We start from the raw sequence: 144179 nt of genomic DNA on the forward strand, positions 1-144179 counted from the left end.
GAATAACAACATTATGTTCTTTTCCATTAGGCCTCATTCAGACATCTCCGTTTTTCCATGTACGCAAAATAATGGTACACGTCATCAGTGTTTGGTCAGTTTTCACAATTGGTGGTGTTTTCCACATGGCTTCTCCTATCCATTGCAATGTTAATTACGGACCTATAGGCTTGTATTGGTAGTTTTCATTTGTGCTGCCGGGAAAAAAACCTGATGTCTCCGAGATGTTTTTCACGGACACGGTCCTCAAAAACCCACTGACATGTGAACAGCCCCATAGAGTATAATGGGTTCCAGCCATGAAAAACCCAACACGTTTGTGCAACACACATGTCTGAATGAGATCTTACCGGGACTCCAGGGTAAGAGAAGGATGATCAGAGATGAGTTACTATCAAATACTGGCGATGGACAGCTGTATCTTCATGAGGGGGGAAAAAGTGTCTTATCCTGGACAACCCCTTTAACGCTTTTGTGTATGTGGGGAATTCATACGTTCCTATTCAATTGTAAAAAGTGTAAAACAGATTCTCTGGTCTCTGCTGCATGTTTTTTTTCTATTTTAAATTTATTTTTTATTTTGATCAACGAAACTGTGAATTTTCATTTTATCAACATATAAAAGATGGAGAACATCCTCGTGGCACTCTCAAGTATCAACAGGAGAAAACTTTCTTTTGGTATGGAGAACGACACAAAGGGCAAACAAGACATTCCCCCAAAGAAAACTCTTCAAATGCCTGAAGACAAGCATTGTGAAACACATGGGAGCAGGACAGAAGGACGGTGGGACGGTTAGACGGGCTTCGGTGTTCTTCGTTATTTGGAGACAGCGGCATAATGCATATGGGACAGTCCAATATTTCCTGCCGAACAGCCTAGATGAAAACATTCACAGGGTATAACAAATACTCTTAAAATCTCACGTTTAGCTATACAATATTGGCGGGGTGGGAGGGGCTTTTTTTTTTTTTCTTAGTTTGGGTCCTAAATGTCAGCATACCTTTAAAGGGACCTGTCACCATGAAAACACCATGTTACAGAGCAGGGGGAGCTGAGCAGATTGATATATGCAGTTTTGTGAGCATAAATTCAGTATACGGTAAGCTGTCATTTAATCCTCTGCTCTTTCTGGGATTTTCAGTCCAGTGGGCGGTCTGATCAGTGACTGACAGCTATTTCTGTATACTTGCATACATAGAAAGCTGTCAGTCATTGATGGCTCCGCCCACTGGACTGAAAATCCCAGAAAGAGCAGAGGATTAAGTGATTAAATCACAGCTTCTACTGAATCTATTCTCACAAAACTATATATCAATCTGCTCAGCTCCTCCTGCTCTGTAACATGGTACCTGCAGAATGGACTGTTTTTTCTTGGTGACAGGTTCCTTTTAAAATAAGACCTCTGTTTATCAAAAGACTGTACTGTTCAAATAAGGTAACATTTAAAGGTATTGTATGAGAAAATTTTCCCCTTAAAAAGTGCCACTCTTTCCAAGGACAATTTCTGGTAATGCAGCCCACTCCCTATAACTTGAATGGGGCTGAGCTGCAATACCAGACACAGCCAATGAACAAGGGTGGCGTATGTCTGGAGAAAAAAAAAGCATAGCCTCTTTTCTAACCTCATTCAACCCCTTTAATGAGTGAGTGCACATCCAAGTGTCCTTATTACTTGTACACTCCATCTTACATTGTTCAAGAAAAAGAGTTCTCCAGCCCTGTTCCTGATAAAATAGTCATCTTTATTCCAACAAGTTTAAAAAGGTAGAAATGCTCAAGTACAGCCAAAATTGTATATTTTTTCTATGCGTTTCAGACTGCAGCTCGGTCCTTATTCATGGATAACATGAGAATTCATTATCCATGAATAAGAAATGAGCTGCAGTCTGAAACGCATAGAAAAAATATACAATTTTGGCTGTACTTGAGCATTTCTACCTTTTTAAACTTGTTGGAATAAAGATGACTATTTTATCAGGAACAGGGCAGGGGAACGCTTTCCATTGATCTTCACTGTGCCATATCGGGCAGGAGTGGCTTACTCTGTGCCGAAGAGTGCAGTAACCTCTAAGGGTGAGTCCGTTATTCAACATCATCTTTATATGTTACATTGTACATGACTTATGTCATATCTGTAAAGCAAAGCAGAATACAACGATAATAGATGTGTATGTATACAGTGGTGGCCAAAAGTATTGGCACCCCTGCAATTCTGTCAGATAATACTCCGTTTTTTCCTGAAAATGATTGCAATCACAAATTTGGTATTATTATCTTCATTTAATTTGTCTTCAATGAAAAAACACAAAAAGAATTGTCCTAAAGCCAAATTGGATACAATTCCACACCAAACTTGAAAAAGGGGATGGACAAAAGTATTGGCACTGTTTGAAAAATCATGTGATGCTTCTCTAATTCGTGTAATTAACAGCACCTGTAACTTACCTGTGGCACCTAACAGGTGTTGGCAATAACTAAATCACACTTGCAGCCAGTTAACATGGATTAAAGTTGACTCAACCTCTGTCCTGTGTCCTTGTGTGTACCACATTGAGCATGGAGAAAAGAAAGAAGACCAAAGAACTGTCTGAGGACTTGAGAAACCAAATTGTGAGGAAGCATGAGCAATCTCAAGGCTACAAGTCCATCTCCAAAGACCTGAATTTTCCTGTGTCTTCCGTGCGCAGTGTCATCAAGAAGTTTAAAGCCCATGGCACTGTGGCTAACCTCCCTAGATGTGGACGGAAAAGAAAAATTGACGAGAGATTTCAATGCAAGATTGTGCGGATGGTGGATAAAGAACCTCGACTAACATCCAAACAAGTTCAAGCTGCCCTGCAGTCCGAGGGTACAACAGTGTCAACCTGTACTATCCGTCGCCGTCTGAATGAAAAGGGACTGTATGGTAGGATACCCAGGAAGACCCCACTTATTACCCCGAGACATAAAAAAGCCAGGCTGGAGTTGCCAAAACTTACCTGAGAGAGCCTAAAACGTTTTGGAAGAATGTTCTCTGGTCAGATGAGAAAAAAGTAGAGCTTTTTGGGAAAAAGCATCAACATAGAGTGTACAGGAAAAAAAAAGAGGCATTCACAGAAAAGAACACGGTCCCTACAGTCAAACATGGCGGAGGTTCCCTGATGTTTTGGGGTTGCTTTGCTGCCTCTGGCACTGGACTGCTTGACCGTGTGCATGGCATTATGAAGTCTGAAGACTACCAACAAATTTTGCAGCATAATGTAGGGCCCAGTGTGAGAAAGCTGGGTCTCCCTCAGAAGTCATCAGTCTTCCAGCAGGACAATGACCCAAAACACACTTCCAAAAGCACTATAAAATGGTTTGAGAGAAAGCACTGGAGACTTCTAAGGTGGCCAGCAATGAGTCCAGACCTGACTCCCATAGAACACCTGTGGAGAGATCTCAAAATGGCAGTTTGGAGAAGGCACCCTTCAAATATCAGGGACCTGGAGCAGTTTGCCAAAGAAGAATGGTCTACAATTCCAGCAGAGCATTGTAAGAAACTCATTGATGGTTACCGGAAGCCGTTGTTCGCAGTTATTTTGGCTAAAGGTTGTGCAACCAAGTATTAGGCTGAGGGTGCCAATACTTTTGTCTGGCCCATTTTTGGAGTTTTGTGTGAAATGATCAATGATTTGATTTTTGCTTCATTCTCTTTTGTGTTTTTTCCTTGCAAGCAAATTAAATGAAGATAATAAGACCAAAGAATTTGTGATTGCAATCATTTTCAGGAAGAAACTGAGTATTATCTGACAGAATGGCAGGGGTGCCAATACTTTTGGCCACCACTGTATATATGTGTATGTCTGTATATACACTGCTCAAAAAAATAAAGGGAACACTTAAACAACACAATGTAACTCCAAGTCAATAACACTTCTGTGAAATCTACCTGTCCAGTTATGAAGCAACACTGATTGTGAATCAATTTCTCCCGCTGTTGTGCAAATGGAACAGACAACTGGTAGAAATTATAGGCAATTAGCAAGATACCCCCTATAAAGGAGCGGTTCTGCAGGTGGTGACCACAGACCATTTCTCTGTTCTCATCCTTTTTGGCAGTTTTGGTCACTTTTTCATTTTGCCATTGCTCTCACCCCTAGAGGTACAGTAGCATGAGGCGGTGTCTACAGTACAACCCACAGAAGTTGCTCAGGTAGTGCAGTTCATCCAGAATGGCACATCAGTGCGAACTGTGGCAAGAAGGGTAGCTGTGTGTGTCAGCACAGTGTCCAGAGCATGGAGCAGATACCAGGAGATGTGGAGGAACAGGAGGAGCACTGCCAGAGCCCTGCAAAATGACCTCCAGCAGGCCACAAATGTGCATGTGTCTGCACAAACTGTTAGAAACCGACTCCATGAGGGCCCGACGTCCACAGATGGGGGTTGTGCTCACAGCCCAACACCGTGCAGGACGCTTGGCATTTGCCACAGAACACCAGGATTGGCAAAGTCGCCACTGGAGCCCTGTGCTCTTCACAGATGAAAGCCGGTTCACACTGATCACATGTGACAGACGTGACAGATTCTGGAGACGCCGTGGAGAGCGATCTGCTGCCTGCAACATCCTTCAGCATGACCAGTTTGGCAGTGGGTCAGTAATGGTGTGGGGTGGCATTTCTTTGGAGGGCCGCACAGCCCTCCATATGCTCGCCAGAGGTAGCCTGACTGCCATTAGGTACCGGGATGAGATCCTCAGACCCCTTGTGAGACCATATGCTGGTGCGGTTGGTCCTGGGTTCCTCCTAATGCAGGACAATGCCAGACCTCATGTGGCTGGAGTGTGTCAGCAGTTCCTGCAAGATGAAGGCATTGAAGTTATGGACTGGCCCGCCCATTCCCCAGACCTGAATCTGATTGAGCACATCTGGGACATCATGTCTCGCTCCGTCCACCAACGTCACATTGCACCACAGACTGTCCAGGAGTTGGCGAATGCTTGAGTCCAGGTCTGGGAGGAGATCCAACAGGAGACCATCCGCAACCTCATCAGGAGCATGCACAGGCATTGTAGGGAGGTCATACAGGCACGTGGAGGCCACACACAATACTGAGCCTCATTTTGACTTGTTTTAAGGACATTACATCAAAGTTGGATCAGCCTGTAGTGTGTTTTTCCACTTTAATTTTGGGGGTGGCTCCGAATCCAGGCCTCCATTGGTTAATAAATTTGATTTCCATTGATTCTTTTTGTGTGATTTTGTTGTCATCACATTCAACTTTGTACAGAACAAAGTATTCAATGAGAATATTTCATTCATTCAGCTCTAGGATGTGGTATTTGAGTGTTCCCTTTATTTTTTTGAGCAGTATATATAATATGTAAAAATATAAAGAAGTCTCACCTGTAATTGTATTTTTTCCCAATATGCTTCATCAATTTCTGGTTTACACTTTTGTTCCAACTGTTGAAAAACATTGTGACTGAAGGCCATAGCCTGGTCGATCTCACTGAATAGTCCCTCGATATCTGGGTTGCAGCATCTTACTAGTCGATCTGAAATTTCTGAGAACTAAGATGTAAAAATAAATAGTTAGAAAACTAAAAAAATATTTTACTAAATTAATAAAATAATCAAGATACTTAAGAACTCCTAATTATCAATTTTGTCCTGTGTTTGGTCTACAGTTCTTTTGCAGACAGTGGTCCCGATTAAACAGAAACTTGGTGTAAAAGTTCTGGAAATGTCGTCTTTACACCAGTCCTGGACAGTTCCGCTAGCGTTTTGAAAAGTGAGTTGAGCTTGTCTAAGACGACCTATCAAATTCAGAATTAATGCACTAGTGGCATAAATTCTGCCAGAAATGGTCGCCAGCACCTATATGGAGTAAAATGTTTGGCAGAGGTGTACGGCATTTGTAAGATGTGCCAAATTTATTAAGAGATGCACGCCTCTTAACGAATTTGGCGCATCTTACGCTAGTGCGCTCTTCATTAAGACTGGCATACAAAGTGGCAGTCTTAACGAATCTTGGCCATTTTGTATGTGATAAGCAGTAAGGGATAGTAAGAAGACGGACTTTTCATAAGGTTTTGGAATGTGACTTCAGTGATTTTTCTTGTCCGCACAAAAACGTCCATGTTCCATCAGAGTTTGGTCAGTTTATCAGTCTTTACAATCAGAGTTTGGTCAGAATTTTATCAGTTTTGCTCGGATGAAGAAATGAACTGATAGAGGTTTCTCAAGCTTCTCATATCAAACAGCCTGTGAAAAAACGGATAGCACTCAGATGGCATCCGGATTGACGTCCGATTTATTTTTTTTCATGGACCCATAGCCTTGTATTGGTGAGTTTAATCTGAGACCTGAATTAAAAATCAATCAAGTCTCTGTGATTTTGTGCAGACTACTTGGCCTGCAAACATACATTGACATGTGAGCAGCTCCATAGACTGTAAAGGTACGAGTCCTATCATTCAAAAACATGGATAGAACTCGTACAAGAAAAGTACGACGTCTGAATGAGCCCTTAAAGCACCACTCCGGCGTGTTTTTTTTATTTGATTTCAGCACTGGGGGGATATCACTAATCCATGTTCCCTGCCCTTAGTAAAATACTTACCAGCTGTCGTCTTCTGCTCTTCCCAGGGCTGCTCTGGTCCTGTTCCACCATCTTGTGACCACAGCTCCTGACCGGAAGTCACAGCTAGTGGTCACAAGCTCTCAGTGTAAGTCTATGAGATCCTCGTTCTGGCTCACATAGACTTACATTGAGAAGTGACTTCCAGATCGCCCAGCAAACACTGGAGAGATGCAGCAGGTCACAGCCTGCAGAAGACAACTAGAGCGGCAGAGAGAACAGAAGAAGACTGTGGCAGGTAAGTATATTACTAGGGGCAGGGAACTTGCCTTAGTGACACCACTACTGAGGTGAAAAAAAAAAGTTGGAGGGGTGCATTAAGCGATAATAGCATTTGTGGCACCAAGACACTAATGTTGGACAACAAGATCTGGCTTGTAATCAGCGTCATCATTCATCCCAAAGGTGATCGATGGTGTTGAGGTCAGGGCCTTACCCAACCCTCATTATTTTCCAATCCAAACTCTTGACACCATGCAGGAAGGTTGGGATTGGCAGGCTGTTGCAGGAAAGAAGGCTGGGCTTTGGATCACAACTGTGACCACGCGTGGCACTGTATAGGGGCATCACTAAGTCTGGCACTCTAGGAGCAAAGCTCTGTATGATGGCAGGCTCTCCGCGAGTCCATGTGCCCACACGGCACAAGCTGCGGCTTTATTTTTCCATTACGGAAGAAGCTGTTGATCACTTTCAAAGGTAGCGTCTGAACTTGTGCAAAAGCGATAGTGACGCACGGAAAGTATTGAGATGCGGACCACCATACATCATGTCTTGCGACCAACACACAGGTCTTACTGCTCTTCAGACTCCTTCTACTACAAAGGGGTGACGATATAATCCGAGCAGACAACACATAAATCATTCCCACATCCTTTGAAAGCAATGTCAATTATTACTTTTTCTGAATATACATTTTTCATCACGCAGAAAACATTTCCTTATAGGAAATTAATTAACCTGACATTCCGGTCGGAACTTCACCAAATATTTCAGCTTAAAAAGAGGCGAAGCTTCAGCAAAGTCAAGATAGGAATGATAGAAACTTTCCATTAGCTGCAATGAGCAGTCAGAGCGCTCAGAAGTGTTTGCTTAGCAGAGAATTGCCGCGCTCATTACGGCAAGCAGCCTAGAGCTCTGCTATTGTCTTCCTATGAAGAAAGAAGACAGATCTGGACAGCTTTTATAAATTGACGTAGTAATGTAAACCAATTAGGCAGTCACGTATGCCTTTCATATCCAGCCTCTAATTTATCTCTGCTAAAAGTCCCTTTGTGACTGAAGCTAAACATGTCCACAACCCTACACTTGTAGTGTATGTCACCCAGAAGAATGGGGATGAAGGTGTGTCTGCTCACTGACTGACCACAACACACAGGTACGGGGGCAACACGGGGCTCTTTCTATAGGGCTAGAAATATAACTGGGGATGAAACATTACATGTAAAATTCAGTTTTATGTCATTATCAATCATACAGATTTCAATGCAGAATAGAGCCGGTCAATTAATGGGTCATATACAGAGTCTCTCCTAATGGTCCCTGCAAATACAGTTATATGAAAAAGTTTGGGCACCCCTATTAATCTTAAGCTTAATGTTTTATAAAAATTGGTGTTTTTGCAACAGCTATTTCAGTTTGATATATGTAATAACTGTTGGACACAGTAATGTTTCTGCCTTGAAATGAGGTTTATTGTACTAACAGAAAATGTGCAATCTGCATTCAAACAAAATTTGACAGGTGCATAAGTATGGGCACCCTTATCATTTTCTTGTTTTAAATGCTCCTACCTACTTTTTACTGACTTACTAAAGCACTTTTTTTGGTTGTGTAACCTCATTGAGCTTTGAACTTCATAGCCAGGTGTATGCAATCATGAGAAAAGCTACTTAAAGTGGCCACTTGCAAGTTGTTCTCCTGTTTGAATCTCCTCTGAAGAGTGGCATCATGGGCTCCTCAAAACAACGGTCAAATTATTTGAAAACAAAGATTATTCAACATAGTTGTTCAGGGGAAGGATGCAAAAAACTGTCTCAGAGATTTAACCTGTCAGTTTCCACTGTGCGGAACATAGTAAGGAAATGGAAGAAGACAGGGACAGTTCTTGTTAAGGCCAGAAGTGGCTGGCCAAGAAAAACATCAGAAAGGCTGAGAAGAAGAATGGTGAGATCAGTCAAGGACAATCCTCAGACCACCTCCAGAGAGCTGCAGGATCATCTTGCTGCAGATGGTGTCACTGTGCATCGGTCAACTATACAACGCACTTTGCACAAGGAGAAGCTGTATGGGAGAGTGATGCAAAAGAAGCCGTTTCTGCAAGCACGCCACAAACAGTCGGCTGAGGTATGCAAAAGCACATTTGGAGAAGCCAATTTCTTTTTGGAAGAAGGTCCCGTGGACTGATGAAACCAAGATTGAGTTGTTTGGTCATACAAAAAGGCGTTATGCATGGCGGCAAAAAAACACAGCATTCCAAGAAAAACACTTGCTACCCACAGTAAAATTTGGTGGAGGTTCCATCATGCTTTGGGGCTGTGTGGCCAATGCCGGCACCGGGAATCTTGTTAAGGTTGAGGGATGCATGGATTCCACTCAGTATCAGCAGATTTTTGACAATAATGTTCAAGAATCAGTGATAAAGTTGAAATTATGCAGGGGATGGATCTTTCAGCAAGACAATGATCCAAAACACTGCTCCAAGGCATTCATGCAGAGGAACAATTACAATGTTCTGGAATGGCCATCCCAGTCCCCAGACCTGAATATCATTGAACATCTGTGGGATCATTTGAAGAGGGCTGTCCATGCTCGGCGACCATCAAACTTAACTGAACTGGAATTGTTTTGTAAAGAGGAATGGTCAAAAATATCTTCATCCAGGATCCAGGAACTCCTTAAAAGCTACAGGAAGCGACTAGAGGCTGTTATTTTTGCAAAAGGAGGATCTACTAAATATTAATGTCACTTTTCTGGTGAGGTGCCCATACTTATGCACCTGTCAAATTTAGTTTGAATGCAGATTGCACATTTTCTGTTAGTACAATAAACCTCATTTCAAGGCAGAAACATTACTGTGTCCAACAGTTATTACATATATCAAACTGAAATAGCTGTTGCAAAAACACCAATTTTAATAAAACATTAAGCTTAAGATTAATAGGGGTGCCCAAACTTTTTCATATAACTGTAAGTTAATCGGCTTTCGTAGGACCGCTCCCTCACGACTGGCAGCCCCATGTATACAATCCTACAAAGAATGCGTAAAAAGCTCATTCGGCAGGTGTGAGGATTTTTAAAGGGCATCTATCAGTAGGATCAACCCACATAAGCTGTCTAAATGGGAACATAGGTCACAGGAAGCTGAATAAAATTATATCAAGTTATCTGTGACCTGATTTTTTATTCCAGAGAAATCCACATTTTTCTTAATATGTAAATGAGCTGTTAACATCTATGGGCCAGACATAGATCTCCCCGCGCTTCTGCATCCAAAGATTATTATAAATGAAAAGGGGAGTTACCAGTGTGAGACATGTAGATAAGGAGCAAACTGTCAGTCATTACATGTCTCACACTGGTAACTCCCCATTTCATTTATAATGAGCTCTAGAGGAAGATTCTCAGGAAGATCTATGTCCGGCCCATAGACCTTAACAGTTCTTTAAGGCTCTTTTCACACATCCAACATTCACAGTCTGCAATATTCAGATCGAAACATGGGTCTCATGACCCGAACTCAGTCAGTTGAGTTCTGGTCAGGAGATCTGTGGCTGATCCAGATATTGCAGACCGTGAATGTTGGACTTGTGAAACCGGCGTTATCAGTGTCCCAAATAACGACTCCATTAATCTAAATGTGTGGCCCGATGCATGAGGGTCAGTGTTAAACCACTTTCTTATATACTATTCTTTTAATTTGTTGCCATGTCCCAAGCTGTGCTTACTGCCAGCAAATAGAAACACTCATTGTTTTCATACAGTGTAACATACTGTGCATCAATGTGGGTAGGTGTAATTCTACAATATAATAATTAAAAATCGAGGACCTGTCATTTTCCTGACATTTCTGTTCTAATACTTGGAGCCCTTATGAAATAACCTCTTTTCTTAGAATTTTGCATTGTGCTGTTCCTCTGTTATTTCTCCTGGAAATGTATGAAGTGCTTGACGACTGTGTGTGACCATCTTCTTTATCAATACAATGTGTCTTTATGGAGTCTGACACTGTTCGCACTGATCAGACAGTGCTCCATTTTGTCGTGACACACCCTATTGACAAGCAGAATGGTGAATGATGCAAGGATTCATTGGCTTTACTTCTCAGCTTGAAAACGTGTTAAAGGCCACATTCACACGTTCAGTATTTGGTCAGTATTTTACCTCAGTATTTGTAAGCCAAAACCAGGAGTGGGTGATAAATACAGAAGCGGTGACGTGTTTCTATTATACTTTTCCTCTGATTGTTCCTCTCCTGGTTTTGGCTGACAAATACTGATGTAAAATACTGACCGAATACTGAACGTGGCCTAATACTGATAAACTTCAGGAGCTGAACTCCGCCTGGGGCTAGGGTCATGTGAGTGTATAAATCAGTGTCTTATCAGATAGCACTTGGATCAATGTTATTCAATGAGACACTACTGATGACTAATTTTTTTCACTGAATCTGTTAGCGAAAAAAATTACAGCTTGCTGCAATTTCACTCTGAAATCAGAAGACACTCATCCATTCAAGTCTATGGGTGCGTGGAAAACATCGGACTGCACTTGGATGACATCTGAGTGCAGTCCGACTTGCACGGATTCACAGAATGGAGAAGATGGAGAAATTTTGTTCTCCATCTGCTCCTCACAATGTGCTTTGATTCGGTCATCCGAGAGTCGGGTCACACTATGCTGACACTCTGATCAGAGTGTGATCAGAGCGTCACTAGCATGATCAACCCGATTCTCTCAGATGAGAGAATCTACAGTTGTGTGGCCCTGGGGCCTGATCCCCATTACGAGGACCTGCTGGATGGCGGTCCAGACCTTTCACAATGAAGCCAATTTATGAAGACTGATGTACTGCTGAGATACTGACAGTCTACACAACCCCCATCCCAATGCAAAGACACTTATGTCTGGAAATCGTACGGATACATGACCTAGTCTTAGATATAGTGGGCTTCTTGTATGAAACGTGTCACTGGTGAAAAAAAATAAGAGGCAACTTTTTGTTTTGAAATGTTAAAGGGGTTTTTCCAAAGAAAAGGGATTAGCTTGTTGGCTGGTACTGACCAGTGTACTCATGGATGATCACCGGGCAGCTTCTGGGCCTTTAAGCTGTATCCCGCCAGTTTCCTACATCAAGTCCTCTGACAGATGTGAAAATGGCTGTGAACCAGCATAGAGATTGACAGGGGCGACCATCTATATGTAAGTGGCCAGTGCTAGCCAAAAATAATTTTCAGTAGAAAACCCCTTTAACTGTGACCTTAATAGGTATTCAAAATAGGATTTACAACAGTGCTACCATAGACATGAACAAGCAGTGGACACATAAAACCTGTCTTGATGGCCTTTTTGCCCTTATCCCATACAACAGGCTAAGGCTTCGTGCCCACTATGCGTTTTCAAGTGTTTTTGCTGTGGAATTACGCTTAAAAAACACTTGGTAATACGTGCCCCATGGCCCCCAATGATAATCCGCATGTGCTGTGCACATGCTACAGAAATTTCCGCTGCGGATTATCATTGTGGAAAAATACGCAGCATGTCCATTAATTTTGCGGACACGCAGCGTAATTGCCGCCATTGACTTGCATTGAATTGCTTAATATTCGCATGACTACATGTGCACATGCGGATATTAAGCGATTCAATGTGCGGATGGTACCCGGGTCTGGAGAAGAGGAGACTCTCATCCAGACCCGGGTACCATAGTACCTGTTAAAAAAAATGTAAAATAAAAAATATACATTATACTCACCTTCTGATGTCCCCCGGTCTCCTGTATGATGCGTCCTGACTCCTCGACAGCTCGCGATGGTGTAAAAGGACCTTCCATGACGTCATTTAGTGATGTGACAGGTGACACGCTGACGTCACATGACTAAATGACGTCATGGAAGGTCCTTTTACACCACCATGAGACACCAGGGAGCCAGGACGCATTGTACAGGAAACCAGGGGCCATCAGAAGGAGAGTATAATGTTTTTGTTTTTTTTTCACCATTCTTATTCTTTTTTTTTAACTAACTTGATCACACTACTATAAATCCATGCCAGTTGCGTGGATTTATATAGTGTGACCAAGTTGTCAAGCACTTTTCCAAGTGATGCTAAAATCGGTTGGAAAAGCGCTTGATAACCCGCATGCGGAAATGCATGCAAAAAAGCTTCACATCCGCATGTCCCTGGCAGGAAAAACGCATGTACAATCCGCATGTACAATCCGCAAGCGTTTTTCCTGCCAGGCAGATGCAGAAAAAATCTGCAGCATTTCTGCATCGTGGGCACTTAGCCTAAAGCTACATTTGGCACACATGCCAGTCTAATGTAGTCAGGAACTGTCCTGACTCGTATGCCCTGTAACTTGCCATCCACTCTATTTTACTGGATGTTTCTTCTTAATTAACATTTCACCAGCACTATAGGTGCAGGAACTTTCTAATTCCCAGTATGCAGTGTATGCTACTGCCAACCCTGAACTGAATGCCTGCCTCTTTAGTATGCCTGTATGCAGTTTGACAAACAGGAGAGCAAAGACCCACCCGCAACTCTGTCTCGGTGTCTCTGCTGCTGAAACAGATAACACTTAACAGACAACTAACAGCAAGTTAGACATAAGTGTCTAGTGATTAGCACTTAAGAGTGATTTTTTTTTCTCATTTTTCTAATTTTTGTTGGGGGGGTAGAGTGGGAGGGAATTTTAAAGTGATTTGCAGATTGTCTGTTTGTCACAACAACAATCAAATGGGGTCAAGTTGTCTTAAAGCACATGGACCATTTGCTTTTTTGAGATGTGTTGGTCATTTTTTGAATTATACACTAAATATTCATTAGGAGTTTACAGTAATATACTTGTAATTAAAGGCTTGGGGCTCAAATCTGGAGTCACTCTGTGACTGCAGACTTGTGAATCCTCATAGCGCACAATGCGCGATGTCAGGATTCAGGCGGATGTGTGACCGAAAGAATGCGATTTGCATACATGTGGTCACGTGCCAACTAGACGTGCGTGCCTTCCCTCAAACTAGTGAATTGAGTGAGGTTGGACACTTCTAGTTGGAATGTGGCCGGAAGTATGAAAACTAGTTGTCACATGACCACCCGCTCCAGACGCTGGCACTGGAGAATTCTGAAAGAGCGCACTGTGCGAGCTGTGAGGATTCACAAGTCTGCAGTCACAAAGCCTGGACAACCCCTTTAATGTGTAACATAGCTCTATATACTGTAATAAGAAAATGAACTTAAAAGTAATTTTTACATTTGACCCATCCATCTGAAGTGATTAAAGTGCATATTCACTCCAAAAGGCACAAGAAAGGTTAAATGCTCCCGTGCCAGTGCTTAAATCTCCACCATTAAAAAGCACAAAATACACAAAAATGCAACAAAGAAGTAATCACCTGTAACTGGTTTTTATTCTCCACGCAGCCAACAAGGCAACAAAGACGTGTTAACAGATCTACAATGTCAAAATTAGCTAATGTAGAGCGAGCAGAATACAACTGTCTGGAAAAAGTATATACAAAGATAAAAAAAAAGACTCGGGAGAACGCCCCGGTGAACTTTCTGCACTCCAGAGGAGTCTTTTTTTTTTTTTTTTTTCACGTAATCCATCTTAATGTCAGCAAATTGCTTACTAATGTGTTGACTTATTGCAATCTTGGGGGGGAAAAAAAAAAAAGTAAAATGAAAAGGACTGGAATTTACTGCACACGGGGTTAATATCGCCCTGCTCGGAGCTGGTGCTAGAGGACGGCAGAAATGTTTGCCCTGTCCTGGTCAAGCCAATAAGTAAGCGGCCCAATGTTTGGCGAGAGTAAAATTAAAACATTTGGGGGAAATCTCATAGCGGGAGAGACAAATCCGGCAGCCTTCCACCTTATTTCACAGCCAAACTCGCTCCTTATAAAGAGCAGGGCTGGCATTAAATCCTGCTCCAGATAATGTAATGCATATGAAAAAGATTTACGAGCCCCCGTAAAATGAGCTGCTTCAATTAAATGGCTTATGCAAGCACGGTTTATAGGTAAGGATCAAAGCGGCGAGCAACTGCACCGGCTACATTCTGGGGAGCAGTTTGCTTTCTGTACACACAGAATGTGGATATTGACATAAATGAGATAGTTGCTGTGACCTTTTAGGGACTCTTAGATCTTAGTAAAACTACTGTGGCTCTGTCAGACGTGTAATAAACACATCATTCTCAGTTCATGTCCTGGACACAATCACGGGAACCCAGAAACTAGTAGGACTATGATTCACCTCCCGTATTCCCGACTCAAGAACAAGAAGCTTATCTGATTGTTACGGGGTTTGGCAAATTGGAAATAAAGTTTAAGAACAAAATATTTTTATATAGTAATATAGGCTGGAAAGTAAGCTCTGTGAATATCCAGTCTACTGTTGTCTTCATTGCTCGTATATTAGCACAGCTCCAAAACCTTACTTATTTCCTCTACAAGTCCTTATCTGTCACCTTCTTCTCTGCCCTCCCAGAAACTGTAGATACTGTCCACTCTCTCCTGCCCTGAGATCTGTTTACAACCCACTCCCTGTTACTATTTTTAATACTGAGAAAAAACTCCAAAACCTTACTAATTCCCTCTACAAGTGCTTTCCTCCTTCTCTGCTACATTCTCCTCTGCCCTCCCTGAGACTGTAGATACTTTACCCTCTCTCCTATCTTGAAATCTCTTTACAACACACTCCTTGTTGCTATTTTTAACACTGAGAGAAAAGAGGGGGAGCGCAGAGATTTGATTGATTTATATGTTTTTTTTTGCAGGCATCTCACCTACATAAAAGATTTACAGACACACTGTAGAAGCAAAATACTATCAAATTTTTAATGAAGACAAATTAGAAAGCTGCTTATCTTTGCATTTAGGAAGCAAATGAACAATGGTGTACATAGCTTTCAACTAAGAATCATATCCTCTCCTCCCGCTATATATTTGAAATTCCATTTTTAGAAATGATCTGGAAATTTCCCATCAGGGATCTGTGACATAAATTAGGATCTATGACAGGGGTCTATCTGGATTATCAACATACTTGTCAGCAGAAAACACAAAAGTGCTATAATAATGTCTAATTAGCATCATAATTCAATATACTACACACAACGCATGGGCACAAGAGAATACCCAGTGTAATGTCAGCGGTTTCATTCCTTCCCTCTTAGAACATAATCTCCCTATTAGCCTGACAGACATTTTATGAGGAAATGGGGAGACGGAAGATTTGCCGCTGATTTACTGCAAAGTAATGAAATAAACTCTTATAACCCACTGCTCCATAGTTACTGATGTGACACTATGGTGTAATACTTTCCTACATACCTTCTCCTCAAAGAACTTTTTCCGCAACTTGGGGTCTTTGGGAGGACTTGTTTGTCGTAAGTGTTTGTACCATTTCCGCACTATGTATCCCCTCCAACAAGCTTGGATCCTGAGAAATTCAATGAAGGAAAAAAACAATGAAGACCCTGATCCTCTATAGCCGACATGTTGCGATAGGATGCAACATTACTATAGATTTTTACTCCTATCATTTTACGTGCATCTTAAGTCTCCTCCCCTCGGCATGCCAGGCTTGACATGTCACTCTCTGCAAGGAGAAATGTTTCCCCTTGGATACTGGTCAGACACCTCTTGCCCAGTCAAACTAGATCTCACACTCTGCACTGATGAGGGGCAGTACCCCAAAACACAGAGTCTGCAAACTGAGATTCTGGTTCTGGCTTTTATCCTAAGTCATGTGACAAGGCTTGTTAAAGGGTGGATATTGACTTTTAGGATCGCTACTTCCTATAGGTGGCACTACAGTTCTAGTCCTCTTCCTCTCTGAAGAGACAATTTCCATATGTGCATCTTTGTAACCTGAGATTCTGAAATAAGGATTATCCCAAAAAAACTCTAACTCTGCTCCTTTAGGAGAGGTATATACAAACACATTGCAGTAATAATAGCATTATAGGCAAATAAGATGCTGTTAGTTTGGGTCATGAGACCTGTGGTTGAGGCTGGCCTTGCAGCCGTAATACTGATGAGAAAATATTGTCACAATCCGGTGGTATGAACCTTGCCTAAGGCCATATTCACACATTGGTATGTCAGGGTCTGTGTTTTTCTGACCATTCGCCTGTCTTCCGGTCCAAACTCAACAACCCTTTGGCCAGTCTTTGCATCATAGTCCGTACTCGGACTGTGACGGATGTGTGAATTCGACTTAACACAAATTTAATTACATTCCTTTAAAGGGGATATCCGGGACTTTAAACGAAAATGTGCCTAAGCACTCAAAGGGCAGATAGTTGCTACCTACCTGTCTGTTGTGCCCGGCGCCGTTCTCCGCCGGCACAGAGCGGTCACAGACTTCCACTGACGTCACGTCAACAGATTGGCGGTTTCTTTTCCTGGTGACAGGGTGGGACTACTGGTATCATGCTGAGTGACAGCAGGCTCCTTGCTGCGTAATTAGGGGAAGCCTGCTGTCACTCAGCATGACACCATTGGTCCCGCCCTGTCACCAGGAAGACAAACTGCTTCTCTGCTGACAGGGAGCAGCTGAATCTCCTGCAGGAGCGGTCAATGACCACAGGCAGGTAGTTGCCTATGTTAGTAACTACCTGCCTGTTAGTGCTTAGGCACATTATTTTTTATATAGAATCATAGAATCATAGAATGGTAGAGTTGGAAGGGACCTCCTGGGTCATCTGGTCCAACCCCCTGCTCAAAGCAGGATTCACTAGATCATCTCAGACAGATGTCTGTCCAGCCTCTGTTTGAAGACGTCCACTGAAGGGGAACTCACCACCTCTCGTGGCAGCCTGTTCCACTCATTAATCACCCTAACTGTCAAAAAGTTTTTTCTAATATCTAATCTGTGTCTCCTCCCATTTAGTTTCATCCCATTGCTTCTAGTCTTTCCTTGTGCAAATGAGAATAAAGATGATCCTTCTACAATGTGACAGCCCTTGACATATTTGTAGACAGCTATTAAGTCTCCTCTCAGTCTTCTTTTTTGTAAGCTAAACATTCCCAAATCCTGCAACCGTTCCTCATAGGACATGGTTTGCAGACCAGTCACCATTCTGGTCGCTCTTCTCTGAACTTGCTCCAGTTTGTCTATGTCTTTTTTAAAATGTGGTGCCCAAAACTGTACACAGTATTCCAGATGAGGTCTGACCAAAGAGGAGTAAAGACCGATAATGACTTCACGTGATCTAGACTGTATGCTTCTGTTAATACATCCCAGAATTGTATTTGCCTTTTTTGCTGCTGCATCACACTGTTGACTCATGTTCAGTCTATGATCTATTAGTATACCTAAGTCTTTTTCACATGTACTGTTGCTTAGCTCTATTCCTCCCATTCTGTATATGCTTTTTTCATTTTTATTGCCCAGATGTAGTACTTTGCATTTTTCCCTGTTAAAAACCATTCTGTTGGTTGCTGCCCACTGCTCCAGTTTATTTAGGTCTTTTTGAATCCTCTCTCTCTCTTCTCTAGTATTAGCTATCCCTCCTAGCTTTAATGTCCCGGATATCCCCTTTAATTTGGCATCAATAAATGCAGAAAGTTTCATCATCAGAGCTTTGTTTCCATATAACATTCTTGAATATTTCTTCTACACAGAAATTTAGGAAAAAAGACTTCTCTGATTATATAGTAAAGTGATACCTTTCTGAAAATATCTAATAATCAGCAATGCAGCTAGCCTCATTAATGCTGGATTATAGGAATGTTACTATGTTATCCTTGCACAAAAGTGGGATAGCTATAATATGTCACACATCATCAGATGAGAACTTATAAAACCGTTCTGTAGGTACTGAGATCCAACCAAATCAAAGGAGAAAAACAAAATCTAATTAATGTGAAGGAAAAATGGAGCCATCACAAAAACTTTCTCCCGCAGTGAAATTCATGGCAATTTTAAGGAATTAAAATAAATATAAAAGAGGCTCCAATTAGGACCATCCCAGTCCATATAGCCTATTACTACAAATGCAGATCATAGAGGAGGCTCCTCTACTTAGGACCTCACAGTGGAGAGAATTGGAAAGAGAAGTGATCTGAATGGGCCCCATGTAATACCGCCTTTCTCCTGTAGAGGCCTCTGCAGGAAAAAAATGTGGCCACCAGCAGACTTCCTTGGCTGGATCTCAGGAAATCAGTTGATCAGCAGCTTCTCAATTTAAGTAGTAGTCGTCCAAACAGGAAAACTATTTTTTAGAAAGGTAAATTTATTAACACATCCTACTACTACAGCATGACGCATATATTAAATAAAATGGATCCCTTTGATATACAGAGTGTGGGCCAATTGTTTTTCTTATGAAATTCTCAATAAGTTTGATGTGTCACATGACCCCCTTCCCATTGAAAAAAATAAAGTTGGATCCAAAATGGCCAACTTCAAAATGGCCGCCATGGTCACCACCCATCTGGAAAAGTTTCCCCCCTCCCATATACTAATGTGTCACAAACAGGAAGTTGATATCACCAACCATTCCCATTTAATGTAGGTGTATCCATATAAATGGCCCACCCTGTATATTCAAAAATGTGCTAATTAAGGTCAATCTGTACCCCCAATGAAATGAAGGGATCCAGTGAGTGATCTGATGATTACATTTATACAAGTGAAAAGAATATGCAGCATTACCGGGTGGCACATTTTGCTCTGAAGAGCCGAGCCGCATCATGTATTACTCTGGTCTGATACTGGTTCCTTCTACACATTGGGCAGGTTTTCCTTCCAGTGAGTTTCTCATATGCTTCCAAACAGAGCTGGAGAGAAATATTAAATGCATTAATTATTTTTTTTTTCACATTTATTATTACTACAATGTATTCCTAGAGTTACTTTATCAGCCGCCATCTAAGGAGGCCTCAAATTTAAATTGAAGGCCTCGTTGGATAGATGTCAGCCAAACCTGCCAGTTTTGGAGGCATCAGCCTATCATTTAAAGTATGGGAACCTCCCGACTCTGCCCGACAGATGATACTGGGGGACATAAGGATCGGGCGGTTGGAATTTAATCACCTGATCCTTTATTTTGGTGGGGAGGTACGTCACTGCCACAAGATACTGGCAGCAGATCTATCAGACACATGAACATTCGGCCGAGCTGAGCGTTCCTGTGAATGGGGGAGGCGGGTGAGATAGTGGTCAGCCGGACAATAGTTTGGCCACCAGCTATATAATGTGTATGGCCGGCTTTACTCTCATTAGCGATAGATACTAGTACTACGCAAAGATCTCATAGTCCATGAACGTAGTTGGTTCATCTCAGAGTTACAAATAATAGGCATAAGCTGATGGACTACAAAAATAATTGTCACCTGTGGCGGACATCACATGAAGTCTAAAGAGCCCTTTCCTCTTAATTACATTTATTAGGCCTTTCTCTAGACTTATTATAGCTTCACCTAAATACCTATCAAGAGCATTATAATTGGATTTCACAATATGGAAACAACTTATTACACCAGCTCCCTCTCCAAGTCACTTGTTGTCCCTCACCTGTCCTTGCTCCAGCGGCGGTCTCTGAATCCCCCCTCTACCCGGCAGTCTCTGATCTCATGCATGCCGGGTTATCATGGTAACTTGATATCATCTCCTTACGCCCCTTAAATCTGTCACCGGGTTTTTGCCACCTAATCTGATAGCAACATAATGTTGAAACAGAGACCCTGATTCCAGTGATGTGTAACTTACTGGGAGGCTAAGTGTCGTTTTGATGAAATCACTTTTATTAGCAGGCGATTATCACTACAGGACTGCTATTTAGTCATCCATATTCATGATCTCTGTATAACTCCACCCCCACAACTAATTAGCAGCTTTCTGCCTCTGCACAGTGTGGACAGCTGCCAATCAGTGGTGGGGGCGGGGTTATACAGAGCTCAGCTTCATCTGCAGAAGATAAAACAGTGATGGGCAGCATGGTGGCTCAGTGGTTAGCATTGTAGCATTGCAACAGTGGGGTCCTGGGTTCAAATCCCACCAAGGACAACATCTGCAAGGAGTTTGCATGGGTTTCGTCCGGCTCATCCGGTTTCCTCCCACATCCCAAAGACATACTGATAGGGAATTTAGATTGTGAGCCCCAATGGGGACAGCGATGACGATGTCTATAAGGCACTGTGGAAATTTATGGAGTTACATAAGTGAGTAAAATTAATATATAAATAAATGTTAATTAAACTGTAACAAGCAGCCCAGTAAGTGACTCATCGTTGGAATCAGGGTCTCTGCTGCAAGCTTCTCTCAGATGGGGCAGCAAAACCCTGGTGACAGATTCCCTATAAGTATTCAGGTAGCAGTGTACGCAGCTACCACGCACATTCTATGAGGTAACCACTTCACTAATCCAGACCTGCTATTGCTGGGCTGTATTGCAACTACACATAGTATGCATCCTAACACTTCTCTGCTGTTTTAAGGTGCTGTTCGCACTCTCGTTTCTGCTGCTTCAAGCTATCTGCTTCCCTCAACCCTGGTGTTCCAAGGAGCTGTCCATACACTTGGTTCAGCTACATCAATGTGCCTGACTTCCAACGCAGATATACTGCTCCCAGGTGCTGGAGGCTATGCTACATCAAGGTGCCAAACTACATACATTGCCCTGTCACTCGAAGGTGCCATCAGCACACTCGGCTCAGCTATTCCAAGATATCAGTCCATCTCTCCTGTTCTGTTGAACCACGTGCCAACTAGCATACACAGTTCTGCTGATCCATGTTTGGGCCAGCATACATAGCTCCGCTGATCCACGTGTCATACGATATACAGTTCTACTAATCCTCGCTGTTCCACGTACTGACTGGCTTATCCAACTCTGCTGCATCAACGCCTCCACTCGTTGCTGCTCATTCTGACCTACGACTTAGCAAATCTACCTCACCAGATAAGCCATAACTCTTGTGCTCCTATTTGTGGTTAAAAAGCAGGTTTAAAAAATGACTTGCAGTCTTGCTTAAAAAGAAGGCGCCAAATTCATTAAGAGGCGCACTCCACGTAATGAATTTGGCGCTTATGTTAAGTGACCTGCACATGTGTGCACTGTGCCAGAAATGCTAATCCACAAAGCGTCGGCATTTTTGATAAATCTGGTGGTGCCCATTTTGGTGGACCTGAGTGAAATCGGCTAAAAATGACCTAAAGTTGCAAAAAGTTTGTGCAACTCACTATTGCACAAACATTTGCAATTTTTCAAAGCTTTTACGCCAATTTTCTGTTGTAAAAGCTTTGATGAATCGCCCCCTAAGAGTGATCATTTCTCTCTCTATTTTTATGATTGAATACGGTATATATCTGAGGATAATAGCCCCATGTGTGGGGACAGCCGTCTTCACGTGATGTATTATTTCGCATTTCATAAAATATTTATGAAACCTATTGTATAAGCCTTGGTTGTCTCTATTGTCCATTAAGCTGTACAGTCAGAAATATCATGAATGTCATATCATGTAAAATATTCCACTTACCCTGTGAAATACGTGAGAACATGAGAGCAGAACCTGTAAAACAAGCAGCGCAGACACAAATCAATGTAAAATGACATGGAAAACAAATGGTACAACACGCAAACTTCCAGACAGTACAGTCGTACGGCACCACGGGCATACACGGGCATGCCCACAGTGTGTTTTAGGCCCTTTACACATTTCTTTCCTTCTGGTGGAGATAGAAGTCAGTAGTATTCCCCATTGAGAGCCACAGTGTCATGAAGACAACCCCTTTTCAAAAAGAAGCCAGCTCATGATCAATTTCTCAGCGGTTACTGTTGTTACAACCAGCCCCATAATCCCCCTGAATGGTCTTCCATGTAATGCATTGGTGCGCTGAGCCCGCCAGAAAAGGAGATGTTCTGACAGAGTGGATCACCTTTCTGGCACGTAGCTGGGGAACCCCTTCTATGACATTCTGGCATGTAGCTGGGGACCCTCTTCTATGACATTCTGACACATAGCTGGGGACCTTCTTCTATGACATTCTGGCACGTAGCTGGGGACCCCCTTCTATGACATTCTGGCACGTAGCTGGGGACCCTCTTCTATGACATTCTGGCATGTAGCTGGGGACCCTCTTCTATGACATTCTGGCATGTAGCTGGGGACCCTCTTCTATGACATTCTGGCACGTAGCTGGGGACCCTCTTCTATGACATTTTGGCATGTAGCTGGGGACCCTCTTCTATGACATTCTGGCACGTAGCTGGGGACCCTCTTCTATGACATTCTGGCATGTAGCTGGGGACCCTCTTCTATGACATTCTGGCATGTAGCTGGGGACCCTCTTCTATGACATTCTGGCACGTAGCTGGGGAACCCCTTCTATGACATTCTGGCACGTAGCTGGGGAACCCCTTCTATGACATTCTGGCACGTAGCTGGGGAACCCCTTCTATGACATTCTGGCACGTAGCTGGGGACCCCCTTCTATGACATTCTGACACGTAGCTGGGGACCCGCTTCTATGACATTCTGGCATGTAGCTGGGGACCCTCTTTTATGACATTCTGGCACGTAGCTGGGGACCCGCTTCTATGACATTCTGGCATGTAGCTGGGGACCCTCTTCTATGACATTCTGGCACGTAGCTGGGGACCCCCTTCTATGACATTCTGGCACGTAGCTGGGGACCCCCTTCTATGTCATTCTAGCACATAGCTGGGGACCCCCCCTCTATGATATTCTGGCACATAGCTGGGGACTCCCTTCTATGACATTCTGGCACATGCAGTGCCTTGTGAAAGTATTTGGCCCCCTTGAACTTTTCTACCTTTTGCCACATTTCTGGCTTCAAACATAAAGATATAAAATTCTAATTTTTGGGGGAAGAATCAACAAGTGAGACACAATCGTGAAGTGGAATGAAATTTATTGGATATTTTAAACTTTTTAAAAAAATTAAAAACTGAAAAGTGGGGCGTGCAATATTATTCGGCCCCTTTACTTTCAGTGCAGCAAACTCACTCCAGAAGTTCAGTGAGGATCTCTGAATGATCCAATGTTGTCCTAAATGACTGGTAATGATAAATAGAATCCACCTGTGTGTTAGCAAGTCTCCGTATAAATGCACCTGCTCTGTGATAGTCTCAGGGTTCTGTTTCAAGTGCAGAGAGCATCATGAAGACCAAGGAACACACCAGGCAGGTCCGAGATACTGTTGTGGCGAAGTTTAAAGCCGGATTTGGATACAAAAAGATTTCACAAGTTTTAAACATCTCAAGGAGAACTGTGCAAGCGATCATTTTGAAATGGAAGGAGTATCAGACCACTGCAAATCTACCAAAACCCGGCCGTCCCTCTAAATTTTCATCTCGAACAAGGAGAAGACTGATCAGAGATGCAGCCAATAGGCCCATGATCAATCTGGATGAACTGCAGAGATCTACAGCTGAGGTGGGAGAGTCTGTCCATAGGACAACAATCAGTCGTACACTGCACAAATCTGGCCTTTATGGAAGAGTGGCAAGAAGAAAGCCATTTCTCAAAGATATCCATAAAAAGTCTCGTTTGAAGTTTGCAACAAGCCACCTGAGAGACACACCAAACATGTGAAATAAGGTGCTCTGGTCAGATGAAACCAAAATCGAACTTTTTGGCCACAATGCAAAACGATATGTTTGGCGTAAAAGCACCACAGCTCATCACCCTCAAAACACCATCCCCACTGTCAAACATGGTGGTGGCAGCATCATGGTTTGGGCCTGCTTTTCTTCAGCAGGGACAAGGAAGATGGTTAAAATTGATGGGAAGATGGACGGAGCCAAATACAGGACCATTCTGGAAGAAAACCTGTTGGAGTCTGCAAAAGATCTGAGACTGGGACGGAGATTTATCTTTCAACAAGACAATGATCCCAAACATAAAGCAAAATCTACAATGGAATGGTTCAAAACTAAACGTATCCAGGTGTTAGAATTGCCAAGTCAAAGTCCAGACCTGAATCCAATCGAGAATCTGTGGAAAGAGCTGAAACTGCTGTTCACAAACGCCGTCCATCTAACCTCACTGAGCTCGAGCTGTTTTGCAAGGAAGAATGGGCAAGAATTTCACCTCTCGATGTGTAAAACTGATAGAGACATACCTCAAGCGACTTTCAGCTGTAATCGCAGCAAAAGGAAGCGCTACAAAGTATTAACTCAAGGGGGCCGCATAATATTGCACGCCCTACTTTTCAGTTTTTAATTTTTTTAAAAAGTTTAAAATATCCAATAAATTTTGTTCCACTTCACGATTCTGTCCCACTTGTTGTTGATTCTTCCCCAAAAAATTAGAATTTTATATCTTTATGTTTGAAGCCAGAAATGTGACAAAAGGTAGAAAAGTTCAAGGGGGCCAAATACTTTCACAAGGCACTGTAGCTGGGGACCCCCTTCTATGACATTCTGGCACACAGCTGGGGAGGATAGGACGTAGTGTCACTACTAGTGTTGAGCGATACCTTCCGATATCAGGAAATATCGTATCGGATTGGATCGGGCCGATACCCAAAAAGTATCGGATATCGCCGATTCCGATACCGGAAACCAATGCAAGTCAATGGGACACAAATATCGGAATGAAAATAAACCCTTTCTTTCCTTGTAGGTTAATTCTACATGAAGGAAAACAACTAAGAATAATGTAGAATGACATGAAAAGCCGGCAATTCATCAGCGGCATACACCGGTACCCGACAATTTACAACAGAAAGAATAGAGCTTCACACATAGATTAGATAGATAGAAACATGTCAGTCACATATATATGAAGTACAGTGACAGTGTTGCTTACTGTACTTGTCATTTAGTGTAAAGGATTTATTTAAAAAAATAATAGTGTTTTCATGCACCGTCTCTTTAAGAAAGCCGGCCGGCAATTCAGCAGCGGTACCCGACAATTTATAACAGACAGAATAGAGCTTCACACATAGATTAGATAGATAGAAACATGTCAGCCACATATATAAGAAGTACAGTGACAGTGTTGCTTACTGTACTTGTCATTTAGTGTAAAGGATTTATTTAAAAAAATAATAGTGTTTTCATGCACCGTCTCTTTAAGAAAGCCGGCCGGCAATTCAGCATCTGTACCCGACAATTTAGAATAGAAAGAATAGAGAATCACACATAGATTAGATAGATAGAAACATGTCAGTCACATATATATGAAGTACAGTGACAGTGTTGATTACTGTACTTGTCATTTAGTGTTAAAATAAAGGATTTATTTAAAAAAAAATTGGCGTGGGGTTCCCCTTAATTTTAGGCTCTAGCGGAGGTTAAGCAGACAGCTGGGGCAAATGTTTGAAGCCTGGGAAGAGGGTAATACCCACGGAGCTTCCCAGGCTACTAATATCAGCCCCCAGCTGAATACCTAGCCTTTACTAGCTATTAAAATGGGGGAACCCCCCCCAAAAAAATAACGTGGGGTCCCCCCTAATTTAATAGCTAGCACAGGCTAGGCAGACAGCTGGGGGCTGATATTAATAGCCCAGGAAGGGTGCCATGAATATTGGCCCCCTCCCAGGCTAGAAACACCAGCCGTCAGCCGCCCCAGAAATGGCGCATCCATAGGATGCGCCAATTCTGGCACTTAGCCTCGCTCTTCCACGCTGCCCTGGTGCGGTGGCAGGGGGTAATAGGGTTGGGGTTGATGTCAGCTTATAATGCCAGCTGACATCAAGCCCAGGTTAGTAATGGAGAGGCGTCTATAAGACACCCCCATTACTAACCCCATAGTCAAAGTTAAAAGAAAACACAAACACCCAGAATAAAGTCCTTTAATTGAAATAAAGACACAATTCTTTATTGTTCTAAATTAAACCATACTTACCATCACGCCCATTCCAGCTGAAGCCAACGATCTCCTGCAATAAAAGTAAAATAATAAAAGCAACCTCATCCTTACCTTTCCATGGTTCCCACGACAGCTTCAGCTCTGCTACATCGAGATGACAGGCTGGACCGCAGCAGAACGCTGCCATCCAGCCTGTCATCCCGCAGACACTGAGAAGCGCAGGCATGCTTGCGCTCCTCAGTGTCTCTCTGTGACGTCATCCAGATGAGCCGAGTTCATGTCCAATGAACTCAGCTCACCTCATGCACGTCACTGACAGCGTGGGAAAATTCTCCTGCACTCAGCGCTTCAGCGTGAGAATTCTCCCACGCTGTCAGTGACATACATGAGGTGAGGTCATGTCCAATGAACTCAGCTCACCTCATGCACGTCACTGACAGCGTGGGAAAATTCTCACGCTGAAGTGCTGAGTGCAGGAGAATTTTCCCACGCTGTCAGTGACGTGCATGAGGTGAGCTGAGTTCATTGGACATGACCTCGGCTCATCTGGATGCCGTCACAGCCAGACACTGAGGAGTGGAAGTATGCCTGCGCTTCTCAGTGTCTGCGGGATGACAGGATGGATGGCAGCGTTCTGCTGCGGTCCAGCCTGTCATCTCGATGTAGCAGAGCTGAAGCTGTCGTGGGAGCCATGGAAAGGTAAGGATGATGTTGCTTTATTATTTTACTTTTATTGCAGGAGATCGTTGGCTTCAGCTGGAATGGGCGTGATGGTAAGTATGGTTTAATTTAGAACAATAAAGAATTGTGTGTTTATTTCAATTAAAGGACTTTTTTCTGGGTGTTGTGTTTTTTTAAATACGTTACTAGAAATTCATGGTGGTCATGTCTAATATTGGCGTGACCCCATGAATTTCGGGCTTAGGGCCAGCTGATAATGCCAAGCTGGCCTTAACCCCTTTATTACCCAGTGAGCCACCGCACCAGGGCCCTGGATGAGTTGGGTACAGCGCCAGAAGATGGCGCTTCTATGAACGCGCCATTTTCTGGGGCGGCTGCGGACTGCAATTTGCAGCGGGGGTGGCCCAGAAAGCTTGGGTCTCCCTGCGCTGCGGATTCCAGCCCCCAGCTGCCTAGTTGTATCTGGCTGGGCACAAAAATAGGGCGAAGCCCCACGCATTTTTTTTTTAAATTATTTCATGAAATTCATGGAATAATTAAGAAAAAAAGGGCTTCCCTATATTGTTGTGTCCAACCAGGTACAAATAGGCAGCTGGTGGTTGGGGGCAGCCCATTCCTGCCTGCTGTACCTGGCTGGACACAAATATAGTGCGAAGCCCCACGTCAATTTTTTTTTAATTATTTCATGAAATAATTTTTTTAAAAAAGGGCTTCCCTATATTGTTGTGTCCGGCCAGGTACAAATAGGCAGCGGGTGGTTGGGGGCAGCCTGTTCCTGCCTGCTGTACCTGGCTGGACACAAATATAGGGCAAAGCCCCACGTCAATTTTTTTTAAAATAAATCCTTTATTTTAACACTAAATGACATTTGAGGAGTTAATAAAGATGCAGTCCCTAAATTATTATTTATTTTTTAATTAATTTTTCCCAAAACTTTTGACGTGGGCTTCGCCATATTTTTGTATGCCAGCCAGGTAGAGCATCCAGCTTCTATGAACGCGCCATTTTCCGGGGTGGCTGCGGACTGCAATTTTCAGCGGGGAGGGGTGGGGCAGAAAGCTTGGGCCTCCCTGCGCTGCAGATTCCATCCCCCAGCTGCCTAGTTGTACCTGGCTGGACACAAAAATAGGGAGAAGCTCCACGTATTTTTTTTTTTTAATTATTTCATGAAATTCATGAAATAATTAAGAAAAAAAGGGCTTCCCTATATTGTTGTGTCCAACCGGGTACAAATAGGCAGCTGGTGGTTGGGGGCAGCCCGTTCCTGCCTGCTGTACCTGGCTGGACACAAATATAGTGCGAAGCCCCACGTCAATTTTTTTTTAAATCATTTCAGGAAATTCATGAAATAATTAAAAAAAATTGATGTGGGGCTTCGCCCTATATTTGTGTCCAGCCAGGTACAGCAGGCAGGAACGGGCTGCCCCCAACCACCAGCTGCCTATTTGTACCTAGCCGGACACAACAATATAGGGAAGGCCTTTTTTTCTTAATTATTCCATGAATTTCATGAATTTAAAAAAAAAATACGTGGAGCTTCGCCCTATTTTTGTGTCCAGCCAGGTACAACTAGGCAGCTGGGGGCTGGAATCTGCAGCGCAGGGAGGCCCAAGCTTTCTGGGCCCCACCCGCTGCAAATTGCAGTCCGCAGCCGCCCCGGAAAATGGCGCGTTCATAGAAGCGCCATCTTCTGGCGCTGTACCCAACTCATCCAGGGCCCTGGTGCGGTGGCTCACTGGGTAATAAAGGGGTTAAGGCCAGCTTGGCATTATCAGCTGGCCCTAAGCCCGAAATTCATGGGGTCACGCCAATATTAGACATGACCACCATGAATTTCTAGTAAAGTATTTAAAAAAAACACAACACCCAGAAAAAAGTCCTTTAATTGAAATAAACACACAATTCTTTATTGTTCTAAATTAAACCATACTTACCATCACGCCCATTCCAGCTGAAGCCAACGATCTCCTGCAATAAAAGAAAAATAATAAAGCAACCTCATCCTTACCTTTCCATGGCTCCCACGACGGCTCCAGCTCTGCTACATCGAGATGACAGGCTGGACCGCAGCAGAACGCTGCCATCCAGCCTGTCATCCCGCAGACACTGAGAAGCGCAGGCATGCTTGCGCTACTCAGTGTCTGGCTGTGACGGCATCCAGATGAGCCGACAATGAACTCGGCTCACCTCATGTACGTCACTGACAGCGTGGGAGAATTCTCCTGCACTCAGCACTTCAGCGTGAGAATTTTCCCACGCTGTCAGTGACGTGCATGAGGTGAGGTCATGTCCAATGAACTCGGCGCACCTCATGCACGTCACTGACAGCGTGGGAAAATTCTCACGCTGAAGCGCTGAGTGCAGGAGAATTTTCCCACGCTGTCAGTGACGTGCATGAGGTGAGCTGAGTTCATTGGACATGACCTCGGCTCATCTGGATGCCGTCACAGCGAGACACTGAGGAGCGCAAGCATGCCTGCGCTTCTCAGTGTCTGCGGGATGACAGGATGGATGGCAGCGTTCTGCTGCGGTCCAGCCTGTCATCTCGATGTAGCAGAGCTGAAGCTGTCGTGGGAACCATGGAAAGGTAAGGATGAGGTTGCTTTATTATTTTACTTTTATTGCAGGAGATCGTTGGCTTCAGCTGGAATGGGCGTGACTGTAAGTATGGTTTAATTTAGAACAATAAAGAATTGTGTCTTTATTTCAATTAAAGGACTTTTTTCTGGGTGTTTGTGTTTTTTTTAAATACTTTACTAGAAATTCATGGTGGTCATGTCTAATATTGGCGTGACCCCATGAATTTCGGGCTTAGGGCCAGCTGATAATGCCAAGCTGGCCTTAACCCCTTTATTACCCAGTGAGCCACCGCACCAGGGCCCTGGATGAGTTGGGTACAGCGCCAGAAGATGGCGCTTCTATGAACACGCCATTTTCCGGGGCGGCTGCGGACTGCAATTTGCAGCGGGGGTGGCCCAGAAAGCTTGGGTCTCCCTGCGCTGCGGATTCCAGCCCCCAGCTGCCTTGTTGTACCTGGCTGGACACAAAAATAGGGCGAAGCCCCACGTATTTTTTTTTTTAAATTATTTCATGAAATTCATGGAATAATTAAGAAAAAAAGGGCTTCCCTATATTGTTGTGTCCGGCTAGGTACAAATAGGCAGCTGGTGGTTGGGGGCAGCCCGTTCCTGCCTGCTGTGCCTGACTGGACACAAATATAGGGCGAAGCCCCACATAATTTTTTTTTAATTATTTCATGAATTTCCTGAAATAATTAAAAAAAAATTGACGTGGGGCTTTGCACTATATTTGGGTCCAGCCAGGTACAGCAGGCAGGAACGGGCTGCCCCCAACCACCAGCTGCCTATTTGTACCTGGTTGGACACAACAATATAGGGAAGCCCTTTTTTTTCTTAATTATTCCATGAATTTCATGAAATAATTAAAAAAAAAAAAACGTGGAGCTTCTCCCTATTTTTGTGTCCAGCCAGGTACAACTAGGCAGCTGGGGGATGGAATCTGCAGCGCAGGGAGGCCCAAGCTTTCTGCCCCCCGCTGAAAATTGCAGTCCGCAGCCGCCCCGGAAAATGGCGCGTTCATAGAAGCTGGATGCTGTACCTGGCTGGCATACAAAAATATGGCGAAGCCCACGTCAAAAGTTTTGGGAAAAATTAATTAAAAAATAAATAATAATTTAGGGACTGCATCTTTATTAACTCCTCAAATGTCATTTAGTGTTAAAATAATGGATTTATTTTAAAAAAAAATGGCGTGGGATCCCCCATAATTTTAGTCTCTAGCGGAGGTTAAGCAGACGGCTGGGGCAGATGTTTGAAGCCTGGGAAGGGGGTAAAACCCACGGAGCTTCCCAGGCTACTAATATCAGCCCCCAGCTGAATACCTAGCCTTTACTAGCTATTAAAATGGGGGACCCCCCCAAAAAAATGACGTGGGGTCCCCCCTATTTTAATAGCTAGCAAAGGCTAGGCAGACAGTTGGGGGCTGATATTAATAGCCCAGGAAGGGTGCCATGAATATTGGCCCCCTCCCAGGCTAGAAACACCAGTCGTCAGCCGCCCCAGAAATGGCGCATCCATAGGATGCGCCAACTCTGGCACTTAGCCTCGCTCTTCCACGCTGCCCTGGTGCGGTGGCAGGGGGTAATAGTGGTGGGGTTCATGTCAGCGCCAGCTGCCATGAAGCCCAGGTTAGTAATGATGGGCGTCTATAAGACACCCCCATTACTAACCTACAAAGTGTTAAAAAGAAAAAACACACTACACCCAGAAAAAAATAATTTATTTGAAATAAAACACACAATTTTATTTAATTCTTAGTTTACTAAAAATAATAGTTACCTGTCCACGTTCCTGCGCTGATCTCCCATGCACAGCTGTCACATCTGGAGATGGTGACAGCTGTGCATGGCTGCTGTAAGCTCACGCTGCCGGGAACACGTCCGCTCCCGGCAGCGGGAGCCACTGACTGAGGTCACCGGAGTGCATTCAGGCAGCGCAGCTCCGGAGACCTCCTTTACGGCACTGCTGTACCGTGGGAATTTCTCACGATACAGCAGGGCCGTAAAGGAGCTAACCGGAGCAGCGCTGCCTGAACTCCGGTGAACCCTTACGGCCCCGTCATTCTAGCGGCGGCAGCGGTTCAGAGCGGTCACATTCTATGTGGCTGCTCTGAACTGGAGATCTTCGTGGGACACTCGTGGACTGCTACGGAGGGGTAAGGATAAGGTTGTGGTTTATTATTTTATATTTTATTACAGGAGATCGATGGCTTCAGGGAATTAGGTGTCTTGGTGAGTATAGGTGTAGTTTTTTATTTTTTACTTTATTTTAGGTGGCGATCGGCGGGGACAGGTAATGTATGAACTAATTTCTTTTAGGTAACCACTGGCCACCAATGACATGTATTTAACATTTATTGGGGACACAGTAGGGCAATTTAAATAGCAGGATCAGTCTGATGGGAACTACTGCTTCCATCGAGCTGATCCTGCTGGCAGGAGTGGACGGGGGACAGACATAGGCCGATGGGAGTAGTAGTGTCACATCGGCCTATGTCTGCCTGCACGCACACACCCGCACACACACCGCACACACCCGCACACATCGCACAGACACCGCGCACACACCCCGCACACACACTAATCATGACGGTCTGATCGTCTGGGAGGTGAGACTGACCTGTGCGGCCGTGGGAAAGTTCATGTGAGTTCATGCAGTCAAGCATGAACTCACATGAACCCTCTGAGGGCACCGCGGCTAATTCAAATGAACAGCTGATCGGCATCAGCTGATACCTCAGCTGTTCATTTGAAATAACCGGCGGGAAAGCGCAGCACAGAACGGGAAAGCCGGCGGTGAAGTCTTTTCATTGCCGGCTTCCCCGCCCTGGTCCTTCACTCCCCGCTCCTTGGAGCTGCGCTCCCCGCCCGGTCCTAACTTACGATCGGGATGGGAGGTGGCGAGGGGAGCGGAGGATCGGGGTGGGAGGCTGCGGGGAAGCAGTATGGGGCTGTGTGATTGTTTAAAAGCCGGCGGCTTTATACCGCCCGCCGGCTTTTAAACAATCAGGAGAATTCTCCCCCGCTGGGATGGCATTCTGATGACAGGCTGGATCGCGCTGCCATCCAACTTGTCATCCTTCACAGACACTGCAGAGCGCAGGCATTATGGGAACTTCCGATTCCGGTATCCGATATTGTAAAAGTATCGGAATTAAGTATCGGAATTCCGATACCGCGAATATCGGCCGATACCCGATATTACAGTATCGGAATGCTCAACACTAGTCACTACTGTACCTGGGGAGGATAGGACATAGTGTCACTAGTGTACCTGGGGAGGATAGGACGTAATGTCACTACTGTACCTGGGGGAGGATAGGACGTAATGTCACTACTGTACCTGGGGGAGGATAGGACGTAGTGTCACTACTGTACCCCTGGGGGAGGATAGGACATAGTGTCACTAGTGTACCTGGGGAGGATAGGACATAGTGTCACTAGTGTACCTGGGGAGGATAGGACATAGTGTCACTAGTGTACCTGGGGAGGATAGGACATAGTGTCACTAGTGTACCTGGGGAGGATAGGACGTAGTGTCACTACTGTACCTGGGGAGGATAGGACATAGTGTCACTACTGTACCTGGGGAGGATAGGACATAGTGTCACTAGTGTACCTGGGGAGGATAGGACGTAGTGTCACTACTGTACCTGGGGAGGATAGGACATAGTGTCACTACTGTACCCAGGCTCGGTCTGGCCTGGCGGGGCGCCGGGAAATTTCCCGGTGGGCCCCGGGCCCCATGCAGAGGGAACTGAAGAATTTGAAAAAAAAAAAGTGGTCGTGAGCCCTTTAAGGGCGCGCGCACGCACTTTCACCGACGCGATGCCCAGGACAGTAGCGGGAGGGGCCTGGGAGCAGGGGCTGCACTGCAGCGTCACACTCAGCAGACAGGGAAGCACGTCTGCTAAAAGTGACGTCACAGCGCGCCCTGCACTGCAGTCTCCCACATTAGGAGCGTGTCTGTACACTGTATGGGCTGGAGACAAGCCAAGGTACTGTAATATTTGTGTGTTTGTATGGATTTTTATGTATATGCTGCCTGCATGTGTGTGTGTATAGTGTGTGTGTATATATGCCTGTGTGTGTGTATATGCGTATGTGTACAGTGTGTGTGTATATGCCTGTGTGTGTGTGTGTATATGCCTGTGTGTGTGTGTACAGTGTGTGTGTATATGCCTGTGTGTGTACAGTGTGTGTGTATATGCCTGTGTGTGTGTACAGTGTGTGTGTATATGCCTGTGTGTGTACAGTGTGTGTATATGCCTGTGTGTGTGTGTACAGTGTGTATATACCTGTGTGTGTACAGTGTGTGTATATGTGTGTGTGTGTGTATATGCCTGTGTGTACAGTGTGTGTATATGCCTGTGTGTGTAGTGTGTGTATATGCCTGTGTGTGTACAGTGTGTGTATATGCCTGTGTGTGTACAGTGTGTGTATATGCCTGTGTGTGTGTACAGTGTGTTTATATGCCTGTGTGTGTTTATATTCCTGTGTGTGTGTGTTTATATGCCTGTATGTGTGTGTGTGTATATGCCTGTGTGTGTGTACAGTGTGTGTGTATATGCCTGTGTGTGTGTACAGTGTGTGTATATGCCTGTGTGTGTGTGTACAGTGTGTGTATATGCCTGTGTGTGTACAGTGTGTATATACCTGTGTGTGTGTGTACAGTGTGTGTATATGCCTGTGTGTACAGTGTGTGTATATGCCTGTGTGTGTACAGTGTGTGTATATGCCTGTGTGTGTACAGTGTGTGTATGCCTGTGTGTGTACAGTGTGTGTATATGCCTGTGTACAGTGTGTGTATATGCCTGTGTGTGTACAGTGTGTGTATATGCCTGTGTGTGTGTGTGTATATACCTGTGTGTGTGTGTATATATATACCTGTGTGTGTGTGTGTATATATACCTGTGTGTGTGTGTGTGTTTATATGCCTGTGTGTGTTTATATGCCTGTGTGTGTATATATGCCTGTATGTGTGTGTGTGTATATGCCGGTGTGTGTATATGCCTGTGTGTGTCCATTGTGTATGCCTGTGTGTTTATGTGTCTTCACACATACGTGTGTGTGTGCTTCCCTGCGTGTCTGCATTTTTGTGTGTGATTGTCTGAGTGTGTCTGTGCATTTCTGTGTGTGCTTGCCTGTGTGTGTACGTGTCCCCATTTCTGTGAGTATGTGTATCTGCGTGTGTATATTAGGGCTCTTTCACATGTCCTGATATTTACGGGACTGGAGATATCCGTGTCCACCTGTGTGTCATCCTTAGTGACACATACTGGCGCTTGGGAATCAGTATACAGTTAGCGCTGTTCCCAAGAGCCGGGTGCTGAGCGCTGCCCTCATCATAGATCCCTGCAGGCGCTGTGATCAGCAGCAGCGGGGTCAATGATGAGAGTAGTAGTCTACTCCCACCGTGTCCGTGTCCAACTGTAAAAATAAGAATAAAATAAAAAAATCCTTATACTCACCTCTCCTAAGTGTCCCCCGCTGTAATCCGTGCGAGCGCTCACGCCGAGGAGAATGACTTCTGCAGCGAGCTTGCTCCAGAGCTGCGCTTAGTGAATGACAGGGCACCGCTTGTTGAGCGCAGCTCCGGAGCCCACTCGCTGCAGGAGACATTCTCCTCGGCGTGAGCGCTCGCACGGATTACAGTGGGTGACACTTAGTAGAGGTTAGTATAAGGTTTTTTTTTATTTTATTCTTTTTACAGTTGGACACAGCTTGTATAGACTATTACTCTCATCATTGACCCTGCTGGTACTGATCGCAGCGCCTGCAGGGATCTATGATGAGGGCAGCACTCAGCGCTCTTCCCAAGCACCGGGTGCTAACTGTCATCAGTGTGCGGGACTTTTTGCGGTCTGGACAGCAGGTAAAAAACAGACATGCCAGCGTGTTTTGCACACGGACACCACATGGTCTGTAGAAAGTGGAAACACACTGACATGTGCACATACGCATTCATGTGAATGGGTCTATGTGTGTCAGTGTCTCTGGTACGTGTGGAAACGGTCACCGCATGTACTGACGTGTGAAAGAGCCCTTAGTATGTGTCTGTGTGCGCTTTTGTGTGTGTAAGCGTGCTTCTGCATGTCTGTGTGCTCTTCCGAAGATTTATTATATTTGGAGAGAGATGGGAGAGAAATTTTAGGAGACAGAATGGGGAGATGTGTGAAGAAACAGTATGGTGAACTAGGGGAGGGGTGGGAATGGGTGCGGGAACAGAATGGGGAAGGGATGTATAAGACAGTATGGAGAGCGGGGGAATAGTGTGAGGAGACAGTATGGGGGGAGAAAAGTGTGAGGTGACACAGCACAGAGACTAGGTAGTGTGGGGGAAGGTATAGAGATGCGGCAGTATGGGGGAAACAGTGTGAGGGCACAGAAAGGAGGGAACAGTATGCTGAGGATGGGGAGTGTGATGAAGGGGCACAGTATAGAGACTGGGCAGTATAGGGGGGACACAGTGTGAGAGGACAATGTGAAGAGGGGGCCCAGTATGGTAAGGAGAGGACAGTGTGGAGAGCAGGTACCATAAGAGGGGTAGAGTGTATGTCATGTTTTGTGCAGGGAGCATTGTAAGAGTTAGGTTTATTCAGGGGCTCAGTGTAGATATTTTTATTCAGGAGCATTATAATGACACTGCTATCTTTAAGGGCATCGTGTGGGGATGATCTGCAGAAGACCGGAGAAGATGGAAGTCTGCAGAGACGATCTGTCTATGAGAAAAGTCATCATGGAGACTGGACAAGAGGGAGACGAAAAGAGAGAGAACGACTCTAATCAGAGAAGCCGTCTCAGGTAAGATACCTGGATGTAAATGTTCATTTGTGATCCTGCCTGCGTCTCATCAGTACTGTGGTTCCTGTATGGTCCGCAGTCTGATGATGACTGATAACAACTCCCAGTATCTCTATTGTTAGTTACATACTGGGAGTTGTAGGTTTATGTGATACAAAGATATATGGGTCTGACCTGACATTACAAATGATGGTGGTTCAGATGATGTATTCATGTACTCATGTGTTTGTGCGCGTCTGCGTGTTTGTGCGCGTCTGCGTGTTTGTGCGCGTCTACGTATCTGGAATAATATGTATTTTGTAAGATGCGTGTATGTAAGAGTCCATTGTGGTGTGTAATAACATTCATATGCTTGAGGCACCTTTACTAAATCTATTAGGACTCACTCACATGTGTTAGGGAATTCCATTTGTCTTTCCACATTTAGGAACAGACAAGTGAAATTTGCTAACCTTGTCATAACCATAGGGTTGTACTTGTATGGAGCGGGTTCAGGAGCTAAGCCTGCTCCATACCGGGCAGATGTCGGCTGTGTTACATAGCTGGCGTCTGCCTGTAACAGCAGTGATCAGAGCTCGCCTTGATTGCTGCTGTTTTGAGTATTTAAGTGCCCTTGTCAATCACTGACAGCAGCATTTAGCTAGCACGATGGCCGGTGCATGCAGTCACCTGCTCCCTTCTGCCCCCTGTGACGCAGTTGCAGGTTGCTGATGGGTTGCCAGTAGTGCTGAGTGAGCGTGGTCGGATAAGGTGTTATCCCAGCATGCTCGGGTGTTATCCAGGTATCTTGTAGTGCTCTGCTAATATGCTCGAGTCCCTGCGGTAACATGTTTTGCGGCGGTAGACAGAAGCAACATATGCAGGGATTACCTAACAAACAGGCAATTCCTGCATGTGTTGCGTCTGTCTACCGCCGCAAAACATGCTACCCTGGGGACTCGAGCATATTAGCAGAGCACTACAAGATACCTGGATAACACCTGAGCATGCTGGGATCACACCTTATCTGACCATTCTCGCTCAGCACTAGTTACCAGGTGCTGCTGCCATGTTAGTCGTTCAATGAAGCTCAGCCTGAGGTTGGGCTCCATGGAAGTGTCACAATCCAGGTGCCGGACGTTATTGCAGCACCCTCACTTTGTAGTTCGCAGTGACTGTAATGTCTCCCTCCTTGCACCGATCCTATGACAGGAAGCGAGTGGCGGCAGGGAGAATAAAATGTAATTTTCTCTGTGTAGCCAACGCTTTTCCAATAAGCCGTCTAACCAGGCTTTAAACCCTATTTACCTGCAGATTACCCCTATATCTGCAGATAAATAGCGTTTTTCAAGGTGACAAGTTACCATTAAAGGGACTCTGGCAGTACGGAATGACTGTTCGAACAAAGTCCTGCCGCTCAGTGCTCCACAGCGCGGCCAATCATGTAACTATAGTGCATTATAGACAAGCATAACAAGTAATAAAACCGTTTATGGTGGGCTGTAGTGTGGGCCCCTAGAGTCAGTTCCCCTGGTGGGCCCTAGGCACCCCAGTCCGACCCTGACTGTACCTGGGGGAGGATAGGACATAGTGTCACTACTGTACCTGGGGAGGATAGGACATAGTGTCACTACTGTACCTGGGGGAGGATAAGACATAGTGTCACTAGTGTACCTGGGGAGGATAGGACATAGTGTCACTACTGTACCTGAGGAGGATAGGACATAGTGTCACTACTGTACCTGGGGAGGATAGGACATAGTGTCACTAGTGTACCTGGGGAGGATAGGACATAGTGTCACTACTGTACCTGGGGGAGGATAGGACATAGTGTCACTGCTGTACCCCTGGGGGAGGATAGGACATAGTGTCACTACTGTACCTGGGGGAGGATAGGACATAGTGTCACTACTGTACCTGGGGAGGATAGGACATAGTGTCACTACTGTACCTGGGGGAGGATAGGACATAGTGTCACTACTGTACCTGGGGGAGGATAGGACATAGTGTCACTACTGTACCTGGGGGAGGATAGGACATAGTGTCACTGCTGTACCCCTGGGGGAGGATAGGACATAGTGTCACTACTGTACCTGGGGGAGGATAGGACATAGTGTCACTGCTGTACCCCTGGGGGAGGATAGGACATAGTGTCACTACTGTACCTGGGGAGGATAGGACATAGTGTCACTACTGTACCTGGGGGAGGATAGGACATAGTGTCACTACTGTACCTGGGGAGGATAGGACATAGTGTCACTACTGTACCCCTGGGGGAGGATAGGACATAGTGTCACTACTGTACCCCTGGGGGAGGATAGGACATAGTGTCACTACTGTACCCCTGGGGGAGGATAGGACATAGTGTCACTACTGTACCTGGGGGAGGATAGGACATAGTGTCACTGCTGTACCCCTGGGGGAGGATAGGACATAGTGTCACTACTGTACCTGGGGGAGGATAGGACATAGTGTCACTGCTGTACCCCTGGGGGAGGATAGGACATAGTGTCACTACTGTACCTGGGGAGGATAGGACATAGTGTCACTACTGTACCTGGGGAGGATAGGACATAGTGTCACTACTGTACCTGGGGAGGATAGGACATAGTGTCACTAGTGTACCTGGGGAGGATAGGACATAGTGTCACTACTGTACCTGGGGGAGGATAGGACATAGTGTCACTGCTGTACCCCTGGGGGAGGATAGGACATAGTGTCACTACTGTACCTGGGGGAGGATAGGACATAGTGTCACTACTGTACCTGGGGAGGATAGGACATAGTGTCACTACTGTACCTGGGGGAGGATAGGACATAGTGTCACTACTGTACCTGGGGGAGGATAGGACATAGTGTCACTACTGTACCTGGGGGAGGATAGGACATAGTGTCACTGCTGTACCCCTGGGGGAGGATAGGACATAGTGTCACTACTGTACCTGGGGGAGGATAGGACATAGTGTCACTGCTGTACCCCTGGGGGAGGATAGGACATAGTGTCACTACTGTACCTGGGGAGGATAGGACATAGTGTCACTACTGTACCTGGGGGAGGATAGGACATAGTGTCACTACTGTACCTGGGGAGGATAGGACATAGTGTCACTACTGTACCCCTGGGGGAGGATAGGACATAGTGTCACTACTGTACCCCTGGGGGAGGATAGGACATAGTGTCACTACTGTACCCCTGGGGGAGGATAGGACATAGTGTCACTACTGTACCTGGGGGAGGATAGGACATAGTGTCACTGCTGTACCCCTGGGGGAGGATAGGACATAGTGTCACTACTGTACCTGGGGGAGGATAGGACATAGTGTCACTGCTGTACCCCTGGGGGAGGATAGGACATAGTGTCACTACTGTACCTGGGGAGGATAGGACATAGTGTCACTACTGTACCTGGGGGAGGATAGGACATAGTGTCACTGCTGTACCCCTGGGGGAGGATAGGACATAGTGTCACTACTGTACCTGGGGAGGATAGGACATAGTGTCACTACTGTACCTGGGGGAGGATAGGACATAGTGTCACTACTGTACCTGGGGAGGATAGGACATAGTGTCACTACTGTACCTGGGGGAGCATAGGACATAGTGTCACTGCTGTACCCCTGGGGGAGGATAGGACATAGTGTCACTACTGTACCTGGGGGTGGAGTTTGAACTCCTCCTTACATATAACACATGGCTGTACAGAGTCGCCTTGCTCCACAGACCGCTGTTTCACCGTAAACCACTGCTCGCTGGTTAATGGCATCGCAGGAGCCTCAACAATTCCAAGTTTCTGAGCTGCAACCAAAGATACAAAGTTCTCATAATCAGCGGTATAAAGAGGCTACTTTTTGGGGGTCATTAGTATCATTACTAAAGTATATGCTGTTGTTTATACCATCTGCATAACATAAGACCAGTAATAAGTGTGAGGAGCGATTGGCTGTTGCTCTGCCTTACATTACTCCTAATATGCTCAGACATGGTGGATCCCTGCCATGACGCCTAATTGATGATTGGATTGCCTTCTGTATTTTATTTGTCTTGGCTAACCTTGTGTGTCGAGCCGTCGCTGTACTAATTACTTTTATGCCTTTACCACTGACACCTGTAGTGACTGACTAGTAATGACAGCTACATGGTGTAGAGGATACGTCCAGAGGGCAATTCTCCTGAGTCTTCTTTTGTCCTGTCAATCATTACAATGGGGGAAGACATCATACCTGTAATCAATCAGTCACATAGAGAGCGTTATGAATTGAGTCATTCAGGGAAAGAAACTATTTCTCCTTGAGCTCAGAACAAATCTGAGGACTAACTTAAGCCACTGTATGACATTAATCAATGTCAAAGGCTGTGCTGAATGGTATACATGAAAGAGATGCAGCACTGAAGATACATGAAGACCGGCAGGCTCTATCGTACTCCGTGACAAGCGACTCCCATGTTAAAGGATTAGAAGGATCTAACGGAGGACATCCATAATATCAGAGACATCCTGCATCCATATCGCACTGGTTTTATCATCACGCAGCTTTGTTTCCATGTCAATTAGTGGAAAAAACCCTTAGCATCTAAATTTACTCTCTTATATAGGAACACATCCTTATCAATGTTATCATTATGTAAAAGCGACAAAGCAGGAACAGTACTAAGCATTTACTAAAAATCTAATGCACGCAAACAAGCTGAATATACAGCATGAGAAGGAAGCAAAAACAGCACATAGAGTAAGGCTCAGCTCACATGTCCAGTAATCATCTGCTTGAAACAGATCCATTTATCATAGACTTCAGTGTTAAAAAGAACAGATTCAATTGCCATCAGTTTTATTACCCAGACAAAAATGTTGTGTCTGCATAACTTTTTTATCCTGTTAAGATAATAAGATAACTAATTGCTGCTGGACCCATTTCAGTTGGATGATTACTGGACATGGGAACTTAGTCTAAAGGTGCTAACATAGATTAGATAAAAGTAATATTCCCATCTTGTAATGGATATGCTATCACATAATGATTAGTGGGGATCTGATCTCTGGAACCCCCCTGATCATGAGAATAAAGGGTAGCACTACTGATTTAGTGCTGTGTCCCCTTTACTGTTCCCTCCCTGGACAGTTGCTGGAGCAGGGTGGCTGAGAGGGCCACTGTGCAGGGAATACCAGGATCAACACAAGTTCCAGGGGTCGGACCACCACTAATCAGTAGGAGAGGACATATCTTAGCCATAACTTTATAAGCTGGCAACATCCATTCAAGTAAGCGCCAGTTTCATGTATCTGACAATCATGATCTGAGTACAGACAGTGATGTCCAGCCTGGCCACATGTCTTCCAACCCAAACTTAACAGCCTCATATATACCCACAGGCCTGTTTTATTTATTTATTTTACTCACTTACATAGCCGCCATTATTTCCACAGCGCTTTACAGACATCATCACTGTCCCCACTGGGGCTCACAATCTAGATTCCCTATCAGTAAGTCTTTGGAGTGTGGGAGGAAACTGGAGAACCCAGAGGAAACCCATGCAAACACGGAGAGAACATACAAACTCCTTGCAGACGTTGCCCTTGGTGGGCTTTGAACCCGGGACCCCAGCGCTGCAAGGCTGCAGTGCTAACCGCTGAGCCACTGTGCAGCCCACTTAAAGAACTGCAGCTGGTTCGGAAACTGCTGTCTACAGTAAACCATGATTGTCGGAAGCGTGAAACCAGTCTTATTCCAAAGGTGAATATCCTGTAGATAGGCCATAAACCTTTAACCCCCTTCCCGATGTAGGTTGTAATAGTACGTCCTACCTGGTGCGTCCCCATGTTTGAATGGGGCTCAGGAGCAAAGTTTGCATCAAACTTAGGAGATTCCAACGGTGTTATACAGCCGGTGTCTGTCTGTAACAACAGTGACTGGAGCTAGCTCCAATTGCTGCTGTTTAACCTTATAAATGCCACTGTCAATCTCTGACAGCAGGATTTAAATGGACTGATGAACAGGCTCCTATTGGTCCCCCTGCAACACAATCCCATGGCTGCCATCACAGTCCTCCTGGCTCTTGGTTTTATAAAAGATCGTCATATTCTCTATATAATGTTCTCTATATGCTCTATATAATGCAATTCTGAAGTACTGCAGTACATAGAACAAGTGATCAAACAGGTGATCACAGGTTAAAGTCCCCTAAAAAAAAAAAAAAAAAAAAAACTTTTTTGAAAAAATCTAAAAATGATATAAAAGTTTGAATCACACCCCATTTTCCCTTTAGACATAAATAAAAAAATAAACGTGTGATATTGCTGCATCCATGATAGTTTGATCTATCGAAATATAAAACTTCTAAAAATAAAATGACAGATTTTATGTCTTTTCATTCGCTTCATCTCACAAAAAAAGCAAGAAAAAACATTGTATGGACCCAACAAAAAAAATTGTAAAAAAAATTTTCATTTAATTTTATGGTAAAATGAATGGTGGCATCTTAAACTATGATTTGCCCCGCTGAGAAAAAAGTAATCGCAGTGAGAGAAGAGGAAGAAAACAATCAAAGCGCAAAAACAAAAACTGAAGCAAGAAAGGTTTAAGATAATAATTCCGCCATGATGAGGGGCAAATCCTAATGTGTATGGGCACCAACCGACAGCCCGATTGTAATGGAAACAAAAGATCCGGCTTTTTGGGTTTTTATTCTTTGGCTTTCTGCAGTATATGCCGAATTTCAGGATGGTTTTGATGATTTGATTTAACCTTTTTCAAAAAAAAAAACAAAACCCAAGCACAAAATGCATAATATTGCTTTTAGAATTTCAAAAACTAAAAATAGAGTGCACCAAAAAAATCTTTCTTAATTGTCAATGGGTAAAAAGTTTATAGAGAGTTAGCAGTCCAATGTAATCATCCACTGATTTTGCCATGAGCTCTCTCTCTCTTCCGAACTCCGAACAGTAAAATGGACTTCCGGGAGAAGTCCGTGTTTGGAGTTCAGCATCGGACACTAGAACTTTAGAGTTCGTGTTCGCTCATCTCTACTCAGGTCCAAAATGGACCTGCGAGAACGGAAGAGCAGCTGGCACTAATCATACCAGGATATCCCTCAGGGAAGAATGTGCAACTTTTCCCATATACATATGACCTTTATGTGACTTTTGGATCCTTTATACAAAATGTATATTATATATAAAAAAAAAAAAATTAAAAAGACCCTTTAAAATGTTTCTACCTTCAAGTATCTGCTGAGCTTATGTAGTTTACAATAGATGGAAACATCTGCAGCTTCTGTTATGCTCCGCACACATTTGCCCCGGCAGGTTTGGCTTTAATGCTTGATTTCCTTTTGTCGTTTTGTCAAAAGTAATTAAGTTGTCAGCGTTATTCAGAAAGTTACAAGAAAAATCTGAAACACTGGAACTTTACTAACAAAAGTATTTCTATGAGGAAGAAGTGAAACGTTTACGTTCAGGTTGATTAGATCTCTCTAAGTAATTTGGTGACATTAACACATTATTAAGGAACAGTTTTCCTTGTTCTCTATGGGGATTTACCAGAGCTAATAGCAATAATAATACAGATATAATTGGCAGTCGTAGAAACTTGTCTATTGCGGTGACAGATGAGCCGAGTATGAAATGCATGTCACACATGTACTTGATATTAACTAGTAGGTGACAGATCTATCTACAATATCTATAGTATCTATCTCATATGTCTATCTATGAGAAATAGAAGTCGCAACTCCAAACACAGCAAAAAAAAATGTATTGCATGCAAAGGTACACAACGTTTCGGCTGACAGATAGAATCCATTCGTCCATGAATCCATCCATGAATCCATTCGTCCATGAATCCATCCATGAATCCATTCGTCCATGAATCCATCCATGAATCCATTCGTCCATGAATGCATCCGTCCATCCATCAATCCATCCATCCATGAATCCATCCGTCCATGAATCCATCCGTCCATCCATGAATCCATCCATCCATGAATCCATCCATTCATGAATCCATCCATCTATTTGGATTGTTAGCTGCTCACTGGCTTCGGCTTTTGCAGAGAGAAAAGGAATGGCACTCAAATTGGGAGCAGGGTCAGCTATAATGGGGGGCACAGATATAAAGGAGCACTGTGAGGCCAACACTGTTATAACGTGAACTGTGTACCTTGCGCAGTTATTGGGGAGCCCTAAGCATGACACAGCATCAAATTTTTACCCAGGGTTCTCTTTAAAGAGGTATTTCCACATGAGACTAAAAGAGGTCTAAAAGATGGGGATTCCATCTCCGAGTCCCCAATACATTAGAGGAAGAGGGTCCACGATCTCCTGTTTGATACTCCAGAGAGTAGAAGTTTAGGTGACCTAAAATAAAGTACATGCCCATCACACTGTAGTTTATGAAACCCGGGAATCTGTCAGTAGGATAAACCCTCGTAGGCCATCTATATGCAGGTCATAGGAAGCTGAATAAAATGATATCTTGATATCTGTGATTCAATGTCTTATTCTAGAGATAGACGTGTTTTTCTTAATATGTGAATTAAGTGTTAAGATCTATGGGCCAAACATAGATCTCCTGTAGAATCTGCTTCCAGAGATTATTTTAAATAAAAGGGGGCATTACCAGTGTGAGACATGTAGATCAGGAGAGCAGACTGTCAGTCATCACGTCTCATGCTGGTAAAGCCTAATTTCATTTAAAATAAGCTCTGGAAGCAGATTTTCAGGGAGATCTATGTCCGGCCCATAGATCTTAACAGCTCATTTAAATATTAAGAAAAATCCAGATTTCTCAGGAATAAGACGTCAGATCACAGATATCAAGGTAAACTACAAGGAAGAAAGCCACATGTATGCACGGCCATCACTTCTCCTCTTTGGAGTGCTGATGGCGGCAGCACAGGAACCCCATTCTCCTGAATTTGCGTTTCAGATAATTATGGGAATTTTTTGTAATATGCAATAAGTGTCTGGGATAGAGAAAAAAAACTTTTTGGCTTTTATGGTGTACTTTGGGAGAGATACAATTTTGCAATGACCTAGAGCAGGGATGTCAAACTCAAATACAGAGAGGGCCAAAATAAAAAAACTTGGATAAAGTCGTGGGCCAACCTTGATATGTATTAACAACCCTCCACACAATATAATGGGCCCCACATAGTCCTCCATATAGTATAATGGGCCCCACATAGTCCTCCATACAGAATAATGGGCCCCGCATAGTCCTTCGTACAGTATAATGGGCCCCACATAGTCCTTCCTGCAATATAATGGGCCCCACATAGTCCTCCATATAGTATAATGGGGGATGGTGCCAGTGTCGCGGGCCAAATATAATCACCCTGTGGGCTAGATTTGGCCCGCGGGCCAGAGTTTGACATTTGTGACCTAGAGTAATATTTTCTACATATAGTAAAGTTTACAGTGACTTGCCCAATGTTAGTTTTGGACCACATGGATCAAGAACGTATTCCTCTTCTGTAGGATAGATAGCAGCTTTTTCTTTATGTTTCTTCCTTATCCCAGTATCAACAACAGGTTTCGCGATTTTTCTGTCCACACCTCGGCCTCCAGAGTTCTTTGCACTCCCAATTCCTTTATAAGGATCAGCTAATGAGAGATGTTGAAGTTGGAGATTTTGTAAGATATGATCCTGTAAAGCTACGGCGGTCAAAATGACTGGTTGTGAACTTCTGGCTTGATTCTAAAACATAAAAGTTGAGTTAATGATGAATATACATATATTGCTTTTTTTCCCAAGATCTTTTAAGATTTATAGCAGATTGTACTATTCCATATAGCAGAAAAAAGCTATACCTTCCTTCAAAAATCTAGGATGGAGGCCCAAAGTACACAGATCTGGTCCATGCTGAGTGACTGGAGGTCTATGGACACTTTGGTGACTTAGGCATTGTAAATTTTTCCTTTGACTGCCCTAATCTAGGCTACGGCGGGGTCACATGCCATGTTACTACTGTTAGGCAGCATGCCCACTATGCATTTTTTAAGCGTTTCCGCAGCGTAATTTCCGCTGTGGAAACACTTAAAAAACGCTTGGTTATAGGTCTGCAATGGTCCCCAATGATAATCCGCATGTGCTGTGCACATGCTGCGGAAATTTCCGCTGCGTATTATCATTGCGGAAAAATCCGCAGCACGTCCATTAATTTTGCGGAATCGCGGTGTTTTAGTCGCCATTGACTTGCATTGGAACGCATAACATCCGCATGACTACACGTGCACATGCGGATATTATGCGATTCAATGCGCGGATGGTACCCGGGTCTGGAGAAGAGGAGACTCTCCTCCAGACCCGGGTACCATAGTACCTGTAGTTAAAAAAGAATTAAAATAAAAAATAAACATATACTTACCTTCTAGAGGCCCCCTGTCTGCTCCCGGCGGTGCTGCTGGCTCTTCGGCTGCTCGTGGTGGTAAAAGGACCTTCCATGACGTCATTAGGCATGTCGGCGGTCGTGTGACCTGTCACATGACTAAATGACATCATGGAAGGTCCTTTTACAACACCGCGAGCCGCCGAAGACACCGGACGCACCGGAGAAGGAGACCGGGGGCCATCGAAAGGTGAGTATAATGTTTTTTTTTATTTTTCACCATTTTTAATCTTTTTTTACTATTGATGCTGCATTTGCAGCATCATAGCTTGGTCACACTATATAAATCCATGCAGGTTGCATTGATTTATATAGTGTAACCAAGTTGTCAAGCACTTTTCCAAGTGATGCTAAAATTGCTTGGAAAAGTGCTTGACAACCCGCATGCAAAATTGCATGTAAATATGCTTCTACCTTGCAGAAAAAACGCATGTAAAATCCACATGCGTTTTTTCTGCCAGGGAGATGCAGAAACGCTCAGGAAAAATCCGAAACATTTCTGCATCGTGGGCCCTTAGCCTTATAGTTAAATTTTTTGGACATTTCCACACTATGAAATTCAGACACTGATACAATCACACACCTGAAGATCTTAAAGCCTCCAAAGTAGGTTTTAGGTTAAGTGCACATGTAGCGTTTTCGCTGCATTTTTTTCCACGCCGAAATGCATCAAAAACGCTTGGTAATCAGTAAGCCAGGTAATGCAATGGCAATCCTGATGTGCTGTGCACATGATGCAGAAATTTCCGCTCAGGATTGCCACTGCGTTTAAAAACGCAGCATGTCCTTTCTATGCAGCGTTTCTGCAGCATTTCCCACCCATTGACTTTAATTGAACTGCAGCAAATCCGCAGATATAATATATATACCTGCGGATTTGCTGCGCTTCAATCAAAGTCAATAGGCGGTGAAACGCTGCAAAAACGCACATAGAAGTGGTACCCCGGTTGGCAGAGGAGGACTACTACTCCCATCATCCGACTGCTGTCCCGCGAATAACAGCGAGAGCGGCGCGGCTGAGGGGAGTAGTATTGTCCTCAGCCGAGCCGGGGCTGTGCACTGTGCATAAAAAAAAAAAGTTCTCCGCCGATGTGATCCTCCCGGCGGTACACTGACGGGAGCGCGTTCGCTCCCGGCAGTGTACATCGCTGCGCTGCAAGGACCTGAGGTCACAAGAGCTCTCACCTGAAGATCAGCTGAGAGCTCAAGTGACCTCACTTTACAGCACCCTTGCTGCGTGGGAACATTCTCAAGAATGTTCCCACGTACCACTGATGCTGAGGTCACTGGGGCTGATCAGCTGATGAACCAAAGTGACCTCACTCCTGCAGCAAAGCCATGTACACTGACAGGAGTGATTACATCCTGTCAGTGTACATTGCTGTCTTCTACAGCAGTGACATCAGTGATTGCTGATGTCACTGCTGTAGAAGTGACTTGGATTGCAGAGGGACAATCTGAAATACTATGAGGGAGGACAGTTGAGGGATATGGTTGTTTTTTATTTATTTATTTTTTTTTATGAAGGGCTTCGGGGACTGAGCGTGCAATAAAAAAAATATTAAAACCGTGTGTATTTTTATTTCATTAAAATACTTTATTCTGGCCGTGTCTTTTATTGAAAAATCGGCAAAAACTTTACTACACAGTTAGTAATGGGGGTGTATTAAAGACGCCCTCCATTACTAACCTGGGCTTCACGTCAGCCGCCAATACAAGGCTGACATGAACCTCAAGCTCATTACTACTTCACTCGCCACCGCTACACGGCAGTGGGAAAAGCGGAGACTAAGCGCCAGATTTGGCGCATCTTATGGATGCGCCATTTCTGAGACTACTGAGGGGTGATATTATTAGCCGCGAAGGGGACCAGAATCCATGGCCCCTCTCTATTAATATCAGCCCGAAGCTGTCTGTTTAGCCTTTTCTGGTTAGATTTTATAGGAGGACCCTACATAAAATTTTTTCTGGGGTTCCCTTGTAATCTAGCCAGTAAAGGCTAAACAAACAGCTGTGAGCTGTTATCAATAGCTAGGGAACATTGTTGACTAATGGCCCCTTCCCCGGCTACTAATATCCGCTCCCAGCGGTCGGATTTCCCTCTGCTGGTTATAAAAATGACGCGGGAGCCCACGCCATTTTTTTTTTTTTACATTTTAGGCTCGTTGCCCACGATTCAGACTTAGCAGCGCTTTGGACGCATATTTTTGCTGCGTCCAAAACGTTGCATTTTATTGAACGCAGGTAAATCCACATGTGTTCACTGAACCATGCGGATTTATCGCTTTCTATACATTCTAGTGGTCAAATTTATGTTGCGGAGACTAGCAACTCCGCAAGAGAATTTGACATACTGTGGTCCTTTGACATACTGTGGTCCTGAAAGACGCACTGCATGTCAGTGTCCGCGGGTGATCCGCAGCCTCAGATGCAGCATAGTGGACATGGGATTTCTAGAGATCCCATCCACTATGCTGTAACATCTGGATGCTGCGGGTTTGACGCTGTATAAACACACAGCCTCAAACCAGCAGCGACTCCCGATCGTGGCCATGTACCCAAACTCAAACGCAGCTTGTCAATTTCTGTAGTGGAGACGTCAGTCTCCGCTGCAGATTTTGACCGATTGAAGTGTCATTATATGCGGTGGATTCACATGTTCCAACAACAAAAGTGGGGCATTGGAACACCGCGTTTTGGACGCAGCAAAAATAAGCTGCGTCCAAAGCGCTGCTTTTGCTGATAGGGGTGATGTAGCAGCTAACAAACAGCTGTGAGCTGTTAATAATAGCCAGGAACCATGTTTGCCTCATGGCACCTTCCCAGGCTAAAAATAGCAGGTCTCAGCTGCCCCAGAAATGACATGACATGAATGGGAACGCTAATGAGTGGGTGCATGGAATTAGCTGACACCTAGCTCTTTTGTTTGGTAATAACAAGGTGTCAATCAGACCCTTTCATTACCAAACCTAATTAAACTAAAGTAAAGAGTTAAATAAACACACAGAGCAAACACTTTATTTGAAATACAATAGACACATTCTTAAATTAGCCAATATACTCACCCCAGTTCTGATGGTAATCCAAGGGTTGTAGCAATGTCCCACATTTCTTTTTCAAATCACTTTATTTAGCTTCCAACAGCATGCATTTCAGTACAAAAACGCTTAAAAATGCATCAAAAAACGCATTAAAAACTGCATCAAAAAATGGAGAAAACGTACATTTTTTCCACAGCATTTTTCCTGCCAAAGAGATGCAGAAAAGCTGCAGAAATTTCTGCTTCAAATCCTGAACGTGCGCACATAACCTTAAAAGTTCACTAGAAGTTGGATACTAAAAGATCACCTTAGGATATAATTACGAGCAGCAGATTTTTTTTGCAGAAATTTCTGCTATTGTTTCTTTAACCCGAAACAGACAGATCCATTTGTTCGCTGCCAAAACAGCCATATTCAGAAAAATAGAAATGATTTCTAGCTGTAGACAGGCAATCTCTGCATGTGTCACAGCTGTCTAACAGCCGTGACACTTGCATGCACGGCGACAGTGAATGAAACGTCGAGCACGCCAAAATACTCAGCGAGCACCCGAGCGTGCTTGCAGGAAAGGGTTAATAATACATACTTGATCAACACTAGTGGTGATTAATCAAACAGTTTTTGCCAGAATTCTGGAGTAAAACTGTTTGAACTGTTGAGCTCGGGCAGACGGGGCATGGCCAAGTTTAAAATATTAAATTGATTAACCCAATCGGTAAATGCTGCAATGAGAAAAGAGATCAAAACCGGCAGAAATGTATATTTTTGGTCACTACTACTCCTTAAAAATGCAATAAAAACAGATCAAAACGTAGTAGACTGCTCAAAAAAATAAATGGAACACTCAAATAACACATCCTAGATCTGAATGAATGAAATATTCTCATTGAATACTTTGTTCTGTACAAAGATGAATGTGCTGACAACAAATTCATACCAAAAACCATCAATGGAAATCAAATTTATTAACCAATGGAGGCCTGGATTTGGAGTCACCCCCAAAATTAAAGTGGAAAAACACACTACAGGCTGATCCAACTTTGATGTAATGTCCTTAAAACAAGTCAAAATGAGGCTCAATATTGTGTGTGGCCTCCACGTGCCTGTATGACCTCCCTACAACGCCTGGGCATGCTCCTGATGAGGTTGCGGATGGTCTCCTGTGGGATCTCCTTCCAGACCTGGACTGAAGCATCCGCCAACTCCTGGACAGTCTGTGGTGCAACGTGACGTTGGTGGATGGAGCGAGACATGATGTCCCAGATGTGCTCAATCGGATTCAGGTCTGGGGAACGGGCAGGCCAGTCCATAGCTTCAATGCCTTCATCTTGCAGGAACTGCTGACACACTCCAGCCACATGAGGTCTGGCATTGTCCTGCATTAGGAGGAACCCAGAGCCAACCGCACCAGCATATGGTCTCACAAGGGGTCTGAGGATCTCATCTCGGTACCTAATGGCAGTCAGGCTACTTCTGGCGAGCACATGGAGGGCTGTGCGGCCCTCCAAAGAAATGCCATCCCACACCATTACTGAACCACTGCCAAACCGGTCATGCTGAAGGATGTTGCAGGCAGCAGATCGCTCTCCATGGCGTCTCCAGACTCTGTCACGTCTGTCACATGTGCTCAGTGTGAACCTGCTTTCATCTGTGAAGAGCACAGGGCGACAGTGACGACTTTTGCCAATCCTGGTGTTCTGTGGCAAATGCCAAGCCTCCTGCACGGTGTTGAGCTGTGAGCACAACCCTCATCTGTGGACGTCGGGCCCTCTTACCACCCTCATGGAGTCAGTTTCTAACCATTTGTGCAGACACATGCACATTTGTGGCCAGCTGAAGGTCATTTTGCAGGGCTCTGGCAGTGCTCCTCCTGTTCCTCCTTGCACAAAGGTGGAGGTAGTGGTCCTGCTGCTCGGTTGTTGCCCTCCTACGGCCCCCTCCACGTCTCCTGGTGTACTGGCCTGTCTCCTGGTAGCGCCTCCAGCCTCTGGACACTACGCTGACAGACACAGCAAACCTTCTTGCCACACCTCGCATTGGTGTGCCATCCTGGATGAGCTGCACTACCTGAGCAACTTCTGTGGGTTGTAGAGTCCGTCTCATGCTACCACGAGTGTGAAAGCACAACCAACATTCAAAAGTGACCAAAACATCAGCCAGAAAGCACTGAGATGTGGTCTGTGGTCCCCACCTGCAGAACCACTCATTTATTGAGTGTCTTGACAATTGCCAATAATTTCCATCTATTGTCTATTCCATTTGCACAACAGCATGTGAAATTGATTGTCAATCAGTGTTGCTTCCTAAGTGAACAGTTTGATTTCACAGAAGTTTGATTTGCTTGCAGTTATATTCTGTTGTTTAAGTGTTCCCTTTATTTTTTGAGCAGTGTATATAGCCAAAAATAGTAACATTAAAACCGTTAGCTAGTCATGTAAAAAACAAGCCTTCACCAAGCTCAATCAATTGAAAAACAAACATTTTACGAGTTTCGGAATATGGCCACACAAACCCAATTTTTTTTTTCCTCTACTTAAAAGCGCACCTGTCAGCAGGATTGTGCTTAGTAAACAACATACTCTGTCAGGTGGGCGCTGTTACATTAAGTAAAATGATACCTTTGATGATGAAATCCATCCAGTGGTTCTTTTCTAATCTTTATTTTCAGTTCTGCCATAATAAGATGCTCGTGCTCTGAGGCGGGACTTTAGGGAGGGGCTGTAACTGGTGTGCTCATTATGTATTCCTATCTCTGGCCTCTGACAGGTCACTGTGCTTTCAGTGACCTGCCTACTATTTTAAATACTAACTGTTAGTGTTGAGCGAGTATGTTCTGTCGGAGTATGCTCGGGCCGAGCTCCGAGTATTTATAGCTGCTCGGTGATATGGTTGAATCGCTCCCGTGTGCATAATTTGCAACTGTTTGACAGCTTTATTACATGTGAGGAATGTGTAAGAAATAGACATTCCTCACATGTATTAATAGCATACTCGGCGAAAGGGTTAACAGAACATACTCGCTCAACACTACTAACTGTGTAATTTCTGTGGCAAAGTGAAAATTTACATCCCCCAAAATGGTTGTCGATGCTACTGCGCACGCGCCATTTTGCTAGAGGAAAAAGAAACTTGCCTGTAGCAATATGGCCCCCGCCGCCAGTGCTTGCGCAGTAGCATTTCTCAATTCCTGAGAGATGCTACTGTGCATGTGCGGTGCTATATTGCTGCACCCAAATTCTTTTTTAAAAAGCAAAATGGCGCCCACACGTGCGCAGTAGCGGCCATTTTGGGGGATGTAAATTTTCACTGAAAATAAAGATCATAAAAGAACCACTGGAAGGATTTCATCAACAAAGGTATCATTTTACTCTTTAAAGCACACCTGTCAGCAGGATTGTGCTCAGTAAACCACATACACTGTCAGGTGGGCGACAGTACACTGATTAATATGATACCTTTGTTGATGAAATCCATCCTGTGGTTCATATTCATCTGTATGCTCTTATGACAGCTCCCTGTGCCTTCACTGACCTGCCTCCTATTTTACCTACTACTAGATGCATTATGTAAAATAGGAGGCAGGTCAGTGAACGATCAGTGACCTGTCATAAGAACATACAGATGAATATGTAAGCAGAGCACCAGATAGAGTGCCCCTCACAGGTCGCCCCGAAGCACGAGTATATCATTATCTCTAAACTGAAAGTAAAGATTACACAAGAACCACAAGGTATCAACCAAGGTATCATTTTAATCAGTGTAATGTCGCCCACCTGACAGTGTATGTACTTTACTGAGCAAAATCCTACTGACAGGTGCGCTTTAAATAAAACAAAATCTGTACAGGTTTAGTATCACCATAATCGTATTGACATGGAGAATCATATTTCAGAGTAATTTTTACCATAGAATGTATGACATACAAACAAAACACAAAAAACTATGGTAGAATTGCATTTTTTTTCCACAATTTCACCACACCATCATTCAAAATTACTAAACGAAAATTGGCTGCGGAGGCAAGGGGTTAAAGAGGCGCATGCCTCACAATAAAATTGATGCATCTTTCTCCACCGCTTCCTTCTTAAACAATGGCATAAAAAAACACCAGTCTTAATGAATTGGGGCCATAGTGTTTTTGGACTTTGCAAAGGTTCATTATTGTCTTTGTGGTTTTTTTGCCTGGAGTAGAAATGGTTTTGCTAGCGACTTTCATGTATGCACCTTATTCATTGATTTGTGCCTTTTTTTTAAATTGCTTCACCACGTTTTATCTGCGTGTTTTGTCTTTTTTTTTTGCCCTCAACAAAATGGCCATGGTTTTCCTTAAAGGGGTATTCCCATCTCCAAGATCATATCCCAATATGTAGTAGGTGTAATAATAATATTAGCAAATACCTCCAATTAGAAAAGTAGTATAGTTTTTCTGATTCGCTATGTCTCTTTCCTCATGTGCAGGGCATTGCAGGACCTTAGGTATCCAAGGTTACGACCATTAGCAACTAGATAACTGTCACTATATCAGTGGTCGTTACCATGGATACCTAAGGTCCTGCAATGCCTGCACATGAGGAAAGAGACATAGCGAATCAGAAAAACTATACTACATTTCTAATTGGAGGTATTTGCTAATATTATTATTACACCTACTACATATTGGGATATGATCTTGGAGATGGGAATACCCCTTTAAGGAAAACCATGGCCATTTTGTTGAGGGCAAAAAAAAAAGACAAAACACGCAGATAAAACGTGGTGAAGCAATTTAAAAAAAAGGCACAAATCAATGAATAAGGTGCATACATGAAAGTCGCTAGCAGACATTGCAAATCAGAAAAACGATACTACGTTTCTAATTGGAGATATTTGCCAATATTATTATTACTACTACACCTACTACATATTGGGATAGGGTCTTGGAGATGGGAACACCCATTTAACCGGATGTTTTAGACCAAATCATCATTTACAACTATTCAAGACTTCATAATTTTTTTTGCGCAATTATTCTTCAGTACTGGAGGAATCAAATCAGTCTAATTTTATTTTTGTGCAATTGAAGACTAATGTCTGACATTTTAACGTAACGTACAACTTTCTGATTTAAAAAGGCGCAAAAAAGGGTAAAAACACAAGGATAAAAAGCATCTTTACTTTGCAAAAAATAAACCCGTGCGCCATTTTTGAAGAAGTTGCATCATTTTGAAGAATTTAGAGCAAAAAACAACAACGAGTACCAGAAAAAAAAAGTCACTTGAAAAAACCCGCAAATAATGAATTAGGACCCGAATGAATAGATTAAGGTCTATGGTTTAGATTCATCACTAGTATTTCTTTTAAGTGACTATTCTTTTGCTGTGTTGTGGTACTTGTGTTGCAGCAAATTCTTCAAAACAGCGAGGGAAGGGATGAATTTTGCCCAAAATCAAACATGCTCTTCTTTTTCCCTTTTACATTTTTTTGCTCCTTAGAAGGTCAAAAAGTCTCATGACGATATGTCGCACATTAGTCTACGGCAGCACCAAAATAAAATTTGTACGGCTGGAGAAGAGTGGGTTAAAGTCTGGGTTAAAGTCTGTGCTACCGGCGATTCAATGATGAGCAGGAAACAGATATGCAGGAATGCGGTTTAATCGTCAACTTGTTTCGAAGTGACACCCTTCTTCATTAGGACAAACCACAGTGACATGGAACCCTCAAATCATTTACATTCGACTTTTTGATCGCATTCTATTCCACTTTTTGTTCGGCGGTAAGATGAAAAAGCATTGTTTTTTGCCACGTTTTTTTCTTTTTTTTACGGTGTTCACTGAAAGGGTTAACTAGTGTGACAGTTTCATACCAAATATTTGTACTTTTTTGTTTTCATATAAATATATATATATATTTATTTTTTTAAACTTTTCTACTAATTCCCTCTATGGAACTTTACCTTTCATTACTCTGATCGCTGGTGTAATGCATTGCATTATACATGTCAGTGCTGTACTCACAGAAGCCTCTTAGACCATGCTCTGGGCGGGCGCTTTGTGGCTTGAGGCGCACTGCGCATGATCCGAAGTTCAGAAGATGGCTTCTGGTCATGCACAGTCGGGAAGCGTACACCCAGCGGCAGAGGTGCGGGGTTGGCGATGACGACAGCTATTATCACGCCCACAGGCGTGTGATAACATGGGAAGAGGGCTGACTAGTCAGGGGCAACTAACGCCCCATCAACTAGTCAAAACCCTCATTAGCATAGGAAACAGGGACATTATAAATGATTTAAGTAAACCTAATTTTTACAAAAAAACATTATACGGGGCTGGTAAGGCAGGGAGTTTACTCATACATAAGTGAATGCTGCTGGGTTGGAGGGCATGGGGGACCTGATAGGTTCCCTTTAATTACTGTATTGGGGCCAGAAAGAGGAACATACATTATTAGTTTATGGTGGTAAGTGGGGTATATTATTACCGCTGTCATATCATTTACTTTTTAGGAGACGGTTTTGCATGGGGGAGGGGGGGACACAAAATGGGGGAGTCGTATTACTGTGCTGGGCGGCACTATGTCACTTTTTTCTTCATCTGGCATAGTGTAGAAGTCAGGAAAAAGTGGGGAATGTGGTCTAGAAGAGATCAGCTATAAATGACTGTTATTTTCTGCAGAGACAAGTCCCGGCAGGAGGAAGTGATGGCGGTCTGTGCCAGATGAAGAAAAAAAGTGAAGATGAAGGACTTCAGCTAGAGACATTACTGGTGAGTCACTGTATCACATGTACACGCGCACTATACACTATGTACTGTGCTCCTGTGTATAATCTCACTGGTGATCTCTGATCACTGTCTTACCTGTACACTGACACTATGTACAGAGCTCCTGTGTATAATGTCACCAGCGATCACTGTATTACCTGTACATTGACACTATATACAGAGCTCCTGTGCATAATGTCACTGGTGATCACTGTATTACCTGTACACTGACACTATATACAGAGCTCCTGTGCATAATGTCACTGGTGATCACTGTATTACCTGTACACTGACACTATATACAGAGCTCCTGTGCATAATGTCACTGGTGATCACTGTATTACCTGTACACTGACACTATATACAGAGCTCCTGTGCATAATGTCACTGGTGATCACTGTATTACCTGTACACTGGCACTATATACAGAGTTCCCGTGTATAAATGTCACTGGTGACCACTGTATTACCTGTACACTGACAATATATACAGAGCTCCCGTGTATAAATGTCACTGGTGACCACTGTATTACCTGTACACTGACACTATGAACAGAACTCCTTTGTATAAATGTCACTGGTGATCACTGTATTACCTATACACGATATACAGAACTCCTGTGTATAATGTCACCGGTGCTCACTGTATTACCTGTACGCTATACACTATATACAGAGCTCCTGTGTATAATGTCACCGGTGCTCACTGTATTACCTATACACTATATACATAGCTCCTTTGTATAATGTCACCGGTGATCACTGTATTACCTGTACACTGACACTATACTGTACACTATACACTCCTGTGTATAATGTCACTGGTGGTAATAACAGTGTTGCTAGTATTGTGTTTTTTATTCATGATCAGTATTGTAGTATTCATTCACTATTTGGTGGTAATATGTGGTCTGGTCATGGAGTGGCGGTATTTTTCCCTGCATGTGGTACTATTCAGTCACTATGTGGTGGTAATATGTGGTCAGGTCACAGTGTGGCGGTATTTGTTTTTTGTATGTGGTATTATCTGGTCACTATGTGGTGGAATATGTAGTCCAATTATGGTGTGGCGGTGTTGCTCCCTTGTATGTGGTATTATTATAACTTCTTTTAACTAAAGAAGCCCTTTAATGCAAACTACCATAATTATACATCCCAATTATGATGTACGCACAGTAGATATGCAAGAGCCAACTGTGTTTTACAGTCGATGTAAAAAGGGATAACGGCTAACAGATATTTGCATATAGCTGTAGGGTGGGGCCCCTAGGGTCAATTTCCCCTGTGGGCCCAAGACACCCCAGTCCGACCCTGGACGTATTGACAGACATAGTTAAAGTTTGGGACTGGCCCATAGTGGGTTGGGAAAGCCCCAGTAAAAAGGGACTGCTTCCTGATAGGCAGTCAGATAGGGAAGTACAATAACCAAGGTCAAATTCAAGTTGCATGGGCTGTGAAAGCAAGAATCTATCGCTCGGGGGGCCGTGGGAAGCCTTAGTGGAATCCCTTGCAGACATTACTGCAACGTCTGAAGCTCAAGGCTCGATACGGGTACTACGAAGAGTGCCTTACCCTCTGGAGTACAGAAGACGATGTAGGTGGAATCGCGTGAAAAGAAGGTAATGGATCCCGGGTGGACTGTGGAACTGGACAGGAAACCCCAGCGGCTGGCAGAACCAGTAGACGTAGGGATAGTCCAAGAGGAACGGATAGTAATGCTGAAAATGTACTGTATTAAGGAAATAAGAAGTATTGTGCCTGATACTGCGTGTTGGAATCGGATGAACTTGAACTGTCCAATAAAATTCTGTGTGTTGAAAAGAACTTGGTGTCCCCTGGGTTATGTGTGGCGGCTCCGGAAGATGAAGGACTTGAGACAACGGAGGCCTGCGTCCTACGAGTGAGTGTGATACACCCCACACCTAACAACACATTGGGACTGTGACACGATGTTTCCGTAAAGTACCAGAGTGTTACGGAGTGGCAGCTCGTCCACAGCTACCATCCTCCGGTACTTTACACACACAGTGTAGAGAGAAGCTAAATCTCAACTGTTTCATTTGTTTCCATTTCATATGTTGTTCTCCTAAAAAAACTGATACAATGTCCAACAAAATAAAAAAGTTAGAAGCGGATCACCCCTTTAAGAGAGGATGAGCTGAGAGGCGGCAGAGATCGGGAGCGTTGAACCAGACTATAGACAAGGAGGCAAACAGAACTATCCTGATTATTATCTCTAAAGGAGCAAGGGCCGGGAAAAGTAAGAAACTCTTCAACTCTTGTAAAAAACCAGTAGACATAAAGCGGCACAAAGTGTCATCATTGTAAATGAATATTGACATGAGTGGGAGTGATTTTATTGTGAAATGTACCTTTGAAGCTTTTGTTACATTAGAACCTGAAACAGATGCTCTGCTCGGCCTTGAACTTATATGATGAGCCATGCCGTGTCCAAATGAGAAAGAGAGAGAGGACCTGCAAAAGAAAACATGGCACAATGCAAACTTACTTTGTACTACAGTCAATGATTAACAATATGTTTCCCAAGCTATAAACCTGAGTGATAAGTATAGCGCGAGAATACATGCTACGAGATAACAGGAGGCTGACACAAAAATCGTAGGTTCTCCATAAATCAAAATGGATCCCACTCTCTACTGACAGTTCTGCCAATATAAATCACAGACTTCTAGCTGCACACAACCACCACTAGAGGGAGCTAGTTACATATGGATTTATACAGGTAATGCTGACCTTAAAAGGGGTTGTCCACTACTAGGACTACCCCTTCTCAATTTGAATGTTTGCCCCCGTTAAAATAAAAACACCTATAGTCACCCATCGTGCCGGCGCTGTTCCAGCACTCGCATTCCGGGGACTCACGCGAGGTCGTTTCATCACATGAGCCCTGCGCCCAATCAGCGCTGGAGTCACTGTCCCCAGGTTTGGACATATAAGTAATCAAGAGGAAGTAAGTGGCCAGCAGTAGGTGAGGTTCTGACTCCCAGGACAGTTGCACTGATTGGAAAGGTGATAATAACGGTATTAGGCTATGTTCACACATCATGTTTTTTTTCCAGCATTTTTTATTTAAATTTTCAATTACCTTTTGCAGTTCCAGCAAAGTCTATCAGAAACCAGGATTCTCTGGTCACACATCATGGTTTTTTTTTGTTCAGTATTTTGTGCCTTGCATGGTTTTTTGGAAAGTAGAACATGTCACTTCTTTCAGCGTTTTTTTCACCAATAGGAAGTAATGGGTGGTGAAAAAACGCATCAAAAACACACCAAAATTTGTTTCAGCATTTTTGATGCCAAAATAGAATGTTTTTTTTTGTTTTTTTACAGAACTTTATGTACACGCATAAAAAGAGACAGAAGGACAGTGAAAAAAATGCTGAAAAAAATGCACCAAGAATCCTGAACAAAATGCCCTTGAAGACCGGGTTTTGCTGCAGAAAATTGACGCAAAAAAAAAACCATGATGTGTGAACATAGCCTTAGAGATGAGCAAATCGAATGGCAGGACTCTGGTCTGGCAGCCATGTCTACAGTCCGCGAATGCCGGAACAGAACTCAGTGATGTCCACTCCTATCCTGGAGTCTCTTCTAATTAGTAGGCCAGACGCCATGCCATGCGTGCATTATGCCTTAAAGATGACATTGGGCATACAAATCTGAGGGATTCCAGCAGATAGGAGCCATCCCATCCGCCAGCCATGGACTATTGACATGTCTGACGGGCCAGGCTCCTGCGAACTGATTCGCTCTTCTCTGATAAGTATAATTAGAAAGTGCTTGGAAAAAAAAAGTTACTTTCTAACTTAGAGAGGAGAGGGGGATATTGATCTGACCACGCCTTGAAATCCAAATGCTGAAATCCGTATGTGGGGGGCCGGTCCCGCTGGCGAAGTTCAGCCAAGTAGTTTAGATTGTGAGAAAGAAGATAGTCGGCACATCCATCCAACAATAGGTAAAATATATCAAACATTTATTTGGGAAATCTTTAAAAGCATGGATTCCAAGGATAATAAAAATCTGACGCGTTTCTGGCGTCCAAGCGCCCTTAGTCATAGGATACAACAAAACATCTAAATGAACTATTTAAATTGTTGTACCCCAATCACAATGGAGGCAAAACATTATACAAAATGGAGCACAGGTACTTGTTATTAATCACACCGGCGTTCCAAGAGACAAGCGACTGAAATACATTGTATAGAGAAATTCTTCAGAAACATATTTTACATGTGGGAAATATAACAAAATTCAAAAAATCAACACTTTCCCCATGTCATTGACATAGACAACGCAATGAAAATTTGTAAAAATACGAGTGATTGTATACTCAATACATGTATGCCCATATTAATAGATCAGATAGGACAAATGTGGTGACAGATTCCCTTAAAAGGCAATTTGACAACGTGTTCAAATCCCCCAAAAAGCTGCTTATAGGGGAATGTAGGTCTGTGAAACATAATGCAATTTATACCATTACTTATGCAATTTATTCCTTGTGCACATGAGGCTGAAGTGCTCTGGATGTGCCAAAGCACCTAACGAGTCTCTGCCTCATTTTGTCTATTTCTTGCCCAAAGCAAACAGCTATAATGTAGTCAATGAGCTGTCAAGTCAAGCCAACAAAGGTGGTCAGCCGTGAGGTGGGCAGGATTATGAATACAGCCGTGAGGTGGCAGGATTAGGAATACAGCCGTGAGGTCGGCAGGATTATGAATAGAGCCGTGAGTTCGCAGGATTAGGAATACAGCCGTGAGGTCTGCAGGATTATGAATACAGCCGTGAGGTCGGCAGGATTATGAATAGAGCCGTGAGGTCGCAGGATTATGAATACAGCTGTGAGGTCTGCAGGATTATGAATACAGCTGTGAGGTCAGCAGGATTATGAATACAGCTGTGAGGTCGCAGGATTAGGAATACAACCGTGAGGTCTGCAGGATTATGAATACAGCTGTGAGGTCAGCAGGATTATGAATACAGCTGTGAGGTCTGCAGGATTATGAATACAGCTGTGAGGTCTGCAGGATTATGAATACAGCCGTGAGGTCGCAGGATTAGGAATACAGCCGTGAGGTCGCAGGATTATGAATACAGCCGTGAGGTGGCAGGATTATGAATACAGCCGTGAGGTGGCAGGATTATGAATACAGCTGTGAGGTCGCAGGATTATGAATACAGCTGTGAGGTCAGCAGGATTATGAATACAGCCGTGAGGTTGCAGGAGTAGGAATACAGCCGTGAGGTGGCAGGATTATGAATACAGTCGTGAGGTCGCAGGATTAGGAATACAGCCGTGAGGTCGGCAGGATTATGAATACAGCCGTGAGGTCGGCAGGATTATGAATACAGCCGTGAGGTCGGCAGGATTATGAATAGAGCCGTGAGGTCGCAGGATTATGAATACAGCCGTGAGGTCTGCAGGATTATGAATACAGCTGTGAGGTCTGCAGGATTATGAATACAGCTGTGAGGTCAGCAGGATTATGAATACAGCTGTGAGGTCAGCAGGATTATGAATACAGCTGTGAGGTCTGCAGGATTATGAATACAGCCGTGAGGTCGCAGGATTAGGAATACAGCCGTGAGGTCGGCAGGATTATGAATACAGCGGTGAGGTCTGCAGGATTAGGAATACAGCCGTGAGGTCGCAGGATTATGAATACAGTCGTGAGGTCGCAGGATTAGGAATACAGCCGTGAGGTCTGCAGGATTATGAATACAGCTGTGAGGTCTGCAGGATTAGGAATACAGCCGTGAGGTCGCAGGATTAGGAATACAGTCGTGAGGTCGCAGGATTAGGAATACAGCCGTGAGGTCGCAGGATTATGAATACAGCGGTGAGGTCGGCAGGATTATGAATAGAGCCGTGAGGTCGCAGGATTATGAATACAGCCGTGAGGTCTGCAGGATTATGAATACAGCTGTGAGGTCAGCAGGATTATGAATACAGCCGTGAGGTCGCAGGATTATGAATACACCTGTGAGGTCGCAGCATTATGAATACAGCCGTGAGGTCGCAGCATTATGAATACAGCCGTGAGGTCGCAGGATTATGAATACAGCCGTGAGGTCGCAGGATTATGAATACAGCCGTGAGGTCTGCAGGATTATGAATACAGCCGTGAGGTCTGCAGGATTATGAATACAGCTGTGAGGTCAGCAGGATTATGAATACAGCTGTGAGGTCAGCAGGATTATGAATACAGCTGTGAGGTCTGCAGGATTATGAATACAGCTGTGAGGTCTGCAGGATTATGAATACAGCTGTGAGGTCAGCAGTATTATGAATACAGCTGTGAGGTCAGCAGGATTATGAATACAGCTGTGAGGTCAGCAGGATTAGGAATACAGCTGTGAGGTCTGCAGGATTAGGAATACAGCCGTGAGGTCGCAGGATTATGAATACAGTCGTGAGGTCGCAGGATTATGAATACAGCGGTGAGGTCGCAGGATTATGAATACAGCGGTGAGGTCGGCAGGATTATGAATACAGCTGTGAGGTCACAGGATTATGAATACAGTCGTGAGGTCGCAGGATTATGAATACAGCCGTGAGGTCGCAGGATTATGAATACAGCTGTGAGGTCGCAGGATTATGAATACAGCTGTGAGGTCGCAGGATTATGAATACAGCTGTGAGGTCAGCAGGATTATGAACAGTGTGTGGACGTACCCTAGAAGGCTGTGGCTACATGGACATTGTGTGTCAGCAGCAGGCGCCTTCTAGCTGTGTGCTGCGCCTCCTGAGCCCGGCATGTACCGCAGAGACCCGCTGCACCGACACCGCCGCTGGTGACAAGTACAGGGAAGAGGAACCCACCTGTGTGCCGGAGGCCGCCGCGCGTGTGGGTTACCAGGCAACCGAGGTCCGCAGGAAGAGGCGGCCCCGATCCTTGACGTGTCCCGGCAGCCCGGGCTCTCAGTGTCCTGTGCACACGATGCCGCAGGGCACACCGCGTCTCAGCCTGCGCCGCTCCATTGTATGGACATTCATACATGTCGGATAAAATGGCGCTGAGACGCCATAAATATGGAGTAGAGACTTTAAACCATATTTATAAATATTGTAAAAAAAAATCAATTAAAAATCCCCTTTCTTTCTTTTAGTAATAATTTGGGGTAGTTATTTTTGTGGGAGGGAGGGGGTTAAAATTGAAACTGATCCTTGGCACCAGTATTTAGACGTTAGAGCAGATTACAGCTCGGTTTTCTGTAGCAACCAATCACAGCGCAGCATTCTTTCATCAAGAGCTCTATGAAGAAATGAAAGCCTCGCTTTGATTGGTTGCGATGAGCATGTTGGCGTAAAGCTTCACAGTTTGGATTATATGGGCCGGACTGGCAGAACGTTTCTGCCATAATTTACACGTTATGTTGTGACAAAAATGCCCTATTTCTTACTCTGACACGGCAAGTGAAAAATGCGAGAAAATGAAATTTGGCCGGTTTGCTCTCCATCTGAACCAGATTTTAAATGATTTGGTCAGCAGAATAGATGATTGCTTGCTGATAAGTGGGTGTCCCACTGTTGGGATCCGCACTGATTAGCAGATCGGGGAGCTTTAATTCCTTAAGGCTATGATCACACTAGGCGTTATTTCAAAAAATTTTTTTTCCGCAGCAAATCCTGATCTCTTGGCAGGAAAAAAGCTGCGTCAAAAATGCAGGTTTTGGTGCATTTTTTTGGTGCGTTTTTGCTGCTTCTTTCAGGATCTCAAAGTTCAGCTTTGCTTCCACCACAGAAGCATGAACACAGGTCACCAATGCAAGACATATGTGACGCCATTTTAACCAGAATTACAAATGTAACAATTAAAAATTTGCAGAAAAAAAAAAAACGCTGAAAAAACACCTAGTGTGAACATGGCCCGAGGGGGAACTTTTAGCTCTGAAAGATCCAGAAAAAGCAAGATTCCAGCAAAAGGATCCTTTAAAAACAATTTAATTGCAACATATTGCAATAAAAGTGTTTTTAAAGGATTGGTTAGCTGAAATCTCGATTTCTTCTGGATCTTGCAGTACCGCAAGTCTCCGTGCAATTGGTATCCTTGTCCTGCAGGTGAGCTTCCCTTTGTATTCAAACTTTTAGCTCCATTCAGGGGCGGACACTGACAGCTTGGGGTCCCTGTGCAACAAATGTATTTGGGGCCCCCCTTATTTTATGGCAGCCAAGCTATAGTAATGAGAGAAAATGTTTTAAGGCATTTTTATTACTTACTGCAAAGTCAAAAGTTTACATACACTAAGATTACTATGCCTTTAAACAATTCTGGACTGCCTATGTGATGATGCCATGTGTTTGGAAGCTTCTGAGAGGTTTTTTTGGCAACATCTGAGTTAATTAGAGACACACCTGTTCATGTGTTTTAATGCACACCTGAAACACACTCCTTTGTGTAGCATCATGGGAAAGTCTAAAGAAATCAGCCAAGATATCAGGAAGAGAATTGTGGACTTGCACAAGTCTGGCTCATCCTTGGGTACAATTCCAAGATACCTGAAGGTGCCTCGTTCATCTGTACAAACAATTATACTCAAGTACAAACAAGATGGGAATGTCCAGCCATCATACCGCTCAGGAAGGAGACGGTTCTGTGTCCCAGAGAAGAACATGCTTTGGCCCATCATGTGCATATCATCCCAAGGACAAAAGCAAAAGACCTTGTGAAGATGATGGCGGAAGCTGGTAAGATTATGTCAATATCCACAGTACTGTATCAACATGGGCTGAAAGGCCACTCTGCCAGGAAGAAGCCATTACTCCAAAAGAAACATAAAAAAGCCATATTAATGTTTGCAAATGCACACAGGAACAAAGACCTTAATTTTTGGAGACATGTCCTGTAGTCTGATGAAAATAAAATTGAACTTTTTGGGCATAATGACCATCGTTACATTTGGAGGAAAAAGGGAGAAGCTTGGAAGCCTAAGAACACCATCCCAACTGTGAAACACGGGAGTGGCAGCATCATGTTGTGGCGTTGTTTTGCTGCAGGAGGGACTGGTGCACTTCACAAAATAGATGGCATCATGAGAAAAGAAGATTATGTGGCAATACTGAAGTAACATCTCAAGACATCAGCCAGGAAGTTAAAACTTGGGTGGAAATGGGTCTTCCAAATGGACAATGACCCGAAGCATACTGCCAAAATGGTAACAAAATGGCTTAAGGATAACAAAGTCAATGTTTTGGAGAGACCATCACAAAGCCCTGATCTCAATCCTATTGAAAATTTATGGGCAAAGCTGAAAAGGCAGGTGCGAGCAAGGCGACCTACAAACCTGGATCAGTTACACCAGTTTTGTCAGGAGGAATGGGCCCAAATTCCGACCAACTATTGTGAGAAGCTTGTGGAAGGATATCCCAAACGTTTGACCCAAGTCATTCAGTTTAACGGCAATGGTACCAAATACTAATGAAATGTATGTCAACTTTTGACTTTGCAGTAAGTAATAAAAATGCCTTAAAATATTCTTTCTCATTATGCTGGCATTTGGCAAATATTAAAAATTATGGTAATCCTAATTGACCTAAAACGGGAAAGGTTTATTCTGATTTCATGTCAGATATTGAGAAAAACATGTATATGTGTCTTTTTATGTAGTGTATGTAAACTTTTGGTTTCAACTGTATGTCCCCCAGCCTGGTATAATGTGCCCCACCCTCGTATATATGACCCTCATCCTGGTATAATGTGCCCCATCCACATATATATTTGCCCCATCTTGCTATAATGTGCCCCTTCCTGCTGTAATGTGCACTGTCCTCTTATATATGTCCCCAATCCTGGTATAATGTGTCCTATCCAGGTATATATGTGCCCCATCCTAGTATAATGTTCCCCATCTAGGTATATACTGTAGGTCCCCCATCCTGGTATAATGTGTCGTTTCCAGGTAGATATGTCGCCCATTCTGGTATAATGTGCCCGATCCTCATATATATGTCCCCCATCCTGGTATAATGTGTCCTATCCAGGTATATATGTCCTCCAGCCTATGTGCCCTGTTTTGTAATGCATTAAAAACAAATGATACTACATACTCACCTACACCCACGCTCACACGCACCTCGGCGTCCTCTTCTACAGTTGGCTCTGGTGCTGGCAGTTGACTTCGGTATCCCCGCGATGGCGCATGACGTCACTGCCAAGCACACCCAGTCATGGCACGCTGACATCAGCTACTGGCCTCTGATTGGCCAACAACATGTATTGCAGCACATACAGCTCAAATAGTTGCTGGTGGGCCCCCCTCCACCTCCGGCCCCCGGTGCACCTGCATCGGTTGCATCGGCGATATATCCGCTCCTGGATCCGTTACAAGATGGCGTGGCAATACAACTATATAAAGTGGGGGCTGACTTTAAACGGCATAATGAGAAAAAGTTGAAACACAACGTTGCCAAAACATTGTAATAAGAGGAGATTAAAACATCGTATTTACTCCAAAATGGTATCAGTAAAAATGACTGTTCACATCGCAAAAAATAAGCCCTCACCCAGCCCCATATTCCGAAAATGTAAAATGTTACAGGTCTTGGAAAATGGCAACTAAAGCAAATAATTTTTTTTTACAAATTTCTGAATTTTTTTTCACTATTTAAAGGGAACCTGTCATCAGAAAAAAATCTATTAGCCTGCAGTTTTTTTTCTGATGACAGGTTCCCTATCAATAAAAAAACCCCATTATACATGTTTGGTATCTGTGTAATCATACTGACCTGGTGAATCATATTGTCAAGGCAGTTTTACCGTATAGTGAACATGATAAATAAAAAAACAAAAAAATAATTGTGGAATTGTGCTTTTTTGCAATTTTAACTCACTTGGATTTTTTTCAGGCTTCCAGTGCATCACTTGATAAAATTAATGGTGTCTTCCAAAAGTACAACTTGTCCCGCAAAAAAATAAGCTATCATACGGCCAAATGGACGAAAAAATAAAAAATTCATGGCTCTTGGAAGATGGGGAGGAAAGAACTAAAACAGAAAATAGTCCCATCAGGAAGGGGTTAATGGTTAATCTAAACTATTTTCTAATGTACTTTAATTAAAAATGTCCTATCCTTCCCTAACTACACTATCTAACTGGTTTTTTTTTCTGTTTTTTTTTTACAATTTTCTCTTCAATTACGCTTTGAGACTCCCAATGCATGCTGGGATGCTCAAACGAAGCACCATCGGGGGGGCAGAGGTCACTGCCGCAGCCTCTGCCTCCACCCTGAAATGAAGCCTCATCAGTGATGTTCGTTTTAGGGACTGGTCTAATCCTTGCGTGATGTGCAATGTGTACAATGACAGTGCGCTCTCTCGTCGGCTCAGATTAGTAGTAACGAGCCGGCACCAGAGCCCACTGTTAGTGTGTGTTGTAAGCATGGGTGACATATCACTGGTGCAGCCACACAGGGGCCCAAGAGGTAAGGGGGCCACTACCACCTCCAAAGCAGGTGAAGTTGTCCATAATGATGAGCTATTGGACTGCAAGGGGCCCATATACTTTTCTAGCACAGGGAAGTGTGAACTCTGCAGCCCATCAGTGGCCACTGATAGGATAGAGTGCTCACGTGAGAGAACAATGTCACAGGAGCAGTAGCAGACACAGTGCTGGCTTAGCTTGAAAGGTGCTATTCCGGGTGGTGAGTATTCGGTGCTTTTATTTGGCATGAGGTACAGCGAGTGGTGAACAACCCTCTTAAATTTATTTTAAAAAAATGAATATTTCACGTACTGACCGGTTATATTCCGTTTTCCTGCTTCTGAAACGGAAGAGATAACCTTAATGTAAGAATGGTAATGTAAGTAATGGTAGTGCTTCAGGCTTTACATGTAATCATTTTTCAAGTAAGGCCACATTCACACATTCAGTGTTTGGTCAGTATTTTACATCAGTATTTGTATGCCAAAATCAGGAGCCGAACAATCAGAGGAAAAGTAAAATAGAAACACGTCACCACTTCTGTATTTTATTTATTTTACTCACTTATATAGTGCCATTAATTCCACATCACTTCACACACATTATTGGCACTGTCCCCATTGGGGCTAACAATCTAGATTCCCTATCAGTATGTCTTTGGAGTGTGGGAGGATTCCAGAACACCCAGAGGAAACCCCCACCAACATGGGGAGAACATACAAACAAACTCCTTGCAGATGTTGTCCTTGGTGGGATTTGAACCCAGGACCCCAGCGCTGCAAAGTAACAGTGCTAACCACTGAGCCTCCATGCTGCCACTGTTTTCACCCACTCCTGGTTTTGGCTTACAAATACTGAGGTAACATACTGACCAAATAATGAACTTGTGAACTTGGCCTTATAGTTATTTTTTCCCCATGATTTAAATATTTTAAAACATTGGCCTAATCATGGTTGCATGTAACATTTGCACCTAATAATTAGCAACATTAGTGGTTTTGCAGGTTCGGACGACTTTTATCTTATGTATATGGGGGGTGTTATTAGATAGGCAATTATATAAAGTGCCAGAGGGCGGTAGCTGTGGGTGAGCTGCTGCTCCATGACGCCCTGGCCCTTTACAGAAAAATAATGTCTCATTCCCATTTTGCTGCCGTGTATGAGGTTCGTTACACTCACTGTCTCCAGGCCTCCATCCTCAGGGGCTGCCATACATAACTAAGGAGACACCCAGTTCGTTTCAACACACAGAAGTTTACTGGACAATTAAAGTTCATCAGATTGTAACATGCAGTATCGGGCACAATATTTCTCATTTCTTGTTTCCTTAATACAGTAAATTTTTGGCATTTCTGTCGGTTCTTCTTGGTTTATCCCTACGATCACTGATCCTGTCAGCCCCAGGGACACCCAGTCCAGTTCCGCAGTACATCCGAGATCCTTTACCTTTCACACATGCAATTCCACATCCATCTTCCTCTGTACGCTAGGGGATGAGATGCTCTTTGTAGCACCTGTATCAAGCCTTGAGCTCCGGATATCCGCAGGGGATTTTATAGGCCTCATGCTGCTCAAAACATTAGGTTTTCGCTTTTGCCATCAGCCCACTGCTTGAACTTGACTCTGTCACCTCAGTTAACGAATTCCCTATCTTCCCAACTAACAGGAAGCAGTCACTTTTCACTGGGACTAGCCCCTCCCACTGTGAGCTAGTCCCGAACTTTAACTATATCTGTCCATACAGTCTGTTGCTGGGCAGATCTCTCTTACACTTACAATGCTTATCACACTCTGTCTTACCCTGTATGGTGTAACTTGAAGCTCATGGGCCCCAATGCAAAATCTCCAACAGAAGCCCCCAACTATCGTAGGTCTTTAAAAGTATTCATCTTTTCATATGAGCGTTAAAGGGATCTTTTTGGCCCCTTAGGCTTCAGGGCTCAGGTGTAGTTGCAACCCCTGAGTAGTACATAATATAATGATTCTATATACATAGGCTGAGTTCACGCGACCGTATTTTTGGTCTGAGTGGTGTTGTGTGCTGTCCATTTTTTTCATGGACAGCACTCGGACCGAAAATACGGTCTAGTGAACTTAGCCTTATGTATATAGAATAATTATATTATGTACTACTCAGGGGCATAACTATAATAGGTGCAGTGATTGCTGTTGCACCCGGACTGTGGAGCCTAAAGGGCTCAAAAGGTCCAATGTTATTCAATGGGCAGTACAGATGAGCAATTTTTTTGTCACTGACTGAATCCGCATGTGCAAAAAATGTCAGCATGCACTAGTTTCTTCCGTAAATCCCCATTCAAATCTATGGGTGTGCAAAAAATAAATAAAATGGGATGCCATCCGGAGCATGATTTTTACAGATACATTGCAATTTTGTAACATAGGAAACTATAAATATTCTTTTAAATTATTAATATCTGCTGTTGTAAGAAACGGACTGCACACTGATGACAGATGAGAAAAAAACTGTCCAAGTTTTCTGGATGAAACTCTGAATATTTTTCATGTGAACTTAGCCTTACAGGAAATATGTAATCCATAAATCCATTCTCTAATGTATACATGTTTTAGTTGACAATCCTTTTCTTCTAGATAAGGGATTACCCAATAAAGTTCATTGTTTTGCTCAATTTAAAGCTTAGGTGCTATATCCTTACTGAGCCCGAAAATGTATTCATGCCCTGAGAATGCAGAAAAGCTCCAGATCTTTTTTTTTTTTGCTGCAGACAACACAATTAGCGTTAAAAACATTGGATTCTTTCCGTGGGCCGATGAAAGTAATTTCTGTTTGCTGTGTGAAACAAAGCATGCTATTTGTCACATTGCGGTTTGTCTATCTTTTTAGAAGCCTTCAAGCTTTGATCTGAGTCAAGATAGACTCGGTAGCACAGATGGTAGAGGTAACATGCCAGTGATGTACATTGTCACTCAGAGAACTCTAAGTCAACAAATACGAAGAATTACAAGGAGAGAGCCACGTTGCTTTGAGGAGACTTGTACATTCTTGTGAGAGAACGTAGGACTTCTGCCTTTTTTTTTTTTTCGGTTTAGACAAAGGTGTGGAACAATTTATTAGTAGCATATTCAGGGCTTTGTAAGCAATCAAAAGGCTGCCTCTTCAAGTCCAGATTCTGGCCTTTGCTTGGTATTTTTAGGTAAACAATTCCATGTAATAGACGGCGTTCAGCGCCATATAATAGTGCATTATTCCAACTGTCATCGGAACAGATTCTAAACGTGCTCGCAATACACACAGGGTTCATGGCTGTTTTTTAATAATAATGCTTTATAAATAGCTTTTATCTACTCGCCGGGCCCAGAACAGATACATCAGTCATTCTGGTTTTGTATTCTCCTTCTAAAACGTTGCTAAATGCATTGTTGATTAATTAATAGCCGACCTCTTTGTACACAATAGGAGTTATCTAGGGAGATCTCAATGGTGCTTAACATGACATACACTTTTAAAGGAGCAGTAGATCACGAGTCTGGCAGGGGAGGTCGCTATTGGAAAACTTTTATTTTTAAAAAGGCTCAGCCATAAACAACACACAGTATATCATCTATCTACAGCACACATATCAAACTCTGATCCGTGGGCCTAATCTGGCCCGCAGTGTGATTATATTTGGCCAATGACACCAGAACCACCACCACTATGTGGGGCCATTATTCTGTATGGAGGACTTTCTGGGGTCCATTATACTGTATGGAGCACTATGTGGGGCCATTATTCTGTATGGAGGACTATGTGGGGTCATTATTCTGTATGGAGGACTATGTGGGGTCATTATTCTGGATGGAGGACTATGTGGGGCCATTATACTGTATGGAGGACTATGTGGGGGCATTATACTGTATGGAGGACTTTCTGGGGTCCATTATACTGTATGGAGGACTATGTGGGGTCATTATTCTGGATGGAGGACTATGTGGGGTCATTATTCTGGATGGAGGACTATGTGGGGCCATTATTCTGTATGGAGGACTTTCTGGGGTCCATTATTCTATATGGAGGACTATGTGGGGCCATTATTCTGTATGGAGGACTATGTGGGGTCATTATTCTGGATGGAGGACTATGTGGGGCCATTATACTGTATGGAGGACTATGTGGGGGCATTATACTGTATGGAGGACTTTCTGGGGTCCATTATACTGTATGGAGGACTATGTGGGGTCATTATTCTGGATGGAGGACTATGTGGGGCCATTATTCTGTATGGAGGACTTTCTGGGGTCCATTATTCTATATGGAGGACTATGTGGGGCCATTATTCTGTATGGATGACTATGTGGGGTCATTATTCTGGATGGAGGACTATGTGGGGCCATTATACTGTATGGTGGACTATGTGGGGTCCATTATACTGTATGGTGCACTATGTGGGGCCAGTATTCTGGATGGAGGGCTATGTGGGGCCATTATACTGTATGGAGGACTATGTGGGCCCATTATACTGTATGGAGGACTATGTGGGGCCATTATACTGTATTGAAGACTATGTGGGGCCATTATACTGTATGGAGGATTATATGGGATCATTATACTGTATGGTGGACTATGTGGGGTCCATTATACTGTATGGTGCACTATGTGGGGCCAGTATTCTGGATGGAGGGCTATGTGGGGCCATTATACTGTATGGTGGACTATGTGGGGCCATTATTCTGGATGGAGGACTATGTGGGGCCATTATTCTGGATGGAAAGCTATGTGGGGCCCATTATTCTGTATGGAGAACTATGTGGGGCCATTATTTGGTATGGAGGACTAAGGGGGCCCATTATTCTGTATGGTGGACTATGTGGGGCCCATTATACTGTATGGAGGACTATGTGGGCCCATTATACTGTATGGAGGACTATGGGCGGCCCATTATTCTGTATGGAGAACTATGTGGGGCCCATTATTCTGCATGGAGGACTATGTGTGGCCCATTATTCTGTTTAGAGGACTATGTGGGGCCCATTATTCTGTATGCATGATATGTGGGGCTAGTATACTGTGTGGAGGACTATATGGGGCAATTATTCTGTATGGAGGACTATAGGTGGCCCATTATTCTGTATGGAGGACTATGTGGGGCCCATTATTCTGTATGGAGGACTATTAGGGGCCCATTATACTGTATGGAGGACTATTGGGGGCCCATTATACTGTATGGAGAACTATTAGGGGCCCATTATACTGTATGGAGGACTATTGGGGGCCCATTATACTGTATGGAGAACTATTGGGGGCCCATTATACTGTATGGAGCCCTTTATTCTGTATGGAGGACTATGTGGAGCTCATTATTCTGTATGGAGGATTATGTGGGGCCCATTATTCTGTATAGAGGACTATGTGGGGCCATTATTCTGTGTGGTGAACTATGGGGGGGGCATTATTCTGTATGGAGGACTATGGGGGGGCCATTACTCTCTATGGAGGACTATGTGGGGCCATTATTCTGTGTGGAGAACTATGGGGGGGGGCATTATTCTGTATGGAGGACTATGGGAGGGCCATTATTCTGTATGGAGGGCTATGTGGGGCCACTATTCTGTATGGAGGACTATGGGGGGCCCATTATACTATATGGAGGACTATGTGGGGCCATGATTCTGTATGGAGGACTATGTGAAGCCCATTATTCTGTATGGAGGACTATGTGGAGCCCATTATTCTATATGCAGTACTATGTGGGGCCCATTATTCTATATGGAGGACTATGGGGGGCCCATTATTCTGTATGGAGGACTATATGGGGCCCATTATACTGAATGGAGGACTTTCTGGGGGCTATTATACTTTGTGGAGGGCTGTGTTTGGATCATAGTTGGGGCATCATACTGTATTGCGGTAATTTTTGATTATGTGTTTTTGTTTTTTTTTAAGATCTATTAGTTAAAATGTACTTTGTTCGTGGGACAAACCCTGTAAGTTTGTTTCAATATGAAAAGTTTCATCATTATATTTGATGATAAGGAAAAACTTCCTCAATTGTAGACTTTTTTTTAATAGATATCAAGGTAGACCCATGACTTTGTCCAAGTTTTTCACTTTGGCCCTCTGTGTATTTGAGTTTGACATCCCTGATCTACAATATAGGGGCAAAATGTATGAACAAGGAAAAAAGGTATAACCAGCTCACCCTTGAGGATATATCCAGGCGATGAGGAAGCGTGTAATCACACTACTGCTAAGCGTCCAGTAAAAGTGCAAGAAGAGAAACAATCCATCACCCAATCTAAATATTATTTAAAAATATATCCTTTAATTTAGATTATATAAATTGCATGAGACCCTAACACACTTTGCAAATGAGTGTATTTGGGGGGTATTGGGAGAACATCAAATGCGTTTTGAATGCACACTGTGTTCTTAAACTTCTAAGACCAAAATTTAGTGTTCTTTCGAAACGCGTTTGTGTTCTATGATGTTCTCCCCTTACCCCCATAAACACTCATGTGCAAATTGTGTTTAGTTTCTCATGCAGTTTTATTAATTTACATTAAAGGATATATTTTTAATGATATTTGGATTGGAAGTCAGATCATTTCTCCTCTTGCACAAAATGAATGAACACTAGGGATTCAATCACTGAGACCCCCAAGGATCACTAGCATGCAGGTCCAAAAGTTCCCTCTGTGAATGAAGCTTTAGCATATGCGACCACATTAATAGTTCATTAAGGTTCCATTTACACGGGCCGACCTGGGGCACTAAACGAGCCGCCAATCAGCTATTTGTTTGCTGATCAGCTGTAGTTTTACACAGAAAGTCCACGGTTAATGATGTGCACCAAACTATCTGTAAGAGCTCGTCCAGTGCGCTTAGACTGCCATTGTTTGCACAGGACAATGTGCTGCCACGAACAATGATCTTTTGTCCATCATAAAAAAAGATGAAGGAACATTTTGCTTTTTCATTTGGTGATCAGCAGCCTGTTTAGACTATAAGATTATCATGTAACAAACATTACTAGGATCGATTGCAATAATCTGGAAGTGTAAATGAACCTTAAAGGAAATCTGTCAGCAGGTTTTTGTTATGGAATCTGGGAGCAGCATGATGTAGGGGCAGAGAGCCTGATTCCAGCGATGTGTCACTTACTAGGCTGCTTAGTGCAGTTTTGATAGAATCCCTCTTTTCTCTACTGTAGATACAGCAGTGGTCAGAATGCTGAGCTGTGTATAACCCCATCTACACCCGTGACTGGCAGCTTCCTCTATACACTGCACATTGTCAGCAGGCTGTCAATCAGTGGTGGGGGCGGGGTTACATAGATTAGCTGGACTGCCTGGCACATATCACCTAGTCCAGCAGTGAAAATCTCCTGCTGATAAAGCACTGATGGTATTGAAACGACTGCAAGCTGCTGATCAAGTGACACATCCCGGGAATCAAGCTCACTTTCCTTATATGCTGCTCTCGGATTAAACCCCAAAACCTATCGCTCTAGCTCTCTATCGCTCGACACACAGCATTTATTGGAAAAACACCACTGCAGATTGTAATGCTGTTGATTCAGCTGAAGCCAGAGATGTATCCAGGAAGAAGTAGAAGTGCTTCCATTATATGTTCCATTCCTTCTGAATCTACTATGGTCTGACTCTTTAGCAGAAATTAGTGCATCAAAAACTGCAGTGCAGTTCCTCCACCCAAAAAAAATTGCTGTGTGTGAAACCACCCAAGGGCCAATCTCACACTACCAACTGATGAGTTTGGGTCAGGAGTCTGCCAGTCCAGGCTATTGAGGTTGCACCATCGCTGAGGTCCTGGGTTCAAATCCCACCAAGGATAACATGTGCAAGGTGTTTGTATGTTCTCTCCATATTTGTGTGAGTTTCTTCCAGGTTCTGCAGTTTCCTCCCACAATCCAAAGACTTACTGATAGGGAATGTAGATTGTGAGCCCCAATGGGGACAGTTATGATGATGTATGTATAGTGTTATGGAAAATGTTGGTGCTATATAAAGCATAAATAATGATTGTTGGGCATGTAAAACCTACCTTATTGAGACCCCATAATACTATAGTACTGGTTAAATCACCCCTGCAGCTTTTAATGCACTTTTTAGCTTAGGCCAGGTAAAACTCAGTGAGAGATTCAGTAGTGTAAAATTCAAAAGATGTTTTCACCTTTTAAAAATTGTGGGCACCAAAGTAACGTATTCACTCCTGGTGGCAATGCTTTTTTTTTTTTCATTTTTATTCATTTATTTATTTTAACTCAATGTCCACTAAGAGAAGTGACACTTTCTGCAAAGCAATGATTCTGCTTTCTTCATAAAAAAAAAAAATCATCCTTCCCATGTCAAATCCCTTTTGATTCCAGACATTTCAGTTGCTCATTCTTATTTTTCTTTAGATATTTTTTTCAAGATTTTTTGAGACAAAATTCAGAATTAAGTTCTAGAAATTGAGATTTTGAGATTAACTACCAGGCAGCATGTTGGCTCAGTGGTTGGCACTGCAGCCTTGCAGCGCTGAGGTCCTGGGTTCAAATCCCACCAAGGACAACATCTGCAAGGAGTTTGTATGCTCTCCCTGTGGTTGTGTTGGGTTCTCTGGTTTCCTCCCACATTCCAAAAACTTACTGATAGGGAATTTAGATTGTGAGTCCCAATGGGGACAGTGCCCATAGTGTCTGTAAAGCACTGTGGAATTAATGGTGCTATATAAGTGAGTAAAATAAACTACTGTAAATGCTTCTATTTTATATTTTATTTTCCATTCCATCAAAATACCACCAGAGGGAGCTCTAAGAGCCTGTTGCTTATTCATTTTTTTTAGGTCACTTTACCATTAATTATCTAAATGAGACGACAAAAATAAAATACAATATAATACTGTACTAAGTTTATAGGTTTACCCTTGAAGTTTATTTCAAGTGTGCTGCCCCAGATCATGCACTTGACCCTATTACAACTTTATAGTGGTATCAGTATCAGACTGTCATGCAGCAGCAATGTTATTCTGTGGAGTTTTCTGTACATCCTTGTACTCGTGTATGTTTATATTAGATATATTTTATGATCTCAATGTGCTATTTGCCTATGGACTATGATTTTCCTTCAATAGATGCTGAAAATTGCATCTGATGGAAAAGAATGACATATTTTGAAGAAGAAATTACATCAAGCCTCAGCTTTCTCCATGTTCTACAGGCTGGCAATGGTGCCATAGACAAACAGATATGCAGATTAGCTCTCCTCAAGAAGGAACAGAGGCACCTACATTGCACTGATGAAGGATGAGAACCTTAGGTGTCTTTTCCTTCTGTAGGGTCATATTATAAAGCACCATTAATTCCACAGCACTTTACAGACATTATCATCACTGTCCCCATTGGAGCTCACAATCTACATTCCCTATCAGTATGTCTTTGGAGTTTGGGAGTAAACCAGAGACCTTGGAGGAATTCCACACAAATACATACAAACTCTTTGCAGATGTTGTCCTTGGTGGGATTTGAACCCAGTAACAACAGCTGCAAAGCAACAGTGCTAACCACTGAGCCACCATGCTACTTAGATGCAAGTCCCTGGAGACCGCAAGTGACCATTCTGACCACAATTTCTCTTTTATAAGGACCTTGCATTTGGCGTTTTCTTACCATAGATATTTTTGATTTCACCAGAGAATAAAGCACAATAAATGCCTGTTAGTTGATCACATCCTGGTGTTTTGAGAAACCCCCATAGAACAACATGGATTTGGAGAACAGGTCTTGTACATGAGAACGCAGCTGCAAAGAAGAGAAGTGGAGGAGAATCGGTTGTGCATGAAAGTCTATAGGACGACCTGGAAATAATGGTGCCACTCCCCCTTTAACATGTACCATCTGTTTAATTAATACAGATAAATTGCTTCCATCCAGCAGAAGATAAGATTGAGACTACTGAGTATGTGATGCTGCATTCCTACAACATAAAGCCTTTGCATCTGCACATATTTTATTTTTTCCTTACAATGATGTAAATATACATCACTTGAAAGGAGCACAGTTATTTTAATATTTCTGACTTTTCTGGTAATGTGCTATTTTGAATTAAAATTAAAGGAACGTCTAGGCAAAAGTTTTGCTCTGTAATTCTTTGTGTTGCCTGTGGGGGCAGTGCATGACACAAGGATTCTCTTTTTAGCGTTCTTCGGATTGCTGAATACTGCACCATCCCATAAGACCTTGCACTAGACATAACACAGTTTATAAGTCTTGCCTGAAGTTTTCTTTTAAAGTGAATCTGTAAGTAAGATCAACCGTCCTAAGCAGTCAATATGGGCATGTAGGTCATAGGAAGCTGACATCATCACGCTGCTGCACATCGGGGCCGGGGCTGATGAGCGCTCCTTTACTCTGCCTCAGTCCCAGCGCCGAATTGTTTAACAGTATTCGCGTCTGAAAGGCACAAATACAGTTGAATATAAGGAGATGAGAACTGGAGTCTCCTGGTTCTCCGCGGGCAGCACAACATCCTTTGGCGGCCCGTGAGCCGTATGTTGTGCAGACCTATTCTACAGAAAACATTTTTATATTTAAAAACTTTTTCAGTAAGATAAATCACAAATAGTCTTTGAAACTGTAACTGGGACTGAAGTCTCGAAACAGATAAAAGCATTAGAACCTGAGCGTAAATAGAGCCCAAAAGGAGGGAACAAACAAAAAGTCTCTTAAAAATAGGAATTTTTATTGAGTAATAACTATGAATAAATATTACATAAATAATAAATATAGCTCCTAAAATGTAACTCCTAGAATAAGTCACGCAATATGGATCTACACAAGGCATAACAAAATAAACTATAGTGAAAATGATGACACTATTGGCTACTATTTGTATATAGTCTCCCAGAATGTTAATTAGGCCAATGTGGTAATAGTGACGAGAAATAGAAATTAGGTAGTAATAGGAATGCAATATTACCAGTATTATAACTGGTGTGCCATTTGTTCCTCTGCCCCAAAGCACATTTCGCCATGCTTCATCAGAAGTTTGTAATAGTTTCAGCCAATGTAAAGAGAAGACCAGCAGGAAGAAGCAGACCTAGATATGTTGGAATGAAATGGGCAAGTGTATTTTATTTAATCAATATTGCTGCATATTAGCTGATTTTTAATTAACTTGGACAACCTCTTTAAGTAATTTTTACTATATTCTACAGTGCATATTTTTCTATTTAAACACTTTATCAGTAAACAGCCCATAGTTTCGAGATGTGCGTATTCTTATCTCCAATACAGAAGTCAAGTTCTAGTTGCTGCAAAGGTTTCTGTGTTTCCTTTTGACACATAGTCATAGCCTCAGGCTACAGAAGAAGAAGAAAGATTTACTGCAGGAACTACTGAAGTATCACAATACCACCATTCTGCATTTCATCTGTACTTTTACAGTTTGCAAACCTTAGATGTTATAGATAAATCTGTAGCGAGAGTCCATTTCCACAAGAGAGTGCTTGATGTACAGTACGTAGGTATGAATAGCGATCCACGGAGCAGACATTCCCGGTGATGTCAATGACCTTCTGCTGAGGATTTCAAAGACAACCTCATCTGCTTGTATTGTGGATCAGGTAACTTTGACAGGGGGTTAAGTGATACTCCAAATGTTTCTTAATTGAGATGCATTCCACTCATTTAATTCCGGCATCAAAGGTAGCGTCTTTGTAAATCTAAGTGGTTTGGTCTTTGGTTTCAAAATATCATCACGCATTTTCATCGAGTTTTCAGGGATGAGAGCCTTCGGCCTGCGGTGTTGTCATAACAGTAAAAAAGGTGTACAGATATTGTAATGCTAAGGTGGCAGGGCCCTGCAAATAGTGCGTGAAGGCCTTTGATTTGCTGACAAATGTCCATCTCAAGGCGGTAATTCTTTTTCTTAGATGGATCAGGTTTTTCATCAACGTTCATGACACCGGTTGTCAAACTGAAGTCGCTCTAATTTTCAGTACAGCAAATCTTTCTTCACTGACCTTTGCATCGCACCTAGAAGTGCGGTGAGGAAGCCTTCTATGGTGAGCTAATGTGATAATGCACTCCACTTCACCAGGTCATTGAAGGTGACTGGCCTATTTCATATATTATTTAAACTCAGCAAGGAAGCTAAATGACTATTGCAGAGAAACGTAATAGTATCTACACGTGCAATCAAAATTATTCAACCCCTATTGCAAATTAGGTTTATTTGCAAACTTTACAAACTTTCTTCTGTTTGTAAAATACCAATGAAACAAGAAGAATTTAGAAAGCTCAATAAAACAAAGCCAGACTCCTGTAAGCTATTGTAAACCCGTTAAATGCCATTGTCCACCTCTGCCCGCGGCATTTAAAGCATGAGGTCCTGGGGATGTGCTGTTTCGGATTCCCTTCGGTCTTTCTGCGATGTGATTCCTGGGTTCTAATAGATTGTGACGGCAGCCAGGGGCCTCATGTCAGTACTTCCGTAAAGTCCAACCAACCGCCTGGCATTATAGGAGACTGTGATTTTATCTATAATGTAGTTGGATTTCAGTATGTAGAACAAGCAATTTGACGATTGCAGGTTCAAGCAAAAGACAAAAAAAACGCAAAAATAAAAAAAGTAAAAAGTCTTAAAAAAAGGAAAAAAAAAAAAATCAAATTTTAATCATACTCTTTCTATTTCCCCTATTAAAAAAATAAAAACAAACAAAGCAGGACACTGCAACACTAAGTATGCGAACATGAAATGTATGAAATTTGAATTGCATTACTGCTCTAGAAAATAGAAATAAGTGAGAAATCTTAGCGCATAAATTAGCCAATTCATGTGTACCTGGTAGCCACGATAAGGCGTTTCTCAATTCACCCTACCAATGTGAATACCTCTCTAAGGGACATCTGTCTGCTTATGTGTGGGAAAGTAAGATCCTACTGCAATTAAAACCACCTACGGCATAGATGCAACGTACTCAGTCAAAGCTTATACATAGAAACAGAAAAAACTGACAGCACTTCCAATACAAGAAATAGGTGTGAACAGGTGCTTTAGTATTTTATGGAGGTAGCGGCTCCTAGTAAGCCATTGGTAGGGTCCTGGTATTTTGAGAAACGCCTTATCGCGGCTACCAGGTACACATGAATTGGCCAATTTATGCGCTAAGATTTCTCGTTTATTTCCATTTTCTAGAGCAGTAATGCTATTCAAATTTCATATATTTCATGTTCGCATACTTAGCGTTACAGAGTGCTGCTTTGTTTGTTAGTATTTTATGGAGGTAGCTGCTCCTACTAAGCACCTGTTCACACCTATTTCTTGTATTGGAAGTGCCGTCATTTTTTTCTGTTTCTAATAAAAAATTAAGGTTATTAAAAAAAATAATAAAAATCATATTCATTTTTCCCACGTCCGTAAAATACTTATCTCTCAAATTGTCATATTTCAGTTGCCACGTTTCCCACAAAAAATGCCATTAAGTGTAAAACATTGCATGTATCCCAAAATGATATCAATAAGAATGTCAGCTTGTAATACAAAAAATAAGCCCTCATACACCTACATTGACGGAAAAAATAAAAAAGTTACGGATCTCATAAAATGGTGACAAAAAACAATTATTTTATTTTTACAAATTCCTAAAGCATTTATTCAGCATTAAAATTAAAAAAATATACAATTGTGATATCTCTGCAATTGTACGGACTTGAAGGATCATATTGCCAGGTCATTTGTATCACAGAATGAACATTGTAAAAACAAAACCTAAAAATCAATATTAAAATTGTGCTTCACCTGACTTGGAATTTTTTCTTTATTTTACGTTATATTGTAAAATTAATGGTGTCATTCAAAACGACATTTTGTTCCACAAAAAACAAGCCCTCTTATAACAGAAGAATAAAAGAGTTATGATTATGGGATGAAGGGGAGGGAAAAAAACAAAATTGGCCATGGTGTGAAGGGGATAATGGCTACTGCTGTCTAAGAATTATTCAACCCCTTTGTGACAAGCGACTGTAGTACTTAGTAGGGTGCCTTTGGCTGTTATGACCTGCTGTTAACATGATGCATGGCCATACACCAGCTTCTGGCAGTGTTCCTGTTATAAGCTCGTTCCTCGTCGGCAATGGCCTCCAATTCACTAATATTCTTGGGTTTCTGTGCTGCAATCTCCTTCTTCAAATCCCACCAAAGATGTTCTATTGGGTACAAGTCAGGTGACTGTAACTTAATATAAAGAAGACACCAGCTCCCCTGGACTCAGGCATCTTTGAAGCACAGAACATGAGGAACCACTCGCTTAAATTGTCCAATAGAGAGAGAAAAAGTTCCAGCTTCAAGCATAGTCCAAACAAGGGTATTTTATTCTTTAAAAGCAGATTCCATAATCAATCCAGATATGTAGAGAGCAACGCGTTTCGAACACCTAGACCTGCGATCTTTGTCAAAGCTACCATCATACTGACACCACAGTGTTATATACAGAATATGCACCAATAGAATCACAAAAAAACAGTCGTGATTTAATCACAATACACAGGTGTGTCACCATACACAGATAGAGATATAAATATAAAACAATGAATTAAGATCAAAGAAATAACACATGAGCACAATGCCGGTAGTATCTCATCAATAATGGAATAATAATTCACGCCACATATTCAGTCCGTCTGGATGACATGTATTCAGATAATACATCCACAAAGCCTTTCGGTCCAATAGGCGTTTCCTCTTGTCTCCACCCCTTGGATTAACTGATAGTTTCTCTATGGCATATACCTGGAGCGAGGATATATCTCTGTTATGGGACGAAATAAAGTGTCTGGAAGCATAAGAGACATTACGGGTAGTATCATTTATAATATCTCCTATATGCTCCGCAATACATTTCTTTAATTTACGAGTGGTAGACCCCACATACATTTTGTTACATATGCAACACTTTATTACATATACCACATGATTGCTATTGCAGTTGATATAATTTTGTATATCATACTGCTGCGATCCATCTGAATTAGAGAAGTTTTTAGTAACAAGAGAAAACTTGCACATACCACAGCGGTTAAAGCCGCCATGTATGGCGTTTATTTACAGGGATTCTAAAATTTGGAGATAGAACATTTCCAAGTGTTTGTGAGGCTGCGTGCCCACTATGCGTTTTTCAAGCGTTTTTGCCGGCAATTTCTGCAGCGAAAATGCTTAAAAAACGCTTGGTAATACGTGCCCCATGTTCCCCAATGATAATCCGCATGTGCTATGCACATGCTGCGGAAATTTCCACTGCAGATTATCATTGCGGAAAAATACGCAGCATGTCCATTAATTTTGCGGCCATTGACTTGCATTGGAACGCGTGACATCCGCATCACTGCATCTGCACATGCAGATATCACACGGTTCAATGTGCGGAATGTACCCAGGTCTGGAGAAGAAGAGACTCTCATCCAGACCTGGATACCATAGAACCTGTAAAAAAAAAGAATTTAAAATAAAAAATAAAGATTATGCTTACCTTCCGATGTCCCCCGGCCTCCTTAGTGATGCGTCCGGTCTCTTGTACGGCTCGCGGTGGTGTGAGCACCTGCCATGACGTCATTTAGTCATGTGACAGGTCACACGACCGCTGACGTCGGCGGTCGCGTGACCTGTCACATGACTCAATGACGTCACCGCAGGTCCTTAAACACCACCGCGACCCATACAAGAGACCGGATGGAGCGGAGATAATACCGGGGGCCATCGGAAGGTAAGTATAATCTTTATTTTTTATTTTATCATTCTTCTTATTTTTTTTTAACTATTTCTTGGTCACACTATATAAATTCATGCTGGTTGCATGGATTTATATAGTGAGACCAAGTTGTCAAGCACTTTTCCAAGTGATGCTAAAATCACTTGGAAAAGCGCTTGATAACCCGCATGCAGAAATGCATGTGAAGAACACTTGACAAACGCTTCTATCTGGCGGGAAAAACGCATGTAAAATCCGCATGCGTTTTTCCTGCCAGGGAGAAGCGGAAAAAATATGCAGCAATTCTGCATCGTGGACACATAGCCTGATAGTAACAGGCTGAGTCAGGAATTTGGGGATTGTAGGAGAAAACTAGAAAACAGAGGGTATCCATCCTGGACACTTGATAGAGCAGAGAATATTACACGAGTGAAGAACAGAGTGGATTTGATACAAAATACTAGTAGGAGGTATGGTCAGGGCCGGCTCCAGGTTTTTCTGCGCCCCGGCCGAAAGAGTCTCAGTGGGCCCCTTTAACACATACCACGATTCATGATGCAGAGATACAGCGGAGAAATATATATATATATATATATATATATATATATATATAGTACAATGCAAAGATTTCACTTCTTACATTACATGAGTGATATCTATTGTAAATTCCACAATAGCTCAGAAACCGGTGAATCGCTCCACACAGAATACTGGCCCCCATATAAGGCTCCATACGGAATACTGGCCCCCATATAAGGCTCCATACGGAATACTGGCCCCCATATAACGCTCCATACAGGATACTGGTCCCCTTATAAAGCTCCATACAGGATACTGGCCCCCATATAACGTTCCATACAGGATACTGGTCCCCTTATAAAACTCCATACAGGATACTGGCCCCCATATAACGCTCCATACAGGGTACCGGTCCCCTTATAACGCTCCATACAGGATACCGGTCCCCTTATAACGCTCCATACAGGATACCGGTCCCCTTATAACTCTCCATACAGGATACTGGCCCCCATATAATGCTGCATGCAGGCTGTTACCCCCCACATAATGCCCCATACAGGCTGTCCCCCCCTTATAATGCTCCATGCAGGCTGTTACCCCCCACATAATGCCCCATACAGGCTCCCCCCTTTTAATGCTCCATGCAGGCTGTTACCCCCCACATAATGCCCCATACAGGCTGCCCCCCCTTATAATGCTCCATGCAGGCTGTTCCCCCCCACATAATGCACTATGCAGGCTGCCCCCCCCTTTATAATGCCCCATGCAGGCTGTTCCCCACCTTATAATGCCCCATGCAGGATGTCCCCCCCCTCTTTATAATGCCCCATGCAGGATGCCCCCCCCCTCTTTATAATGCCCCATGCAGGATGCCCCCCCCCTTATAATGCTCCATGCAGGCTTTTCCCCCCCACATAATGCCCCATACAGCCCCCCCCCCCTTTTAATGCTCCATGCAGGCTGTTACCCCCCCACATAATGCCCCATACAGGCTGCCCCCCCTTATAATGCTCCATGCAGGCTGTTCCCCACCTTATAATGCCCCATGCAGGATGTCCCCCCCCTCTTTATAATGCCCCATGCAGGATGCCCCCCCTTCTCTTTATACTGCCCCATGCCTCCATACATTAAAAAAAAAAAATCAAATACTCACCTCCCTTCTCCTTGCCTGCTACCTGCTGCCCGCTGCTCGGGTCCGAACGCCAGCGTTGTCGGTGTCTTCCCGCTCAGCGCTCCCTGTGACGGCCAGGGGAGGGCGCGGTGAAAAGACGTCACCGCGCCCTCTGACCTGAGACGTCACAGGGAGCTCAGAGCAGGAAGACAGCGGATCTGCGGAGGCACGGGGAGAGGTAAGTATCCAGCTGCCGGGGCCCTGAGCAAGCGGCGGAGAAGGGCAGGCGCTGACACCGCTCTCCTCCGCTCATAGCCCAGCGCGGTGCGCGACCGCCAGTGGGCCCCTCTGCCTGCTCAGGGCCCCGGCATTTGCCCGGGTGCGCCGGGTGCTGACGCCGGCCCTGGGTATGGTAATACGAAAAGAAACAATAAGCCAACCATCTCCTTAAAATATAGTCCGCAATTTTATCAGAGTAAACGAATCATTTTGAAATACTTACCTATTTTGCAGGAGGACACCATCATGTCCAAACGTCTGGACTCTGGCTTCTTAGTGGCTCCCAAAAGGGCGCAAACACTTGGAAATGTTCTATCTCCTAATTTTAGAAACCCTGTAAATAAACGCCATACATGGCGGCTTTAACCGCTGTGGCATGTGCAAGTTTTCTCTTGTTACTAAAAACTTCTCTAATTCAGATGGATCGCAGCAGTATGATATACAAAATTATATCAACTGCAATAGCGATCATGTGGTATACACACATGGTCAAAATTGTTGGTACCCCTTGTTTAATGAAAGAAAAACCAACAAGAAATGATGGTACAGAAATGATGGTACTCTTAATTTAATATTTTGTTGAACAACCTTTTGAGGCAATCACTGCAATCAAACGATTCCTGTAACTGTCAATGAGACTTCTGCACCACTCGACAGGTGTTTTGGCCCACTCCTCATGAGCAAACTGCTCCAGTTGTCTCGTGTTTGAAGGTTGCCTTTTCCAGACGGCATGTTTCAGCTCTTTCCAAAGATACTCAATATGATTTAGGACAGGGCTCATAGAAGGCCACTTCAGAATAGTCCAATGTTTTCCTCTTAGCCATTTTTGTGTGTTTTTAGCTGTGTGCTTTGGGTCATTTTCCTGTTGCAAGACCCATGACCTGCGACTGAGACCAAGCTTTCTGACACTGGGCAGCACATTTCTCTCTAGAATCCCTTGATAGTAATGAGATGTCATTGTACCCTGCACAGATTCAAGACACCCTGTGCCAGATGCAGCAAAGCAGCCCCAGAACATAACAGAGCCTCCTCCATGTTTCACATTAGGGACAGTGTTCTTTTCTTGATATGCTTCATTTTTCCATCTGTGAACATAGAGCTGATGTGCCTTGCCAAAAACTTTCATGTTTGTCTCATCGGACTATAGGTCATTCTCCCAGAAGCTTTGTGGCTTGTCAACATGTAGTTTGGCATATTCCAGTCTGGCTTTTTTAATATTTTTTTTCAACAATGGTGTTCTCCTTGGTTGTCTCCCATGAAGTCAACTTTGGATCAAACAACGACGGATGGTGCGATCTGACACTGATGTTCCTTCAGCTTGAAGTTCACCTTTAATCTCTTTAGAAGTTATCCTGGGCTCTTTTGTTACCATTCCTATTATCCGTCTCTTTGATTTGTCATCAATTTTCCTCCTGCGGCCACGTCCAGGGAGGTTGGCTACAGTCCCATGGATCTTAAATTTCTGAATAATATGTGCAACTGTAGTCACAGGAACATCAAGCTGCTTGGAGATGGTCTTATGACCTTTACCTTTAACATGCTTGTCTATAATTTTCTTTCTAATCTCCTGAGACAACTCTTTCCTTTGCTTCCTCTGGTCATGTTGAGTGTGGTACACATCATGTCACCAAACAGCACAGTGAGTATCCGTAGCCCTATATACAGGCCCACTGACTGATTACAAGATTGTAGACACCTGTGATGCTAATTAGTGGACACAACTTGATTAAACATGTCCCTTTTGTCACATTATTTTCAGGGGTACGATCATTCCTGTCCAGACCTATTTCATGAGTTTAATTTTTTTTTAAATTCTGTGGAAGCAGGGTTGAAAAGCAATGACTGACTTTCATTTTCATAGATTTTTAGTTTATTATTACTTTTGTCAGATTCAAGTTATTTCTGTGACCATTGTGGGTTTTTCTTTCATTAAATGAGGGGTACCAACAATTTTGACCACGTGTGTTTGTAATAAAGTGTTGCGGAGCGTATAGGAGATATTATAAATGATACTACCCGTAATGTTTCTTATGCTTCCAGACACTTTATTTCATCCCATAACAGAGATATATCCTCCCTCCGGGTATATGCCATAGAGAAACTATCAGTTAATCCAAGGGGTGGAGACAAGTGGAAACGCCTATTGGACCGTGAGGCTTTCTGGATGTATTATCGAATACATGTCATCCAGACGGACTGAATATGCGGAGTGAATTATTATTCCATTATTGATAAGATACTACCGGCATTGTGCTCATGTGTTATTGTTTGATCTTAATTCATTGTGATTAAATCACATGATTGATTTTTTGTGATTCTATTGGTGCATATTCTGTATATAACACTGTGTTGTCAGTATGATGGTAGCTTTGACAAGGAATGCAGGTCTAGGCGTTCGAAACGCGTTGCTCTCTACATTTCTGAATTGATTATGGAATCTGTTTTTAAAGAATAAAATACCCTTGTTTTGACTATGCTTGAAGCTGGAACTTTTTCTCTGACTGTGACTTACCCTCCATAATCTTCCAGGACTTCTTAGAGCAAGCGTTGATAGACTTTGAGGTTTGCTTGGGATTATTGTCCTGTTGGTAGGTTCAATAAAGTGAAAGCTTCAGCTTCCTCATAGAAGGCATGATGTTTTCTGCTGCCACACTTTCCTGATACTTGATTGAATTAATTTTGCCATCCACACGGTCCAGATTTTTAGTGACAAAGAAAGCAAAGCAGTTCCTGAACATCACCAAGCCACCACCATGCTTCACTGTAAACAGGGTGTTCTTTTCAGCTCATGCTTCATTTTTCCTCCTCCAGACATATCAGCAAGCCAGTTTTGTTCACTGCTCAACAGAACTGAATCCTAAATCTTCTGCGGCTTATTTATATGGTTTTGAACATTTTGGAGACATTTTTTCTTGTGCTATTGAGTCAATAGAAGTTTATGTCTTCAATGAGTTTGGGCATTGAGACCTTCAGCGTTTAGTATGCAGCTAAAGCTGGATACACACATACTATATGTGTTTTGCGGTCAATGTACAGACCGTGATGCATGGACTGGCCATCGATCTCCTGACACAACCTCAACAGTCTTATGTATTCCTATGAGGCTGTCAAGTTTGGGCTAGGAGACTCAAGGTCAGTCTATGCATCACTGTCTGAATCCATAACTGTTCAGACAACTAAGTAACTAAGGTTATGGTTTGGTGGTATTTGTCCCTTGTATGTGGTAGTATTCGGTCACTGTATGGTGGTAACAAGTGATTTGGTCCTGGTGTGGTGGTATTTGTCCCTTGTATGTGGTATTATTTGGTCACTATGTGGTGGTAATATGTGGTCTTGTCATAGTATGGCTGTATTTGTCCCTTGTATGTAGTATTTTTCAGTGGTAATATGTGGTCTGGCCATGGTGTGGTGGTATTTTTCTGTTGTATGTGGTATTATTTGGTCACTATGTGAAGGTAATATGTGGTCTGGTCATGGTGTGATGGTATTTGTCCTTTGAATGTGGTATAATTTGATTACTATGTGGTGGTGATATGTGGTGTGGCGATGGTGTGGCGGTATTTGTCAATAGTATGTGGTATTATTAGGTCACTATGTGGTGGTAATATGTGGTTTGTATTGTGAAAATTTTTGACAGATCATCTTTAAAAGGGCTCTGTACTCTGAAAGATTACAAGTTTCAGATATAAAAGCATGCTACTTACAGATACACAACAAGGGCCACTTAAAGGGGTTGTCCTATAAACAACATATGTTACCTAGAACACATCCGACCACCACTGTATTCACTGTCTATGGTCATGGCCAAAAGTTTTGACGCTGACACAAATCTTGGTTTTCACACTGTTTGCTGCTTTAGTGTTCTTACATCTTTTACTCAGATGTCTCTATGGTTACTGATGTACAATTATCAGCATTTCATAAGTTTTTGAAATGTTCTTGACAAATACATTGTTTATGCTAAGACTCAATGTTTCCAGTGTTGACCTTTATTTTTCAAGACTTGGCCCTGGCATGCTGGAAAATATTAGCTTCTGGGTCAAATTGTGACTGATGAAAACCCATTCTTGCCTAGTCGGATCTTGAAATTTAGCACAATTCCTGCGTTTTTGTTTATCCACCCGCTTTTTGAGGGTTCAAGTTCTCAATGGGATTGAGATCTGGGGAGTTACCTGGCCATAGACCCAAAATGTCAATGTTTTGTTAACCGAGCCGCTTAATTATTACTTTTGCCTTGTGATATGTTGCTTTATGCTGGAAAAAAGCATTGTTCACACCAAAATGTTTAGATCTCATTCTTTATTTATGATAGTGGTCTTAGGCAAATTTGTGAGAGAAGCCCCTCCATGGATGAAAATCAACCCTACACATGAATCGTCTCAGGATGCTTTATTGTTGGCATTGCACAGGACTCATGGTTGTGCTCACCTTTTCTTCTCTGGGCAATGATTCTTTCAGATGTTCCAAACAGTCTGAAGGAGGCTTCATCAGCGAAAACAACTTTATACCAGTCTTCTGTAATAGAATCCCTGTACTTTCTGCAGAATGTCAGTCTGGTCTGTTCTTGATGATTTTTGGAGAAAAGTGGCTTTTTTGCTGCCCTACTTGACACCAGGCTAGCCTCCAAAAGTCTTTAACTCACTGTGTGTGCAGATAAACTGACACTGCCTGCTGCCATTCCTAAGCAAGCTCTGCATTGGTGTTCAACTGATCCTGTAGCTGAATTATTTTTAGGATACCGTCCTGGCACTTTTTGGACTTTCTTGGCTGTCCTGAAGCCTTCTTCACAGCAATTGAACCTCTCTCTTTAAAGTTTGCGATGATCAGATAAATGGTTGATCTAGGGGTAATATTATAAGTAGCAATGTCCTTGCCTGTAAAGCCCATTTGATGCAAAGCAATGATGACTGTACGTGTTTCCTTGGAGGAACAGACTTTGTGAAAAAAGAAATTTGTGACTGTCTCAAAACTTTTGGACACGACTGTATAATAAGGATGGTCACATTTGCTCACTATCTTCCCATTCATGCAGGCCCCTGTTCTTGGTATCGATCAGGTTCTCAGCAGTCGTACATTTTTCATCTATTCGGTGAACTCATCAAGTCCCATTCTGTGGTTTTTGTACACCAAAACTAAGTTCTGCCTCTCAAGATCTCCTTTTAGTCCCCACTAATTACAAGTTCATACACTACCAGTATACCGTGCAACTGACTGAATCAAGTTGCTCCGGTGTAATACACAGGTCTGTAGACAGCTAGTTCAAATAAAAAAATCTTTACATTTTTAAAGCCATTTAAAGCTCATGCAACTCTTCAAATGTTCTCATTGTTTTGACTAAGCACATAAAGATTAGCAGGATTTTCACCTTCGCGGACTGTTCATAACCTGCTTTAGATTCAACCTCATTGCTGCCTTTAGATAATTTTTCAGCAATTTAGAGAAAAAATGTCATTTAGCAAACCAATATTGCGTTATCAGCGACTATTTTATGGTGCCATTAGTCTGAAATTGCTATTACTTTAATGTATTTTTTATTATGACAATAAAGGTTGAGGAGATTTTTATGGCATTGTGTGTGATTTGATTCTGTAAATTTTCCAGGCATATGATGGACAACTATGTAAATTTGTGAATTTACAACTGCAGGTTTGTGAATTACAACTAAGGCTTTTCTAAAGGTTTAGAAATGTATGATTACACTTTGTACACATGTCCAAATAATTGTTACCCATTTACAGTTAAAATTATAATATTAAATAATTGAATAATATTATATCACAGAAGCCCCGATTCATCAACACCGATGTTGTCCACGCCGTTCTTCATGAAGAAATGTGCAAGAGTCAGACGCTTCTGATTTATGAAGACGCTCCCGTGTGCGCCTCGCCACAAATCCTACTCCAGTCCCAGCGTCTTCTACATGTCAACATTTGCAAAAATTGCTGCCACAACAAAACTGTGGCAGAGAAAATAACTTTGCAAGTAAAAATAATATCTTCACCAAACTTTGGCCAACTGCGTTTTAGGTCCAAACTTCTTTAAAAAGAGGCACTTCAGTTGTTTAGAACTTCAGCTGCTCAGCTCTAATTGATCAGTGCCAGACCCCAATAATCTGACGTTAATGACCTATTTTAAAGCTACGTTCACATGTTGCGACCACAGTGCAGTCATTTGCTGCAGCTGCGACAAAAATGCATATTTTTGTTACAATTTTCCAAATATGTTGCAGCAAGAAAAAAAAAATAGATATGGCTAGATATAGAGCTAAAAAGCCTGTACCAAGATTTACTCCTTTTCCTTGGAGCGCTGGCTCCATTTTTCTACTACCCTAAGGATAGGTCATCAATATCATAAACCTAGAAAACACTTTTAACCCCTTCATACAGCGTCCAATTTCCATTTTTGCATTTTCATCTTTCCCCCACCTTCTTCCCAGAGCCATAACTTTTTAATTTTTCTGTCCACATAGACATATGAGGGATTGTTTTTTTGCGGGACGAGTTATACTTTTGATTGACACCATTCATTATACTACATAATGTACTGGAAAATGGAAAAAAAGTGGGGAGAAATTGTGATAAAACCTACAATTCTGACATTTGTTTTGGGAATTGTTTTTACGGTGTACTTTGTGTGGTAAAAATGACCTGGAAATATGATTCTCCTCATCAGTCCAATTACGATGATACCAAACATGTCCAGTTTTTTTATTATTTTAATGGTGAAAAAAATGAGAAGTTTAAAAAAAAAATTGGGCTATGTTGCCATTTTTTGAGGCCCATAATGTTTTAATTTTTCGGTTGATGGAGCTGTACGATAGTGTATTTTTTTGTGGGGCAAAAACGTTTTTTTTTATACCATTTTGGGATAGATATGACATTCTGATTGCTGGTTACAGCATTTTTTGTGGTACTGCAGCGACCAAAAAAAATTAAATTTTGGTTTTCTTGAATTTTTTTTCGATTGCTGTGTTTACCAGTCGGGTTAATTATTTTTATATTTTGATAGATCAGACTTTTCTGAATGTGGCAATTCCACAAATGTGTATATATTGTTATTTTTTAGTATCATTATTTTTAATGGGGGAAAAAGGAAATGATTTGAACTTTTATGTTTTTTATATATTTTTTTTAAACTTTTTTTTTACTTATCTCTGTACTTGAAGTTGCGATCGTCTGATCGCTTGTGCTATACACAACAGTGCCATTGTTGTGAATAGCAAAAATCACGCACTCCTTTGAAGCCCGGCCACAGGCTGGATTTCAATGGAGCTCAGTAATGACAAGCACAGAGGTCTTCAATAGGCCACCCAGAGCTGACACCGGCATTTAACAGATTAACAATCACGGGCGGCACTTGCGGCACCCGCGATTGTTAGAGGCAGGTACTTTCTGTAACAAACAACCATTACCTGCCGAGAATGGGGCGAACCCGCTACATATACTTGCTTCCGACTTGCACTGTACATGTAAGGCGGACGTCGTGAAGGGGTTAAAGGGGTTGTTCACTACTAGGACAACCCCTTCTTGAACTAAATGTTTGACCTCAATAAAATAAAAAAACCTATACTCACCTCCAGTACAGCGACACATGGTGCCCGGCATCCAATCAGCGCTGGCGTCACTGTCCCCGCCTTCGGACAAATCGAACATGAAGAGGAAGTTCGGGCTGCAGCTGATCTCTGACTTCCTCTTTATGTTTAATTCGACAGGAGGCGGGGACAGTGACTCCTTCACTGATTGGGCCCCGGGAACCACGTGTCATTCCACCACATAACAGCCCCGGGACCGCGAGTGCTGACACCGCTGGAACGTAGCCGGCACTGGAGGTGGGTATAGGTTTTTTTATTTTATTGGGGCCAAACATTTAGCTCAAGAAGGGTTTGTCCTTGTAGTGGAAAACCCCTTTAAGAGTCATCCCATGGCCAAGCTCTGCCGGTTTAGCCTTTATCAAAATGGAAGCAATAAGCAGGAAATTAAACCTTGTGTAAATTTCCCCCCAAAAGGTCTAGAAGAAGACTCTAGGATGTATCTATCATGGGTTGAATCACAAAAGGCCTCTTTAATCATATGTTGTCTGTTTATAATTAAAAGTGCAAAGTTTTTGATTAATTTAAAAATGGATTTACACATATTCTGTATAGATGATGGGTAGGTAAGGTCTCAAAATACATATCCTAAGGTGCCTCAATCTGAAAAATTTGGAATTACACTAATGTCTGTGACTACGGTGATTCTCTTATATACAAGTCTCCTCAAAAATGCAAAAAAACACCTCTGGATATGGAAAAGCTGCTACTGTTTATTAAAAAATAGGGGATAAATGATTAGTGTTCCAATTTTGCAGTATAACATTTTTAAGATCAAGTAAAATAGGCTTATCTACCTTCCAGACTTCCTATGAGACTTTTGCCCTAAGTGCGGTGAGTAGCAGATTTAAAGAACCAGGTGCTTTGTTTAAAATACCGAAATGTTTCAGTAATCCACCTCTATTGCAATCGCAACTTCAAACACTGACTCATGTTGAATCAGCAGTTAGCTTTTAACAAAGTGTAAGACAGGAAATTTACATAGCTGTTTTTACAACGACCTGCAACACAAACATTCATATCGAATTGCAGCTTTGGGCCTTAAAAGGTTCTGTGTGGATCCTAATACAATCAATTAAACAATAAGAGGGACATTAGTGTAAAACGACAAAAGCTGTTTGTAAACATGTCCTCTCCAAATGACGTGCTAACAGGGGACAATGAAAGTGCTTTGTTTCCATTGTTTGGATTCCCCCTTAGTTCAATGAATAAACATATTAACCAGTAGTTACTTTTTAAACCCACCGCCGCCGTCCAGGAGTTTCCACTGAAATTAGTTTTGCAGTGAAATGTAACAAAATTCTTCTCTTTATTTACTTAAACCAAATAACTTTTCCCATCTGTGTGTAAGGTGGCAGCGGAGAACTAATTTGTTTATTAGCACATTAGCATCAGCAAAGAATTCTGTTTTGCAGGAATGTCTTTATTTTGTTGCATCTTGTCACTGGAGAAGAATACATCCCTTCTCTGTAAGTGGTGACGCACCATCATGGCAGCCCCCTTTTCACAATGACTTGAACAATTAATCTTCCTGTCAACGCGGATAAACAGTCTAAGCAAACCTGATCTTTTATTTCATAATGCTACTTTCTGTAGATCGAAATTCCTGCACGGGACGATGTTTTTACTGAAGTTATACAACTCATACAATAAGCTACTTTTTTTTTTATCTTCAGAAGCTTCAGTCATTATTGTGTTAGAGTAATATATGTATTTGATGTGGCTTTTTGTGTATAGGCAGTGGGTGAAGCATGGAGAGGTCAGTGAGAACTGCATTATATATTCTATAGGTGTGTCTAGTCAAGCTTTATGAGAAAAACGGAGACAAGCGCAGATAGGGTAATAATGTTTTTTAACCACTTCGCGCCAGAGCCTGTTTTTGCCTTCGTGACCGGGCCAATTTTTTCAATTCTGACCACTGTCACTTTATGAAGTAATTACTCTGGAACGCTTCAACGTATTCCCCTGATTCTGAGACTGTTTTTTCATGACATATTGTACTTCATGATAGTGGTAAAATTTCTTCCATATAACTTGCGTTTATTTGTGAAAAAATCGGAAATTTGGCGAAAATTTAGAAAATTTTGCAATTTTCAAACTTTGAATTTTCATGCCCTTAAATCAGAGAGATATGTCACACAAAATAGTTAATAAATAACATTTACCACATGTCTACTTTACATCAGCACAATTTTGGAACCAAAATTTTTTTTGTTAGGGAGCTATAAGGGTTAAAAGTTGACCAGCGATTTCTCATTTTTCCAACAAAATTTACAAAAACATTTTTTTAGGGACCACATCATATTTGAAGTCACTTTGAGGGGTCTTTATGACAGAAAATACCCAAAAGTGACACCATTCTAAAAACTGCACCCCTCAAGGTGCTCAAAACCACATTCAAGAACTTTATTAACCCTTCAGGTGCTTCACAGGAATTTTTGGAATGTGGAAAAAAAAATTAACATTTAACTTTTTTCACAAAAATGTTACTTTAGACCCAATTTTTTTTATTTTCACAGGGGTAACAGGAAAAAATGGACCCCAAATTTTTTTGTGCAATTTCTCTTGAGCGTGCTGATACCCCATATGTGGTGGAAAAACACTGTTTGGGCGCACTGCAGGGTTCGGAAGGGAAGGAGCGCCATTAGACTTTTTGAATGTAAAATTTGTCTGAATAATTAGCAGACGCCATGTTGCGTTTGGAGAGCTCCTGATGTGCCTAAACAGTGGAAACCCCCCACAAGTGACACCATTTTGGAAACTAGACCCCTTAGGGAACTTATCTAGATGTGTGGTGAGCACCTTGAACCCCAAGGTGCTTCACAGAAGTTTATAATATTGAGCTGTAAAAATAAAATTTTCACATTTTTCCCACAAAACCGTTTTTCATCCCTTAATTTTGCATTATCATAAGGGTAATAGGATAAATTGCACCATGAAATTTGTTGTGCAATTTCTCCTGAACACGCTGATACCCCATATGTGGAGGCAAATTACTGTTTGGGCGCATGGCAGGGTTTGAAAGGGAAGGAGCGCCATTTGACTTTTTGAATGTAAAATTTGTTTGAATAATTAGCAGACGCCATGTCGCATTTGGGGAGCCCCTAATGTGACTAAACAGTGGAAACCCCCCACAAGTGCCACCATTTTGGAAACTAGACCCCTTAGGGAACTTATCTAGATGTGTGGTGAGCACCTCGCACCCCCAGCTGCTTCACAGAAGTTTATAATATTGAGCCGTGAAAATAAAATTTTCACATTTTTCCCACAAAAAATCTTTTTCATTCTCTAATTTTGTATTATCATAAGGGTAACAGGATAAATTGCACCATGAAGTTTGTTGTGCAATTTCTCCTGAACACGCCGATACCCCATATGTGAGGGAAAACCACTGTTTGGGCGCACGGCAGGGTTTGAAAGGGAAGGAGTGCCATTTGACTTTTTGAATGTAAAATTTGTTTGAATAATTAGCGGACGCCATGTCACATTTGTGGAGCCCCTAATGTGTCTAAACAGCGGAAACCCCCCCACAAGTGCCACCATTTTGGAAACTAGACCCCTTAGGGAACTTATCTAGATGTGTGGTGAGCACCTTGCACCCCCAGCTGCTTCACAGAAGTTTATAATATTGAGCCGTGAAAATAAAATTTTCACATTTTTCCCATAAAAAATGTTTTTCATCCCCTAATTTTGCATTATCATAAGGATAACCGGAGAAATTGCACCATGAAATTTGTTGTACAATTTCTCCTGAGTACGCCGATACCCCATATGTGGGGGAAAACCACTGCTTTGGTGTACGGCAGGGTTCGGAAGAGAAAGGAGCGCTATGTTGGCTGGGATAGGCAGCAGACACCATGTCACATTTGAAGAGTCGCTGACATGCCAAAACAGCAGAAACCTCCACAAATGACCCCATTTTGTAAACTACACCTCTCAAGGAATTCATCTAGGGAAGTAGTGAGTATTTTTTAATTTTTAAATTTATACCATTGGGCAGTGAAAAAATCATAATTATATTTTTACCACAAAAAAATGTTTTACCCTCAGATTTTACATTTTCACACAGGGCAATGGGTAAAAATGGTGCCGAAATGTGTCACACAATTTCTTCTAAAAGTGTCAATACCCCATATGTGGCTGTATCGTACCGCTTAGCCATACGGTGAGATCTGGGGGGGACGGAGTGCTATTTGACAATTGGAGAACAAATTATTGTAGAATAGGCATTTGGATTTGGGAGCACAAAATTTTCTGAATTTCTTTTGGGGGGCAAGGGTCATTTTGCTTTTCCAGAGCCTTTCTGCTACCAGTAACTTGGAAGTCCCTTATATTTTTAACAGATGACGGACCTGAGTGGGGACTAGCTTTTTTTGAGGACTGAGTTGAAGCTTTTATTGGGAACATTTTACGTAACATTTATCCGGCGCTCTAGGCTGAGCACTTACATCGGGGTTTCCATCTAAATTTCCAAGTGATGTAATTCAGATGAAACCCCTGCAGGATCCATTCACTGTAATGAGGCAGCAGAGTTACTCTGGACACCGTCTGGCCTCTGTGTAGCGGTGTCCTTTTTTTCAGAAGTGCACAAAACTGTGGCCAACCGCACTTTTATGCACGCCTAAAACAAATGACACCGTGGGATCCCAGGCTAGACGGCGTCCACAGTGGCCTATATCTGTCTCATTACAGGGAATCTTCCGTCATGGGTTCCGGCTGAATCATGTATTTCAGAGATTTACACGGAAACTCTGGTGTAAGTGCTCAGCGCAGAGCACAGGATAAATGTGGGCAGAGCCTTACTGGGATCTTTGGGGACATAATAAACAAATCAGTAGCAGGTGAAGAATTGGTTTTATTTATTTTTTACGCCGTTCCTAGTGTGATATAACTGATTAGATTACTTTATTCTTCGGGTCGGTGCGATTACAGAGATACCAGATTTATATCGGGTTTTTATGACTGACAGCTGTCACACACTAAAAGACGCTTTTTTTGCAAAATCTAGTTTTTGCATCACCATATTTTGAGAGCTATAATTTTTCCATATTTCGGCCGACAGAGTCATGTGACGGCTTGTTTTTTGCGGGACGAGTTGACATTTTTATTGGTACCATTTTTGGGGACGTGACATTTTTTGATCGCTTTCTATTCCGTTTTTTGGGAGGTAAAATTAACAAAAACAAACAATTCAGGAATTGTTTTTTGAGTTTTTTTTTTATGCCGTTCTGCGTGTGGTAAAAGTGATCAGGCAGCGTTATTCTTCGGGTCAGTACGTTTACAGCGATACTACACTTACTGTATTTTTTTTATGTTTTGGCGCTTTTACACAATAAAACTATTTTATAGAAAAAAATATATTCTTTGCATTGCTTTATTCTGAGCGCTATAACTTTTTTATTTTTCGGCTGATGGAGCTGTATGGCGGCTTTTTTTTTGCGTAACAAGATGACGTTTTCAGTGGTACCATTTTTATTTCTATTTTGTTTTTTGATCGCATTTTTTTCCACTTTTTGTTTGGCAATATGATGAAAAAGCATATTTTTTTGCTCCGTTTTTTATTTATTTTTATTACGGTGTGCACAGAAGGAGTTAATTAGTGTGACAGTTTTATAGCTCGGGTTGTTTCAGACGCGGCGATACCAAATATGTGTACTTTTTTTGGTTTTGTAAAAATATACGGATTTATTGGTTTAATATTTTATTTATTTATTTTTATTTATTTTGTGATTTTTTTTATTAATAGTTTAAAAACTTTTTTTTTACTTTTTTTCACATTTTTTCTTAGTCCCTGTATGGGACATTAATTTTTATTTTTCTGATCTCTGATCTCATGTAATGTAATAGACATATATTACATTACATGAGATCTTCCCTGACTGTTTCAGTCAGAGTCTCCTGTCTGGCTACAGCTGCAGCTGAGCCAGACAGGACACCATATATGGCAGAGCTGGAGGCGGTCATGTGACCTCCAGCTGCCATAGCAACCCCAGGTCCTGGAAGGACTCGGAGGTCTTCGGAGAGGTAAGTTGACGACCCCCTCTCCTCCTGCTGTCTCCTATATGCCGCGATCACTATAGATCACAGCATATAGAAGACAGCTAAGGGTTAACATCACTGGGACCTGATCTAATCAGGTCCCGATGATGTTCCCTGTCAGAGCTAACGCTCTGCACCGGAATCGCAGCGCTTGCAGGACCCTGGGGGTCCTGAGCGCTGCGAGACCACCCACCGTTTTTAAACGTCGGCACTGCACAGAGCCCGGCAAGCGCCGACGTTTATCTACAGTGGGCGGTCGGGAACCGGTTAAAAGTGAAATCGGAGGTTGCTCACCTGATTCGGTTGTGTATGTCACAATTCCAATAAATGCCCATAGATCAGTTTTCCCCAACCTTTTTGACCTTGAGAGCCACATTCAGCTCTGAGAGAGGGTCTTGAGCCACATCCTGCTCCCGTCCCCCTTACAGTAGTAGCAACCAAAGCCCCCATTATGGGTATAATGATAACCAAAGCTTTTCCACAGAAATCACCCCAAAGCAGTATATCAAGATGCAGAGGTTCCCACAATACCTCCATTCAGTATTCTCCCATCAAGCACTCCCAACACACTGTCGCATCCAGATTCAAACACCTCCTCTGACAGGTAGTATCATCCTGTAAGGGCCAATATATATGCAAACACTGGAAACATGAGATCTAAACTACATTGTTGCTAAATAAAATGTACATACAAAAAAATGAAGGTTTTTAGCTCATAAATTGGCCAATTCATATATGCCCATTAACCATGGCAAGTTGACCTCCTCCTGGTGGGTCCCTATCCTCATGCCACTCTTGGGCTATAAGCCTACAATTTCAGTGCTGGTTCCTACCTGGCCATTTAAAATTGTAGGCTTATAGCCTGAGAGAAGCATGCTTTCCCATTTTAAATTGTTGGTTTATAGCTCAAGAGTGGCATGGGAATAGGGACACATCAGAAGGAGGTCACCCTGCCGTGGTTGATGGGCATACATGAATTGGCCAATTTATGCGCTAAGAACCTTCATTTTTTGTACGTACATTTTATTTAGCAACAGTGTAGTTTAAATCTCATGTTTCCAGTGTTTGTATATTTCTTGGCCCATACAGGGTGCTGCTGCGTTCTCTTTTTATATGTTATGCAGTCATTGCAACATGCATCTGTTCACACAATATGGAGGTGCTGGTCAGGTTTTTTGTTTTTTTGCAGGTAATATCATCCTGACTCCAGTGTACTATACTTAAATTATCTCTAAACCCCTAAGACCAGTATATGTGTATCCAGATCTGCTTTCCTGTGCTGGACTACTCACAAAATTCGTCATTTTGAGATGTGCTCCTCATACTTGTTTGCTAGACCTGGAGCTAATGCACCAAGCTGTCAGAGAGCCGCGAGCCACAATTCAAGGGACCACGAGCCATATGTGGCTTCTGAACTAGAAGTTGGGGACCCCTGCCATAGATTATTATCTGCTGCGGTCATGTCTGCAGATAAAAAGGATCTTCTTCTGCATGTAGATAGAGGAGACATAGGAAATAGATGATCTGGTAAACTGTGCTGCTGTGAAAAAGGAGTAGTTCTACGTGTGGTAACACTTCAAGTAGCTTTTATTAACGCGTTTCAGGCTCATACCGAACCCTTTCGCAAAACTGAACATTACATAGTTCAGTTTTGAGAAAGAGCTTGATATGAACCTGAAACGCGTTAATAAAAGCTACTTGAAGTGTTACCACACGTGGAGCTACTCCTGTTTCACACCAGCACAGTTTACCAGAATGTCTATCACCTACTTCTCCTTAGTCTAGTTTTATAGTACGTTAGTGTCTGAAAAAGTAATACAGAGAAAAGCAAAACATGTTGTGAATCAGATATGTCAGAAGATGCTCTCAGCAGGGGTCTTGGATTAGCGACCACCATGGATCATGTCTTCTATCTAGTGATGTGGCAATACCTCTGGCGTTTGTTGACTTCCGAAGCACAGCTGAGAGCAATTGGCTTTTATGGAAGTCTGTATTCTGCAATTGTAAAGAAGAGTGGGCTTTAGTCACGTGCTGATGGCCTTTAAGATGCCCTATCTGCTGTCGTATGCCATCAGGATGAGCAGCTGAAGGGTTTTGACTTAACCCACCACCAAGGTTAGCCACCTGTCTACACGGGGCATGTGCGCCTGTCTCGGGAGCTAACTACTGGAGACAGAGGTGAAGGAAGAAACTTCTAAGAGAGACTAAAATTATGTTCTTGTGATTTTCTCATACAGAGACTGTGTCCCTACCTTACTATGGTGACATCCCAACATACTGTTTCTTGGCAGCTTTACATAATTGCAAATGAGACTGAATCAGGATACAAACCATTGGTTCTTTTTGACTTAAAAGACTTAAAGAAGTTGTCCACTACTTGGACAACTCCTTCTCATATCCCACGCTTGACCCTGATAAAATAAAAAAGCTTATACTCACCTCCTGTGCCGGCGCCGTACCAGCGATGTCGGCACTCGTGGTCCCAAGGCTCCCGTGTGGTTGTTATAACACATGACCCCAGCGCCCAATCAGCTCTGGCATCACTGTCTCCGCCTATGTACGAATTGAGCACAAATAAGTCCTAGAAGCTAGTATAGGCACTCAGAAGTACCACTGTTTTTTTTTAACCACCATGGATACCCTATTCTAAGCTACACAAAAACACATAAAAAAGATCTTAAAGGGAATCTCTCACCAAGTTTTTAACCCGTAATCTGAAAGAAATATAATGCAGGAGCAGAGAACCTGATCCAGTGATGTGTCACTTACTGGGCTGTTTGCTGTTATTTTGATAAAATCCCTGTTTTATCTCCTGCAGATCTAGCAGTGCTTTGAATGCTGAGCTGTGTATAACCCAGCCCACACCCCTGATTGGCAGCTTTCTGTGTACACTGTGCATAGACAGAAAGCTGCCGGTGACTACCTCTTGAAGCTCATCAAGAGAATGCCAAGAGTGTGCAAAGCAGTCATCAAAGCAAAAGGTGGCTACTTTGAAGAACCTAGAATATAAGACATATTTTCAGTTGTTTCACACTTTTTTGTTAAGTATATAATTCCACATGTGTTAATTCATAGTTTTGATGCCTTCAGTGTGAATGTACAATTTTCATAGTCATGAAAATACAGAAAAATCTTTAAATGAGAAGGTGTGTCCAAACTTTTGGTCTTCTGTACTGTATATATATATATATATGTATATTATTTATGTAATATTTCAGATAGATCAGAGGGGAGGCTCCTGCTGTTTCTGTGTGTACATTATTTTTCCTTCCCCTTAATAATCCCTCAATATATTGAATAGCATCAGCTTTATCTTTATCTCCATATGTAATTTTATTATTAGACAAATCCAAACTAGTAGACTGTTTGTATATTGCATTACATAACCATACATACAGATTTTTTTTGTTTCTAAGCTTTTGATCCTCACACATTACAATCTAATAAAATTACCATATTAATCTAAATGTCTGGCATTTTATTGCTCTCTCACAGCTATAATCATAGTGATATCACCATGTAGTAATCATCTTCACTAGCGAATATAAGTACAAACATGTCAACCATGACACAGTAAAACCAAGAATAAATGTTATACTGATTTGTCATTTTACAACGTACGTGTGACTTTACACACCCAACTTTCATTGTTCATCTTTCTTTCAAACATCTTTCTATTTCCCCAGAAATTTACATAATTTTAATCAACAAGGAATATTCTCAATGTATTTCTATGGACAACCGCTTAAAAACCCCGCAAAACTCACTTGGTCTCTTTGGTAAATGTGACATTAGTAACAACGTTGAGAAGTGGATATTCTTTTCTTCTCTTGAGGCAATGCACTAGAAATGTTGGTTGGGTGTACTCACTTCTAGCACTTATCACAAATGTGTGTGCCTCATGTAAACCTCTACTGTGTCTACTATGGTACAGCATGGCAAATATGGCAGTAATGTAATTTAACATGATTAAAAATCCCATGTTTCTTTATAGCACCTGCAGAGTTCTGCTACTACTTTATATGTGTTTGCTTAAATGGTGGGTCTCACATTCTCAGGATAGATGATGAATCAATAATCACCTGGTTTGGTGAAAGGAGTTTTATAGTTTATTTAAAAAAACAAATACATGGAACTTTACTCACCTCCTCAGGTCCAGCACTGACTATCTTCTGCTGCTTTTGGTGTCTATTATTGTTTGCATTGCTGACATCATGTTGACTGCGCTGCAGCCAAACAGTGAGCTCAGTGGGTTTGGCCCAGCAGACGACAAAAACTTCTCAGTGCTGCTGAGCTCACTGATTGACTGCAGCGCTGTCAACTTTAAGTCAGCACTGCAGACAATAACAGACAACGGGAACAGTGGCAGAGACGTAGCGCAGGACCTGTGGATGGTGGGTAATGCACAGTTTTTTGGTTTTTAAACAAAATACACCTGGGGACGGGAGTTTTCTGAAACTGAAAGGCCCCTTTAATGGAGCAGTGGTCGCACATGCGCACTAACGTTTTGGTGCAGTGGTCGCACATACTCATTAATGTTTTAGTCATGCAGGTGACTTTGGGAACTCTATTGTCATGATCAATCGGGATTCCAGTAGTTGATCCCCCAGCATTCATACATTTATCACTTATCCTGCGAATAAGTGATACAGTGGTATGTAAAAGTTTGGGCACCCCTGGACAAAATGACTGTTATTGTGAACAGTTAAGCAAGTTGAAGATGACTTGATCTTGAAAAGGCCTAAAGTTAACGGTGACATATTTCCTTTGTATTTTAGGCAAACAAATATATATTTTCATCTTTTAAATGTTAAAAATTACAAACAGGAAAATGAGCCTATGCAAAAGTTTGGGCTACCTGCATGATTAGTACCTAGTACCGCTCCCTTTTGCAAGTATCACAAATTGTAAATGCTTTTTGTAACCAGACAAGAGTCTTTCAATTCTTTTTTGAGAGATTTTCAACCATTCTTCCTTGGAAAATTCTTCCAGTTCTGTGAGATTCCTGGGTCGTCTTGCATGCACTGCTATTTTGAGGTCTAACCACAGATTTTCAATGCTGTTCCGATCAGGGGACTAGGAGGGCCAATGTGAAACCTTCAGCTTGCTCCTTTTGAGGTAGTCTATTGTGGATTTTGATGTGTGTTTAGGATCATTATTAGGGTTGAGCGAGTATGTTCTGTCCGAGTATGCTCGGGCCGATCTCCGAGTATTTACAGCTGCTCGGTGATATGTTTGAATCACTCCCGTGTGCATGATTTGCAACTGTTTGACAGCTTTATTACATGTGAGGAATGTGTAAGAAATAGACATTCCTCACATGTAATAAAGCTGTCAAACAGTTGCAAATCATGCACACGGGAGTGATTCAACCATATCACCGAGCAGCTGTAAATACTCGGAGCTCGGCCTGAGCATACTCGGCGAAAGGGTTAATAGAACATACTCGCTCAACACTAATCATTATCCATTTGTATAAGCCATCCACTTTTCAACTTCAGCTTTTTTACAGATGGTGTTATGTTTGCATCAATAATTTGTTGAAATTTCATTGAATCCATACTTCCCTTGAAATGTTCCCCATTCCATTGGCTGCAACACAACCCCAAAGCATGATTGATCCACCCCCATGATTAATGGTTGGCGAGATGTTCTGAAATCCTGTGCCGTTCTTCCTCCAGACATACCTTTGATTATTGTGGCCAAAGAGTTCTATTTTAACCTCATCTGTCCGTAGGACTTGTTTCCAAAATGCATCAGGCTTGTTTATATGTGCTTTTGCATATTCCTAACTCTGAATTTTATGGTGAGGACACAGAAGAGGTTTTCTGCTGATGACTCTTCCATGAAGGCCATATTTGTACAGGTGTCTCTGAACAGTAGAACAATGTACCACAACTCCAGAGTCTGCTAAATCTTTCTGAAAGTTTTTTGCAGTCAAGCAGAGGTTCTGATTTGCCTCTCTAGCAATCCTACGAGCAGCTTTCACTGAAATTTTGCTTGGTCTTCCAGACCTTATCTTGACTTCCACTGTTCCTGTTAACTGCCATTTCTTAATTACATTTCAAACTGAGGAAAGGGCAACTTGAAAACGCTTTGCTATCTTCTTATAGTCTTCTCCTGCTTTGTGGGCCTCCACCATTTTAATTTTCAGAGTGCTAGGCAGCTGCTTAGAAGAACCCACAACTGCTGTTTTATGGCACAAGGTTAGAAGAGGCTGGGTTTTTATAAAGCAGGGAAATTTACATCACCTGACCTTTCCTAACAATGATAGTGAACAAGCCATAACCCTAACAGGCTAATTAACGTCTGAAACCTTGGTCAAAGTTATCGGACCACACAAATCTCCAAGGGTGCCCAAACTTTTGCATAGACTCATTTTCCTTTTTGTAATTTTTAAAATGTAAAAGATGAAAATATATACTTTTTTTGCCTAAAATACAAAGGAAATGTGTCATCTTTAACTTTAGCCCTTTTAGAAATCATTTAATCTTCAACTTGCTTAACTATTCACAATAACAGTAATTTTGACCAGGGGTGCCCAAACTTTTACATGCCATTGTATAAGTTGGGAAACCACTAAATGGCTGTATTACCTGTGCACAATATGACTGCATTATTTGGAAACTCTATGAACTTTTACTAGCAGAACACAAGCTATACATTGTTTCAGTAGTGAAGTGGCATCTCATGGATTTATTTTCCCTGTAGCTTCCCAATTCTACTTGAAGAAGTCATTTTGCTAATAAACATGTATTAGGTAATGACATATCACACATTTATTTATTATTATGCTTTTTTTATATAGCGCCATCATATTCCGCAGTGCTTTACATACATAATCATCACTGTCCCCATTGGGGCTCATAATGTAAACTTCTTATCAATATGTCTTAGGAGTGTGGGAGGAAAACGGAGAACCCAGAGGAAACCCAGCAAACACGGGGAGAACATACAAACTCCTTGCAGATGTTGTCCTTGGTCGGACCAGAACCCAGGAACCCAGCGCTGCAAAGCATCACTGCCAACCACTGACATGGTAGTACTGTTCTGCAGCATTATTTACTGCAAATAAGGGTATAGTGAATAATTTTGTGTTTTATTTTTCTTTACAAATTAATTAAAAAAAACCTGCAAACTAATTTTGGGAAATATTTTGTGGCAAAAAGAGTAAGGAGATTTGGGGGCAAAATTGATACAATCACGCATAATACTTAGGAAAGCACAATATATAAATGTAGACATAATTGTCAAACAATGTGGAATATTATTTCCAGAGAATATTATCTAACTTAAACGTATGGGTAGTAGGGTGGCCTTTGATTTGTGCACATTTGTTATTAGGATATGTCTGATTTTGGAATGCACCCTTTCGCATCCTGGAGCTTTGTAGACAAATACAAGGATTTAATAGATCCTGGACATCACATCAGAAAAGTACACAAATGATGAGACACTTTGATCCGTGTCTTGAACGATTGACATGCCAAAAAATAAATGGGTTTAATTTACAATGATTGTAAATAGTGATGCCCCATAGGTCAGGTCCTATAGTATATGGACTATTAATTAGCCATTAAGTCAGTGACAGTGACAATGAAGCTATCTATCAAACTGATGAATTGACTTCTGCTTCTTTCCAATTATGGAACTATTACTTCAGATATTTAATGCAACCTAAATGTCTCAGGGAATAACATCATGTCTCCTGGTGTAAGAAGTGACCGGCAACATCACATGTAGAATGATTCTCTCTGTTGTGATGTCCACTTTCTGATCGTGTCCCAAAGAGGATAAAATAAAGTAAATTAACTGTGCAAAATCAGACATCAATATTAATCGCACCTTTTTCACTAAGTGAAGAATTACTTCATCCTTTAGTTCTAACCATGGATTGTCTATAAATCCTTAAAGTGGTTAAATATGATAATTTGATGAACAAATCACAGATTATGTTAGTGCTTATTGGTACTTGCATAATTATTTAAGTTGAAAAAAGATTCAGGTCCATCAAGTTCTACCTTTCTCCACCATTAAACATTCTCTAGCCGTAGATTATGTATAACCAACAATGCCATTTGTTGTGAGAAAAGCATCAAGCCTTTTTTAAATGCTGGTAGTGTCTCTTCCTCTTTTGGTAGGGCATTCCACAGTCTGACTGCTCTAACTGTAAAGAACTCTTTCCAATTTAGCTGTCGGAATCTCCTTTTCTTCACACTTAAAGGGGTTTTCCCACAAACAAAAGTTAATTTTAATCAATAGATCTTGGAATAATAACAACTTCTACAATTGGATGTGTTTAAATAAAATGTTCCTGTGCTGAGATAATCTTATAAATGTGCCCCTGCTGTGTACTGTGTAATGGCTGTGTCTTACCGTACAGGAACATGGTCTGATCATACCACATCTCCTGGGCAGGGGGAGGAGAAAAAATTATGCAGATATTACAGCACGGGATCGCAAATTATTTTTTCCTTGAAGTAAAACATTGTTTAAAAACAGGCAGTGAAATGTTTTATCTCACATAATCAACTGTGATCCCCTGTTGTAATGTCTGTATACTCTTTAGCTTCCCCCCCCTGCCCAGGAGATGTGGTATGATCAGACCATGTTCCTACATGGTCAGACACAGCCATTACACAGTCCACAGCAGGGGAACATTTATAAGATTATCTCAGCACAGGAACATTTTATTTAAACACATCCAATTGTGGAAATTATTATTATTCCAAGATTGTTCTATTGATTAAAATCAATTTTTATTTGTGGGAAAACCTCTTTATTAATATTGTCAAAATTTTTGGAAGGAGTAAAGTTAATTTAAATGATTAAAGAATGTGTCTGTTGTATTTCAATTAAAGTGTTTTACTCTCAGTGTGTGTGTTTATTTAACTCTTTACTTACAGGTTTAGTAATGAGGGTGTCTGGTTGACACCTGTTTATCACTAAACAAAGGGCTTGGTGTCAGCAACACCTAATCCCATAAACACTAATCCCATTAGCCCTAATTCCCATTCATGTAGTTTCTGGGGCCGCTGAGAGCTGCTATTTTTAGCCTAGGAAGGGGCCATTAGGCCAACATGTTCCCTGTCTATTAATAACAGCTCACAGCTGTTTGTTTAGCTGCTACGTTCCCACGATCAGCAACTAACAACGCTTTGGATGTAGTGTTTTGTCAGTACATGCGGATCCACCACATGTAATTACATTTCAATCAGTCAAAATCTGCAGTAGAGACTAGCGTCTCTGCAACAGAAATTGACATTCTGTGGGTGAGTTTGGGTATGTGCCCATAATCTGGAAATGCTGCGGGTTTGACGCTGTGCATTTATGCAGCATCAAACCCACAGCGGCCAGATGTTACAGCATAGTGGATGGTATTTCTAGAAATCCCATGTCCACTATGCATGCATCTGAGGCTGTGGATCACCTGCGGACACTGACATGCGGCATATCTTTCAGGACCGCAGCATGTCAAATTCACTTGTGGAGTCGCTAGTCTCTGTAACAGAAATTTGACCACTAGAATGTATTAAATGTGGTGGATCAATAGAACGCAGAGTTTTAGGCTGTGTCCAAAGTGCTGCTAAGTCCGGATCACATAACCTAAAATTAAAAAAATGACATGCGCCCCGCATCATTTTCATAACCATAGCCAGCAGAGGGAAAGCCAACCAGTGGGGACTGATATTACTAGCCAGGGAAGGGGATATTATCCAAAAATGTTCCCTGACTATTAATAACAGCCCACAGCTGTTTACTTAGCCTTTACTGGCTAGATTTAAGGGGGACCCCAGAAAAAAATTAACCAGCAAAGGCTAGGCAGACAGCTGCGGGCTGTTATTAATAGCCAGAGAAGGGGCCATGGATCCTGGCACCCTCCAAGGCTAATAATATCAGCTCTCAGAGGCCCCAGAACTGGCATATGAATAAGATGTGCCAAATCTGACGCTTAGCCTCCACTCTTCCCACTTGCCCTGGTGCGGTGGCAAGTGGGGTAATAGGGTTGTGGTTCATGTCAGCCTTGTATTGGCAGCTGACATGAAGTCCAGGTTAGTAATGTAATGCGTTTATTAGATGCCCCCATTACTAACCCAGTAGTCAAGTTTTTTAAATAAAGACATGGCCAGAATACAATCTTTTATTTTAAATAAAATTCCACACGGTTTTAATCATTTATTTAAGGATAAAAAACACTGTATACTCACCTAATGCCTAATCCCTGAAGCCACCATCTCCTGTAAGAAACCAAAAATAGAAAAACAACCATAACCCTCACCTGTCCGCCGTGATGACATAATCCAGTGTCCAACAATGATCTGGGTCACTTCTACAGCAGTCACACCAGCAATCACTGGTGTGACTGTTGTAGAGGACAGCACTGTAAACACTCCTGTCAGTGTATAGCGCTGAGTTGCTGGGACTGAAGTCACTTGAGTTCATCAGCTGTTTTTAATTTTAATATCGACTTACTTTAACTTTTTTTTTTTTTACACTGCGCCTAGTCGCCAGCTGAGGAGACTACTTCTCCCCTCAGCCGCGCCTGCTCTCGCTATTATCAGCGGGAGCGGCCGTACGATGATGGCAGGAGTAGTCTCCCGTGGCAATTATTTGTGCATCTTTGCCGCATTTTTGACTCATTGACTTGAATTGAGTCAGTCAAATACACAGCAAACATCCGCAGCAAATACGCAGATATTGTTATACCTGCGTTTTTTGCTGCAGATTTGACTGACTCAATTAAAGTGAATGGGTGAAAAACACTGCATAAACCACAAATAATTGACATGTTGCAGATTTAAGCGCAATGACAATCCTGACAGGAAAATTCCTCATCATGTGCACAGCACTTCAGGATTGTCATTGCGTTAGCTGGCACACAAATTACCTAGATTTTTGGCCCATTTCCGCGTGGAAAAAACGCCACCAAAACGCACCAAAAACGCACCGTGTGCACATAGCCTTACACAATGGAGGACCACATGTATAAAATGGATATTCAATGTAATATCTATTATTCAATATACAAAGTATGTTTTTCCAATGACTATAAGTTATATACACTGCTCAAAAAAATAAAGGGAACACTTAAACAACAAAATATAACTCCAAGTAAATCAAACTTCTGTGAAATCAAACTGTCCACTTAGGAAGCAACACTGATTGACAATCAATTTCACATGCTGTTGTGCAAATGGAATAGACAATAGATGGAAATTATTGGCAATTGTAGCATCGGCGTCTCTGCCCCCTGCCAGGCAGAGATGCCGTCCTCCTTACTGCAACACTCCTGGTCCGGCGTCTTCCGGCCTCCCTGCTGCTGCTGCTGCTTGTGCACGCAGCTTCCCGGGCACGGTGCTTAGGGCGCGCGCGCACTCCCTCTTAAAGGGGCCACGTGCGCTGTCCTAAAAAGTTCCCGGCCAATGGCCGGAGGACTTTCCCTGTTTAAAGCACCTCCTCCAATATGAAGGTGCCCGCGCAAGGTTGTTGCTCTGTGATTCTTACTGTTGCCTCAGCCCTCAGGTCCCTCTGCAAGTCAGTCTTGTCCGCCAGTCTGTTCTTCAGTCCCGCCCGCCAGTCTGACTACTATCCAGCCCGACAGTCTGTCTACAGTCCAGTCCGCCAGTCTGTCTATGGGCTCTGCCTGCCTGCTTACCTGGAAGCACCTGCCGTGCCCGCCAGCCTGCTTACCTGGAAGCACATGCCTGTTACCTGCCGTGCCCGCCAGCCTGCTTACCTGGAAGCACCTGTCTGTTACCTGCCGTGCCCGCCAGCCTGCTTACCTGGAAGCACCTGCCAGTTAACCGTTGTTCTCGCCAGCCTGCCTACCCGGGGCACCCATCTGGCTATCAGCCGAATCAGCCTGCTTGTCTACCCGGACCACCCGTCAGCCTGCCTGCCGTGTTCATCCGCTGTACCGTTGTCTGTAATAGGATGAAGTTGGTGCCGGGAATAAAACCTCGGTCCTCCGTGGTGAAGAAATTTGACGAGAGATTGTATATATTAAACAATCCTGTAGTTTATTAAAAAGCTATGATTACTACGCGTTTCGTGGACGTCCCGTCCACTTCCTCAGGCACATAGCTGATGAAGACCGATTCATCAAACGGTCTTATATACATAAATCCACACGCTGTTTTCCACGTATGGAATTATGTATATAAGACCGTCTGATGAATCGGTCTTCATCAGCTATGTACCTGAGGAAGTGCACGGGACGACCACAAAACGCGTAGTAATCATAGCTTTTTAATAACTACAAGATTGTTTAATATATACAATCTCTCGTCAAATTTCTTCACCACGGAGGAGCGCGGTTTTATTCCCGGCACCAACTTCATCCTATTACAGACAACCTTACAAGATCCCTAGGGATTCTGTGCTGGCTGCAGCCCTTCACTACTAATTCTTACATGAGTTGTGCATTACACAACTCATAAAGGTGAGCACATTTTCTTTAACCTACTTGGTTATTGTTGGATAACAGCGCTATTGCGCCCCTATCTCTCCACTTATTTTCATCCGCTGTACCGGTCAGTTCCTGCCATCTGACCCGTGGGAGTCACTTGCTCTCATACAAGGTCGGTCCCAGAGTGGCACCTGGTCCCCCTGCTCGGTCCCTCCCTGGTTCACGGAGTCGATTGAGCCGCCGTGCGACCTTGGTCAGGCCGAGTAGGTACTTAGTCACGCCCCTCTGGTCCCTCCTTGCACCGCAGCACAGAGGTTCCACCACCCGGATCCGTAACAGCAATTATCAAGACACACTCAATAAAGGAGTGGTTCTGCATTGGTACTGACCACATCTCAGTACCAATGCTTTCTGGCTGATATTTTGGTCACTTTTGAATGTTGGTTGTGCTTTCACACTCGTGGTAGCATGAGACGGACTCTACAACCCACAGAAGTTGCTCAGGCAGTGCAGCTCGTCTAGGATGGCACATCAATACGAGCTGTGGCAAGAAGGTTTGCTGTGTCCAGAGGCTTGAGGCGCTACCAGGAGACAGGCCAGTACACCAGGAGACGTGGAGGGGGCCGTAGGAGGGCAACAACCAAGCAGCAGGACCGCCTCCTCCGCCTTTGTGCAAGGAGAAACAGGAGAAGCACTGCCAGAGCCCTGCAAAATGACTTCCAGCAGGCTACAAATGTGCATGTGTCTGCACAAACGGTTAGAAACCGACTCCATGAGGGTGGTATGAGGGCCCGACGTCCACAGATGGGGGTTGTGCTCAGAGCCCAACATCGTGCAGGACGCTGGGCATTTGCCACAGAACACCAGGATTGGCAAAGTCGCCTCTGGCGCCCTGTGCTCTTCACAGATGAAAGCAGGTTCACACTGAGCACATGTGACAGACGTGACAGAGTCTGGAGACGCCGTGGAGAGCGATCTGCTGCCTGCAACATCCTTCAGCATGACCGGTTTGGCAGTGGGTCAGTAATGTTGTGGGGTGGCATTTCTTTGGAGGGCCGCACAGCCCTCCATGTGCTCGCCAGAGGTAGCCTGACTGCCATTAGGTACCGAGATGAGATCCTCAGACCCCTTGTGAGACCATATGCTGGTACGGTTGGCCCTGGGTTCCTCCTAATGCAGGACAATGCCAGACCTCATGTGGCTGGAGTGTGTCAGCAGTTCCTGCAAGATGAAGGCATTGAAGCTATGGACTGGCCCGCCCGTTTCCCAGACGTGAATCCGATTGAGCACATCTGGGACATCATGTCTCGCTCCATCCACCAACGTCACGTTGCACCAAAGACTGTCCAGGAGTTGGCGGATGCTTTAGTCCAGGTCTGGGAGGAGATCCCACAGGAGACCATCCGCAACCTCATCAGGAGCATGCCCAGGCATTGTAGGGAGGTCATACAGGCACGTGGAGGCCACACACAATACTGAGTCTCAATTTGACTTGTTTTAAGGACATTACATCAAAGGTGGATCAGCCTGTAGTGTGTTCTTCCACTTTAATTTTGGGGGTAACTCCAAATCCAGGCCTCCATTGGTTAATAAATTTGATTTCCATTGATGATTTTTGTGTGATTTTGTTGTCAGCACATTCAACTTTGTACAGAACAAAGTATTCAATGAGAATATTTCATTCATTCAGATCTAGGATGTGTTACTTGAGTGTTCCCTTTATTTGTTTGAGCAGTGTATATCAAGTGCTTGTCAATGCCTATAGTATACCACAGTGGAGAAATAAGTGTTCAAAATAAACAATAGTAAAGCACTTACATTTCATGGTGGGAAAGACTAATGTGACATATGGTACTCACGCTACCTTTCCTCCATGTGTAGTGTGGGGTCTGTCACTCTCTACCTTTCCTCAATCTGTAGTGTGGGGTCTGTCACTCTCTACCATTCCTCTATGTGTATTGTGGGGTCTCTCACTCGCTACCTTTCCTTCATCTGTAGTGTGGGGTCTGTCACTCTGTACCATTCCTCTATGTGTAGTGTGGGGTCTGTCACTCTCTACCACTCCTCTATGTGTAGTGTGGGGTCTGTCACTCTCTACCATTCCTCTATGTGTAGTGTGGGGTCTGTCACTCTCTACCACTCCTCTATGTGTAGTGTGGGGTCTGTCACTCTCTACCATTCCTCTATGTGTAGTGCGAGGTCTGTCACTCTTTACCTGTCCTCCAAGTGTAGTGCGGGGTCTGTCACTTTCTGCCTGTCCTCCATGTGTAGTGTGGGGTCTGTCACTCTCTACCTGTCCTCCATGTGTAGTGCGGGGTCTGTCACTCTCTACCTGCCCTTCATCTGTAGTGCGGGGTCTGTCACTCTCTACCATTCCTCTATGTGTAGTGCGGGGTCTGTCACTCTCTACCTGTCCTCTCAGTGTAGTGCGGGGTCTGTCACTTTCTGCCTGTCCTCCATGTGTAGTGCGGGGTCTGTCACTCTTTACCTTTCCTCTATGTGTAGTGCTGGGTCTGTCACTCTCCACCTTTCCTCCATCTGTAGTGTGGGGTCTGTCACTCTCTACCTTTCCTCTATGTGTAGTGCGGGGTCTGTCACTCTCCACCTTTCCTCCATCTGTAGTGTGGGGTCTGTCACTCTCTACCTGTCCTCCATGAGCAGTGCGGGGTCTGTCACTCTCTACCTGTCCTCCATGTGTAGTGTGGGGTCTGTCACTCTCTACCTGTCCTCCATGTGTTGTGCGGGGTCTGTCACTTCCTACCTGTCCTCCATGTGTAGTGTGGGGTCTGTCACTCTCTACCTGTCCTCCTTGTGTAGTGTGGGGTCTGTCACTCTCTACCTTTCCTCTATGTGTAGTGCGGGGTCTGTCACTCTCCACCTTTCCTCCATCTGTAGTGTGGGGTCTGTCACTCTCTACCTGTCCTCCATGAGTAGTGCGGGGTCTGTCACTCTCTACCTGTCCTCCATGTGTAGTGTGGGGTCAGTCACTCTCTACCTGTCCTCCATGTGTAGTGCGGGGTCTGTCACTTTCTACCTGTCCTCCATGTGTAGTGTGGGGTCTGTCACTCTCTACCTGTCCTCCTTGTGTAGTGTGGGGTCTGTCACTCTCTACCTTTCCTCTATGTGTAGTGCGGGGTCTGACACTCTCAACCTTACCTCCATCTGTAGTGCAGGGTCTGTCACTCTCTACCTTTCCTCTATGTGTAGTGCGGGGTCTGTCACTCTCTACCTTTCCTCCATCTGTAGTGCAGGGTCTGTCACTCTCTACCTGCCCTCCATGTGTAGTGCAGGGTCTGTCACTCTTTACCTGCCCTCCATGTGTAGTGCGGGGTCTGTCACTCTTTACCTGCCCTCCATGTGTAGTGCAGGGTCTGTCACTCTCTACCTGTCCTCCATGTGTAGTGCAGGGTCTGTCACTCTCTACCTGTCCTCCATGTGTAGTGCAGGGTCTGTCACTCTTTACCTGCCCTCCATGTGTAGTGCGGGGTCTGTCACTCTTTACCTGCCCTCCATGTGTAGTGCAGGGTCTGTCACTCTCTACCTGTCCTCCATGTGTAGTGCAGGGTCTGTCACTCTTTACCTGCCCTCCATGTGTAGTGCAGGGTCTGTCACTCTTTACCTGCCCTCCATGTGTAGTGCAGGGTCTGTCACTCTTTACCTGCCCTCCATGTGTAGTGCAGGGTCTGTCACTCTTTACCTGCCCTCCATGTGTAGTGCAGGGTCTGTCACTCTTTACCTGCCCTCCATGTGTAGTGCGGGGTCTGTCACTCTCTACCTTTCTTCTATGTGTAGTGTGGGGTCTGTCACTCTCTACCTCTCCTCCATGAGTACTGCGGGGTCTGTCACTTTCTACCTGTCCTTCATGTGTAGTGTGGGGTCTGTCACTCTCTATCTGTCCTCCATGTGTAGTGCGGGGTCTGTCATCTGAAACAACGGATACTGGAAGCCTGTGTTAGAATTTCTTCTGCGGTGTTGCTATCAGTGTGTCAAGAGTCGGAGAAGAGGGTTGCATTGACAATCCAACACAATGGGCAGCACTTTGAACACATTTTATAAGTGGTCATAAACTTGTAAAAAACTCATGAAAGTATAAAGTTACGTTAAAACCAAGCACACTATTGTTTTTCTTATGAAATTCTTAATAAGTTTGATGTGTCACATGACCTTCTTCCCATTGAAAAAAATAAAGTTGGATCCAAAATGGCCAACTTTAAAATGGCTGCCATGGTCACCACCCATCTGGAAAAGTTTCCCCCCTCCCATATACTAATGTGCCGCAAACAGGAAGTTAATATCACCAACCATTCCCATTTAATTTAGGTGTATCCATATAAATAGCCCACCCTGTATACTGGTTGGCCCGCGACTTTGTCCAAGTTTTTAATTTTGCCCTCTGTGTGTTTGAGTTTGACATTCCTGCTCTATGTGTAGTGTGGGGTCAGTCACTCTCTACCTGTCCTCCATGTGAATTGTGGGGTCTGTCACTCTCTACCTGTCCTCCTTGTGTAGTGTGGGGTCTGGCACTCTCTACCTGTCCTCCTTGTGTAGTGTGGGGTCTGTTACTCTCTACCTGTCCTCCATGTGTGGTGTGGGGTCTGTCACTCTCTACCTGTCCTCCTTGTGTAGTGTGGGGTCTGTCACTCTCTACCTGTCCTCCTTGTGTAGTGTGGGGTCTGTCACTCTGTACCTGTCCTCCTTGTGTAGTGTGCGGTCTGACACTCTCTACCTGTCCTCCTTGTGTAGTGTGGGGTCTGTTACTCTCTACCTGTCCTCCATGTGTAGTGTGGTGTCTGTCACTCTCTACCTGTCCTCCTTGTGTAGTGTGGGGTCTGTCACTCTCTACCTGTCCTCCATGTGTAGTGTGGGGTCTGTCACTCTCTACCTGTCCTCCTTGTGTAGTGTGGGGTCTGACACTCTCTACCTGTCCTCCTTGTGTAGTGTGGGGTCTGTTGCTCTCTACCTGTCCTCCATGTGTAGTGTGGGGTCTGTCACTCTGTACCTGTCCTCCTTGTGTAGTGTGGGGTCAGTCACTCTCTACCTGTCCTCCATGTGTAGTGTGGGGTCTGTCACTCTCTACCTTTCCTCATTGTGTAGTGTGGGGTCTGACACTCTCTACCTGTCCTCCTTGTGTAGTGTGGGGTCTGTTACTCTCTACCTGTCCTCCATGTGTAGTGTGGGGTCTCTCACTCTCTACCTGTCCTCCATGTGTAGTGTGGGGTCTGTCACTCTCTACCTGCCCTCCATGTGTAGTGCAGGATCTGTCACTCTCTACCTGTCCTCCATGTGTAGTGTGGGGTCTGTCACTCTCTACCTGTCCTCCATGTGTAGTGTGGGGTCTGTCACTCTCTACCTGTCCTCCATGTGTAGTGTGGGGTTTGTCACTCTCTACCTGTCCTCCATGTGTAGTGTGGGGTCTGTCATTTTCTCTATGTCCTCAATTTTTAATTGTGTGGGGTCTGTCACTTTCTACTATCCCTTCATGTGTAGTGTGGGGTCTGTCATTCTCTATATGTCCTCAATGTGGAATTGTGTGGGGTCTGTCACTTTCTACTATCCCTTCATGTGTAGTGTGGGGTCTGTCATTCTCTATATGTCCTCAATGTGGAATTGTGTGGGGTCTGTCACTTTCTACTATCCCTTCATGTGTAGTGTTGGTTTCAGGGTTGCTAACCATTCAGAAATTCCAGGACAGTCCGTAAAAATACGGCACTTATTTATCATGTCTATGCATTTTTTTTAATGCGTTTGTGATTCTTTTGGAGCTGAAGAAACTTATACAGATTATCTTTACTGTAACCATCATCATTTTACAGTTTACAGTGAATGCAGCTTATGTCTTAATATCAATATTATGGGCTGTAGACATGGATCACTTCTAATCATAATGATTTACTATGGTTTTCCAATGTGTCCTTAAAAATATTGTCTGTCTATGATTTTTTTGACATAAACTGTCCAGAAAAAAAAAAAAGTTAAGATGGCAACCCTTGTACTCTTTACAGGTCCTTCGTGTGTAGTGCGGGGTCTGTCACTTTCTACCTGCTCTCCTTGTGTAGTGTGGGGTCTGTCACTTTCTACCTGCTTTCCATGTGTAGTGTGGGGTCTGTCACTCTCTGACACTCGTCTATGTGTAGTGTGGGGTCTGTCACTCTCTACCTGTCCTCCATGAGTAGTGCGGGGTCTGTCACTCTCTGCCACTCCTCTATTTGTAGTGTGGGGTCTGTCACTCTCTACATATCCTCCATGTGTGGTGCGGGTGTGGCACCCCTGAGGGTTCGACCGCCACAGGGATGCTGCATTCTCTAATGGAGTGTAGTGTTCCTCCTCTGAGGTAAGAACAGTGTGATGGTCAGGACCCAACCTCCACAACCAACACCACATTTCTCCACCAGAGGGGGCTAGAATGCACTAGGTGCTGCCCTCCTGGTTACAGGGAGACTGGGGAACCAAGAGCTAGGGGAACCATTTAGTGGGTGTGGGTGGAGGACTCACATTTTAGTGACACTTTAAATTTCATATTTAATAAAAAGCCATTTTGGTTCTTGGTTCTTTTGACTGTCAATTATCGTGATCTCCCTCCCTGAGCGTGGATCCTGTGTGGGCCTGCAGAGGACGGAGACACGGCCCTCGTACCTCAGCCTTGGGTCGAGGGGCAGGTTGCAGATAATGGATGTCTCAACCCAGTCAAGGACCATGACCAAGAAGGCCCGGAGCTTAAGAGTGTAGCTCAACAGCAAATGGATCCCAGGGAGGATGCAGACGGAGCGGTGTACGCCACCTGTCCTCACCACCTGATATATTCAGAGGGAGTCTGGCTGCAAGAGGGGTACTCCATGTCTTGGTCGGGAAAGCCCTGTAGGCCCTGAGGATCCCACCGGGTATCGGAAGGAGCGGAGCTGCCACCCGTGCCCTTTTTCTGAGAGGAGTTCAGAGGGAGACCCGGCCTATCTACACACACAGACAGGAAAGGATACGGTATGTAGTTCAGGAACACTCTGGTGCGGGGTCCTGATTGAACGCTGGACTTACTCGGAGGTTGTCGGACCCCCGCTCCTGGTCACCTCAGAACTCCGCGGGGAGCAGGGAGTCGCCTTCCTTCTTCAATCTCTTATGTGAGTAAAGCCTTGGAAGTTCACCCCTATGGCCTCCGGACTCTTTATTCTGCGCTACACCGCACGACGCGGCACCCGGTCTCCTCTACTACTACTCCCTCCATCTTGTTTCTCTGCCCTGAGGCCTTGCTCCGCCTGTGGGGAGTAGTAACATCGTCGGCTGCCCTAACACCAGGCCTCAGCGGACTGCGGCAGCGCTGGTGGCCTTCACCAGGTGCCACAGGTGGCGTAGTCGTAATCAGCCACTCAACCCGGATAAGCCCATACCATCCTTTTTAATGTGACGGCCCTGGGCACGGGTCGGGTCCGGGCCACGGCTGCACCCCATCTCTCCATCACAGGACCCGACTCCGAGTCCCCCATCTCCCAGGGTAAAGAAAAGGGCTTCCGAGAAGAGGCGTCACACAGGGTCTGTCACTCTCTACCTTTCCTTTATGTGTAGTGCGGGGTCTGTCACTCTCCTCCTGTCCTCCATGTGTAGTGTGGGGTCTGTCACTCTCTGCCACTCCTTTATATGTAGTGTGGGGTCTGTCACTTTCTACCTGATTTCCATGTGTAGTGTGGGGTCTGTCACTCTCTAGCTATCCTCCATGAGTAGTGTGGGGTCTGTCACTCTCTGCCACTCCTCTATGTGTAGTGTGGGGTCTGTCACTCTCTATCTGTCCTCCATGTGTAGTGTTGGGGTCTGTCACTCTCTACCTGTCCTCCATGTGTAGTGTGGGGTCTGTCACTCTTTACCTGTCTTCCATGTGTAGTGCAGGGTCTGTCAATCTCTACCTGTCCTCCATGTGTAGTGTGGGGTCTGTCACTCTCTTCCTGCTCTCCTTGTGTAGTGCAGGGTCTGTCACTTTCTACCAGTCTTCCATTTGTACAATGGGATCTGTCACTCTCTTCCTGCTCTCATTGTGTAATGCGGGGTCTGTCACTCTCTACCTGTCCTCCATGTGTAGTGCGGGGTCTGTCACTCTCTACCTGTCCTCCATGTGTAGTGTGGGGTCTGTCACTCTCTACCTGTCCTCCATGTGTAGTGTGGGGTCTGTCACTCTCTACCACTCCTCTATGTGTAGTGCAGGATCGGTCACGCTCTACCTGCCCTAGATGTGTACTCCATGATCTGTCACTCTCTAACTGTCCTCCATGTGTACTCCAGGATCTGTCACTCTCTACCTTCCGTTCATGTGTAATATGAGGTGTCTCACTCTCTATTTGTTCTCCATGTCTACTGCACATCTGTTACTCACTACCTTCTCTCCATGGTCATTTACTCTTTACCTGCCCTCTGTGTGTAGTTTGGTTTCTGTCATTCTCTATTTACCTTTCATGTGTATTGCGAGGTCCGTTTCTCTCTCTACATGTCCTCCATGTGTAATATAAATAATAATAATAATAATATGGGTTCAGGGGCGGACTGGCCTACCAGAGGATCGGGAAAACCCCCGGTGGGCCCCGGGTCCCGATGGCCATGCCCCCCAAGCCCTGCCCCCCTACTCACCCTGAGCCCTGTACAGAGAACAGAGGGCCCCCCCGGTTCGCTAATCATATCGGCAGCACTGCCTATATGATTAGTGATGGGCCCTCTGCAGCGGCAAAACAGGGAGAGCGATCTCTGCCTCCTCTGTGCAGCGCGACACTGCCGGAGCATGCGCAGGAGATCAGTCTCAGGGCGATGACGTCATCGCCCTGGGACTGCTTCCTGTGCGCACTGTGGAGGATGGACCCGGCGTCGCCCCAGGCAGCGGCAGCAGAATCTATGGGCTCCTACCAGATATATATTATTGGAGCCAGCAGAATCTATGGGCTCCTGTCAGGTATATATTATTGGAGCCAGGAGAATGTATGGGCTCCTGTCAGGTATATATTATTGGAGGCAGCAGAATCTATGGGCTCCTGTCAGGTATATATTATTGGAGGCAGCAGAATGTATGGGCTCCTGTCCGGTATATATTATTGGAGCCAGCAGAATCTATGGGTCCTGTCAGGTATATATTATTGGAGGCAGCAGAATGTATGGGCTCCTGTCAGGTATATATTATTGGAGGCAGTGGAATCTATGGGTCCTGTCAGGTATATATTATTGGAGGCAGCAGAATCTATGGGTCCTGTCATGTATATATTATTGGAGGCAGCAGAATGTATGGGCTCCTGTCAGGTATATATTATTGGAGACAGCAGAATGTATGGGCTCCTGTCAGGTATATATTATTGGAGGCTGCGGAATCTATGGGTCCTGTCAGGTATATATTATTGAAGGCAGCAGAATGTATGGGCTCCTGTCAGGTATATATTATTGGAGACAGCAGAATGTATGGGCTCCTGTCAGGTATATATTATTGGAGGCTGCGGAATCTATGGGTCCTGTCAGGTATATATTATTGGAGGCAGCAGAATCTATGGGCTCCTGTCAGGTATATATTATTGGAGCCAGGAGAATGTATGGGCTCCTGTCAGGTATATATTATTGGAGGCAGCAGAATCTATGGGCTCCTGTCAGGTATATATTATTGGAGGCAGCAGAATGTATGGGCTCCTGTCCGGTATATATTATTGGAGCCAGCAGAATCTATGGGTCCTGTCAGGTATATATTATTGGAGGCAGCAGAATGTATGGGCTCCTGTCAGGTATATATTATTGGAGGCAGTGGAATCTATGGGTCCTGTCAGGTATATATTATTGGAGGCAGCAGAATCTATGGGTCCTGTCATGTATATATTATTGGAGGGAGCAGAATGTATGGGCTCCTGTCAGGTATATATTATTGGAGACAGCAGAATGTATGGGCTCCTGTCAGGTATATATTATTGGAGTCTGCGGAATCTATGGGTCCTGTCAGGTATATATTATTGGAGGCAGCAGAATGTATGGGCTCCTGTCAGGTATATATTATTGGAGACAGCAGAATGTATGGGCTCCTGTCAGGTATATATTATTGGAGGCTGCGGAATCTATGGGTCCTGTCAGGTATATATTATTGGAGGCAGTAGAATGTATGGGCTCCTGTCAGGTATATATTATTGGAGGCAGCAGAATCTATGGGCTCCTGTCAGGTATATATTATTGGAGGCAGCAGAATCTATTGGCTCCTGTCAGGTATATATTATTGGAGGCAGCAGAATGTATGGGCTCCTGTCGGGTATATATTATTTGAGGCAGCAGAATGTATGGGCTCCTGTCAGGTATATATTATTGGAGGCAGCAGAATGTATGGGCTCCTGTCAGGTATATATTATTGGAGGCAGCAGAATGTATGGGCTCCTGTCAGGTATATATTATTGGAGGCAGCGGAATCTATGGGTCCTGTCAGGTATATATTATTGGAGGCAGCAGAATGTATGGGCTCCTGTCAGGTATATGAATCGGTCGACAGGGGTAGGGGTACTCAGATACCGGGATGGATGGGTTACTTCTGTGGGGATCACGGTTGGTCGGTTCCCGGTTCCGTGCCCTGGACCGTCAGTAAAGGGATGGGGGTGAGGATGATGGGAGTATTGTGTCCTGACGCCTCCTGTGGTAACTGGTAAAGTCGGTTACCAGATCTGTGTATGGTTGCTGAGGTGATCGGCATACGGCTTGTACGAACGCTATAGGCAGTAATGTCAAAGTAGGCACACACACACATTAAGTCTTTGTTTCAGTACCTTTATTTTACTGATGTCCGGTAACAGGTACAGTTCAGGAGGTTTTCGGTGCAGGTAGAGATATTCACTCTGGAGATTTGTGAGGCCTCCTCTAACAATGTGTGCATTGTTTGGGATCAGTCCTGCCTTAAGCTGAACGTGCCACCTTCACTTTGTTTGGGGTCCTTCTCCACAACTGACAATGAGGACCTTTCCTTGGGGCTACCAATTCTCTTTCTGGGCCCCTGGTCCTATACTTGGTCAAGTTTGGCAACTCTCTCCCCTTCTTCTTCAGGGGGAGTAGATCCTCCTTATCTGTCCGGGTTTTCTATGCTATTCCTGAATTTAATAGCAATCTCAGACTCAGGTGTCCGGGTGAACTAAAGGGATAATAGTTTTATCTCTTTCTTTCTCCTTCTAGCCTCCGTCACTCTCTCTAGGGCGCTTCACAACACAGACCTGTTTCCTAGTTCAGGGCTTAACTGGTCCTCAGCCAACAGCTCTCCGTCTCTCTCCTCCTTCACCCGTCTCTAGACTAACTGCCGCTTTTGCTGTCTCCCTGGAAACTGACTCCTCTCCTCAGACCTGGGGTGGAAGGTGTTGTGTGTGCCCAAGTGTACATCTCTCCCTGCACCTATGGATCCTGTGGCAATCCCCTGCAGGGGTGCCACATTCCCCCCTAGTTAACTTCAGTCCTCCGGGACTGAAACATTTTTTTTTTTTTAACAAAGATAACATAACATTAACATTTATATTTGTAATTTGAACAGAGTCTCAAAAATAAAGTTTACAATAACCAGGGAAAATGGGAAAAACGGATAACCAGTCCATACAACGCTAGTTGATCTGCTTCAAGCTGTTAAAGGGAAAGTGTTTTTGCCACCACCAGTCCTGTGGCTTCAGTCCATTCTTAAAAAAATTTCATAAAGTTTCAGACGTCCAAACAGGTAACGTCTCTTTAGGCTTAAAGATTCAAATAGACTTAATAATTCACAATACACAACAAAACATTTACTACATGTGCCTCGGCGCCAGGGTCCTAGGTACTGCAGGGGCCTCTCCCGGTCATAAGCACTGTAGGCCCTTTGGCCCTGGGGTCACCTATTGGCCAAGATTTTGCTCTCCCTAGACAGCTTCTTACACCAACTCTACTCACCCCTTTTTTTTTTTATGTTGTGTACCCGGTGTAACCTGTTTTGGTCTACTCGTCACCCTTCTATATAATGACTTTAACTACATATTTACATTTTTGAACCTATTTACATTTCCCTTTTGTTATGGTTTACTCCCTGTATCTGAGTGGTGGGTGTCCAAAATTAATACGTGATGACCTCCGTAAAGCTGGTATCCCACTGGTGCGTAAGCCTGGTGAGGAGCGAACACTACTTACTGACTCATGTGTTGGTCTACGTAGTACAGGTATGCCGGAGTGTCTTCCCACTCCCCTAGTGGGAATGGCAGGTACTCCGATTGCAGGATTCCCTAGCTCGACTGCAGCAGGTGGTTCTTCTGCTCTTGATCCTTCTACTGGTTGTGGGAATGTCAACATGGGAATTAAGTATGCTCCTTCTATTTGAGGCCAATCTGCGGGTAACTCTCCTAAGATTGTCTTAATTGTCCTTGGCATCTCTTCTTCTTGTATGGGACAAGGGATATATTCTTTTTGTTGTAAGGGTTGAGGACACTTCTTTAAGTGGTCTCGGGACACTGTTGCTGTTGTTTTTCCATTATCCTTGCTGATTAGACAGGTTTTCTGGTTGTCAAAATTGGATGGTAATACAGTGTATGGTTCTTCTTCCCATTGATTATCTAGCTTATGAAGTCTCTTTTTCCTTTTCAAAACCAATTCTCCGGGGGTTAACGGGATTCCTTGTGCATTTTTATTGAAATTGGTTTCTTGTCTTTCTCTGGATTTTGCTAGACTTTTCTCAACACACTCTTGTATTTTCTTGTATTGTTCTGTTCTTCTAGTATCCCAATCTGCACTTGAGTGATCTTCCTCAGGAACTACAATGCCCATTTCAAAGTCCACTGGCAATTTTCCTGGTCTCGCTCTCATCAAGTATGCCGGGGTACAATTAGTTGAGCTTACTGGGATGTTGTTATAGATGTCAATCAGATCTGGTAATTTATCTGGCCATCTATTTCTGTCTTCCAAAGGTAGAGTCTTCAGCAATTCCATTACCACGTGATTCATTTTTTCGCACATTCCATTAGTTTGGGGATGGTAAGGTGTGGTACGAATTTTCTTGCATCCATACAAGCTACAGAACTCTTGAAATATTTCCGCTTCAAAGGCAGGACCCTGATCTGTCAATACCTGTTCTGGATATCCATGTGGCCTGCAGAAATAAGCTTGAAAGGTTCTTACTGCTGTCTGAGCTGTCAAGTCCTTCACAGGAGCTACCACTATGAATCTGGAATAGTGGTCCACCATGGTAAGAGCATAAGTATAGCCTGATCTACTGGGTGTGAGCTTGACATGATCCAAGGCTACTAGTTCCAAGGGCTGTTTGGTTATGATAGGCTGGAGTGGTGCTTTCTGGTTGTTACGATCTCCTCTTCTTAATGAGCATGGGCCACAATTTTTACACCATTTTTCTATGGAAGACCTCATGCCAATCCAATAAAACCTCTCACGTAACAGTATTTCCAGTTTTCTCCATCCAAAGTGTCCTGCTCCATTATGGTATGCTTCCAATACCATTTGGACTTCTCTCTTTGGAACCACAACTTGCCATACCATTTCATGTGTCCTTGGATTGATATACAGTCTGCACAATTGGTTTTTATAGATAAATAACCTGCTTCTTTCTTTCCACAGGTATTGGGCCTCTGGGGGAGCATTCTTCTCAATTTTGGAATCCGGTTGGGTTACAAGCCTCTTCACTAGGCTCACTGCCGGATCGCTGTCTTGGGTTTCTTTCCATCCATAATGAGGCAGCAGGTTTAGTGCAACATCCTGACGGTTCTGGTAGATATGGGTTTCTGTCATTTTCCATTTTCTACTTTTATGGAAAGCTGGAAGTTCTATTTCCTCCAAGTCATCTGTTTCTTCTTCAAGCCCTTGCAAATGTACTTGAGGGTTTCTGGAGAGGGCATCAGCATTTGCATTTCCACGGCCTGTTCGGTACTTGATGGTAAAGTCGTAGTTCGATAGCCGGGCCATCCAGCGCTGTTCCAATGCACCAAGCTTTGCAGTATCCAAGTGTGTTAGCGGATTATTGTCCGTAAAGATGGTAAATTTTGAAGCTGCTAAGTAATGCTTGAACCTCTCTGTGACTGCCCAGACCAAGGCCAGGAACTCCAACTTAAAAGAGCTGTAATTTTCCGGGTTCCTCTCGGTAGGTCGAAGTCTTCTACTGGCATAGGCAATTACTCTTTCCTTGCCTTCTTGTATTTGGGACAGTACTGCTCCCAGGCCTATATTACTTGCATCTGTGTAGAGGACAAATGGTAGGTTATATTCTGGGTATGCCAAGATTTCCTCACCGGTCAGGGCCTGTTTCATTTGTTGGAAGGAGTCTTCTTGTTTCTTTCCCCATTCCAACGGCGGCTCTGAAGACCTTCTATTCTTAGCTTGGCCTACCAGAAGATCTTGTAGGGGCGCTGCCATCTTCGTGTAGCCCTTAATAAATCTTCTGTAATACCCAACCAAACCTAAGAACTGACGTACCTCTCTGATGGTGGTCGGCCTCTGCCAGTCCTGGATAGCTGTCACTTTTTCCGGATCTGGTGCTACGCCATCCGCGCTGACCACATGCCCTAGGTATTGGACTTTTGGCTTCAGCAGGTAACATTTAGATGGTTTGAGCTTCATTCCATACTTTGTTACAGCTGTAAATACCTCCACCTGGTGTTCCAGATGTTCTTCATAGGTTTTGGAATACACTATGACGTCATCCAGGTATAAAAGTACTGTCTCAAAATTCCGGTGTCCCAAGCAGCACTCCATGAGTCTCTGAAACGTCCCTGGTGCATTGCATAGCCCAAATGGCATGCTATTGAATTCGCATAGGCCCATTGGTGTTGTGAATGCTTTTTTCTCCCGGTCTTCTTCTGTAACGGAGACCTGCCAATACCCACTAGTGAGATCTAATGTGGAGAAATTGTTAGAACCTTGCTGTTAGGTTTTTTTTCCTTTGCTGGTCACATGACCTTGTTGGCCTATTTAATCCTGCTCCGCCCTTCTGGCTTTGCTGGACTTCATTGTATATCTACTTTCTAGCTAGCCTGTGCTCTGTATCTAGCTCTGTTAGTTTGCTTGGTCTACGGACCTCTATGTTCTATCTATTTTGTTTGTTCGTCTGTCTGCTACTATTTCTGTTAGGAGGTGTCCCATATTCCTCCCAGTCCTTAGTACTTGTAGGGATTCCCTCCCCACATCTATAGGTCTCCGTACAGACTAGATTAGGACTTTAGCAGGTCTGATCGCAGGATCAGGTTCCCTGTTACATCGTAGGGATTCAGCTGAGTCCTATAGTAGGGACAGATCTCCTCTCTTTCCTTAGCTCTGGTAGCAGAACATAACAGTAAGTCCAGCCTGCAAATTCTCTAAGAAAATATTTTTTTTTTTTTTTTTTTTTGTTCCATCATGGTGTCGGTTCAGGATTTGGCTAAACACCTGCAGGGACTCTCTCTGGAAGTGGCCGAGCTCCGTCAGCACGTGAGTAACTGTCCTGGAGCATATTTCTTGGAGCCTAAGGTATGTTTGCCGGATTTATTTTTTGGTGAACATCGAGAATTTTTTTCATTTAAAAATGCTTGCTTATTGTATTTTCGTTTGAGACCCAAGTCCTCTGGGGATGAATCCCAGCGCGTAGGGTTCATAATGTCACTTTTGCGCAAAGAGCCTCAGGAGTGGGCCTTTTCTTTGCAACCTAGTGATACATGCTTCAGATCAGTGGATAGTTTTTTTTCTGCTTTAGGACTATTATATGATGATCCTGACCGTGTGGCATCAGCTGAGACTGAGTTGAGACGTTTAAAACAAGGATCAGGTAATGTAGAAAAATATTGTACTCATTTTCGTCGTTGGTCCACTCAAACAGGGTGGAACGATTCTGCTCTGAAAAGTCTATTTCTTGCTGGGCTCAGTGAAAGGGTTAAAGACCTGCTAATTGCTTATCCTACACCTGAGGATTTGCAACAGGCTATGCAATTAGCTATACGGGTGGATAGAAGACTGCGTGCTAGGGTTAATGAGAGCAAATCCTCTGCTATGTCAGTTTCTGGTTATGATAATGTGTGTACTAACAGTGGTGAACCGATGGAGATTGGATCGGTGGCACCTCGCTCTCAAGAAAAAGACCGTCGTTTTTCGGAAGGCTTGTGTTTCTATTGCGGAAAATCTGGTCATTTGATTAAAAGCTGTTGTGTCGGATGGTGACGCCTCTGCCTCTGTTCCTCCGGTGGTGGAGGACGGGGAATATGAAATTTCTCGCATCCTTGACTCTAGACGGTATAGAGGTAGTTTGCAGTATCTTGTGGCCTGGAAAGGTTTCGGACCCGAGGATAACTCTTGGGTGAGGTCAGATGATGTTTCCGCGTCCAGACTTATCAGAGCGTTTCACAGGAGATTTCCTGATAAGCCTGGTCCTAGGGGATCCGGAGGATCCTCTTAGAAGGGGGGGTACTGTTAGAACCTTGCTGTTAGGTTTTTTTTCCTTTGCTGGTCACATGACCTTGTTGGCCTATTTAATCCTGCTCCGCCCTTCTGGCTTTGCTGGACTTCATTGTATATCTACTTTCTAGCTAGCCTGTGCTCTGTATCTAGCTCTGTTAGTTTGCTTGGTCTACGGACCTCTATGTTCTATCTATTTTGTTTGTTCGTCTGTCTGCTACTATTTCTGTTAGGAGGTGTCCCATATTCCTCCCAGTCCTTAGTACTTGTAGGGATTCCCTCCCCACATCTATAGGTCTCCGTACAGACTAGATTAGGACTTTAGCAGGTCTGATCGCAGGATCAGGTTCCCTGTTACATCGTAGGGATTCAGCTGAGTCCTATAGTAGGGACAGATCTCCTCTCTTTCCTTAGCTCTGGTAGCAGAACATAACAGAAATACTTAGCCGTCTTTAATGCAGCAAGAGACTCCTCTCCGGGGTAACGGGTAAGCATCTTTGTGAGTGATCTTATTGACCTCCCTGTAATCCACACACATCCTCATAGTGCCATCCTTCTTTCTGACTAAGACTAAGGGGGCCGCCCCGGGACTACAGCTATCTCTTATAACCCCGGCCTCCTTCATGTCCTGCAGCATCTCTTTAGCACACTGGTAGTGGTTTGGTGGGATGGGTCTATGTCTCACTTTAATCGGGGGATGATCTCCTGTGGGTATGTGATGGCGTACCACTTTTATCCTCCCAAAATCTAATGGATGCTTACTGAATACTTGGCTAAACTCTTGTACTACCCGGTAAACTCCTTGCTTCTGGTGGTCGGGAGTGGCATCAGTCCCTATGTGCAACTGTTGACACCACTCCTCCAGCTGTCCCTTGGGGTTGTTGTCCTCCGCCTGACTTGACGGGGGCAAGGGCTCTAATGTCTGTATGTTGTTATTACTGACAGTGTACAGCTTTGCTACAGTAGCATACCGGGGTAATTTCACTTCTTCCTCACCACAATTCAACACACGGATTGGTACTCTTCCCCTGCGTACATCCACCACCCCTCTAGCTGTCAGCAGTGTAGGTCTATGCTCTGAATATACCGGTTCTACAATTGCCTGGTATTCCTTTCTTCTGATACCCATAGCTGCTCGACACCATATCATCATTTCACTGTTTGGTGGTAATACAATGGGAAATGGGTCTGTTACCCGCGCACTGCCAATCACCCCCCCAGACAGATTTACCTGTTGCTTGTGAATTAAGGCACGGATTTCTCTTTGAAGGACTCTCCTCTGCCCAATGCCAGCAGTCTCTGTAATCTGTTTGAGTAAAAACATCACTTCTTCAAGGCAGTTTTCAATCACATTAGTACCAAGCACCATGTAAGGACATTTGTTATTGGGGTCATCTTCTACCACACATAACCCTTGGCCTCTCAACTCCACCCTCCCCAGCTTTATTGTCACTTCTCTAAACCCCACCTGATTCAGTGGTTGACCATTAGCTGCTAAAATGACAAGACTAGGGTCTGGGGGGCTAAGATCAGCATCAGACCAAAATTGCTTGTAAAGGATATGTGGGATGGTGGTGACTTGTGACCCAGTGTCCAATAGGGCCGATGTGGGGATTCCTTCTAGCGTAATGTTGAGGTACGGACGGCCTCCCACATACCGACTATGCCAGTCATATGGGCCCTGATGTTTTATTCCTGGGGGTTGGCCCTGGGACCCAGGAATCTCGGGTTTAAACGACATCTTCTTGCAAAGTGGCCCGGTTTGTTGCAACAAAGGCAAACGGGTTGTCCTGAAGAATCCGTGTGGTCGGTGGCTCTGCGTCGGAATGGTGCGTTGGTCCCCTGCACGGGCGACATGAGCTTTCTTCTCATCCACGGAACATCCTCAGGGGATTCAGCTAACTGGATTTTGCTTGGTGGTTGCGCCTCCGGTTTGGCTTGCAAGAGTTTTAACACGTAGTCCATGTTTTTGGTTAGTTGTAACACTTGATTACGTAGGTCATCAGCAGATTCGGGTGCGACATCTTGTCCTACCGCTTTTACAGAGTCTTTAGGGGTAGGCTCTAAGTTCTTGTGACAGGTATTAACCTGCCAGGATGGAATTGCCGGTTTTGAAGGTAATGGGTCTCGTAGTACAGTTATAGCACGGTCCTTTAAGGTATTAAAATCCACATCTGGATGATCTAGGACCACATGTGCACCTGCTGACGGTGAAAGTCTGATCTCAACCCAGTCATAAACTGTTCTGCAAGCAATTTATCTTCATCTTGCACACTTGCTGGATCTACCTGTTTTATGGACCGGAGTGCCGCTTGTAAACGTAGGGCAAAGTCTCTGATGGTATCTTGCGGTCTCTGCTTGCATTGGTAGAATAGCATCCTTAGTTCAGACTGTGTGCGTTTTTCAAAAGCAGCTTTGAGCTTATCAAACACATTTTCTATAGAGTCTCCATCAGCATCGCTCCAAGTCTCAGCTTCTAGCTCCGCTGCACCTATTAATTGTCCCTGCACAACGGAGGCTCGCTGCTTTCCTGTCATTGCAGACATGTCCAGCACCGCACACATTTTACGTTTGAAAGCTGCTAAGGTACCGGGTTTATCTTCATACATTGGTAACCATTTGGCCCCCAGTACATACGGCAAGGCAATTGGCATTATCGGGGCCATCACTCCAGATTCTGCGGCTCCTTCACCAGCTGAGGAACCGGCTGCTGCTGCGTCTTGGGCATCCCCTCCCTCAAGGTCTCGGATATTGTTTGCTTCACTCATGACGGTGCCCCCCTAGTTAACCGTTGAAAGCCGCTACAATTAACTCCTTCAGTAACCGGTGACTATTAAAAAAAAAAAAAAAAAAAAAATGGCGGGGCTATCCTCGCGCTCCATTAGCTGCGCCCCCGCAACTCTCTCCGCTCTGTGACGCAGTTTAATTTCTCCATGACGCAGTAATGGTGGCCCGTTTTACAGTACACAAATTTCCAATAAAGTCCAATTTAAGCACACAGTACCCGGTTCTACCTGGCCCGGTATCCTGTTCGTGACGCCAAACTGAATCGGTCGACAGGGGTAGGGGTACTCGGATACCGGGATGGATGGGTTACTTCTGTGGGGATCACGGTTGGTCGGTTCCTGGTTCCGTGCCCTGGACCGTCAGTAAAGGGATGGGGGTGAGGATGATGGGAGTATTGTGTCCTGACGCCTCCTGTGGTAACTGGTAAAGTCGGTTACCAGCGCTGTGTATGGTTGCTGAGGTGATCGGCATACGGCTTGTAAAACGCTATAGGCAGTAATGTCAAAGTAGGCACACACACACATTAAGTCTTTGTTTCAGTACCTTTCTTTTACTGATATCCGGTAACAGGTACAGTTCAGGAGGGTAGCCAGGTTTTCGGTGCAGGTAGAGATATTCACTCTGGAGATTTGTGAGGCCTCCTCTAACAATGTGTGCATTGTTTGGGATCAGTCCTGCCTTAAGCTGAACCTGCCACCTTCACTTTCTTTGGGGTCCTTCTCCACAACTGACAATGAGGACCTTTCCTTGGGGCTACCAATTCTCTTTCTGGGCCCCTGGTCCTATACTTGGTCAAGTTTGGCAACTCTCTCCCCTTCTTCTTCAGGGGTAATAGTTCCTCCTGATCTGTCCGGGTTTTCTATGCTATTCTTGAATTTAATAGCAATCTCAGACTCCGGTGTCCGGGTGAGCTAAAGGGATAATAGTTTAATCTCTTTATTTCTCCTTCTAGCCTCCGTCACTCTCTCTAGGGCGCTTCACAACACAGACCTGTTTCCTAGTTCAGGGCTTAACTGGTCCTCAGCCAACAGCTCTCCGTCTCTCTCCTCCTTCACCCATCTCTAGACTAACTGCCACTTTGCTGTCTCCCTGGAAACTGACTCCTCCGCTCAGACCTGGGGTGGAAGGTGTTGTGTGTGCCCAAGTGTACATCTCTCCCTGCACCTATGGATCCTGTGGTAATCCCGCGCAGGGGTGCCACATATATATTATTGGAGGCAGGAGAATGTATGGGCTCCTGTCAGGTATATATTATTGGAGGCAGCAGAATGTATGGGCTCCTGTCAGGTATATATTATTGGAGGCAGCAGAATCTATGGGTCCTGTCAGGTATATATTATTGGAGGCAGCAGAATCTATGGGCTCCTGTCAGGTATATATTATTGGAGGCAGCAGAATGTATGGGCTCCTGTCAGGTATATATTATTGGAGGCAGCAGAATCTATGGGTCCTGTCAGGTATATATTATTGGAGGCAGCAGAATCTATGGGCTCCTGTCAGGTATATATTATTGGAGGCAGCGGAATGTATGGGCTCCTGTCAGGTATATATTATTGGAGGCAGGAGAATGTATGGGCTCCTGTCAGGTATATATTATTGAAGGCAGGAGAATGTATGGGCTCCTGTCAGGTATATATTATTGGAGACAGCAGAATGTATGGGCTCCTGTCAGGTATATATTATTGGAGGCAGCAGAATGTATGGGCTCCTGTCGGGTATATATTATTGGAGGCAGCAGAATGTATGGGCACCTGTCAGGTATATATTATTGGAGGCAGCAGAATGTATGGGCTCCTGTCGGGTATATATTATTGGAGGCAGGAGAATGTATGGGCTCCTGTCAGGTATATATTATTGGAGGCAGCAGAATGTGTGGGCTCCTGTCAGGTATATATTATTGGAGGCAGCAGAATGTATGGGCTCCTGTCAGGTATATATTATTGGAGGCAGCAGAATGTATGGGCTCCTGTCAGGTATATATTATTGGAGGCAGCAGAATCTATGGGCTCCTGTCAGGTATATATTATTGGATGCAGCAGAATGTATGGGCTCCTGTCAGGTATATATTATTGGAGGCAGCAGAATGTATGGGCTCCTGTCAGGTATATATTATTGGAGGCAGGAGAATGAATGGGCTCCTGTCAGGTATATATTATTGGAGGCAGCAGAATGTATGGGCTCCTGTCAGGTATATATTATTGGAGGCAGGAGAATGTATGGGCTCCTGTCAGGTATATATTATTGGATGCAGCAGAATGTATGGGCTCCTGTCAGGTATATATTATTGGAGGCAGCAGAATCTATGGGCTCCTGTCAGGTATATATTATTGGAGGCTGCGGAATCTATGGGTCCTGTAAGGTATATATTATTGGAGGCAGCAGAATGTATGGGCTCCTGTCAGGTATATATTATTGGAGGCAGGAGAATGTATGGGCTCCTGTCAGGTATATATTATTGGAGGCAGCAGAATGTATGGGCTCCTGTCAGGTATATATTATTGGAGGCAGGAGAATGAATGGGCTCCTGTCAGGTATATATTATTGGATGCAGCAGAATGTATGGGCTCCTGTCAGGTATATATTATTGGAGGCAGCAGAATCTATGGGCTCCTGTCAGGTATATATTATTGGAGGCAGCGGAATCTATGGACTCCTGTCAGGTATATATTATTGGAGGCAGGAGAATGTATGGGCTCCTGTCAGGTATATATTATTGGAGGCAGCAGAATGTATGGGCTTCTATCAGGTATATATTATTGGAGCCAGGAGAATGTATGGGCTCCTGTCAGGTATATATTATTGGAGGCAGCAGAATCTATGGGCTCTTACCAGGTATATATTATTGGAGGCTGGAGAATGTATGGGCTCCTGTCAGGTATATATTATTGGAGACAGCAGAATTTATGGGCTCCTGTCAGGTATATATTATTGGAGGCAGCACAATGTATGGGCTCCTGTCAGGTATATATTATTGGAGGCAGGAGAATGTATGAGCTCCTGTCAGGTATATATTATTGGAGCCAGCAGAATGTATGGGCTACTGTCAGGTATATATTATTGGAGGCAGCAGAATCTATGTGTCCTGTCAGGTATATATTATTGGAGGCAGCAGAATGTATGGGCTCCTGTCAGGTATATATTATTGGAGGCAGGAGAATGTATGGGCTCCTGTCAGGTATATATTATTGGAGACAGCAGAATGTATGGGCTCCTGTCAGGTATATATTATTGGAGGCAGGAGAATGTATGGGTCCTGTCAGGTATATATTATTGGAGGCAGCGGAATCTATGGGCTCCTGTCATGTATATATTATTGGAGGCAGGAGAATCTATGGGTCCTGTCAGGTATATATTATTGGAGGCAGCAGAATGTATGGGCTCCTGTCAGGTATATATTATTGGAGGCAGCGGACTCTATGAGCTCCTGTCATGTATATATTATTGGAGGCAGGAGAATGTATGGGCTCCTGTCAGGTATATATTATTGGATGCAGCGGAATCTATGGGCTCCTGTCATGTATATATTATTGGAGGCAGGAGAATCTATGGGTCCTGTCAGGTATATATTATTGGAGGCAGGAGAATGTATGGGGTCCTATCAGGTATATATTATTGGAGGGAGCAGAATGTATGGGCTCCTGTCAGGTATATATTATTGGAGCCAGCGGAATCTATGGGTCCTGTCAGGTATATATTATTGGAGGCAGCAGAATCTATGGGCTCCTGTCAGGTATATATTATTGGATGCAGCAGAATGTATGGACTCCTGTCAGGTATATATTATTGGAGGCAGGAGTATGTATGAGCTCCTGTCAGGTATATATTATTGGAGGCAGGAGAATGTATGGGCTCCTGTCAGGTATATATTATTGGAGGCAGCAGAATGTATAGGCTCCTGTCAGGTATATATTATTGGAGGCAGGAGAATGTATGAGCTCCTGTCAGGTATATATTATTGGAGGCAGGAGAATGTATGGGCTCCTGTCAGGAATATATTATTGGAGGCAGCAGAATGTATGGGCTCCTGTCAGGTATATATTATTGGAGGCAGCAGAATGTATGGGCTCCTGTCAGGTATATATTATTGGAGGCAGCAGAATCTATGGGTCCTGTCAGGTATATATTATTGGAGGCAGCAGAATCTATGGGCTCCTGTCAGGTATATATTATTGGAGGCAGCAGAATGTATGGGCTCCTGTCAGGTATATATTATTGGAGGCAGGAGAATGTATGGGCTCCTGTCAGGTATATATTATTGAAGGCAGGAGAATGTATGGGCTCCTGTCAGGTATATATTATTGGAGACAGCAGAATGTATGGGCTCCTGTCAGGTATATATTATTGGAGGCAGCAGAATGTATGGGCTCCTGTCGGGTATATATTATTGGAGGCAGCAGAATGTATGGGCACCTGTCAGGTATATATTATTGGAGGCAGCAGAATGTATGGGCTCCTGTCGGGTATATATTATTGGAGGCAGGAGAATGTATGGGCTCCTGTCAGGTATATATTATTGGAGGCAGCAGAATGTATGGGCTCCTGTCAGGTATATATTATTGGAGGCAGCAGAATCTATGGGCTCCTGTCAGGTATATATTATTGGATGCAGCAGAATGTATGGGCTCCTGTCAGGTATATATTATTGGAGGCAGCAGAATGTATGGGCTCCTGTCAGGTATATATTATTGGAGGCAGGAGAATGTATGGGCTCCTGTCAGGTATATATTATTGGAGGCAGCAGAATGTATGGGCTCCTGTCAGGTATATATTATTGGAGGCAAGAGAATGTATGGGCTCCTGTCAGGTATATATTATTGGATGCAGCAGAATGTATGGGCTCCTGTCAGGTATATATTATTGGAGGCAGCAGAATCTATGGGCTCCTGTCAGGTATATATTATTGGAGGCTGCGGAATCTATGGGTCCTGTAAGGTATATATTATTGGAGGCAGCAGAATGTATGGGCTCCTGTCAGGTATATATTATTGGAGGCAGGAGAATGTATGGGCTCCTGTCAGGTATATATTATTGGAGGCAGCAGAATGTATGGGCTCCTGTCAGGTATATATTATTGGAGGCAGGAGAATGAATGGGCTCCTGTCAGGTATATATTATTGGATGCAGCAGAATGTATGGGCTCCTGTCAGGTATATATTATTGGAGGCAGCAGAATCTATGGGCTCCTGTCAGGTATATATTATTGGAGGCAGCGGAATCTATGGACTCCTGTCAGGTATATATTATTGGAGGCAGGAGAATGTATGGGCTCCTGTCAGGTATATATTATTGGAGGCAGCAGAATGTATGGGCTTCTATCAGGTATATATTATTGGAGCCAGGAGAATGTATGGGCTCCTGTCAGGTATATATTATTGGAGGCAGCAGAATCTATGGGCTCTTACCAGGTATATATTATTGGAGGCTGGAGAATGTATGGGCTCCTGTCAGGTATATATTATTGGAGACAGCAGAATTTATGGGCTCCTGTCAGGTATATATTATTGGAGGCAGCACAATGTATGGGCTCCTGTCAGGTATATATTATTGGAGGCAGGAGAATGTATGGGCTCCTGTCAGGTATATATTATTGGAGCCAGCAGAATGTATGGGCTACTGTCAGGTATATATTATTGGAGGCAGCAGAATCTATGTGTCCTGTCAGGTATATATTATTGGAGCCAGCAGAATGTATGGGCTCCTGTCAGGTATAGATTATTGGAGGCAGGAGAATGTATGGGCTCCTGTCAGGTATATATTATTGGAGACAGCAGAATGTATGGGCTCCTGTCATTTATATATTATTGGAGGCAGGAGAATGTATGGGTCCTGTCAGGTATATATTATTGGAGGCAGCGGAATCTATGGGCTCCTGTCATGTATATATTATTGGAGGCAGGAGAATCTATGGGTCCTGTCAGGTATATATTATTGGAGGCAGCAGAATGTATGGGCTCCTGTCAGGTATATATTATTGGAGGCAGCGGACTCTATGAGCTCCTGTCATGTATATATTATTGGAGGCAGGAGAATGTATGGGCTCCTGTCAGGTATATATTATTGGATGCAGCGGAATCTATGGGCTCCTGTCAGGTATATATTATTGGAGGCAGGAGAATCTATGGGTCCTGTCAGGTATATATTATTGGAGGCAGGAGAATGTATGGGGTCCTGTCAGGTATATATTATTGGAGGCAGCAGAATGTATGGGCTCCTGTCAGGTATATATTATTGGAGCCATCGGAATCTATGGGTCCTGTCAGGTATATATTATTGGAGGCAGCAGAATCTATGGGCTCCTGTCAGGTATATATTATTGGATGCAGCAGAATGTATGGACTCCTGTCAGGTATATATTATTGGAGGCAGGAGTATGTATGAGCTCCTGTCAGGTATATATTATTGGAGGCAGGAGAATGTATGGGCTCCTGTCAGGTATATATTATTGGAGGCAGCAGAATGTATGGGCTCCGGTCAGGTATATATTATTGGAGGCAGGAGAATGTATGAGCTCCTGTCAGGTATATATTATTGGAGGCAGGAGAATGTATGGGCTCCTGTCAGGTATATATTATTGGAGGCAGCAGAATGTATGGGCTCCTGTCAGGTATATATTATTGGAGGCAGGAGAATGTATGGGCTCCTGTCAGGTATTGTCAGGTATATATTATTGGAGGCAGCAGAATGTATGGGCTCCTGTCAGGTATATATTATTGGAGGCAGCAGAATGTATGGGCTCCTGTCAGGTATATATTATTGGAGGCAGGAGAATGTATGGGCTCCTGTCAGGTATATATTATTGGAGGCAGCAGAATCTATGGGCTCCTGTCAGGTATATATTATTGGAGGCAGGAGAATGTATGGGCTCCTGTCAGGTATATATTATTGGATGCAGCAGAATGTATGGGCTCCTGTCAGGTATATATTATTGGAGGCAGCAGAATCTATGGGCTCCTGTCAGGTATCTATTATTGGAGGCTGCGGAATCTATGGGTCCTGTAAGGTATATATTATTGGAGGCAGCAGAATGTTTGGGCTCCTGTCAGGTATATATTATTGGAGGCAGCAGAATCTATGGGCTCCTGTCAGGTATATATTATTGGAGGCTGCGGAATCTATGGGTCCTGTAAGGTATATATTATTGGAGGCAGCAGAATGTATGGGCTCCTGTCAGGTATATATTATTGGAGGCAGCAGAATGTATGGGCTCCTGTCAGGTATATATTATTGGAGGCAGGAGAATGTATGGGCTCCTGTCAGGTATATATTATTGGAGGCAGCAGAATGTATGGGCTCCTGTCAGGTATATATTATTGGAGGCAGGAGAATGTATGGGCTCCTGTCAGGTATATATTATTGTATGCAGCAGAATGTATGGGCTCCTGTCAGGTATATATTATTGGAGACAGCAGAATCTATGGGCTCCTGTCAGGTATATATTATTGGAGGCAGCAGAATGTATGGGCTCCTGTCAGGTATATATTATTGGAGGCAGCAGAATCTATGGGCTCCTGTCAGGTATATATTATTGGAGGCTGCGGAATCTATGGGTCCTGTAAGGTATATATTATTGGAGGCAGCAGAATGTATGGGCTCCTGTCAGGTACATATTATTGGAGGCAGCAGAATCTATGGGCTCCTGTCAGGTATATATTATTGGAGGCTGCGGAATCTATGGGTCCTGTAAGGTATATATTATTGGAGGCAGCAGAATGTATGGGCTCCTGTCAGGTATATATTATTGGAGGCAGGAGAATGTATGGGCTCCTGTCAGGTATATATTATTGGAGGCAGGAAAATGTATGGGCTCCTGTCAGGTATATATTATTGGAGGCAGCAGAATGTATGGGCTCCTGTCAGGTATATATTATTGGAGGCAGGAGAATGTATGGGCTCCTGTCAGGTATATATTATTGGATGCAGCAGAATGTATGGGCTCCTGTCAGGTATATATTATTGGAGGCAGTAGAATCTATGGGCTCCTGTCAGGTATATATTATTGGAGGCAGCGGAATCTATGGACTCCTGTCAGGTATATATTATTGGAGGCAGGAGAATGTATGGGCTCCTGTCAGGTATATATTATTGGAGGCAGCAGAATGTATGGGCTTCTATCAGGTATATATTATTGGAGCCAGGAGAATGTATGGGCTCCTGTCAGGTATATATTATTGGAGGCAGCAGAATCTATGAGCTCTTACCAGTTATATATTATTGGAGGCTGGAGAATGTATGGGCTCCTGTCAGGTATATATTATTGGAGACAGCAGAATCTATGGGCTCCTGTCAGGTATATATTATTGGAGGCAGCAGAATTTATGGGCTCCTGTCAGGTATATATTATTGGAGGCAGCACAATGTATGGGCACCTGTCAAGTATATATTATTGGAGGCAGCAGAATGTATGGGCTCCTGTCAGGTATATATTATTGGAGCCAGCAGAATGTATGGGCTCCTGTCAGGTATATATTATTGGAGGCAGCAGAATCTATGTGTCCTGTCAGGTATATATTATTGGAGGCAGCAGAATGTATGGGCTCCTGTCAGGTATATATTATTGGAGGCAGCAGAATGTATGGGCTCCTGTCAGGTATATATTATTGGAGGCAGCGGACTCTATGAGCTCCTGTCAGGTATATGTTATTGGAGCCAGCAGAATGTATGGGCTCCACCCAGGTATATATTATTGGAGCCAGCAGAATGTATGGGCTCCTGTCAGGTATATATTATTGGAGCCAGCAAAATGTATGGGCTCCACCCAGGTATATATTATTGGAGGCAGCGGACTCTATGAGCTCCTGTCAGGTATATATTATTGGAGGCAGGAGAATGTATGGGCTCCTGTCAGGTATATATTATTGGAGGCAGCAGAATGTATGGGCTCCTGTCAGGTATATATTATTGGAGGCAGCGGAATCTATGGGCTCCTGTCAGGTATATATTATTGGAGGCAGCAGAATGTATGGGCTCCTGTCAGGTATATATTATTGGAGGCAGGAGAATGTATGCGCTCCTGTCAGATATATATTATTGGATGCAGCGGAATCTATGGGCTCCTGTCATGTATATATTATTGGAGGCAGGAGAATCTATGGGTCCTGTCAGGTATATATTATTGGAGGCAGCAGAATCTATGGGCTCCTGTCAGGTATATATTACTGGAGGCAGCGGAATCTATGGGTCCTGTCAGGTATATATTATTGGAGGCAGCAGAATCTATGGGCTCCTGTCAGGTATATATTATTGGATGCAGCAGAATGTATGGGCTCCTGTCAGGTATATATTATTGGAGGCAGCAGAATGTATGGGCTCCTGTCAGGTATATATTATTGGAGGCAGGAGAATGTATGGGCTCCTGTCAGGTATATATTATTGGATGCAGCAGAATGTATGGGCTCCTGTCAGGTATATATTATTGGACGCTGCGGAATCTATGGGTCCTGTAAGGTATATATTATTGGATGCAGCAGAATGTATGGGCTCCTGTTAGGTATATATTATTGGAGGCTGCGGAATCTATGGGCTCCTGTCAGGTATATATTATTGGAGGCAGCGGAATCTATGGACTCCTGTCAGGTATATATTATTGGAGGCAGGAGAATGTATGGGCTCCTGTCAGGTATATATTATTGGAGGCAGCAGAATGTATGGGCTTCTATCAGGTATATATTATTGGAGCCAGGAGAATGTATGGGCTCCTGTCAGGTATATATTATTGGAGGCAGCAGAATCTATGAGCTCTTACCAGGTATATATTATTGGAGGCTGGATAATGTATGGGCTCCTGTCAGGTATATATTATTGGAGACAGCAGAATCTATGGGCTCCTGTCAGGTATATATTATTGGAGGCAGCAGAATTTATGGGCTCCTGTCAGGTATATATTATTGGAGGCAGCACAATGTATGGGCTCCTGTCAAGTATATATTATTGGAGGCAGCAGAATGTATGGGCTCCTGTCAGGTATATATTATTGGAGCCAGCAGAATGTATGGGCTCCTGTCAGGTATATATTATTGGAGGCAGCAGAATCTATGTGTCCTGTCAGGTATATATTATTGGAGGCAGCAGAATGTATGGGCTCCTGTCAGGTATATATTATTGGAGGCAGCAGAATGTATGGGCTCCTGTCAGGTATATATTATTGGAGGCAGCGGACTCTATGAGCTCCTGTCAGGTATATATTATTGGAGCCAGCAGAATGTATGGGCTCGACCCAGGTATATATTATTGGAGCCAGCAGAATGTATGGGCTCCTGTCAGGTATATATTATTGGAGCCAGCAAAATGTATGGGCTCCACCCAGGTATATATTATTGGAGGCAGCGGACTCTATGAGCTCCTGTCAGGTATATATTATTGGAGGCAGGAGAATGTATGGGCTCCTGTCAGGTATATATTATTGGAGGCAGCAGAATGTATGGGCTCCTGTCAGGTATATATTATTGGAGGCAGCGGAATCTATGGGCTCCTGTCAGGTATATATTATTGGAGGCAGCAGAATGTATGGGCTCCTGTCAGATATATATTATTGGATGCAGCGGAATCTATGGGCTCCTGTCATGTATATATTATTGAAGGCAGGAGAATCTATGGGTCCTGTCAGGTATATATTATTGGAGGCAGCAGAATCTATGGGCTCCTGTCAGGTATATATTACTGGAGGCAGCGGAATCTATGGGTCCTGTCAGGTATATATTATTGGAGGCAGCAGAATCTATGGGCTCCTGTCAGGTATATATTATTGGATGCAGCAGAATGTATGGGCTCCTGTCAGGTATATATTATTGGAGGCAGCAGAATGTATGGGCTCCTGTCAGGTATATATTATTGGAGGCAGGAGAATGTATGGGCTCCTGTCAGGTATATATTATTGGATGCAGCAGAATGTATGGGCTCCTGTCAGGTATATATTATTGGACGCTGCGGAATCTATGGGTCCTGTAAGGTATATATTATTGGATGCAGCAGAATGTATGGGCTCCTGTTAGGTATATATTATTGGAGGCTGCGGAATCTATGGGCTCCTGTCAGGTATATATTATTGGAGGCAGCGGAATCTATGGACTCCTGTCAGGTATATATTATTGGAGGCAGGAGAATGTATGGGCTCCTGTCAGGTATATATTATTGGAGGCAGCAGAATGTATGGGCTTCTATCAGGTATATATTATTGGAGCCAGGAGAATGTATGGGCTCCTGTCAGGTATATATTATTGGAGGCAGCAGAATCTATGAGCTCTTACCAGGTATATATTATTGGAGGCTGGAGAATGTATGGGCTCCTGTCAGGTATATATTATTGGAGACAGCAGAATCTATGGGCTCCTGTCAGGTATATATTATTGGAGGCAGCAGAATTTATGGGCTCCTGTCAGGTATATATTATTGGAGGCAGCACAATGTATGGGCTCCTGTCAAGTATATATTATTGGAGGCAGCAGAATGTATGGGCTCCTGTCAGGTATATATTATTGGAGCCAGCAGAATGTATGGGCTCCTGTCAGGTATATATTATTGGAGGCAGCAGAATCTATGTGTCCTGTCAGGTATATATTATTGGAGGCAGCAGAATGTATGGGCTCCTGTCAGGTATATATTATTGGAGGCAGCAGAATGTATGGGCTCCTGTCAGGTATATATTATTGGAGGCAGCGGACTCTATGAGCTCCTGTCAGGTATATATTATTGGAGCCAGCAGAATGTATGGGCTCGACCCAGGTATATATTATTGGAGCCAGCAGAATGTATGGGCTCCTGTCAGGTATATATTATTGGAGCCAGCAAAATGTATGGGCTCCACCCAGGTATATATTATTGGAGGCAGCGGACTCTATGAGCTCCTGTCAGGTATATATTATTGGAGGCAGGAGAATGTATGGGCTCCTGTCAGGTATATATTATTGGAGGCAGCATAATGTATGTGCTCCTGTCAGGTATATATTATTGGAGGCAGCGGAATCTATGGGCTCCTGTCAGGTATATATTATTGGAGGCAGCAGAATGTATGGGCTCCTGTCAGGTATATATTATTGGAGGCAGGAGAATGTATGGGCTCCTGTCAGATATATATTATTGGATGCAGCGGAATCTATGGGCTCCTGTCATGTATATATTATTGGAGGCAGGAGAATCTATGGGTCCTGTCAGGTATATATTATTGGAGGCAGCAGAATCTATGGGCTCCTATCAGGTATATATTACTGGAGGCAGCGGAATCTATGGGTCCTGTCAGGTATATATTATTGGAGGCAGCAGAATCTATGGGCCCCTGTCAGGTATATATTATTGGATGCAGCAGAATGTATGGGCTCCTGTCAGGTATATATTATTGGAGGCAGCAGAATGTATGGGCTCCTGTCAGGTATATATTATTGGAGGCAGGAGAATGTATGGGCTCCTGTCAGGTATATATTATTGGATGCAGCAGAATGTATGGGCTCCTGTCAGGTATATATTATTGGAGGCTGCGGAATCTATGGGTCCTGTAAGGTATATATTATTGGATGCAGCAGAATGTATGGGCTCCTGTTACGTATATATTATTGGAGGCTGCGGAATCTATGGGCTCCTGTCAGGTATATATTATTGGATGCAGCAGAATGTATGGGCTCCTGTCAGGTACATATTATTGGAGGCAGCAGAATGTATGGGCTCCTGTCAGGTATATATTATTGGAGGCAGGAGAATGTATGGGCTCCTGTCAGGTATATATTATTGGAGGCAGCAGAATGTATGGGCTCCTGTCAGGTATATATTATTGGAGGCAGGAGAATGTATGGGCTCCTGTCAGGTATATATTATTGTAGCCAGCAGAATGTATGGGCTCCACCCAGGTATATATTATTGAAGGCAGCTGAATCTATGATCTCCTGTCAGGTATATATTATTGGAGGCAGCAGAATGTATGGGCTCCTGTCAAGTATATATTATTGGAGGCAGCAGAATGTATGGGCTCCTGTCAGGTATATATTATTGGAGCCAGCAGAATGTATGGGCTCCTGTCAGGTATATATTATTGGAGGCAGCAGAATCTATGTGTCCTGTCAGGTATATATTATTGGAGGCAGCAGAATGTATGGGCTCCTGTCAGGTATATATTATTGGAGGCAGCAGAATGTATGGGCTCCTGTCAGGT

General features: G+C 43.5%; 1 protein-coding gene across 2 annotated transcripts; it reads right to left on the bottom strand.

The window, feature by feature from the left end:
- Positions 1 to 545: 545 nt before the first annotated feature.
- On the bottom strand, positions 546 to 63791 carry RNF32 (ring finger protein 32). Of its 2 annotated transcripts, none has more exons than XM_073676528.1 (9): positions 63663 to 63791; positions 59194 to 59296; positions 46083 to 46353; positions 40314 to 40456; positions 22317 to 22349; positions 19489 to 19613; positions 16158 to 16266; positions 5367 to 5534; positions 546 to 878 (listed from the first exon to the last, which is right to left on the bottom strand). In XM_073676528.1, the coding sequence occupies exons 2-9, from the start codon at positions 59263 to 59265 to the stop codon at positions 657 to 659; spliced, it is 1143 nt and encodes a 380-aa protein (XP_073532629.1). In that variant the 5' UTR covers positions 59266 to 59296; positions 63663 to 63791; the 3' UTR covers positions 546 to 656. The 2 variants fall into 2 exon arrangements, with proteins under 2 accessions (XP_073532629.1, XP_073532628.1); XM_073676527.1 differs by lacking the exon at positions 63663 to 63791 and adding an exon at positions 63516 to 63656 and having other exon boundaries at positions 548 to 878.
- Positions 63792 to 144179: the final 80388 nt, after the last annotated feature.

This window comes from Phyllobates terribilis, unplaced genomic scaffold (genome assembly GCF_046119375.1).
Source record: "Phyllobates terribilis strain yellow unplaced genomic scaffold, ASM4611937v1 Scaffold_4__5_contigs__length_816908805, whole genome shotgun sequence".
NCBI classification, from domain to species: domain Eukaryota; kingdom Metazoa; phylum Chordata; class Amphibia; order Anura; family Dendrobatidae; genus Phyllobates; species Phyllobates terribilis.

Excerpts from the sequence above, each read along its gene's own strand:
- RNF32 (XM_073676528.1), bottom strand. The coding sequence starts at position 59,265 with ATGGCTCATCATATAAGTTCAAGGCCGAGCAGAGCATCTGTTTCAGGT. Across the intron at positions 46,354-59,193 it reads ATGTAACAAAAGCTTCAAAG|AATCAAGCCAGAAGTTCACA; the intron begins GTACATTTCACA and ends TTTATGTTTTAG. Across the intron at positions 5,535-16,157 it reads AAAAGTTCTTTGAGGAGAAG|TTCTCAGAAATTTCAGATCG; the intron begins GTATGTAGGAAA and ends TTTACATCTTAG.